Raw genomic sequence first — 144,179 nt, 5'->3', positions numbered from 1 at the left:
TATAATTTATCTCATGTAAGCGCAAGTTTAGGATTTATAATTCACATCAGATCCCCAGTGAGAGAAAGGGTCTATTTTGAGATGCTGCAAGGACTGATTACAAATCTGTAATATTACACCAGTGGGTTTCATGGAGGATTACTCCTTGTTAATATAACATGGGAAAGAAAAGCTTAGATAGGCAATGGCTTTTCATTTTGGTGTGTGTTGCCATATTGTAACAGACACGTCTCCATTCGTTCACAGGCTACTGGAAAACATTGGCGTCCATTTGACCCAGTAGAGAGGACAGAGTGATGCCATTTTTTTTACATTTACAGTAGGTATTTGGTGATCTAGGACTCGCTACTTCATTACCCCAAAGTTATCACAGGATGATAAAGCTGTATGCCAATCTGTGACTAAACAACACTCATAATGTGTTAGATGTCTATACAATACAAGAGCGCATATGACAACATTTTGTCCAGTCAAGTTATCAAATGATTAGTTGGTGGAGTTAACACTTCATAAAACATGAAAGCAGAAGCAAGTCCCACAATCACTGAGTCTTTCTCTTCCAGAACCTTTCTTCCTGTTTTAAAGGACATATTAATAAGACAGTGTTATCCTTTATGTGTCCCCCACCTATAAAAGAGAATGTAGAAAGTCCATTGAGGAACAGTTGGATATAAAGATGCCTTATGTTAAAGAGGGCCTCCTTGTGTTAATTTGACTGATAAAGTCATTATGATAGAACATTTTATGTGGCGCTTGACACACTGGAACATCACGCTACATTATACTCACCTGACTGGACCCATTTCCTCCGTTCCAGTGCCAAATGGCACCCTATACCCTACGGTAGTGCATTATATAGGGAAGAGGGTGCCATTTGGGATGTACCTGACATCCATGGTGATGGTGAAATAACCACAGAGGTGCAATTGAGTGCCGCTCCAAGGGAAGTTGTGAGCATGCAAACGTGCACTTTTACACCCCACATCTGTTCCGTTTCATGAGATTCTACATGCACATTAGATGGGAGTTGCTTTTTTCAATGTTCTCTAGCTCGGTTTTAAATGCGTATGGTCTTCTACATTCACAGTCATACATATACTTGTTCTCACTAAAGCATGCCATCTTGTATTGTGTGTGTGTCTGTTACTATGTGACCAATAGAGTAAGCATATATTTTACAACTTGCAATTAACTCGTAATTTCTTGTATAATCAATTGTCATTAATAGTGTTTGCCAGCAGTGATAGCCTGAAGACAGTCATTGAGAATACAGCTCAATCCTCATTATGGTGAATGGTTATGGGTTTTCCTCTGAACCAGTAGACTGGACCCAGCCAGCCACTCCTTAAAGCACTCAGTAATAAAACATTTCCGGGCTGTATAGTAGTGGTTAATGGGCCATGGAAGAGGGGATAACTCTCTGGAAGAGGGGATAACTAGCTTACTGTAGAACAGTTCCTTTCTTCTCTTGGCCTGTAGGTGGGCATTCATTTGTATTCTACAGTTGCAAAATAAAGCACATGTTTCTATTACTGTATGAATACTGATGAAAAACAAACTGGGTGTCAAACTAGCCTGATCAAGTATAGCAATTGTGAGATCAGGCTGGTTTCACAAGGCTAGGGTCAAAGTGGACACAGCCACAACTTTTGAGTCACTCTTGCAGAGGTAACTTCACGAAAGCGCCCAGCTGAGAATCCCTAAAACGTGGTAATTTAGCTGCTGCATTCATGACAACCGATTTCGAATGCATGGCCTCTTTGTAACCTTATGACAAAGCACTTCTACAGTCTCTGTTTTTTACTCCCAAGTGATATCCTTTGGTTAAAGAAAACAACATTTGCCAAAGTTCGAACATCATCACATACAACGAAAGGTCTGCGGGTAGCACTGTATCTGAGCACTTTATTCATTTGTCATGTACTGGGCCATTATCACCATCTGATGTTGCAGAGACAGAGATACTGTTCTATTACAGAATATTCCATGTCTGATCACCTTATCATCTCAGACTTTTGGGGGGGGTTAGTCGTCTCAGTTCTGTTGACACTTTTTTTTTTTTGTCTGATGGGTTAAAAGCTGTGATGGGTTTGAAACTGAAAATACAATCAACAGACTAGCAAGGAACAGCATTATGCAAAATTGGAGGGGGACATCCATATGAAAAATAAAAAGGGATGTTTGCATGTCATGAGAAAAGTCAGAGAAGGGAACATTTGACACACGTACTCAGCCAGGACTCATTGTCTAGATGTAACATAGTAAACTGAAATCCGGGCACTCAAATTAGTTTGATATGTTACGTTTGGTATGGTATGGTTAGGCCTACATAAGACAGAAGGTTAGGGACTGTACATTATTTTTAATGAGAGATACCTGAAAGAAACAGATGTCTGAAATTGAAATGGATGGCCCTCCCTTCAGTAATATAGTTTTACCTAACCTCCCTGATTGCTTGAAGAAGAAAAAAAAACAAGTGACTCTCCCGTATACCTAAAATAATAATGAAAACATCAAGTGGATAGCAGAGAGCATGCCTACTGTTTACCCTCACTCCTAGGACAGAGCAGAGCCTTAGATATTCTGTTTTAGAAACTGTTCTTCGTTTTGTAAGCATTACATGGCAGAAGGTTGTGGATTCGCAGACCGCTGCAGACACAGGTAGGGGTCAAAAGATCTACATTATTAAAATAGCTTATTTGCCGTCCGATAAAGTTTATAAAACGCACCACTATGCATTGCTACATTTCTCTAATTTTTTAATACCACAACAGAGCATGACAACGAATGAGCGCATGCTGCAGCACTGGAGACGTTTCGATTTCTATACAGGCTATTGTTAAAAAGGGGAAAGGAAAGGGAAATGGGGATACCTAGTCAGTTGTACAACTGAATGCCTTCAACTGAAATGTGTCTTCTGCATTTAGCCCAACCCCTCTGAATCAGAGAAGAGGATAGTCTAAGTTCGGAACAGTGCTAAAGTTGTCTGTCAACTGTAAACATTGACAGCAATTTAACCAGTTACAACCGAAGTACATGATCATCAATGAATTTTAGAAAATGCCATTTGGTGTTTAACACAGCAGCCACATGTCATCCGGCAGGCCTATAAGCTCTTAGTTATCCTATTTAATTCCATGATATTGTTTTTACAAAATAGATTTGTGTTGACTGTGATTAGGGCATGGAATATAAGAGCATCTGCTAGGCTAAATTAACAAACTAGGCATACGTAGCTTACATGAATATGCTTATTCTGAGGTTAATAACTTAAATAGCTTCATTATGGGCCACAAAACATATTGTTTTTATCATAATCAATTATAGCAATAGCCAGCTTACCTCTGGTCCTCTATCTCATCTTTGCGTTCTCCCTCTCAAACGAAACAGAACATATAGGCCTTTTCCATGCACCTCCTGAAGTGCTACATACACAGCAGTCATTGGTTAGGCAGCACAAAGGGTTTACATCAGCAAAAGCAGGGCAGGCCAGGGCTTATGATTGGGAATGCCTATCCACTGCAGTGTAGCGTCATTTTATATACAGGTACACCCTCCCAGCAGGTCAAAAACTTGGGAAGGAAGTACATTCTCTTGGAAATAATGTCTTTGCCCTGAGTTTCTCCGAGCATGCTCTTCGTATAGCCTAGGCCTACCGTATAGGCTATGGATAATTTGATTGAGACCACACTAGGCACACTTGATATTGCGCACCCAGAAGAGAATCAGGGATGAGGGGCATCATCGGGCACACATCAAGATATAATAAGCAACTAATTGTCAAACCTTGAGCAATATGACATTTAAAATCGATAAAAAATGACATGACCTCCTCTGGACTAAATTCAAAATACTAAAACCCTCCTCCTGACTGAAATTTAAAAAGCATGACCCTTCCCCATTTTCCTCCCAGGGTAACAATTGTGTACATTTCAACTGGTCCCTTAAGGCAAAAACAAAAGGAGGAACATCTAGCAACCCAAAGGTTTGTGTTCGAATCTCTTTATGGACAACATGTCATGGACAACAATGTCATTGTATGCTGTAGCATTAAGATTTCCCTTCTTTTGAACTAAGGGGCCTAGCCCGAAGCATGAAAAACAACTCCAGACCATTATTCCTCCTCCACCAAACTTTACAGTTGGCACTATGCATTTGGCAGGTAGTGTTTTAAATGGCATCAGCCAAACCTAGATTCGTCCATCGGAAGCGTGATTCCTCACTCCAGAGAACGCGTTTCCACTACTCCAGAGTCAAATGATGGCGAGCTTTACACCACTCCAGCCGATGCTTGGCATTGCGCATGGTGATCTTAGACTTGTGTGTGGCTGCTTGGCCATGGAAACCCATTTCATGAACTCCCGATGAACAGTTATTGCGCTGACGTTGCTTCCAGAGGCAGTTTGGAATTTTAGTAGTGAGTGTTGCAGTAGAGGACAGACTATTTTTATACACGTCAGCACTAGGCAGTCCCATTCTGTGAGGTTGTGTGGCCTACCACTTCATGGCTGAGCCGTTGATGCTGCTCCTAGACAGCACTTACAGTTGACCGGGGCAGCTCTAGCAGGGGAGAAATTTTACAAACTGACTTGTTGGAAAGGTGGCATCCTATGACAGTGCCATGTTGAAAGTCACTGAGCTCTTCAGTATGGGCCATTCTACTGTCAATGTTTGTCTATTGAGCTTGCACGGCTGTGTGCTCGATTTTATACACCTGTCAGCAACGGGTGTGGCTGAAATAGCCAAATCCACTCATTTGAAGGGGTGTCCTCATACTTTTGTATATATAGTGTCTCATACTAAATGGAGGGAGATAGATTTACGTTTCATATGTTCCCTCATGACAAAGTACTACTGAATTACTACACAAAACCCATTTGTGCAGTAGTGACTATGAAGAAAGTTGTAGGGAGTGCATGGTGAATGTGCAGTTTATGCACTACTCAAGATACACAAGTAGAGTTTTGTAGTTTTCAGTAGGAAAACGGTAGGGTTTCCAGTATTAATCAGTTTGAGATTTTTACTTTCTGATGTTGGTAGTAAATACAGCAAGTACTCAAAACACTACAGCTTTACTACACAGGCTTTTGTAATCATCTTCCATCCTTCATCGTTCTGTCTTTCGTAGCCCTTGTGCTGGCACCGCACCATCTGTAAGTTTAACTTTCCTTTATGTTTTGTGGATACTTTCATGTCGCTGTTTAGCCGTTTATATACAGTACCAGTCAAAAGGTTGGACACACCTACTCATTCCAGGATTTTTCTTTATTTTTTACTATTTTCTACATCGTAGAATAATAGTAAAGACTCTAAAATTGGTTGTTGATCATTACTAGACAACCATTTTTAAGTCTTGCCATAGCTTTTCAAAAGTCAAAACTGTAACTCGGCCAGTCAGAAACATTCACTGTCTTCTTGGTAAGCACCTCCAGTGTAGCTTTGGCTTTCTGTTTTAGGTTTTGTCCTGCTGAAATGTGAATTAATCTTCCAGTGTCTGGTGGAAAAGCAGACTTGACCAGGTTTTCCTCTAGGATTATGTCTGTGCTTAGCTCCATTCTGTTTATTTTTTATCCTGTAAAACTCCCCAGTCCTTAACGATTACAAGCATACCCATAACATGATGCAGCCACCACTATGCTTGAAAATATGGAGAGTGGTACTCAGCAATGTGTTGCATTGGATTTGCCCTAAACATAACACTTTGTATTCAGGACAAAAGTTAATTTCTTTACCAAATTGTTTGCAGTCTTACTTTAGGGCCTTGTTGCAAACAGGTTGTTTGTTTTGGAAGATTCATATTCTGTACATGCTTCCTTCTTTTCACTCTGTCAATTAGGTTAGTATTGTGGAGTAACTACAGTACAATGTTAATCAATCCTCAGTTTTCATACCACAGCCATTAAACTCTAACTGTTTTAAAGTCATCTTTGTCCTCATGGTTAAATACCTAAACGGTTTCCTTCCTCTCTGGCAACTGCGTTAGGAAGGATGCCTGTATCTTTGTAGTGACTGGGTGTATTGATACACCATCCAAAGTGTAATTAATAACTTCACCATGTTCAAAGGGATATTTAATGTGTTTTATTTCCCCCCCCCCCCACCTACCAATAGGTGCCCTTCTTTGCGATGCATTGGAAAACCTCCCTGGTCTTTGTGGTTGAATCTGTTTGAAATATACTGCTCGACTGAGGGACCTTACAGATAATTGTATGTCTGGGGTACAGAGATGAGGTAGTCATTCAAAAATCATGTTAAACACTATTATTGCACACAGAGTGAGTCCATGCAACTTATTATGTGACGAAGTTAAACACATGTTCACTTCTGAACTTATTTAGGCTCGCCATAATACTCAAGACATTTCAGCTTTTCATTTGGAATTAATTTGCGAAAATGTCTAAACATAATTCCACTTTTCCATTATGGGGTACTGTGTATAGGCCAGTGACAGAAAAAGGCTGTAACATAACAGAATTTGGAAAAAAGTCAAGGGGTGTGAATACCTTCTGAAGGGACTGTATGTGTACTTGTTTGCAAATGTACAGTAGTACGTTCATACTTACCTCTTTTGACCGGTTGCCAAGGAGGCCCTCGACATAAGACTGGAGGTCATTAACATTGCTTATCAAATGTTTTTCTGTGTTGTCTTATGTGACCTCTGTTAGCAGATGATTGATAATGGGTTATAATTGGTTTGTCTCTGGTGCTCGTCTTTATTTTCTAAAAGGTTACGTGGTGGAGAAAAGTGGCTGCAACACAAAAAAGGATCTGAAGATAGTTAAGTAAAAGCTGAATGAAGAGGCCTCAAAGTGATAAACAAAAAAGTGCAAATATGTAATTCATTTGAATTTAAACTAATTCAATTGCATGTGTATATGTTTGTTATTGATTGTTTGATTACTACAGTTAGAAACTTTAGGAAATAACAGGTGCACTCGTCTAGTAGTGACACAGTAGGGAAACAAGATGTCAATTGTGATTTTGAATAGGCAAACGGTAGTAAATGTGTCCGTTTTCAATAGTAATTCAAAAGTGTTTATGTCAGAAATGAAAAAGGATAAGGAGTAATTCAGTAGTGACAACACTACACAGACAAATGGCAGTAGTAATTCAAGAGGGATTGAGTTGGCATAATGCAGGAATGTGTAGGCATTACGTGGTCATTATACATTCAGCATGTAGAAATTGTGTAGGTATTACTGTGGTCATTCTACATTCAGCATGTAGAAATTGTGTAGGTTTTAAGTTGTAGATACCCAAAAGCTCAGGAGTTACACAGTAGTCATTAAGGGAGAATTATGTAGCGATTTGAATAAGAAATATGTAGTGTTCACCAGTAGTGAAACGTCCCAATTTATCACTCATCACTACTGAAATTAACACATAACTCACTACTCGTTTACTACACATCTCAACAGCAATCAAGTAGTAATACCAGTAGGTTGTGTAGATCTTGTGTAGTAGTTCAGTAGTACTTTTTCATGAGGGTTACTACATCTACCCCTGAGTTCAGGTTGACATACTATAACTGCTGAACACAACTGTACATCAGAAAGAAAAGGTATGCAAGTTTTGAAGTAGCCTAGGCAGCTTACAGGGACAATTCGATCTCTCTTTGAGCAGTTGCATTCCTTGCATAGTATCCACACTGTTGACAAGGAGCGAGGAAGAAGAAGAGGGGAGGGAGAGAGGAGTCAACTTCTCCGAGGGGAGGAAACCGACGGATATTTTTCGCCTGAGCGACAAAAGCCGTCAACTCTGGAATCAGTGTGCAAGATGCATCCTCTAAAGGCAAACGTCGACAAACTGTCAGGGGAGTAAAGCCTTGAAGAACAGGACATCGAATATGCAATTCTTTTGCATTCAGTTCTACGCATGAAGTTAATCAGAAGACTCGTAGAAGAACAGTAAGACGATAAAATAACAATATACTAACATTTTGTGAAGGGCAACTAACTGTTTTAAGGCGTCATCATCTGTGACCCTGAACTTAAAGTGGACTAGTAAATAAATCATTGTTATTGAACAACAGCTAAATAGCTATTTTCGAGTCCATTTGAATTCTGGGAGGATTATCAAGTAAAAATTCATTATTTTCTTACCCTGTGGTGACTAATGACTATGAAGGCGGTGACAGTGCCACGTTTAAGACTGCGTCTGTGATGGGCTGAGCAAGCGAAACTGAAATAATTTTGTTGGTTTTCTACATTGTAACGGTTTTAGAGTTATGACGGAGGTTTTTGAAGTGGTCTTGGCCACTATTCCTTATATTAGCATTTCCCCCCACATGCTTACAAGTTAATGATTTATTTGAAATTGTTATTTTACCCGGTTCAGGGTGGGCAATGTTATTCCAAAGTCCATGACTTCACTCCAACGTCCCACTCCTTCTCAGAATGCTGGACTGACTGCTGAGGAATGGCATCGGCGATATTCGAGGGGACGTCTCTGGTCAACATGTTTGTCAAGGATTGCTGGGTGAACGGGATCCGGAGACTGATCATAAATCAGCGAGGAGAGGAAGAAGAATTCTACGAGATCAGAACCGAGTGGTCAGACAGAAACGTTTTGTATTTGCACAGGAGTTATTCCGATTTTGGGAGATTGTTCAAAAGACTGGTTGAATCATTCCCTGAGGACAGAAGAGCTCTCTCCAAGTCGCCGCTTATCGAAGGTTGGTATAGTGTACCCCATGCCACTGGAAATTGTGTTTAATCAATTAACCAATTAAGTAATGAATTATATGGTCATTTGAAGACAATAGCCACAATACAGTTCGGATGTTTTTTCTATTAATTGGCCTTTTGACCAATCACATAAGGTCTTTTCACGTCAGCTCTGTTTCATAGCTGATGTGATTGGTCAAAAGACCAATTAGTTTAAACTTTTTTTTTTAAAGATCAGCCAATGTTTTGAAGTGTTGAGAACTTTGTCATCAATTATTGTATTCAAATGGGTATTTTTGACAGGTGGGAATTGCATGGGCACATTTGATATAGATAGATCTGTTGATACAGAAAGATAGATAGATAGATCTGTTGTATTATTTACAGTGGATAAATAAGGATTAATTGTTGTTTTCATGACCCAGGTAGACACTGTCCTTTGGAGAACACATAATACCAGACCTATCAAATAGCTGCTCTTTGGTCTACATGATTCCGGATACTGTTTTAGGTTCTCTGGGAACCCCCTAACATGATTGACTGGAACTTAAGTCAAGAGCAATAGGACTGATTTAACTGGCCATCACTAGGCTATACTTTATCACTAGCACATTTTTGGTTGTTTGGTTTTCAGAGCTGGAGGCTATGGGTTAGGTTTATAGTAGCACAGGCTAACTGTCAAAATTAAAATCATATTGGAAAAGGTTAATGTGTGGATTTGTCAGTGAATTTTTTTGATAAATTAGGAGGCGGCCTATCCATTGCATGTTGGCTTTAATAATGTTGAGGTAACGCTGAAAGGCTCAGTTACTCCCCCCTATCGAGTGTTTGTGGACCATTTCTATAATACATTAAATGTTTAGGTTGTGATTAGGCTAATCTACTGTATGTCCCGCGTGATTGAATTGTTGACCAGCTTGTTCTGCAATAGAAGCAGATCCTATCCCGTAGTAATGGGTAAAGATAAACAGAACCCCCAGACAGTTGGAAAGGTTTGTGACACATGAAAGCCAAACACACGGCCCTGGGTTGTATACCTCTTACTGCCCTGTCTGTCACGATGGTGCCCTGACATTGCCCAGGCTGGGTGCTGTCTGGCAGGATGCCCAGCTCATGCCACTTCTATGCCCAGCTAGCACATAACATTCTGAGAACCATATGTTTCTTAGAGCGTGGTTCTTCAGCATAACACTTTCAGCAGGTTTCCACGTGGTTCTGTTTAAAGTCAATGTTCAGAGAATGTTAAGAAACGTTCAGTACTTTCAGCATAACATTTTCTGCAGCTCTGTTGGCCGAGCCCACTAATTGGCCACACCTGATCTTAATGAGTGCTTATTTCTTTTGAAAGGTAGCAGAGCCTGTTTGAATAGACTAAAAGGAACAGCTTCGTATTAGTTTTTTTTAAAACACAAAAAAACATGGCAGGCTAGCTCCATCCTGGTGGTGCAGTGGGCTAATTCCTTGGATAGTGAACAGAATATCATATGTTTGAATCTCACTGATGCCATGCCACAATAAAAAAATAAATGTGTTTGCATGTTTTAAAGCATAAGCAAATAAATGTTTATCTGTGTTTGGAGTTGAAATCAGTTATCCAAACTAAGCTAGCAGTGTTATTAAAACCCTTATTGAAACATTCAGTGAAAGGAACCTCCCTACTATACATGAAAATGTACATTCCCAGAACAGGCCCCCAAAAACATTTTGTTCTCAGAACGTTTAAAAAACGTTCAGTTTTATTGGTCAGGAACCTTATGGCTTCGTTCCCAGAACCAATGGGAAACCAAAAACGTATGTTCCCACAACTTCCAAGGAACCAAATGTGATAGCTGGGTGTTCACCTTGCACAGCCTCTTTGGTACTTCTATTTTGTCTGTGTCCATTCAGCTTACAGTAAGTGTGTTTTGTAAACTGTACCCCCACGCCAGCCTTTTTGTGGCGACTGGAAGGCTCTGTTTCCTTCCCATACACCGAAATAGCTGTCACTGCTGAGGATTGGCTCTTCTCCTTTCTCGGCTGCGTGTGATGCAAAACAACTCATTTTGCACTTCTTCTTTTCCTGGTGTCTCATCGTCCATTCTCATGTCTTGTTGTTTGAGATACGGATGGAGGGAGATGGGTATTGAAATAGGGACTTCATCCAAGTGTTACTCCAGTAGTGGTGTAGGTAGAGTTGAATCATGTCAGTGATGGATAGCTGGCCACAGATGAATACCATTCCGTTTCCCCATGCCCTTTAATTTCCACCTCGGCTCGATATTTTATTTCGATCCGTCTTCTAATTGGCACTCAGATGAAAAGTGGACCTAGCTCGAGCTGTCCTTGCTTCCCTATGTTGTGTTCTTTATTCACACTGTTTCTGGCCCTACTCTTGTTTCTGTGCTGTACCTAGGCAACAAGAGAGGCGTGCAGAACTTCTAGGGAACTTTCAGGCTGAGGTCATTGTGGTGAGAGGGTGATATACAGGCCTGGCTGAAGGAGTGGGCCTCCTATATTTAGGCTAGCCCCTACTGTGGCCTGCTTAGGCCTTCATCAGTCACCTGACATGTTACCCTGGAGTGGGCATCACAGACAGGAAGTGATGTGCTGGTTCTGCTGGCATGAGAGCCAGTCACGAGGGCACCGCCCAAACATCTAGACATAACAGACTCAGACTGGTGACGGAGAGGACAGCCGAGAACACTGTTTAAAGGCTTAACCTAAGATTTATTATGGAATTTGGTGCTCTGTATCTAATGATCAAACGGCAACACCTTATGGAACATACTCATCTAACCGGGGTGATGGTGGTTAGATAATGTTGCAGTACATGACACTACTAAAGGCTATAATGTTGTAGTATCATGCTGACATGGGCCGGTCTGATGTGCTGTAGGATGTCATTGTGAAATAGCTGTTGATAAGGTCTTATAAATGTTGAAATATCATGTGTAAGGATGATGTGGAGGCCATGGTTGATATGCAAATGACAGCACAAACAGGTATCACATTAAGTAGTTGTGTAACTACACTTTTTCATTGCATTGTAAGCTTGTTTAATTACGAAATCTATTACCATAAATGGTTGTAGCTACACTTTAAAAAAAAGCGAGAACGTAATAATATGCTCGCTACAATGGGCAGAAAACAACAGATTTTTGTTGGTAAAGATACTAGCAGTATCTGTGCAGTGTTCCTCAGCCAACTAAATGTAGGCTATGAACTACTGTTGGCCTATTTCTTGGCTACAGGCAAATTCTTTGATGTGCACATGGGAACAGTTTGAATGGCCAGAATGCTGGTAGAGAGGACAATTATTAGACCAATTTGGCCCCTTACTTATTGTGTTACACAAGGAGAACAGAAAACACAAGTTTAGTGTTTCCCTCTTCAACGCGATTCCAGGAAGTGGAGACAGGAAATGGACTCTTCCACAGGAAGTGAGGACATGCACTCAGGGAGCCTGGTCGGAACAAACACAGCTGATTTTTAGTTTCAAAATATTTCATGGCTTATTTTCAGAGGACCACTATTTCTATACATTTAGCTTCAACTTCGAAATATAATTAATTGAGAGAGGAATATGTTCAGTGGTTGTGTTCCATTTTAAATCTACAACTTTATTTTGGCATTCCACGCCAGCGCTCATGTTGCTCACGTTTCCATATCAAAGGTGAAATCCTGTGAACAGATTTCCAAACATCTGTTTACACGGAAAACAGCGAGGCGGTTTTCGAGTGTTGTCTGAGAGGACAGTTATCTTCATGTTTGTTGCATTTGAGCAACCGCCATGTGTGGTGTAGATTTGTTGCATTTTCCTTGAGGCTATGCTCCCAGGGTTATTAGGCATGTCTTTCAAATGAAACATCCAATAAAGAAGAGAAGACCATATGATATTCAAAATGGCACACTGTATCTCTACCATGACATAACCAAGAATACTAATCATACGTCTAAGCCTATGATTAAAAAAACAACAATACAATAAACCTCTTATTTGCAGACAAACAAGCACTTATTGGTCTCAAATTTGCTCTCAAATGGCATCATATTCCCTATAAGTGTGCACTACTTTTTACATTTTTTTTAACCAAAAACATTTCATGACCTAATCACTCCTCAAACCCTGGGGCTTAATGTCATGACTGTGGGCCATTAGAAATGAATGAGATTGTTACATCAGCAGAGCGCTGCCTCGCATCCTCTTACGCAGCCCTCTATCTATCCGAAGGGAGCAGCTCTGTGGCTGCATCGTGCGCACTAGTCGCATCACCTCAGTAAGACCTCATCAGTAGTTTTCTGGAGGATCGTCATCATCAACCTCACTATCGTAGTCATCATGACTATGAATGGCCGTACATGCTATTTTGGGACTAGTTGGAAGTGGAAGGCAGATCCAATGACTAATGCGTCATAGTCACTAGTTTTCACTCTGCATCATTGGATTGTAAAGGCTTAAGTACATATTCACTCACACATCCCCCTGTTTATGAAAGGTCCAAACCAACTAAGCAGGCTACTTTCCACTCTTTTTTTGGACATGTGTTTGCCAATATTAAAGCCCTCATTGCTAGTGCTTATTCCCGAAGTGAAACTTTCCACCCAGCTTCTAAATCTAAAACCTCTCTTATACTTTGCATTGTTAATCCATGTATCATGCTGCTGAGGTAGATAGGTGTGCTGTACGTCTATACTGCAGTTTTCCTATATTCTGCTGTTGCCACTTTCAGATCCTGTGCTGCCTATTACCTAGCATTTTACTGAGCCGTGTTGGCATTCTTGCTGGTTATCCTATTTGTGACACGTGCAGTTGCGTGCTCTTAAAACTATGTCCACTTAATTTAAATAAGTCTATTTGTGTTTCTCTGTACTTGCCATGCCCAGAACAAATATCACAGGAGCATTGTGATTGTGAATATAAAGGTTCTCATTTTACTGATTGCCACCTTTTCAATTATATTTTTTTTGGCAACCTTTTTTACATGAGTAAAGTTGAATTGGGCCCTCCTCCCATTTAGCCTTTGTTGTGTGTTCTGGCCTGTGGATAGATAAGATGCTAGTTGACACAAAGGTCAAAGTAGCTGCCCTATTGTTATGGTGGATGCACAGATAGGATTTACCTCATGTTATCTCAGTAGGAGAGTTATTTTGATCTGAAAGCTCAGGCTGTCTCAAAATTATGTTTTTTGGTTTGTCTTGGGAATCAAATCGAGTTTAAATGTGTACCTGGTTTGTTACCTGAGAATTTACTTGAGGCCTAAGATTTTCAGTTTTGTGAGATTAATACAATAAAGTGGTAATAACCATGTAATAACCTTTGACTGCGTTATGTTTGTGTCATTTTGTGTTTAGGTCTGGTTAAGATTAAAGAGGCCAGTGACATTGAGCTGAAACTAAATGAGGTGGAGAAGCTACTGAAGAATGCAATCAACATGCCATGGAAGGTGGGTCACTAGTCGTTTAGGACTGCCCCTCTACACATTTGGATTTGATCAACTTGTATGCAAACCTATTCATTTATACACCTTCCAACATACCACATTTGAGATTAGTTATAATGCATTTTTGTATGGCTCTCATAAATAGAACCCATGCTCATACTATCTGTGCTGTCTGTCTCCCCAGTATTCTAGGTCAGAGGTGGTGTTGACATTCTTTGAGCGATCACCGCTGGACCAAGTGCTGAAAAATGACAACGTCCACAAGATCCAGCCATGCTTCCAGAGTCCATACAAGATATCAGGTATTGATTCGTGGTGAAACACAGGGAAAACACTCGGCTTTCTTCCCAGTATTAACTGGGGCTCCCGAGTGGCGCAGCGGTCTAAGGCACTGCATCCCAGTCCTGGAGGCGTCACTACAGATCCTGGTTTGATTCCAGGCTGTATCCCAACCGGCCATGACGGGTAGACTGTCATTGTAAATAAGAATGGTTTCTTAACTGACTTGCCTAGTTAAATCAAATTTAAAAACAAAGTAACTTTCCTTTTAACCACCCAAACAACCAATGCAATTCAACAACAACAGCATGCCCCACTTGACATCTGAACCAGGAAACCTCTGAGTAATATAAGATAAGCTGGAATTGTATCGTCTGTTTTCACAGAAATGTGCCTTGCGTTAAAGAATTCCTTACAGGACATATAAACAACAGACAAAACATGGGGTAGACTGTTCATGTCCTAAACTGTAGAATGTGTTCTGTGCCCTACAGAGATCATGCGTTCCAATGGCTTCTGTCTGGCCAACACTGAGACAATCGTGTTTGATGAGAGTCTGCCACAGGACGCAGAGAGACCCTCATCCACTGACTCTGCTGCTGGCTCTGCAGAACACCTGTAAGTAACACGTGACTTTACGACTTTTTTTACCTGTTAGATTCACCTTACCAGTCAGTATCAATGTCATTGTGTATTGAGACAAATGGGCATTTCTTCATCCTCATAAGAGGTGAAATTGTGTGTGCCGTAGATATTTTAATATTTCTAATACAATGTTGACTTTGGACTGTAACTCCCTGCACCACAACCAGAGAAGCATGGCAGTATCACGCGTTAACCAGAATGACTGAGGTTGAAGAAGAAAAGTGTTTTCTCCTGAATTTAGGCCTATTTTATTGTACAAACATGATATATCCTGTTACTTTTCGTACAGTTCACATTATCTTTACTACACATTATCTTTACTACACACACACCTACAGGGACCTTTTAGGATCACAAGTGTTTGTTCCTTGAATTTCAAAGAGGTTCCAGGGTCCCCCTCAGGAAATGTCTCAGTGCTTCCTTCCCTGGGTGGGGTGTGAGGAGGGAAGCTAGGGAGGGACCTTTACTCAGTCTCCACAACCAAATATTTTTCACCAAATATTACAATGCGGTTAAAGTCAGTCATTAAAGTCATTCAAACTTGTTTTTAAGCCACTCCACAATTTTTTTTGTTAACAAAATATTGCTTTGGAAAGTAGGTTAGGACATCTACTTTGTGCATGACATCATTTGATTTAATTGGGGCGGCAGGGTAGCCTAGTGGTTAGAGAGTTGGACTAGGAACCGGAAGGTTGCAAGTTCAAACCCCTGAGCTGACAGGGTACTAATCTGTCGTTCTGCCCCTGAACACGCAGCTAACCCACTGTTCCTAGGCCGTCATTGAAAATAAGAATTTGTTCTTAACTGACTTGCCTGGTTAAATAAAGGTCTAATAAATACAAAAAAAAAAAAAAAATTGGAGGTACTCAAACTCAATGCTCTTTGCTTGACATCATGGGAAGATTTTTTTTAAATCAGCCAGAAAAAAACATTGCAGCAATCTCCAAACGCCTGAAGGTACCACATTCACCACAAACAATAGTACGCAAGTATAAGCACCATGGGACCACGCAGCCGTGATACCGCTCAGGAAGGAGACGCGTTCTGTCTCCTAGAGATGAACATACTTTGGTGCGAAAAGTGCAAATCAATCCCAGAACAACAGCAAAGGACCTTGTGAAGATGCTGGGGGAACAGGTACAAAAGTATCTATATCCACAGTAAAACAATTCCTATATCGACCTAACCTGAATGGCCGCTCAGCAAGGAAGAAGACACTGCTCCATAACCGGCATAAAAAAGCCAGACTACGGTTTGCAGCTGCACATGGGGACAAAGATCGTACTTTTTGGAGAAATGTCCTCTGGTCTGATGAAACAAAAATAGAACTGTTTGTCCATAATGACCATCGTTATGTTTGGAGGAAAAAGGGGCAGGCTAGCAAGCCGAAGAACACCATCCCGACCGTGAATCACGGGAGTGGCAGCATCATGTTGTGGGGATGCTTTGCTGCCCGAGGGACTGGTGCACTTCACAAAATAGATGGCATCATGAGGTGGGAAAATTACGTGGATAAATTGAAGCAACATATCAAGACATCAGTCAGGAAGTTAAAGCTTGGTCGCAAATGGGTCTTCCAAATGGACAATGACCCCAAGCATACTTAAAGTTGTGGCAAAATGTCTTAAGGACAACCATGTCAAGGTATTGGAGGGGCCATCACAAAGCCCTGACCTCATCCTATAGAAAATGTGCGAGTAAGGAGACTTACAAACCTGACTCGGTTACACCAGCTCTGTCAGGAGGAATGGGCCAAAATTCACCCAACTTATTGTGGGAAGTTTGGAAGGCTACCCAAAATATTTGACTCAAGTTAAACAATTTAAAGGCATTGCTACCAAATACTAATTGAGTGTATGTTAACTTCTGACCCACTGGGAATGTGATGAAAGAAATTAAAGCTGAAATAAATAATTCTCTCTACTATTATTCTGACATTTCACATTCTTAAAATAAAGTGGTGATCCTAGCTGACCTAAAACAGGGGATTTTTACATGGATTAAATGTCAGGAATTGTGAAAAACTGAGTTTAAATATATTTGGCTAAGGTGTATGTAAACTTCCGACTTTAACTGAATCTTCTCACCTGGATCATCATAGCTAGCTAGCTGCAATCCGAGTGAACACTTCTGGCTAACGTATCTGTCCCGAAGCAAGCACCAATTAGCCTGGAGCTAGCCCATACTAGGCCAATCTCCCAGCTAGCTGAAGAGGTCAATCAGCCACTCCTGGACCCCTTTTACTGCCGGTACGGGGTACGGAACCCCGCCAATTCTTCACGACTGGACTAGCGACTTAATCTGCTCGAGGGGGTTACTCAACTGGCTCCTACGTCGTGACGTTCCCTGAATGCCCATCTGCTAGCCGCGTCCCGCTAGCTCCCACTAGCTGTCTAGACCATATCGGACTGTTAGCTAATAGGTCCGGCGGGCCAGTTTCTCGTACCACTATTCCTATTTTGCCAATCGGCCTGGGCCCCTTTTACCACACAAAGCCCTGCTTATCCATCACGGCTGGACTACCGACGTAATCTGCCCCAGGGTCTTTTTTCCAACAGGCCCCTTGGTCTCGACGTCCCCTGAATGCCCATCTGCTAGCCTGCTAGCCGTGGCCCGCTAGCTGTCTAGAGCATATTGGACTGTTAGCTGAATAGATCCATTTGTCAATTGGACTGGACCCCTCTGCTACACGGAACCCTACTAATCTATCACGACTGGCCTATCGACGGAACCGCACGAGGAGGCTAAAACAGACTTTCCTCCGTCGCGACATCCCTCTAAGACCCTTCTGCTAGCTTGCTAGCCCCGGCCTGCTAGCAGTCTGAATCGCCGTGTCTCCAGCCAGCACAACCATTCACTGGACCCGTAAGATTACTCGGCTACGCATGCCTTTCCCTAATGTCAATATGCCTTCACTGTTCTGGTTAGTGATTGTTTTATTTCACTGTAGAGCCTCTAGCCCTGCTCAATATGCCTTAAACAACCATTTAGTTCCATCTCCCACATATGCGATGACATCACCTGGTTTAAATGTTTCTCGAGACAATATCTGTCTCATCACTCAATGCCTAGATTTACTTCCAATGTACTCACATCCTACCATACCTATGTCTGTACATTATGCCTTGAATCTATTCTATCGCGCCCAGAAACCTGCTCCTTTTACTCTGTGTTCCGAACGTACTAGACGACCAGTTCTTATAGCCTTTAGCCGTACCCTTATCCTACTCCTCTGGTGATGTAGAGGTTAATCCAGGACCTGCAGTGCCTAGCTCCACTCCTATTCCCCAGGTGATCTCATTTGTTGACTTCTGTAACGTTAAAAGCCTTGGTTTCATGCATGTTAACACTAGAAGCCTCCTCCCTAAGTTTGTTTTATTCACTGCTTTAGCACACTCTGCCAACCCGGTTGTCTTAGCCGTGTCTGAATCCTGGCTTAGGAAGACCACCAAAACCCCCTAAAATTTCCATCCCAAACTATAACATTTTCCGCCAAGATTGAACTGCCGAAGGGGGCGGAGTTAGCCTGCCTCTGCAGGCCTTCTCTTATTATCCAGGTCTGTACCCAAACAATTCGAGCTTCTACTTTTAAAAATCCACCTTTCCAAAAACAAGTCTCTCACCCTTGCCGCTTGCTATAGACCACCCTCTGACCTGGACACCATATGTGAATTGATTGCCCCCAATCCATCTTCAGAGCTCATGCTGCTAGGTGACCTAAACTGGGACATGCTTAATACCCAGGCCATCCTATAATCTAAGCTTGATGCCCTCAATCTCACACAAATTATCAATGAACCTACCAGGTACAACCCCAAATCGGTAAACATGGGCACCCTCATAGATATCATCCTAACCAACCTGCCCTCCAAATACACCTCTGCTGTTTTCAACCAAGATCTCAGCGATCACTGCCTCATTGCCTGCATCCGTAATGGGTCTGTGGTCAAACGACCACCCCTCCTCACTGTCAAACACTCCCTAAAACACTTCAGCGAGCAGGCCTTTCTAATCGACCTGGCCGGGGTATCCTGGAATAATACTGACCTCATCCCGTCAGTAGAGGATGCCTGGTTATTCTTTAAAAGTGCCTTCCTCACCCTCTTAAATTAGCCTGCTCCGTTCAAAAATTTTAGAACCAGGAATAGATATAGCCCTTGGTTCACTCCAGACCCGACTGCCCTTGACCAGCACAAACACATCCTGTGGCGTACTGCATTAGCATCGAATAGCCCCCGTGATATTCAACTTTTTAGGGAAATTAGGAACCAGTATACACAGGCATTTAGGAAAGCTAAGGCTAGATTTTTCAAACAGCAATTTGCATCCTGTAGCACAAACTCAAAAAAAAGTTCTGGGACACTAAAGTCCATGGAGAATAAGAGCAGCTCCTCCCAGCTGTCCACAGCACTGAGAATAGGAAACACTGTCACCACGATAAATCCACTATAATTGAGAATTTCAATAAGCATTTTTCTACGGCTGGCCATGCTTTCCACCTGGCTACCCCTACTCCGGTCAACTACCCGGCACCCCCCACAGCAACTCGCCCAAGCCTCCCCATTTCTCCTTCACCCAAATCCAGAAAGCTGATGTTCTGAAAGAGCTGCAAAATCTGGACCCCTACAAATCAGCCGGGCTAGACAATCTGGACCCTCTCATTCTAAAATTATATGCCGAAATTGTTGCAACCTCTATTACTAGCCTGTTCAATCTCTCTTTCTGAGATTCCCAACGATTGGAAAGCTATCGCGATCATCTCCCTCTTCAAAGGGAGAGACACTCTAGACCCAAACTACTACAGACCTATATTTATCCTACCCTGCCTTTCTAACGTCTTCGAAAGCCAAGTCAACAGATTTTCCAACCATTTAGAATCCCACCGTACCTTCTCTGTTATGCAATCTGGTTTCAGAGCTGGTCATGGGTGCACCTCAGCCACGCTCAAGGTCCTAAACGATATCATAACCGCCATCGATAAGAGACATTACTGTGCAGCCGTATTTGTCGACCTGGCCAAGGCTTTCGACTCTGTCAATCACCACATTCTTATCGGCAGACTAAACAGCCTTGGTTTCTCAAATGACTGCCTCGCCTGGTTCACCAACTACTTCTCTGATAGTGTTCAGTGTGTCAAATCAGAGGGCCTATTGTCTGGACCTCTGGAAGTCTCTATGGGGGTGTCACAGGGTTCAATTATCGGGCCGACTCTTCTCTGTGTATATCAATGATGTTGCTCTTGCTGCTGGTGATTCTCTGATCCACCTCTACGCAGACAACACCATTCTGTATACTTCTGGCCCTTCTTTGGACACTGTGTTAACAACCCTCCAGATGAGCTTCAATGCCATAAAATTCTCCTTCCGTTGCCTCCAACTGCTCTTAAATGCAAGTAAAACTAAATGCATGCTCTTCAACCAATCGCTGCCCACACCTGCCCGCTCATTCAGCATCGCTACTCTGGACTCTCCTTCCGGACTCGTATTAAGCATCTCCAATCCAAAATTGAATTTAGAATTGGCTTCCTATTTCGCAACAAAGCATCCTTCACTCATGCTGCCAAACATGCCCTTGTAAAACTGACCATCCTACCGATCCTTGACTTCGGCGATGTCATTTACAAAATAGCCTCCAACACTCTACTCAACAAATTGGATGCAGTCTATCACAGTGCCATCCGTTTTGTCACCAAAGCCCATATCCTACCCACCACTGGGACCAGTATTCCCTCGTTGGATGATCCTCGCTTCATATTCGTCACCAAACCCACTGGCTCCAGGTCAACTATAAGTCTTTACAAAAAAATTGCCACAAAACAAATCACTGAAGCTGGAGTCTTATATCTCCCTCTCTCTAAGTTTAAGCATCAGTTGTCATTGTACCTGTACACAGTGTATCATCACTGTACCTATACACAGCCAATCTGTAAATAGCACAGCCAACTACCTCATCCCCATATTGTTACTTATCCTCTTGCACTTTTGTACCCCAGTATCTCTATTCTCTACTTGCACATCTGTCATTCCAGTGTTAATGCTAAATTGTAATTATTTTGCCTCCATGGCCTATTTATTGCCTTACCTCCCTACTCTCCTATTGAACACATGTTTTAGTAAATTTAGTGTCTTAGTATGGGTTGACCACTTGGTCCATTCCTACTGGGCACGGACGTCAATTCAACATCTATTCCACATTGATTTAACGTACCTGAATTAATAGGATGTGGAAACAACTATGATTCAACTGGTGTGTGCCCAGTGAGTTGAGTGATACCCATGTCTGGCGTTTTCCTCTCTTAGGTACGAGGATGGCAGGGAGTTCCTGACGGTGGAACCAGACATCAGTGACGATGACTCCGATGCCTACGTCACAAACCTGTCTTACTACCATCTGGTCCCCTTTGAGACGGACATCCTGGAATGAGGAGCCAAAATGGCTGACGGTTAGCATCACTGCCTGCTCAGATGCTGTCAGAAACCAACCCATGTCATGTGACCTAGCTGTGGACAGCTTTGTCCAGCATGTTGGCCACAAATGTTACAGTAGCTGCACAACTTCACCGATTAACTTTGCTACTGCTGCTTAAAGGCCAACGTTTGTCATGGCAGCTTTGTCTCTGTCGAATCGGAGAGCAGATCCTGGGGTTCAGCGGCTGTATGGACAGACATACACACAGACTGTAGTATTACTCACAGCAAGATTGTATATAGAGAGATGTAATATCACTGGCTTACAAAGTCCAATGTCTGTGATATCACCAGTGTGCCTCGTCCTCTATCCTCAAGATGTGGTTATAAGGAAATAAGGAGATTGCCCATTTCTTGCTTCCTGTGTCCTCTCTCCTCTACAATTGTGCATTTTAGTTTTCTTTGGGATTGAACTTGGTGTACTTCATAGAACTGTGTTCAGTATCAGCCTTAAACTGCAGTCTTGTCATTACAACCAGTATTACGAAAGATTATTGTTTTATGTGGAGTGATAGCTTGACTTTTCTAATTGGGATTGAATGGGAAATTAACTTTTTTTTGGTTCAATGTGACTTTTCCTCACCACACCACACCTATACCTACCACACCTATATGTTAGGACGACAGGTTAGGGATGTTATTGTGTTCAAAACATCAAATCGGAACACTACATCACTGTATGAATGACAGTACCAGATTGGTTTGAGTAGCAAAAATTGAACAGTTGCGTAATCTTCGTCTAGGGGATTGTTATCATGTGCATAGTGTACGCAAGCAGTGTTTTGCTGGTTCAAGCAAGGCCATGTCAGACCCTGTATTATGCTGTATAGGCTACTGTAATTCCACAACTCAGTCCAACAGCTGACTATAGTCTCTGTGTGGGAGTCGGCAGCGTAGCCAGCCACTGGAGAAACAAATATTCTCTGTTTCTAAAGATAACAAATGACAATGTTGTGTGGAAAACCACTATAAGGGAATTTAGGCCAACACTGGATTTTTCCTCTTTCTGTTGTTTGGCAAATAAACATCAGTTTAAACACAGCCACAACATGATTTCCCCAATATCACTAAATAAGACATCATTTGGACACCAAACATGTGGGAATGGCACATTTGAAAATATGGCATGCCCCAACATGGTTTCTGTCCACATTTCAAGTCAAATTAAAGATGAAAAAAACAAAATAATTGACTCAGCATTTGTTTCCATTGGAAGGTTTTCCAGCTGTCTGCACCTTCAGCAGTCCTGTAGATGTAGTGGTAACTTGTTTAGTCGCTCACATGTGTTCCTGTCTCCCTACAGAAGTGAGTCTAGTTTTTCTCTGTATGTGTGAAGCTGCAGCAGCATTGAGCCCTCTGGCTACTGGGTAGGTAGCTACGTAGCTAGCTGTCTGTCTTCCTCTGCTCTGTATTGTTCTGTAGCCACAGGGGTTTGCCCCTCCCCTGAATCCACAGGCACTGAACATTCTGAAACTTGGCACATGGGGCCTTTACCCGACCCTAAACTCCCCTCCCCTAGTTAGCAACACAGTCATGCCCATTGCTCAGCCCGTGAGACAACCCAGGTCTTTCTCAACATGTGAAACTATCCCACTTTTTTCTCTTCCTGCTTTCTTCTCTATTTTCTCAGCGGCAGAGAGCCTAAAGAGGAGGAAAAGCACATATTTTTGGGCACTGGAGGTGGTTCTGTTGACTGGCTGCGTTGGAGAAATGGCACCACATCCTTCTTAATGCTCTCTGGGAGAGAAGGAAAATCCCACCACTAGCAACTCAATGCTGAAATAAGGAACTGGACTATTTAAAAGGAAAATTATACATGATGAATGGAACGGTTGATTTGTATTCATTTCTGTTCCGAGTCAGTCAAGACAGTAGACATTGATTCGTGAAGGACCTTGTGCAGTGTGCATGCATCCATCCATCCACCAGTCATGTCTAAACGGTACTCAACTAATCCGGTGTGGCCTCAGGAGTACCCAACCAAACTCCAGTACTCTGGTCTCTCCGCCACACTCTTTGAACACACCAGTATGTCAAGTTCAACAAATGTCAGACATCGGTGTGATCATTTGGAAGATGCTTTTTGTTTTATTACAATGATATTCTAATTTAATATAATGTTAAGAGGTTATTTATTTTTATAGTCCAAATGTTTGACAGACTGGCTGTCATATCGCTAAGCTAACCGTGACCCGCCTTGTAACCTTGTTGATATGCTTACGGCCAGTGTGAGACATATCTTGAAACATACTGCATCTGCTCAGTATTATTAATTATATTAATCAAGAGTCTAAATCCTGTCTGGTGGGGGGCTCTAAACTAACAAATTGAATTGTTATAAGATGGTCATACCAAGGATTATTTAGCTATTTGATTTTGAATGTTAAGGCTCCTTAAGGTATCCCCCAAAATATATTGGATGAAACATTTAATTTGGCATTAGGCCTACTGTTATTAACCAATAGAAACACATTGAATAACAGGTAAAAAAAAATATATATTCTAAAGAAGTTTATTCTGAAGTGTCTGTCGAATATCTGAGTGATATAAGATCAGGGAACTCTTTGTTTTTACATGTATTTATCCCCTTAGTTTAGTGCCTAAAATATCTCCATAAACTATACTTCAATATATTATTTGAACTGTTACCGGGACCTTCAGTCTTGTGAGGCTTGTGGGCGTCCTAGAGCGAAACGGAGAACATCCATATATATATATATATATATATATATTTTATTTTGCCCCTTTTTCTCCCCAATTTCGTGGTATCCAATTGATTTTAGTAGCTACTATCTTGTCTCATCGCTACAACTCCCGTACGGCCTCGGGAGAGACGAAGGTTGAAAGTCATGCGTCCTTAAAACGGAGAACATCGTCATGTTTGTGAGAGTCTCAGCTTTCCACAGAGGGGCGACCGTTCCAGGCGCTACAGACAGAAGTTGGCATAAGAGGGTATACTGTCTTCAGACGAGTCTTGTGGGAATGGTTGAGCAAAACGGAGAACATTGTCGTGTTCGTAAGAGTCCTCTTTCAATCGTTTGTAGGCCAAACGGTTCGGACGCTACAGAGGTTTTCGTGAGGAGACCGATTTTCGTGATGTCTCATGGTTTTGACAAACACTGCACTAGCTCTGCCACCTTTCACCACAGATGCCCACGGGTGATATCGGCAGATGCGGTGGATTGAGATGCAGCCCATGCAAAAAAAACATATCTCTAGCTTAAACAGACAGATTGATGTTTTTTTTGTATAATGTTAATTCGATTTCCGCAGGGGTGCGGACATTGTAAGCCAAGGGTTAATACTTATTTAGAAGCATTCATTCTGCCTATGATTGGTAGACTATGTAACAATTATATTAAAGATGTTTTGTAATAAAAAAAATAACCTTGACTGTTACTCTTTTATAATTGAGGCAATATCTGAGCATTATACCTCAATGGAAGAATAAAAAATCAACAGGTACTGCAACTCAAGGCCTACAGCTTCAGGATGTGTAAAACAGGGCTCTCTTGTGGTAGGTATCAGAGTTACACACAATCAGAATTGAATTATTTAAGTCCATGGATGTACATTGTCTACAAAGACTGATGACAACAAAACATAAATAATCGAGTAATAAAACCTTATATTTTAGGTTATATGGTAAAACCATAGAGAATGATAGAGTTATCTAGTGGCCAAAAGGCTGTATTAGCATGGGCAGTGCCATTGAGATCTTCCACCATTTTAATGTAAACTGTCTGGGGCTTCCAACTTCATTGGCTGATCGCTCCTGGTGAACCTGTTGGAGTCATGTCCAACCGAGTCATCAGGAGGGATCAGCCAATCGTGAAGAAGAAAATTGATTACGTCAAAATGGAGATAGCCTCAATGGCGCTGTGCATGCTGAAACGGTGCCCACAAACTGTTAGGGCCTACACAAAGCTGTCCCAACATCTTACCAGTGCTACACCTGGCCATCCGTGAAACAGTTCATTCAGCCTCATTTACTGCCTTTAAAAAGGGCTGACTTGCTGAAACAAATGTGGTTTCTAATGAGAATTGACATGCACAAACTATGGCATAAGGGGAAGACAAGCGGATAAGAAGCAATCCGTCGTTTCGATTAAGATATTAATGAGCGAGCTAGGACGGACGTAGTCAATATAACTATTTGTTTAACACTTTTGAAATGTACAGTGACATAATTCAGAACAATGGCCGTTCTTACAGTGTTCTCCCTGTACACCAAGTCAGAACCGTAGGATAAATGAAGGGGGGATATAAGCAGATTGAAAGCTCTTACAATATTTGATGATTACATTTCTCTAAAACAGATTATATGCTACATGTGCACCACCAAGTCAGGACAGTAGGCAAAATTAAGAAGGGTAAATAGACTGAATTATTAGGGTGAGGCACATGGGCTACTAACATCTTACTACACAACATAATGTACACTTAGTATAACTTTCTTAGCTACAGTATACATATCTCCTTGGCATATTACATAACTTATGCAGCAGCAAACAATACATTTTTTGGACTCGCCTTGTTGTGCTGTGCTCACTTGAACAGGAAGGTGACGTGGCAGTCCTTCGTGGGCAAATTTTGTCATCAAAGTCTGGCATTCTCTGGATTTATGGTGCTTTCAAAACAACTGGGAACTCAGAAAAAAACAAGGTCAAATCATGATGGTGTCATTGATCTTCAGGTCGTAGCTCTAGAAAGAGGCCGGATTTACAATTCCCGAGGTGGATGACCATTCAAAACATATTTTGCCAGTCTGAGCTCGTTTGTTCCTGACTTCCCAGTTGTCTTGAACTAACTGAAGTCAAGTTTTCGCAGTTCCAAGTTAGCAGTTCTTTTGAGCGCGGCACAAATCATGCTTCGTTGACAGTGAAATTCATGAACTTCTTTGAGGAAAAGATCATGATCATTAGAAAGCAAATTACGGACTCCTCTTTAAAGCTGCGTATTTCTCCAAAGCTCAGTTGTCCTGAGTCTGCACAACACTTCCAGGACCTAGGATCAAAGGAGATGCTCAAGTTTTTTAATACTACATCTCAATCATGGCCTCTAAATCTTCAAGCTTCATACTGGACCCTATTCCAACTAAACTACTGAAAGAGCTGTTTCCTGTGCTTGGCCCCCCTATGTTGAACTTAAACGGCTCCCTATCCACCAGATGTGTACCAAACTCACTAAAAGTGGCAGTAATAAAGCCTTCCTGAAGACAAACAATGAATATGAAACGCTTCAGTCTGGTTTTAGACTCCATCATAGCACTACGACTGCACTTGTGAAGGTGGTAAATTACCTTTTAATGGCATCAGACCGAGGCTCTGTATCTGTCCTCGTGGCCCTAGACCTTAGTGTTGCTTTTGATATCGTCGATCACCACATTCTTTTGGAGAGATTGGAAACCCAAATTGGTCTACACGGACAATTTAAGCCATTTTGCCACAACTTTAAGTATGATTGGGGTCAATGTCCATTTGGAAGACCCATTTGCGACCAAGCTTTAACTTCCTGACTGATGTCTTGAGATGTTGCTTCAATATATCCACATAATTTTCCCTCCTCATGATGCCATGTATTTTGTGAAGTGCACCAGTCCCTCATGCAGCAAAGCACCCCCACAACATGATACTGCCACCCCCATGCTTCACGGTTGGGATTGTGTTCTTCGGCTTGCAAGCTTCCCCCTTTTTCCTCCAAACATAACGATGGTCATTGTGGCCAAACAGTTCTATTTTTGTTTCATCAGACCAGAGGACATTTCTCCAAAAAGTACGATCTTTGTCCCCATGTGCAGTTTCAAACCGTAGTCTGGCTTTTTTATGGAGGTTTTGGAGCCGTGGGTTCTTCCATGCTGAACGGCCTTTCAGGTTATGTCGATATAGGACTCGTTTTAATGTGGATATAGATACTTTTGTACCTGTTTCCTCCAGCATCTTCACAAGGTCCTTTGCTGTTGGTCGGGGATTGATTTGCACTTTTCGCACCAAAGTATGTTCATCTCTAGGAGACAGAACGCGTCTCCTTTCTGAGCGGTATGAGAGCTGCGTGGTCCCATGGTGTTTATAATTGCGTACCATTGTTTGTACAGACGGACATGGTACCTTTAGGCGTTTGGAAATTGCTTTTTTTCTGAGGTCTTGGCTGATTTCTTTTGATTTTCCCATGATGTCAAGCAAAGAGGCACCGAGTTTGAAGGTAGGCCGTGAAAAACATCCACAGGTACACCTCCAATTGACTCAAATGATGTCAATTAGCCTATCAGAAACTTCTGAAGCCATGACATAATTTTCTGGGATTTTCCAAGCTGTTTAAAGGCACAGTCAACTCAGTGTATGTAAACTTCTGACCCACTGAAATTGTGATGCAATGAGTTATAAGTGAAATAATCTGTCTGTAAACAATTGTTGGAAAAATTACTTGTGTCATGCACAAAGTAGATGTCTTAACCGACTTGCCAATACTATAGTTTGTAAACAAAAAATGCGTGGAGTGGTTGAAAAACCAGTTAATGACTCTGTCACGGCTGTTGAAAGAAGTGGACCAAAGTGCAGCGTGGTGAGCGTACATTTTATTTTTATTATTGTAAAATATCACTAACAAAACAAGAAATAACCCCCTCCCCCAAAATAAAAAAATAAATGACCGTGAAGCTTACAAAGACTATAGTGCCCCTAACAAAGACAACTACCCACACGGAAAGGAGGGGAAAAAGGGCTACCTAAGTATGATCCCCAATCAGAGACAATGATAGACAGCTGTCGCTGATTGAGAACCATATCGGGCCAAAACATAGAAATAAAGAAACCTAAAAAAACAAAAAATAGAATGCCCACCCCACATCACACCCTGACCTAACCAAATAGAGAAATAAAACGGCTCTCTAAGGTCAGGGTGTGACAGCTCCAACTTAAGTGTATGTAAACTTCTGACTTCAACTGTATATGTTTTACCCTTGTAAAACTGACTATCCTACCGATCCTTGACTTCGGCGATGTCATTTACAAAATAGCCTCCAACACTCTACACAGCAAATTGGATGCAGTCTATCACAGTGCCATCTGTTTTGTCACCAAAGCCCCATATACTACCCACCACTGCGACCAGTATTCTCTCGTTTGATGGCCCTCGCTTCATATTCGTCACCAAACCCACTGGCTCCAGGTCATCTATAAGTCTTTGCTTAGGTAAAGCCCCGCCTTATCTCAGCTCACTGGTCACCATAGCAGCACCCACCCGTAGCATGCGCCACAACAAGTATATTTCACTGGTCACCCACAAAGCCAAATCCTCCTTTGGCCACCTTTCCTTCCAGTTCTCTGCTGCCAATGACTGGAACGAACTGCAAAAATCACTGAAGCTGGACACTAATATCTCCCTCACTAGCTTTAAGCACCAGCTGTCAGAGCAGCTCACAGATCACTGCACCGGTACATAGCCCATATGTAAATAGCCCGTCCAACTACCTCATCCCCATACTGTTATTTATTTTTCTCCTTTGCACCCCAGTATCTCTACTTTCACACTCATCTTCTGCATATCTATCACGCCAGTGTTTAATTGCTATATTGTAATTATTTTGCCACTATGGCCTATTTAAATAAAGGTGAAAAAAAAAAAAATAAGTTCAGAAAGTAACCATGCTTGGCAATTTTTTGGTAGAAGGACTGTGAGAAAGTCAGTTCTGGGTTGCGTTCAGTTCGATTGAATGTTTGCTACATTGTTTAACGGATGGTGTTGTTTGGTAGGTGTGGCAGGGTGTGGCTTGAAACAGTGAGTGACATATTTGAAGGCCAGCGGTGAATTTTGAACCCACAACCCCTGCCCGTTTTTTAAACTAGTTGTTCAGAACAACGTTGCCTTTTATTTCTGTACTGAATGCAGCCCTGGTGACTTTTCTACTCAAATTAATTAAAGTAATATGATGGTGACACCATTGAAATATAATTGAAATATAATTTTACCATCCAAAATTGAGCCTAACAACATTCTGGTCCAACAAGACCTGTAGCCAAACTGATGCATCATAGTGGCTATAAATATGTGACATGCATTAATGCCAAAATAACATGCAAAACAGGCAAGCCCCCCCCCCCAAAAAAAAATAAAAAATAATATATATATATATATCTAGAGATTTTTTCTTTTTTTGAATAACTTTATTTTCATTTTTATGTGGGCTCAAAACAGGCCCTGAATGACGGGTTTCCACTGTCAATAGCTCTTACGAGGTTATAAATTGCAGTGCATGGAGAATGCTGTTATTTCTACTAAAAAGAATGAAGTAGATGCTTCTTCCACTTGGAACCGGCAGGTTCACTCGACTTCATCCATGGTGATGGATCTATGAGTGAATTCAAGGTCAGAATAAGGTGTGTCTGTAGACACCTCTACCACAACTTCATTTCTTAGATCTCCACCTCCAACGAATAGCGGGAGAACAGAATTCCATTCTCATGCTTAAACTGAAGGTCAGAATAGGCATAGAGAGAAAAGTGCATAAGAAGGGAATTACATTCAATTTACAGGGCTTAACTCAGGTCGGAATCGGCCCCATAAGGCATTGGCCTGCTCCAGCCTCTGGAATGCCCTCCCAGACCACCTGAAGGAAACTCTGGGCTCCTTTAAAATGGGTCTAAAGACCTTTCTCTTTAGGAAGGCTTTGTGTTGATAGCTGTGCTCCTTGGTGTCCTTGCCACATAGAGTCAGCTGTATTGTTTTGGGTCAGTTGCAGTGTCTAGTTGTGTCCATTTTTTTCTATTTGGTTTTTATTTTTATTTCATACACTTATTATTCTTTATGAGGAAAAGCACTTTACAAATGCAATAAATTATTATTTATTATTGGTTAAACGGAATCAATTGTAGGCTACAGTTAATTTAACAGCAGGAAAATAAATATGCCAAAGAAAGAGATTGTCTGTAAATGTAATTATGATTAACACTGAAAGACTACATGGGCCTTAAGTTATTATTATAAAAGTAATATTATTTATGCATTTCTGATGCCTGCAACCTTGTGATGCTTCTGATTTAATGCAGCGTAATCACAGCGCATGCTCAGACAGACGGAAAATACTGCTTGTATTTATTTCCTGCTTGATGTTTCCTTTCGGAGCAATGGCAAAAGTGAAAGCCACCTTGGTTTGTGCAGGTACTTACACTTTCTAACCGTTTCTGTTTTGTTAATAAATGCGTTATTCGTTGCATTACCTTGACAACTTGTCCGATTTTTTTTTTGCTTGGGTGGAATTGTGGTGCAAAATGCACGGACAGTAACGTAGCTAGCTAAGGGCGCGAGCTATTCTAGCTGATGTATCATGAGGTTGCAAGCCGTAGGTAATGTTAGCAGCATATCTCAAATTGCAGAAGCATTCGTGTAACTGTGTTGCTTAATTGTTAACGTGATGATTTTCACATTAACTGTTCATTTTGCTTTTATATTGTAGGGCTTTTTCTATGTTCAACGGTGCTTGCAATTGTCGAAGAACTCGATGACACGTAAGTGATGCTCTAATGTATTTCGCTTGTGGAATCTTCCTGTCTTTTGTTTAACGTCAATCCCTAGTATCTATGCGAATGTTGTCACCTGACGACCATTTTGGTTAATGTAATAGACCCAATGAATAACTAACTATTCTATGGTAAAATAACTTAAGCTATTCCAATCTCAAACCAGTCACTCCCCCTGTACACAGAAACGTATGTTAATATTGTTTGTAAACAAAATTGTAGACTTCTAAGTTTGACTCAGTGTACCCATCACCAAGGACATAACTTTTGTGTTGTTATGTTGGGTGGGGGATACATCCCAAACTTCTGATAATTTGGTCAATATATCCCAACCACAACTGATATACCAATCATTCTGTAAACTGTCCTTCCAGACTCACATTAAGCATCTCCAATCCAAAATGAAATCTATTTCGCAACAAAGCATCCTTCACTCATGCTGCCAAACATACCCTTGTAAAACTGACTATCCTACCGATCCTTGACTTCGGCGATGTCATTTACAAAATAGCCTCCAACACTCTACACAGCAAATTGGATGCAGTCTATCACAGTGCCATCTGTTTTGTCACCAAAGCCCCATATACTACCCACCACTGCGACCAGTATTCTCTCGTTTGATGGCCCTCGCTTCATATTCGTCACCAAACCCACTGGCTCCAGGTCATCTATAAGTCTTTGCTTAGGTAAAGCCCCGCCTTATCTCAGCTCACTGGTCACCATAGCAGCACCCACCCGTAGCATGCGCCACAACAAGTATGTTTCACTGGTCACCCACAAAGCCAAATCCTCCTTTGGCCACCTTTCCTTCCAGTTCTCTGCTGCCAATGACTGGAACGAACTGCAAAAATCACTGAAGCTGGACACTCATATCTCCCTCACTAGCTTTAAGCACCAGCTGTCAGAGCAGCTCACAGATCACTGCACCGGTACATAGCCCATATGTAAATAGCCCGTCCAACTACCTCATCCCCATACTGTTATTTATTTTTCTCCTTTGCACCCCAGTATCTCTACTTTCACACTCATCTTCTGCATATCTATCACGCCAGTGTTTAATTGCTATATTGTAATTATTTTGCCACTATGGCCTATTTAAATAAAGGTGAAAAAAAAAAAAAAAGTTCAGAAAGTAACCATGCTTGGCAATTTTTTGGTAGAAGGACTGTGAGAAAGTCAGTTCTGGGTTGCGTTCAGTTCGATTGAATGTTTGCTACATTGTTTAACGGATGGTGTTGTTTGGTAGGTGTGGCAGGGTGTGGCTTGAAACAGTGAGTGACATATTTGAAGGCCAGCGGTGAATTTTGAACCCACAACCCCTGCCTGTTTTTTAAACTAGTTATTCAGAACAACGTTGCCTTTTATTTCTGTACTGAATGCAGCCCTGGTGACTTTTCTACTCAAATTAATTAAAGTAATATGATGGTGACACCATTGAAATATAATTGAAATATAATTTTACCATCCAAAATTGAGCCTAACAACATTCTGGTCCAACAAGACCTGTAGCCAAACTGATGCATCATAGTGGCTATAAATAAATAGACTGAAGCATGGGGTTGCCCATCTGTTTTTGTGCTAATCATTGACTAGATCAGTGCTTCCTAAACGTTTTCTGTCATGGCCCTGTTTGCTCATGGGGGAACATCATATGCCCTTTAACCTCCCCACAAAATATATAGGATAAGAATACTTGTTAGTCATCAAGAAACTGTACATACAAACACCAGTAACTGGTTTCCCTTCCATATTGAAATCAAGAAGAGAAAATGACAAATAAACCAGCTTACTGCTGTGCAATGTCATATGTATCCTTATTCAAAATAGAAAGTTGTTTCTGGAAGTACTCATAGGGTGGCTATTAGGTTGCATAAACATGATGAATGCTTTCCTCCCTGAATTTTGGCCTTCAAAATTGTTTTCTAGGTTGCTGCTGCTGGCCATAGTATGTGAGACAGGCATGCTGCCTCTGACTGGGGAGAGAAACAGGCTTGCCTACTGCCAGAGGTTCAGAGAAACAGCCCTTCTCTAATTCTGTAGCCTAATAGAAACAAGTTGTTTCAAGTTTATAATACTACCAAAGTTGTTTGAACTCACAAAATTGAGCCCAATACAACCGTTACCAATTATCACTCATTTTGAGAAAATCTTGTTACTTTGCAATAGAAACTTAAACGTAAAATGTTTTATTTTTCTGTATAATTCTTATTCGTGCTTATGAATTTACCATGTTAAATGTGACTGTCTTTATTTGTTACAAGTCAGCTCACAAAATTAAGGGTTTGTTAAGAGGAGAGAGCGAAAGAGCGGAGCTTTTGCTCCATTCTTACAAGCTCAAAGCATATTTGGCGGCTGGGGGATCCAATCATAAAATTAGGAATTGAGTAGTAGTGTAAAGCCACGGAAAGCCAGTAACTACGGTGGGAAAATAATTTCCAATTCAACCCCTGCAAGTTAAAGGCCTGCTCATTACATCCTTGTTGCAGTATGTCTTGTTCATTTTACTTGTCTATAATGCCTCGTTCACATCATATTGGAAATTCAAATGTCTGACTTGCTTACTCGTTGGAGAAAGATACGTTTCCCACTAGGGAAATATCAGAATCAACCAATAGGAAACTAAACGCAAATCATTTTTGCTTATTTTAACTCAGAGGTCCCGAGTTTCCGACGTGGCGTGATTTTCAATGTTTCATACCGGGTATTGCGAAGTTTCATGGTTCGAATAAGTGACTTTTAATAGCTTTGATATTGGTTAAAATATAAAGCCAAAATGTTATGAATTCTGATTATAATTTTTTTCTTCCTCAGGTTTAAAGACACCAGAGTAGATGATGTCTGGCTGGTGGACGTGAGTCTTGTTTGCTTTGCATCGCACACACTGTAATCATACTGACGTGACGAGGCTGAATGAGCCCATTCAGCACTGCTTTAGACCCTCGTCCCGACACCAGTGTCCAGCTCATCCCTTACGGAAGTGGCAGTGGGGGAGGGAAGGGGGAGGTGTGTCTACTGTGTGTGTTTTAGTCAATGGAGAAGTCATGCATGGCGGGCGGCGGGCCTGGCCTGGGGGCTCTGAGGGGGTTTATGCCAGAGCCCAGGGTTCATGTCTGGGGCCTGAGCAAATCCAGCTGGCACCCAAAGCTGGCACTCCCTGTCCAGACCAGTCTGACCGCTTGAGGAGAAATGATTGGAGTGACAGCAGTCGTACTATATACACTGACGTGGATCACTATAGGCAGGCACAGACACAGCCGGAAACACAGTCTTGTAGACTGGTACACAGAACAGGACTGTGCATTGACTATCAGGCAAAAAAAATGCTTAGGTGGAAATGCCAATCCCAATACCAAGTACAGCATTGCCACAAAGATGGGACATTTTTATTGAAATGTTGTAATTCAACTTTTTTGGCTGGTGGTGTGTTCAGGGTCATTTCAAGTAAACCCAGAGTATAGCAAAGTGACAGGGTGGGGTTGAAGCTCTTTAAGGCCTAGTGCATTTCTACACAGTTAAAAAACCCTCTTAAATGTTATTTGGAGAACAGGTCCCATGAGCGCTAACATGTTAAGTTTACAGGAGCAATAATAATGTGGTGTCAAATGAAAGCTAAGTCTATATTTTGGGGGAATTAAGGCATAGATATGTTTTTCAACCATTTTTCCACCATTTTTCCATCCAAAAAATTTGGAATAAACAGAGGCTTTGAATTCTGATCACACAGATGAAAAAACATCTTTAAAAAACCATCTAGAAAAAGTCTTAAAAGGTATTAGAAATGCATCAAAACACAATGTTGAAGTAAAGGCCCCTGCCAACTAATATCAAAATGTATATTTACTTTTGCAGAAATAATTTGCCTTCTGTGAGTTTAAGAAATATTACCTCATGTTTCTGTTACCACAAACTCACATATCTAATTTCTCTCCCTCATGAGGAGGGAGGATTATGAAAGAAGTAACAAGTAAAGGTAGACCTACAAATTAGTTAGGGTTTTTACTGATAACTATTTTGTTTATGAATCATTAAATTATTAAAATGCGTCACTCTGTTACCAAATTGGTACCAGTGACCAAAAACTCGAATGAAATGACTGCAATTGAATTGGGAAATCATAGTAGTCACAAACCACAGGTACAGTAGAGAACACATGGGAAGAGTGCAGTATAATGCAATATACTGTACTGAACTATACTCTACTTTTTTTTTTTTACTGTACTCTACTATGCTCTACTGTACAGAACTGTATTGTACTGAACATTACTGTGGTGTCAACTTGTGGAACATAGAAGTTTATGATTGGTACAGATTTGGTCTGGACCAAACAAATTTGATCTTGTTTGGGAGCTGAGCTCATTAGAATAATAGCCAGTGTGTAGAATAATATGCAAATGAGTGATATACTTTTTTTTCTAGCTATGTGTACCTTTTCAGGATACATCACCTTAAAGACGATGACTGTATAGTACAGATCCCACGATGTCATTATGTTACCATTGTTCTGTTATGTTACCGAGTGTGAGTCTAGTTCAATAACCAAAATATATATTTTTCAAACTCAAGGTGTCATCCTAGCTGATTCTTTCTGCAGTCATGTTTGATTTTTAATTCGGAGTAGATATTTACCTGGTCACACACATCTGAGGGAGATTTTCTTCTGTTAAACTTTGTATCTGCACTGTTCCTCAGGTACATGTGTTTTAGTAAACATGTCAGTGGGAATTGTTAAAAGTAGACTTCTGCATACACTGTAGGTGTATGATTTGTTAAACTTAGCAATCAATGTTATTTTCTTTGGCATACATTTTTTAAGTGAGTCTGCATCACATTGTTACCGTGGAATTGCCAACAGCAAAATGTACTTTATCAGTCCCTCCAGGATTTTCCAATCAATTTATTTTGCAAAATCAAAAGTTACCTGCATATTATGTACATTTGTCCAATCACTGCAATATTTCTGGATAAAACAGTCAAATCATTGCAATATTATTGCATAGAACTGACCCATCACAGCAGTGCCAAAAGAGGGCTCACAATTTCAACCAATCTCCGCACATTTACCACATATGGTTCAATCAAGCCACACATCAGCAAACTTTTTCCTTTGTCAGCGCATTTCTGTGACAAATTGGACAAAATCATTGCCTATTGCCATGCAAAATGTCAGAATTGACAAAGTAAAATTAATCATTTTTGCCCGCAAATATCACAAAAAATCCCTGCAAAATCTTGGAGGGACTCTATTTATCACCTTGGTTGCTGTAGCTTCATTCACCTCAAACACATGTCAATACAGCAGTTAACTTGCCACTCACTAGCTCAGCATCGGGATTAAAAACTAGTTTTGTTTCATGTCAAGTCAAACTGCAGTTTAGCCTACCTAGCGTCCTAGCTGTCGACAGCCATCTTCCACCTCCGCACTGTTTTGAGAGAAAAGTCTCGCTGTTCATCTGCCCGCTCCGACGGTGTCCTCGTGGTCCTAAAGTCAGCCCGCTAATACCGCTAAACTGCACTTGTCTTTTAATTGGATTTGGAATGATTTTAGTAGCCTATTTTAAATTGTTGTGGTTGAGCTAGGATATTTCGACTACCATACCCAGTTGATGTCCCTGAGTGTGTTGTCGCCATGCGTGTTATTGCGTGTTATTTCTGAACAGTGTGTGTATTTGTGTTCATAGTTTTAGAGCTAGGCCCATTTCATCATGTTTACAGTGGCTGACAGTGTTGTGTTGGGCCTTTTGCAGTTTTATGCACCGTGGTGTGGCTACTGTAAAAAACTGGAGCCCGTGTGGTATGACGTCGGCGCCGAGTTGAAAAGCTCTGGATCGCCTGTGCGAGTGGGCAAGATGGACGGCACTGCATATTCTGGTGAGTCTCTGTTGCAGTGACCATGTCAATGGCTTCTCTACATATTCTTGATTGCCTGTAGTCTTGACTACCGACATTATTTTGTCAATGTAAGTACATTTGAAACAGCTTTAAGTTTTAGACCAAAATAACAGTACGCATATATGGTTTAACATGCAGTCTATCGGGTTGACACCACAGCTATCTATAGTTCAGACAGGAAACGCCACGTATTCGTTTAAACATTTATTAGAAAAAGATGACAGTACATGCATACGTTAGTCTTGGCATTAGGCTCTGCTCCTTCGGGGTAGCTCACTGCCAGAGTGCATTATGTTAAGACAATATTATTATTATTACAGGCAGTGAGCAAAACAAAAGTGGCGCTCAAACAGGTGGAGGCTGGCGTGGGGTGGGAAAGCAGAAAACTGACATGCATGACGAGTAACACATTACAGCAATAGCATGTCACCAGAACCCCAGCGCATAGCTTGCGTGTGGCAGCCATCAGAGAATGTGTGTGCAGAACCTGTTTGACTGAATAGGCCGCCATATTAAGTTAGTGATGAATCTAATTTGTGCAATATCAGCTGATGCCAATACTTGGGTTTCTTGTCTGAGCAATTATGATTATGATTTTTTTTGTATATCAAATACACATGGCCAAAAGTATGTGGACACCCCTTCAAATTAGTGGATTCTGCTATTTCAGCCAAACCCGTTGCTGACTGGTGTATAAGATCGAGCACACATGCAATGCCATGCTATCTCCATACGCTAACATTGGCAGTAGAATGGGCCTTACTGAAGAGCTCAGTGACTTTCAACGTGGGACCGTCATAGGATGCCACCTGTCCAACAAGTCCGCTAGAGCTGCCCCGGTCAACTGTAAGTGCTGTTATTGTGAAGTGGAAACATCTAGGAGCAACAACGGTTCAGCCGCGAAGTGGTAGGCCACACAAGCTCACAGAACAGGACCATCGTGTGCTATAGCGCGTAAGAACATCTGTCCTTGGTTACAACACTCACTACTGAGTTCAAAACTGTCTCTGGAAGCAACGTCAGCACAGGAACTGTTCGTCGGGAGCTTCATGAAATGGGCTTCCATGGCTGAGCAGCCGTACACAAGCCTAAGATCAACATGCACAATGCCAAGCGTCGACTGGAGTGGTGTAATGATCGCCGCCATTGGACTGGACCCCCTCTTTTACGCTGCTGCTACTCTGTTTATCATCTATGCATAGTCACTTTAAATATACAGTGCCTTTGCGAAAGTATTCGGCCCCCTTGAACTTTGCGACCTTTTGCCACATTTCAGGCTTCAAACATAAAGATATAAAACTGTATTTTTTTGTGAAGAATCAACAACAAGTGGGACACAATCATGAAGTGGAACGACATTTATTGGATATTTCAAACTTTTTTAACAAATCAAAAACTGAAAAATTGGGCGTGCAAAATTATTCAGCCCCCTTAAGTTAATACTTTGTAGCGCCACCTTTTGCTGCGATTACAGCTGTAAGTCGCTTGGGGTATGTCTCTATCAGTTTTGCACATCGAGAGACTGACATTTTTTCCCATTCCTCCTTGCAAAACAGCTCGAGCTCAGTGAGGTTGGATGGAGAGCATTTGTGAACAGCAGTTTTCAGTTCTTTCCACAGATTCTCGATTGGATTCAGGTCTGGACTTTGACTTGGCCATTCTAACACCTGGATATGTTTATTTTTGAACCATTCCATTGTAGATTTTGCTTTTTGTTTTGGATCATTGTCTTGTTGGAAGACAAATCTCCGTCCCAGTCTCAGGTCTTTTGCAGACTCCATCAGGTTTTCTTCCAGAATGGTCCTGTATTTGGCTCCATCCATCTTCCCATCAATTTGAACCGTCTTCCCTGTCCCTGCTGAAGAAAAGCAGGCCCAAACCATGATGCTGCCACCACCATGTTTGACAGTGGGGATGGTGTGTTCAGCTGTGTTGCTTTTACGCCAAACATAACGTTTTGCATTGTTGCCAAAAAGTTCAATTTTGGTTTCATCTGACCAGAGCACCTTCTTCCACATGTTTGGTGTGTCTCCCAGGTGGCTTGTGACAAACTTTAAACAACACTTTTTATGGATATCTTTAAGAAATGGCTTTCTTCTTGCCACTCTTCCATAAAGGCCAGATTTGTGCAATATACGACTGATTGTTGTCCTATGGACAGAGTCTCCCACCTCAGCTGTAGATCTCTGCAGTTCATCCAGAGTGATCATGGGCCTCTTGGCTGCATTTCTGATCAGTCTTCTCCTTGTATGAGCTGAAAGTTTAGAGGGACGGCCAGGTCTTGGTAGATTTGCAGTGGTCTGATACTCCTTCCATTTCAATATTATCGCTTGCACAGTTCTCCTTGGGATGTTTAAAGCTTGGGAAATATTTTTGTATCCAAATCCGGCTTTAAACTTCTTCACAACAGTATCTCGGACCTGCCTGGTGTGTTCCTTGTTCTTCATGATGCTCTCTGCGCTTTTAACGGACCTCTGAGACTATCACAGTGCAGGTGCATTTATACGGAGACTTGATTACACACAGGTGGATTGTATTTATCATCATTAGTCATTTAGGTCAACATTGGATCATTCAGAGATCCTCACTGAACTTCTGGAAAGAGTTTGCTGCACTGAAAGTAAAGGGGCTGAATAATTTTGCATGCCCAATTTATCAGTTTTTGATTTGTTAAAAAAGTTTGAAATATCCAATAAATGTCGTTCCACTTCATGATTGTGTCCCACTTGTTGTTGATTCTTCACAAAAAAAATACAGTTTTATATCTTTATGTTTGAAGCCTGAAATGTGGCAAAAGGTGGCAAAGTTCAAGGGGGCCGAATACTTTCGCAAGGCACTGTACCTACATGTACATATTAGCCCGACTGACTGGTGCCCCCGCACATTGACTCTGTACCGGTACCACCTGTGTATAGCCCCGCTACTGTTATTTTCACTGTCATTTAAAAACCTTTTTTACTACTTATCTGTTGTATACCTAATACCTATTTTTTTACTTAAAAATGTCACTGTTAGGGTTTGTAAGTAAGCACGTGACAATCTTTGATTTGAGTAGTGGAAACGCGTTCTCTGGAGTAATGAATCACGCTTCACCGTCTGTGATCACGGCTGTCAAACAGACTAATCTGGGTTTGGCGGATGCCAGGAGAACGCTACCTGCCCGAATTCATAATGACAACTGTACAGCCTGGTGGAGGAGGAATAATGGTCTGGGGCTGTTTTTCATGGTTCGGGCTAGTCCCCTTAGTTCCAGTGAAGGGAAGTCTTAATGTTATAACATACAATGACATTCTAGATGATTCTGTGCTTCCAACTTTGTGGCAACAGTTTGGGGAAGGCCCTTTCCTGTTTCAGCCTGACAATGCCTCTGTGCACAAAGCGAGGTCCATATAGAAATGGTTTGTCGAGATTGGTTTGGAAGAACTTGACTGGCTTGCACATAGCCCTGACCTCAACGCCATTGAACATCTTTGGGATGAATTGGAACGCTGACTGCGAGCCAGGCCTAATCGCCCAACATCAGTGCCCGACCTCATTAATGCTCCCTACAGCAATGTTCCAGCATCAAGTAGAAAGTCTTCCCAGAAGAGTGGAGGCTGTTATAGCAGCAAAGGAGGGACCAGCTCCATATTAATGCCCATGATTTTGGAATGAGATGTTCGAGCAGTTATCCACATACTTTTGGCCTTGTAGTGTAAATATCTTCCATCTAATTGAGCATACAGAGTCCAAAATGGCACCCTATTCCGTGTATAATGCACTGCTAGGGCCTTTAGGGCTCTGAGCAAAAGTAGTCCACTCTATAGGGTGCAATTTGGGATGCACAAGAGAAGTTAACTTCCCCTATGTCTTACTGTGCCTCAACTGCCATTCTGTTATCGGTTTCACCTGGCTGTTAAAGATGCACTATTCCTATTGCCAAGACCTAAGTCTGACTTCATTACTTAGGATCTCTTTTTCTCATGTTATTGACCCCTAGCCTCTCACTCTGGCTAATCACGCATAAACCAGATTAAAATTCCACGGACAGATTACATGACTGTCTGTCGCTGACTTTACTCGCAGTCCAAGATTAGGCTAACTAAGAGGCTACTAAAACCTCATCAACAGGTGACGACAGCTTTCAGGTATTAGGGAAAGTGCATTCTGAGGACAGAGCTGGTCCTTAAAATGTAGTTCAAGACAATTAACTGCGGATTATGGTTACTGTAGTTCTAATGGAATTTATATTCCTTATTGTCCCATTCTGTAGTGTGTGTGTGTGTGTGTGTGTGTATATATATATATATAAAATAAGTAGTTGAGGAAATGGATTGACACATGCTTCAGTTTTGTTTAAATATGGTCACTTTCCATTCAGGCATGTCCTCAGAATTTGGAGTACGAGGATACCCCACAATCAAATTGTAAGTATGAGCACATATGAAGACGATATACACTGATCATTGCCGTTTGTTAGAAGTTTACATAACGAGCAATGCTTTACCCAATATTTTCTTTCACAATGATCATGTCTTTACTGAACTGAGTTGTCCATTGTGACTTGGCTTGTCAGCATTAGGCCTGATGATGAGACCTATGGAATAAAGCTTCCCATACGCCCCTGGGGCTAGCCAATGGGGGATTTCAGGTGTTGTTGCCGCCTACCCTGAGGGCAATACATGGCCTAATGAGGTATTGTATCATTAAGATATGATGATTTGATCATCTATTTAGGTAATCCAAGGTGCCAGTCAAATATACTGAGTGCAGTGGAGCAGAATGTGTGTGTACAGTGCATTTGGAAGGTATTCAGACCTTTTGACTTTTTCCACATTTTGTTACGCTACAGCCTTATTCTAAAATGGATTCAATTGTTTGTTTTTTCCATCAATCTACACACCCCATAATGACAGCAAAAACAGGTTTTAAGATTTTTTTTTACAGCCTCGAGTCTTCTTGGGTGTGACACTACAAGCTTGGCACACCTGTATTTGGGGAGTTTTTCCCATTCTTCCCTGCAGATCCTAGCTCTGTTAGGTTGGATGGGGAGCGTCACTGCACAGCTATTTTCAGGTCTCTCCAGAGATGTTCAATTGGGTTCAAGTCCGGGCTCTTGCTGGGCCACTCAAGGACATTCCTGTGTTGTCTTGGCTGTGTGCTTAGGGTGGTTGTCCTGTTGGAAGGTGAACCTTCGCCCCAGTCTGAGGTCCTGAGTGCTCTGGAGCAGGGATCTCAAGGATCTCTCTGTACTTTGCTCAGTTAATCTTTCCCTCAATCCTGACTAGTCTCCCAGTCCCTGCCACTGAAAAATATCCCCATAGTATGATGCTGCCACCACCATGCTTCACCGTAGGGATGAGGCCAAGTTTCTTCCAGATATGACGCTGGGCATTCAGGCCAAAGAGAATCTTGTTTCTCATGGTCAAGAGTCCTTTAGGTGCCTTTTTGCAAACTCCAAGTGGGATGTCATATGCCTTTTACTGAGGAGTGGCTTCCGCCTGGCCACTCTACCATAAAGGCCTGATTGATGGAGAGATGGTTGTCCTTCTGGGAGGTTCTCCCATTTCCACCCCGACCAAGGCCCCTGTCCCCCGATTGCTCAGTTTGGCCGGGCGGCCAGCTCTAGGAAGAGTCTTGGTGGTTAAAAACTTCTTCCATTTAAGAATGATGGAGTTCCCTGTGTTCTTGGGGACCTTCGTTTTGTTATTATGGGGTATTGTGTTTAGATTGAGGAAAATAATTTAATCAGTTTTAGAATAAGGCTGTAATGTAACAAAATGTGAAAAAAAGGAAGGGGTCTGAATACATCCCGAATGCACTGTATATAGAACAAAAATATAAACACTTAAACAACAGGTTTAAGTTGTAATATTTTTGATTGTCATCTAAATTGCTGTGAAATATCTTCACAATGGTTCTCTATGCTATACTTGCTTGTTTTGTCACAAACTGAAATCCCTCAGTTTGACACAACTTTTGTCCCTCAGTCAAGTATTGCAGTTCAAGCACAGCTTGAACTACAAAGACCAGGGAGCTTTTTGAAAGCCTCATAAAGAAAGGCAGTGATTGGTAGATGGATAACAATAACAAATCAGACATGGAATGTCTTTTTTATAGCATGGTCAAGTTAAATAGGCTGTGGACTATGTATTAAACCACCAAGACACATGAAAGGTACAGTTATCCCTCTGAACTGAGCTGCAGGACAGGAATGAAGCTGCTCAGGAATGTCACCATGAGGCCATTGGTGATTTTAAAACCGCTACAGTGTTCAATGGCTGTGATTGATTGGGGAAAACAACTGAGGATGGCTCAATAACATTGGTAACTCTTTACTTTACACCCAGTGTCATAACACGGTCATAATCATTTCATAATATTATAACAGTCATGACCCATATATTTTCACAGGTTGTGACATATTGTGTTATTTTATGGCTGGTTATGACACCTACATGTGTCAACTCACATTTATTCAAATATTTTTTTGTTGTTGTAATGTATTATTTATTGTCAAGTTTTGTTCATCATATTTTTAATAACTTGTAGAAAATACACTTTATGACACTGTCAAGAAGCATCATAATAATATAAACCAGATAGGCCTAACACATGCATGTCCTTATATCAGTCCTTAGTCAAAAAGAGGGTGTCTTTTTTTCCCCTGCTCCTGTAAATTCTGCTCCTTCATTCATCCCAGTCGTCAGCAACAGAGAATTGGAATAGGTGCATGTGTGACAATTGTGTGTGAAATTACAATCATTTAATATGGTCAATTTCAAATATGGGCACTTTTGTGTAACAAATATACTGTTGACACATAGGCTATGGTGTAATCTGGAATGTTATGCTTTGTGGGTAGGTTTTGTGGGTTTTAACACTCTTATGTAGGTGTCGTACCCAGCCATAAAATAACACAATAGAAGTCACGACAGGTCTAAATGTGTGTCATGACAGTATGATGACAAGTTATGTCAGCTGTTATGAAATGTCTTGCCGTGTCATAATGTGTTATGATGCTGGGTGTCAAGTCAAATGACCTAAATTGATTTTTTTTAGGATAAAAAGAAACTGGATGGAGCTAAGCACAGGCAAAATCCTAGAGGAAAACCTGCTTCAGTCTGCTTACACCAGAGGCTGGTAGAGGAATTCACCTTTTAGCAGGACAATAACCTAAATCCCAAAGCCAAATCTACACTGGAGTTGCTTACCAGGAAGACTGTGAATGTTCCTGAGTGGCCAAGTTACAGTTTTGACTTAAACCTGCTTGAAAATATAACGCTAAGACTTGAAAATTGCTAGAGCTTGAAGAAAAAAGGGATGGGCAAATATTGCACAATTTGAAGACCTTCCCAAGAAGACAGCTGTAATCAATGCCAAAGATGTTTCTAACATATTGACTCAGAGAGCTGAATATTTGCGCAAAGACCATATTTTAGTGATACCATTTTATTCACACAGCGTTTTTTCATATATTTTTTAGATTGTTGACAATTAAATACATTTTAATCCCAGTTTAACACAAAATGTGAAGACATCTAAGGGGTCTGAACACTTTGGCAAGATGCTGTAAATCCCTGAGGAAGTAGAAGAACACAGTATAATCTTTTATTAATTTATTTGAGGCTTCTGTAGGACACTTAGGTTCTGTTTGAGCAAACATGATAACTCTGTTAGATGATCACAGTGGGGGCAATCATCACATTAAACCAAGCGAGTGATGAAATATTCTCAGGGGACTACACTAGGTAGCTTCCCCCCGGAGAGAAATATAGATACAGACCTGAGACTCCATCTCTCCCGGAGTTCATTAGAATAGATCCAAATAGCCTTGTGTACTGGCGTGTCCCTAGCAAACACTCCTGGATGTATTTGTCAGGTCTTTTGGGGTCTGATCCTGGTAGTGTTGTGGTTGATGTAACTCTATAATGAAAGAGAAGAGGGCCCTTGTTTTCTCTCCTGTACTGCTATTGGAAATTGGATGACGCTTATCAAAAACCCTGATCAAATAGAGAGATTCTGGGGCTGAACGTGTCAAGTATCTCTGAGTGGGAGTGCTGATCTTGGATCAGGTTTACCCCTGCCCATGTAATGTAATTAGTTGTGATCTAAAGGCAAACCTGATCTGAAATCAGCACTCCTACTCTGAGATGCTTGATACATACAGCCCTGACCTCTGGGTAAAGGGATCACTTTGACCCATGGACCTGCCTCTGGATTGGAATCACATTTTGTTTTGAGTCATTTTGGATTTGACTCACACTTGCTGGAGAAGTGTAATCTCTCTTAGCTTTGGTATTGTTATCATGCCTTTTCACAGCACTACAAAGAGCAACCCCAGAGTGGGTTGTCAGAATGCACACATACAAGCACTAGATACCGAGCATAACAATTAAAGGGCCAAATGAAAGGCTTTTATCTTGTTTTTCTCTCATGCAAATGCACCATTCTGTCCATTTCTCCTCACAAAAGGACTGGCATAAAGAAGGAAATTCACAGTCTTTTTCTTGGTGTTATTCAATCTCTTTCTCACCGCCACACTCACTCTCCTCCTTTCTCAGGCTAAAGGGTGATCTTGCCTATAATTACAAGGGGCCAAGGACAAAGGATGACATCGTAGAATTCGCCAACAGGGTAGCAGGGTAAGTCGTAGGACTCTTACCATATGCGCTGTTGCTTCAACATCTCTTATGGGTGATATAAATGAATACATAATCACTTATGTAAGTCTATATGAATAGATATGATCGGACAAAAATGACTATACATGCCCTGAATACTGTGGTCTTCTAAACAGGACATTATGCTGTATGGGCTACACATAGGACATTACGCTGTATGGGAACTCTATACAACAAATGTCTCCCCCTTAGAATGCAGTGAAGTTCCAGGGCGCAGTGGTCTAGGGCACTGCATCGCAGTGCTAGCTGTGCCACCAGAGACTCTGGGTTCGCGCCCAGGCTCTGTTGCAACCGGCCACGACCGGGAGGTCCATGGGGTGACGCACAATTGGCCTAGCGTCGTCCGGGTTAGGGAGGGTTTGGCCGGGTAGGGAGTTGGGAGTTGTAGCGATGAGACAAGATAGTAACTACTAACAATTGGATGGGGAGAAAAAGGGTGTGACATTTTTTTATTTGTTTTAATAAATGTAAAAAAGAATGCAGTGAAATTCCACCCTAGCCCTTTAAAGTCTCTTCAAATGCCAGTCAGTAGCTTAGCCTGAGGGGATTCCTTTCTATCGGGAAAATCCAAACTAGACCCATGATGACTGATCAGTCGGAATGGTGGGTCAAAGACCTGGCTGGGTTTTTACCTCTGACTGCATGCTTCTGCGATGTTCACTAGATGGCACCAGAACCATACACATTAAACTAGAGTTCAACTAGAAAAGAAACATGGCCGTGTTCAGTAGGCAGTCCGTAGCAATAAATAAATTAGTGTTCTAATATGAGATGTTCAGGTTAGTTCCTCTCTGTTTCACTTTGTTTGTAAACGTTTTCTCAACTCAAGGCAATTAACTAATGGCAAACACATTATCTTATAATCCAAACTATAGTGTTTCTGTTTGTGTGATTGTCTTCTGTCCTCTTCAGGCCAGCAGTCCGAGCACTTCCAAGCAAGCAGATGTTTGACCATATGATGAAGAGACATGACGTGCTCTTTGTATACTTCGGCGGGGAGTCTCCACTCAAGGTAGGGGCTCTGGAAGTTTCTCTGGTCCAGACAGAGCATAACCTCCAAGTGTGGAGTGAGAGTGTTAACAATATGTAGCAATATAATATGTGCAAAGTTGTTTTGACCCAATACCTTCAGACATTTTGAGTGAAAAATATAAAAATCAACAAACATTTATGTTAAGTAATTCGGTGCATGAAATCATAGTAGGATTCATATTCTCCCAGTGTGATCATGGGAATTTGTTAACGATACATTTATTCCAGTCAGTTCAAGTAGGTTATTTGCCATTCAGAGGTGTAAAAATAAATTGTAATTCTTGGTTGGAGCTCTCGCATAGTACACATTATATAGTAAGACGATCCATACTACATTGGCGTATTGGTTAGCTACCATCCTGATTTAACTGTGCTTTCTGAGTAATTCGATATGCATTCCCCCCCATATGTTTATCACTTCTCTGTGGGTCTGAAATGTTATCTTAACATCCAATCAATGCCACTGAAAGCTGTCATGGCATTTAGCTAGAATTTATTGATTGGATCATAAAGCTCCTGCCCACACCGCTGCTGCCAAGCGCTCTCAGAGTGAGGAAAGGCCCATTTATACAACGTGCTAGACGACCTTGATAAATGTCCCAAACCAAGTTAACACAGAGGGCAATTCTCAGGGAAGAAGAAGCTTGCAACCTGTGTTTTCTCGTTTGCAGGAGAAGTATATCGACATGGCTGCGGAGCTGATTGTGTATACGTACTTCTTCTCTGCGTCTGAAGACGTCTTACCAGAGGTAACGGCCTTGAGAATGTGGCATGTCCCCTGGCTCTTCAGCTAGGTTGTTTCCCCACATAACATTTCAGAGAGGAGAACTTATCAACGGCGCATTTGAAAGTTTCATTCTCATCACTTTTCTAATGATTGTTGTGATTTAGATGATTGTTTTAGTCGTATAGCTAGCTAGTCGAACACAAGGCAGAACTCACAAGTGAACGTCCAGGAGTGCTGCTGTGACATTCTCCATGCAGTATGATATAGTAAATGCCATAGGGACAGTGAAGCCTGCGAGCATGCTGCTTTTGCAGGTTTATTTGGCATGAGGTCCACAGTTTGCTAGGATGGCTTGCCGCCAATAGGACTGCTGTCTCGTATGGTTCTGGTGCCCATAAATTAAGAAAGTAAGGGATGATTTATGGAATTCGCTTTGAATTATGTGTTTTTATGTGTTTTCACCATCTAGTCAGTGACTTTGCCAGAGCTTCCATCAGTCGTAGTCTTCAAGGACGGGGCCTACTTTACCTATGATGGTAAGTATCTGGTCGGGGCTACAGGGCTGGGGTGGTGGGTGATACGCTTGAGTAATATTTTGTTTGCGCTTTCCAAATAGTTTTCTAATTTTCTGTTTTAACTGCCTATGGCTTGTCATAAAATGTTCTCTTGGAGTAACTATGTGTGATATTGGCCTTTGAGGACCATCTTTTCCTTAGAAAGGAGGTCAGTCTAATTTGGGCAAGGCAAGGGTGCCATTTTCTCCTTTGTTCCCCCCCTCTCCTCCTCCTCTCCTCCCCCTCTACTAGCCTTGTTTGCTCAGGCTTTGTTTCTCCAGTCTTAAACCAGAGTGTCTGTTCTTTCATCTTTCATCCGGCTTCACCACACTGCCTTTTGAAGTGGTGACTCCTCCATTATAAAGCGGTTCGGCTCTTCCCACTATCGCCTCTGTGGTCAGGCCAGTGATGTCGTGGTGGTGGCTTTCTCTGGGCAGACACAGAGCAGGCAAAGGAACAGGGAAGGGGGAGGGATGGCTGGATGGTGGATATAACTGAGTGGGCGTGGGATGGTGGGAGACCACAGTGCAGTCCAGAGGAACCAGGGTGGGCTGGGCTTCCATCTGGGACTGACTGACTGACTCGGCCATGTCTGAGTCAGAGCTGCCCAGTAAAGTCAAGTCGGAAAGAATGATATGCTATAGCCACCAATACAGTTCAGAGCCCCCTCAGCGTATGAGCACCAGCTCGCCACATTCTTGCATCACTTCCTCTATACCGCCACCGAGCGTTTCGGGAGGGAGGCGAAAACGGAAGAGCAGCGCGTCCAGGCACAGGCCGACAACAAAGGGGCCCCAGTAGTGTATGTTGGGGAGGTTAGGCGCTCTGTGAAGGGCCCGCAGAACAAAATCCATCCCCTGGTTTGGCTCTGGTCCAGCCTGGCACTGGATGTCTGTCTGTTCCACCTGGCTGTTCCAAAATGGGTGCTTCCGGCACCAGAAGTCCAGCAGGAGGCGGTCTCCACATCGGACGGTCACCACGAAAATACCACACTCCAGCGAGTCCTCTAGGACCCTGATAACGAGGATGTTCTGTATGGCTTGCATCGCCATGGTTACTGCCGGAGATAAGCTAGGGAAATCAGAGCCGGAGCAACAAGATATGACAGATGATTGGCTTTTTTCTGAACATGCAGCTTGGTTATCTCACTCCACTGGAAAACATAAGTGGTTCTAGGATAGATAACATATTTTTATTACTTAAGTTTAAAAAATATATATATTTTACATTCTACACTTCATCTTTAGACATTTGGAAACAGAGGGGGTAGACAGGCAAGTGGGAGAACAGTAGAATCCCGGTCTCCGGTGGGGAACTGTTACTCTGCACAATGAAAAGGATTTTGAAGGCTGTTACTTCAAGATCAACAGTAGCACATAATGCAACAGTAAAATTGGAATGGTAAAATCTCATTTTGATTGGTAAACACATCTCATAGTGCTTCTAAGAGAAATGCTCTAGTCGGTATAATGACCTAAAAGCCTTTCCAATAATACCTTGTATTTAGTCGGTGTGATGCATATTTTACCTGAATCCTCCTCAGCATGGTCCCTGGTTTGGGAGTCCTGCCATTGGTGCTCTGCTCTGGGCTGTGCTCTGCCTAATAGGCGAGTTCCTCTAATGTAGCAGAGCAGCCACTGAAATTATGTTCACATTCTCTCTGGTGCTCTATGACACATTTTTACTGCATGTGTTGGGCTACTTCCCAAATGGCACCCTATTATCTATGTAGTGCATAGGGCTCTGGTCAAAACTAGTGCACTATATAGGGAATAGGGTACATTTTGGGACATACACACAATATCTCCCCTCCACCACATATGCAAGATACTATCATCGCCAGACGGTCAGAATTTGCATTGAACATAGGGACATTTACAACTACATGCAATCAGCTCATTCAAATATGAGACTAGTACGTCACCATTTACTGTATATTCTAGTTGTGTTATGAATAGCTGTGGGGTTTAGCTTGGACACGTATATTGGCTTGCTTTTGTGATAATTCCAGTGTCTATTTGTACATGTATAATGTTTTGTGTTAATTCCTGTTTGTACACTCATTGCCAGAATTTGAAATGGTCAACAACAGAACACCCCTTCAGTATTCCCACACCTCCGTTTTAGTGTTGTCCAAATACGGCAGCCCCACTTTGTGTAAACACTATTTGACGTAATGCCATAAAGCTCTGATCGGCTTGCTGCACAGAACAAACAACCTAGCAGTCCATTTTGGAGCATGAACGCTCCCACAGAATACAAGTAATAATAATTATTTTCATTTTACAGAATAATCTGCGCAGAAAATAAAAATGGGAAAAAATTGACACTAGACATGGCAACTGACACAAAGAACACAGCTGGCGCTACAATGACACCAAGGAGCACAGCTATCGTCAAAGCCTTCCTAAAGAGAAAGGTCCCCCAAGGAGCAGAGCTTGGTCCTGGGGGCTTGGCAGGCTATCACTTGACCCGAGGGTGGGGTTAATGGCGGAGAACAGTTTGTTAAGATAAGGAGGGGCATTGTCATAAATACACAGGACAGTCAGCAGGAGGGTTTTAATTTCAATCTGAAATGAGACTGGGAGCCAGTGCAGAGATGCCAGTATGGGGGTGATGTGATGGTGTTTCCGCACTCTCATCAGGATCCTGGCAGTGTTGTTCTGGATGTTTTGGAGCTTCTGGAGACTCCCGCCAGGGATCCCGATGAGTGCGTTGCAATAGTCCAGCCTTGAAGAGATAAAGGCATGGTTGAGCTTCTCTGCATCAGACTGAGTGTGGGTGGGATGGAGTTTGGCAATGTTCTTGAGGTGATAGAATTAGGCTTTACACAGTTGTTTGATGTGGTTGTCAAAGGTCAGTGAGGAATCAAGCTTTACACACAGATTGGAGGTGTGTTATTGGTGTGTTATTGGTTATTTGCTGTTCAGTTGCTTCATCCATCCCTTTATCTCAAAGCAGGTGTTCAGGCGGCACATGCATCATAGGGACTTGGGGCAGTTTTTACTGACAGCTGGGCAGTGGTGTAAATAACTTAAAAGTACAAATATTTTAAAGTGCTACTGAAATCTTTTTCTTCTTTCAAGTAGTATTTTACTGGGTGACTTATCTTTACTTTTATGCAAGTATGAGAATTAGGTACTTTTTCCACCACTGCAGCTGGGTGTCATCAGCATAGCAGTGGAATGAAATTCCATGCAGGGTAATGAAACAACCGAGGGGGATTGGTCCAAGAACCGATCCTTGTGGGACACTGCACAGTTGGTGTGGTGGGTCCGGGACCTGGACCCACCTAGCGACACATACTCAATCCTGTCTGGGTGGAACTAGCTCAGAGCTGGTGGTCCAGATATTCCGATGGTGTCCCGGAGGCATTCCAGGAGGGTGGGGTGGTCGACAGCGTCAAACGCTGCTCTCAAGTCCAGGAGGATCAGGAGACGCGGAGTGCCTGCATCAGCTGCCATCAGCAGGTTGTTGGTGACCCTGAGTAGGGCTGTTTCAGTACTGTGGTGTTGGCTGGAAACCTGACTGGAACTTCTAAAACAGGATATTCTGATTGAGATGGTCCTGGAGCTGTACAGAAACCACTTTTTCCAACACCTTGGAGAGAAAGGGGAGGTTGGGTATTGGCCTGTAATTGGTTAGCACTTCTGGGTCTAGGGTGGGCTTCTTCAGAAGACCGCTGATGACAGTGGTCTTAAATGCAGGTGGGACACTGCCAGATTGGAGGGAGTGGTTAACAATCTGGGTTATCAGTGCAGGGATGCATGGTTTGAGCAGGGCTTTTGGAATAGGATCCAAGGTACAGGAGTAGGTTTTCATTAATACCTCCCTGGGTCAATGAAACAGGAGAGGGGCTGAGGTGGCGTTCGTGGAGGGTCGAGGGAGGGAGGCGATGGAGTAGTAGAGCAGGAGATGAAAGATTTGATGTTGCTAACCTTTGTTTTAAAAAAAAGTAAATGAAGCTGTTACACTGCTCTTCTGCTGTCTCCATCTGGGACTGGGTTTTCAAAAGATGGTTTATGGTGGGAAACCGGTGCTTTCAGTTTCCAGGATTTTTATTGATGAGGTTGGAGTAGAATGTTGACCGCCCCTCTTTCATGGCCTTGGAATAGGCTGTATGGTGCTCTTGAAAGGCCCATTTGTGGACAATAAAGTCTGAGTTTCTGAGATGCCGTTCCATGATGTGACCAGTGGATTTAGTTTTTCTCAGTTCTGGAGTAAACCAGGGAGCTAAGCGAGCGAATGCGATGTCGTAATATTTCAAGGTCAAGCACACTGCTCAGGGATTGGTTGTAAACCTCCACAGTTTCATTCACTGACGAAAAAGCTGGAGGAGACAGGTTCAAGATGTCCTCTGACAAGCTGGCTGGGTCGATGTTTTTCCAGTTCTGGAAACACATGCTTGGACTTGGTTAAAGGGGAAGGGATGTCAAGTCCAGTGCGACAACCTTGTGGTCAGACACACTAAGGTCATATGTCGTTGATTGGGGCAGAGTCCGTGATGACCAGGTCAAGTGTCCCCACAGGTGTGCGTGGTGGCATCAACAAGTAGCTTCAGGTCAACTCAGAAACTCAGCAGTAGTGACATAAGGGAGAGTCAACGTGGATGTTGAAGTCTCCTAGAATCACAATGTTGGCTGAGGTGGAGTAGAGCGTTTGGATTTTACAGCGAGACATACAAAAGAGCACAGTTCAGGCAGGTGGGACCTTTTCAGTTCAACTTGGCATATGATGGCCATGCCAGTGCTGAGGAAGGTGGGCATGCCTTATTTATGGCTGAGTAGACCCTAGGCTGATGCCAGGTTTCAGTTAGGCACATGTCAAGCTCCTTGTCTACTACGTGGTTGTGCAGCAGGAGGGATTTATTAGTGAGAGACTAGACAATAAATGGTTCCATTCTGATAGGCAAGGGAGCTGTAGATGGAACAGGAGCTGCATGAAGTGTCTGAAGAGGTACTGAAATCCACTCTGCGTTTTCAGATTTGCCTTGTGGGTCTCGCGGTGTTTCCAACTGCCTGAGGAGCAGCCCGCGGAGACGTGGCCAGTGTCTTTTGTCATCCATCTCCGGTGGGCATGTTGTACTGCACTCACTGGGCGTGCACACACAACACTTTAGTTTGAGTAATAGTTTCCTAACCCCTTCTGTGTAGTGAATGAGGGTTGCTGCTGTTTCTGAGTCTTTGTTCCAGCCTGAAAGAAAATTAGATGATGCTCTTTGAAGATTTGGGCTGGTTTTCGAATCCGAACAATTAGCTAGTTGATTAAAGGAGTTGATAAAAATAAACTAACTTGTTGGTAAAAATAAATGTGTTCAATACTTGATTAGCTATAAAAATATATATATATATTAAAAACAATGCACATAATATGAACAAATAAAACAAATCATTACGGATACATTAGCAGGAGTAAACTACACAGGCTGCCATTAGGCGCCATGGCAACCAAAAAGTACAGGGGTTCATCCATTTTTAACCTCCTAAGTGCTCCGATTTGGAAGTTTGACAAAGTTCTACCCAACTTTGATAATGTTACAGACTGTATATACTGTACAGGAGAAGTGTTTTGACTCCTAGAGATGGAGTTTTTAATCTTACATAAAGTCTGTGTTCAGTGAAAGATAATGGGCTGCATGCTAGACTTGAACATGGTTATAATGAAGACCGAAATAGACGCTAGACAGTAGGGTTACTAGTTTGTTCTTCTCTCTGTCTCCAGCCTTTTGACATCTTTTTTTCCTTTCCCCTTGTTAAAGCTGAGCTCATATATTGCATACTGTTAATGAGATCATATCAACAATGTCTCGCTTGGCTGTACATGGAACATTTCAGCAGTTTTATGCTTATATAGCCAGTTATGTGGTGCGGTTTATGGTATTACAGCCTGGAAGCCCTGCATAAAGGCAAGATTCGTTTGCAAATGTTTCAGTGGGAGTACGTCAGTGAGGTGCGACGAATGAATGGGTTTATATGAATGTGTTGGCTAGATAACCTGCTCTTAAGGACGACAGAACTTTGGTAATGATCAAATCAAAGTTTATTTGTCACATGCGCCAAATACAACAGGTAGACCTTACAGTGAAATGCTTACTTACAGGCTCTAACCAATGGTGCGGGGAAAAAAAGTGTGTGTGTGTAGGTAAGTACAGAAATAAACCAATAGTAAAAAGACATTTGAAAAAAGAGTAGCAAGGCTATATACAGACACCTGTTAGTCAGGCTTATTGAGGTAGTATGTACATGTAGGTATGGTTAAAGTGACTATGCATATATGATGAACAGAGAGTAGCAGAAGCGTAAAAAGAGGGGTTGGTGGGTGGTGGGACACAATGCAGATAGCCCGGTTAGCCAATGTGCGGGAGACCTGGTTGGTCGGGCCAATTTAGGTAGTATGTACATGAATGTATAGTTAAAGTGACTATGCATATAAGATAAACAGAGAGTAGCAGCAGCGCAAAAGAGGGGTTGGGGTGGCACACAATACAAATAGTCCGGGTAACCATTTGGTTACCTGTTCAGGAATAGGCTTTGTCGTGCCCTTTTCACGACTGTCTTGGTGTGTTTGGACCATTCTAGTTTGTTGTTGATGTGGACTCCAAGGAATTTGAAGCTCTCAACCTGCTCCTCTACAGCCCCATCGATGAGAATGGGGACGTGCTCAGTGCTCCTTTTCCTGTGGTCCACAATCATCTCCTTAGTCTTGGTTACTTTGAGGGATAGATTGTTATTCTGGCACCACCCGGCCAGATCTCTGACATCCTCCCTATAGGCTGTCTTGTCGGTGATCAGGCCTAACCCTGTTGTATCGTCAGCTAACTTAATGATGGTGTTGGAGTCGTGCCTGGCCATGCAGTCGTGGGTGAACAGGGAGTACAGGAGGGGACTGACCCCTGGGGAACTCCAGTGTTGAGGATCAGCGTGGCAGATGTGTTGCTACCTACCCTCACCACCTGGGGGCGGCCTGTCAGGAAGTCCAGGATCCAGTTGCAGAGGGAGGTGTTTAGTCCCAGAATCCTTAGCTTGGTGATGAGCTTTGAGGAGACTATGGTGTTGAACACTGAGCTGTAGCCAATGAACAGCATTCTCACATATAGTGCCTTGCGAAAGTATTCGGCCCCCTTGAACTTTGCGACCTTTTGTCACATTTCAGGCTTCAAACATAAAGATATAAAACTGTATTTTTTTGTGAAGAATCAACAACAAGTGGGACACAATCATGACGTGGAACGACATTTATTGGATATTTCAAACTTTTTTAACAAATCAAAAACTGAAAAATTGGGCGTGCAAAATTATTCAGCCCCTTTACTTTCAGTGCAGCAAACTCTCTCCAGATGTTCAGTGAGGATCTCTGAATGATCCAATGTTGACCTAAATGACTAATGATGATAAATACAATCCACCTGTGTCTCCGTATAAATGCACCTGCACTGTGATAGTCTCAGAGGTCCGTTAAAAGCGCAGAGAGCATCATGAAGAACAAGGAACACACCAGGCAGGTCCGAGATACTGTTGTGAAGAAGTTTAAAGCCGGATTTGGATACAAAAAGATTTCCCAAGCTTTAAACATCTCAAGGAGCACTGTGCAAGCGATAATATTGAAATGGAAGGAGTATCAGACCACTGCAAATCTACCAAGACCTGGCCGTCCCTCTAAACTTTCAGCTTATACAAGGAGAAGACTGATCAGAGATGCAGCCAAGAGGCCCATGATCACTCTGGATGAACTGCAGAGATCTACAGCTGAGGTGGGAGACTCTGTCCATAGGACAACAATCAGTCGTATATTGCACAAATCTGGCCTTTATGGAAGAGTGGCAAGAAGAAAGCCATTTCTTAAAGATATCCAAAGTGTCGTTTAAAGTTTGCCACAAGCCACCTGGGAGACACACCAAACATGTGGAAGAAGGTGCTCTGGTCAGATGAAACCAAAATTGAACTTTTTGGCAACAATGCAAAACGTTATGTTTGGCGTAAAAGCAACACAGCTCATCACCCTGAACACACCATACCCACTGTCAAACATGGTGGTGGCAGCATCATGGTTTGGGCCTGCTTTTCTTCAGCAGGGACAGGGAAGATGGTTAAAATTGATGGGAAGATGGATGCAGCCAAATACAGGACCATTCTGGAAGAAAACCTGATGGAGTCTGCAAAAGACCTGAGACTGGGACGGAGAATTGTCTTCCAACAAGACAATGATCCAAAACATAAAGCAAAATCTACAATGGAATGGTTCAAAAATAAACATATCCAGGTGTTAGAATGGCCAAGTCAAAGTCCAGACCTGAATCCAATGGAGAATCTGTGGAAAGAACTGAAAACTGCTGTTCACAAATGCTGTCCATCCAACCTCACTGAGCTCGAGCTGTTTTGCAAGTAGGAATGGGAAAAAATGTCAGTCTCTCGATGTGCAAAACTGATAGAGACATACCCCAAGCAACTTACAGCTGTAATCGCAGCAAAAGGTGGCGCTACAAAGTATTAACTTAAGGGGGCTGAATAATTTTGCACGCCCAATTTTTCAGTTTTTGATTTGTTAAAAAAGTTTGAAATATCCAATAAATGTCGTTCCACTTCATGATTGTGTCCCACTTGTTGTTGATTCTTCACAAAAAAATACAGTTTTATATCTTTATGTTTGAAGCCTGAAATGTGGCAAAAGGTCGCAAAGTTCAAGGGGGCCAAATACTTTCGCAAGGCACTGTAGGTGTTCCTTTTGTCCAGGTGTGAAAGGGCAGTGTGGAGTGCAATAGAGATATCATCATCTGTGGATCTGTTTGGGCGGTATGCAAATTGGATTGGGTCTAGGGTTTCTGGGATAATGGTGTTGATGTGAGCCATGACCAGCCTTTCAAAGCACTTCATGACTACGGACGTGAGTGCTACGGGTCTGTAGTCATTTAGGCAGGTTGCCTTTGTGTTCTTGGGCACAGGGACTATGGTGGTCTGCTTGAAGCATGTTGGTATTACAGACTCAATCAGGGACATGTTGAAAATGTTGGTGAAGACACCTGTCAGTTGGTCAGCACATGCCCGGAGCACACGTCCTGGTAATCTGTCTGGCCCCGCAGCCTTGTGTATGTTGACCTGTTTAAAGGTCTTACTCACGTCGGCTACGGAGAGCGTGATCACACAGTCGTCCGGAACAGCTGATGCTCTCGTGCATGCCTCAGTGTTGCTTGCCTCGAAGTGATTTAGTTCGTCTGGTAGGCTCGTGTCACTGGGCAGCTCGCGGCTGTGCTTCCCTTTGTAGTCTGTAATAGTTTGCAAGCCCTGCCGCATCCGTCGAGCGTCGGAGCCGGTGTAGTATGATTCAATCTTAGCCCTGTATTGACGCTTTGCCTGTTTGATGGTTCGTCCCAGGGCATAGCGTGATTTCTTGTAAGCTTCCGGGCTAGAGTCCCGCACCTTGAAAGCGGCAGCTCTACCCTTTAGCTCACTGCGAATGTTGACTGTAATCCATGGCTTCTGGTTGGGGTATGTACGTACAGTCACTGTGGGGACGATGTCTTCAATGCACTTATTGATAAAGCCAGTTACTGATGTGGTGTACTCCTCAATGTCATCAGAAGAATCCCGGAACATGTTCCAGTCTGTGATAGCAAAGCAGTCCTGTAGTTTAGCATCTGCTTCATCTGACCATTTTTTTATAGACCGAGTCACTGATGCTTCCTGATTTAATTTTTGCTTGTAAGCCGGAATCAGGAGGATAGAGTTGTGGTCGGATTTACCAAATGGAGGGTGAGGGAGAGCTTTGTACGCGTCTCTGTGTGTGGGGTACAGGTGATCTAGAATTTATTTCCCTCTGGTGGCACATTTAACATGTTGATAGAGATTTGGTAGAACTGATTTAAGTTTCCCTACATTAAAGTCTCCGGCCACTAGGAAGCGCCGCCTCTGGGTGAGTGGTTTCCTGTTTGCTTATTTCCTTATACAGCTGACTGAGTGCGGTCTTAATGCCAGCATCTGTCTGTGGTGGTAAATAAACAGCCACGAAAAGTATAGCTGAGAACTCTCTAGGCAAGTAGTGTGGCCTGCAGTTTATCACAATATACTGTACTTCAGGCGAGCAAAATCTAGAGACTTCCTTAGATTTCGTGCACCAGCTGTTGTTTATAAATATGCACAGACCGCCCCCCTTCTCGTCTTACCGGAGTGTGCTGTTCTATCCTGCCGGTGCAGCGTGTATCCCGCTAGCTGAATATCCATGTTGTCATTCAGCCACAATTCCGTGAAGCATAGGATATTACAGTTTTTGATGTCCATTTGGTAGGATATTTGTGATCTTACCTCGTCTAGTTTATTGTCCAATGATTGCACGTTGGCAAGTAAAATTGACGGTAACGGCAGCTTTCCTAGTTGTCTTCTCCGGGTCCGGACGAGGCATCCGGCTCTTCCTCCATCTGCGTCGCTTCTATTTGCGAATAATTGGGATGTCTGCCCTGTGGGGTGTTTGGAGAATATCGTGTGAGTCCTGCTTGTTGTTGTTGAAGAAATCTTTGTCTAATCCGAGGTGAGTGATCGCTGTCCTGATATCCAGAAGCTCTTTTCTGCCATAAGATACAGTTGCAGAAACATTATGTACAAAATAATTTACAAATATCATGAAAAAACCCACATAATAGCACAATTGGTAAAACGGAGGCCGTTCCCTCCGGCGCCATTTTTTTGTTGATTCCTTTTTCCCTCTATGGCAAGGAAGCATGCACTGCACACTGATACCAACATTTTACAAACAATACGATACCAGGCCACGTATCACGACACCAAGTAGTAACGTGATACCACGGTGGGGGGAAAATCAGTGGCCAAGCATCCTGTTCTCCCCCCCACCCCGGAATCTTGTTCACGTTACAACACATTGAATTTGACTTCATACTGTTCAGTGTATAATGGAATACTGCATAGAATGGCTGATTTGCTCATGTTTGCAAAGGTCTTCCCGGAATATTAGTGGAGGCTAGTGAAGGGAGGATGGCTCATAGTAATGACTTGAACGGCGCAAATGGGAAGGCATCAAACGAATAGAAACCATGTGTTTGATGGAGCCCGTCCTCCCCTATTAAGGTTCCACCAACCTCCTGTGATATACATTCATAAGGACCTGCATGTCAGTAAGGGGAAAACACCTCATGAAACCTTCTTTACTCTTGTGCTTGCACAAAGGATAGTAACATCTCATCCTGTGTTCTTGGAATCTGATTCAGTTAACACAGACTCACGCACACACACTCTCCCTCTCTTCCTCTCTCTGTCTCCCTCACTCTCATAAACACACACCACTCTTTCTCCCACAAACACACACTGCTCCCAACTTTTGAAACGTTAGGCACCAAACTGAATTTAAGGAGCATCAGAAAGAAATAGATTGTTCTAGATAGTTTAGGCTTACATTAGCCCTGAATGAATCCTACCTTTTGAAGCAGAACCTTTTCCTTTCTTCCTGTGCCAATCAAATTTGCCTAAACCTACTGTCAAATTACCAGGTTGTTAGCTAGCTAGTTAACATTACTGAACAACATTGTTTGTTATCACACCAATATTTAGCGACTCGGGATTACTTTAATTAAAACGGCCCACGTTACGGTTGTGAAATTATATAAAAAGGCACCTGGGGTAATATGGGTATTGTTATGTTTTTTACAATTTAGGCTAGGAGACAGCCGTTTTCTTCGTTCTAAAGCTGCAAGTATGCCTGTCGCCAAGTGGTGCTCCATTTTCCCACTGACACTCTGAGGCTGCATGACAGTGAACTTGCGAAATCCACTCAGACTGGTCTGTGCTCTTGGTTATAACAGGCAATTAAATTAATCAATGTATCAACATTGTTCGCTTTGCACACTGCTCCAATGTAACAAATGTACAAATCTAACAACAGAAGACTGATCTGGGTCTGCATCCCCACTCGACATCACGGCTAAATTATTTACAAAAAAAAACTGACGGAGGAATAGACCCGCATGAAGAGAGGACGGAGAGAAGCAGGTGAGTTCAGGCACTCCATGCTTTGGCCGTGCAGCATTTATTGTGATATGGCCACTGCAGAAGTCAGGATATTTATGCTTCGCAGCGCAGAGCTGTTTTTTTTTTATTGAACCTTTATTTAACTAGGCAAGTCGGTTAAGAACAAATTCTTATTTTTACAATGACGGCCGACCCCGGCCAAACCCTCCCTTAACCCGGAAGACACTGAGTCATTTGTGCGCCGCCATATGGCCTGTTGAGCATAGCTGTTGTCAAGGAAATTACTTTGTGTTATACAGGACCTCCCACCCCCACCTACCATCAACCAATCAAAATTGGGAGGCGCACAGCGGTGCGGTACAGAGTAAAATTTGACCTCTGCATGCCTCCGGAGGCTTCACAATTGTGTCACACCCTCCATACTGACTACATTTTAGGATCAAGCATAAATTGGCTCTGAGGGGTCGGGCATGTAGGGGATGCGTCTGGCTGATTACAGCTGCCACAAGCGCTTATAAGTGAAGTGGATATTATTGGATCTGTGCATGCATGAGACTAGTGACTTGCTTAAATTCAACTGAATTCATAAAACAAAATTGACTTTATAAACATTTTATAGCGGCGCCAACCGGTTCTTTAGATCGGTAGGGCTGAAAAACTTGGTAGTATCAAATGAAAATCAAATTTTATTGGTCACATACACATATTTAGCAGATTTTATTGCGGGTGTAGCGAAATACTTATATTCTCAAATGTTGGTATCATAAGTATCATGGTGTTTTGGTACCGTGGTATTACCGTGGTACTGGTATACCGTACAACACTGCACACCATTTGCTGTCGTGTGCCCTGCCTGTCATATAATTTGCTAGCACACGGTAACCATGCTCTCCTTTGCTGATTTTCATGCCAGAAATCATTATCATCTGGTCTGTGGATGTTGCCAAGATATCCCAACCCATCTTTTGGCTTGTTGTGCTCTCTCTTACTGTGTGAGTGACATAGCCCTGGTAGTCAGGCCCTTAACACGAGCCTCCTCTCCTTTTCAGTCTGCTTTGTCTCAGAGGGCCAATCCACCATTAACCTTCCTTTACCAGGCATATGTCACACCTGCATCTCACTTTCAAACTAAATACGCTGGCTTATCACCCTCCCTCGACCCCTCCTTATTTGTGAAACTCAGGCTGACAGGCTCGTGTTGGTATATGTGGAGATTGCAGGGCTCGACCCAGGCAGAGACGAGCGCTAGGCGCGAGCTAATTTGTTTCAAGGTGAACGAGGCCCAGTCAGGCTGCTGGACTCAGCGTGATGCCTACCCTCTCTCCCTCTCTGTCTCCCCCACTGCTTCAGTAGGGAGGGAGAATAAACTTTCAAGCTGCCGCCTGCCCACCTGCTGTCTATAAAGGCCAAGCAGCTGTGGAGAGAACTTTCTGGAATGCCAGTCTACCCACGTCTGACTCAGTGCTGTGAAGAACAACTTCTTGCTTAGACTACATATAACCTACTGTACAGTATATAATGGCAAAGAGATGACTTACCGTTGCATACAGTATATGCAGCCAAAGCTTAGCTTTTGACTACGTGAGGAGAACTTGTATTAGCATTGTATGACCATGATGGTCCATAAGTTTATTACAGGTATTATGGTTGGGGTGGTCAACTCATATCTCCTATAGGAGGGAGTCCTACTAATAGCTTATTATAAATGTGTTCACACCTACAGCATTATTTTTATTCTTTAGCCAGCCGGTGTTACCCAACGAGGTCTTGTTAACTTAACATTTCATAATGGAATCTTGTACTTGACATGAATCATTTCATCCGGTGCCCGTGTGCTGCTTCTTTCTCTGGGAGAACAGTGTAGTCAAGCTTGGCTCTGCTTCCCCGTTGCTCACTGTCGCTAGTGGCAGATGGCGATACGGTATTTTCCGTTCAAACGCCTGTTCCACGTGTCAAGGTAAAAAAAACTACTTGCAGCGTTGTTAGACATGTCATATTTCACAATAATGCCTTGTGATCTGGAGGACGGCCTTTTGCATCCTCCCAAAGGTCTAAATGTGTAGTCTGTACCGTTACCGATTATCATGGAGAGTAAAGATTTGAAAGACACATTACCAGGCAACTCCTTTTTTCTATATTTACAACTTAGGTCAGCTATGTTGGCCTAGGGACTCTTGGGAAACCCAACTACCGAACCATCCAATGATGGGATTTATAAATAAATTATCTGGGTTCCCGAAAGGACTGATCTCTATAATGTATAATCTACTTTTGGAAAGCTCATATTCTGAGCTAGCCATTAAAATATGATCCACAGATCTAAGTGAATCTGAACAGCACTTTAACTGGAACAGAATATGGAAAATTTTTACCTTGGCATCCCGTAATCCGAACCATCAAACATTTAACCTTTGTTCACAGACTGTATTTAACACCAAGGAAACATTTTACAATGAAATTGGCTCCAACTCTTACCTGTTCACTGTGTCCCTTCACATCAGCTAAGCACATTTCTTCATATGATGTTGGAGTGCCCTTCAATTAAATGCTTCTGGCACAAAGTTAAAACATACATTTCAAAGTGCATGAATGTAAATATTACTGTCTTACTCAATGATGATGGGTCCTTGAATCTCTCAATCAATCAGAGAAGATTATTGCTGGCAGGCAGCACTGCCACAAAAAAAGATGTTGGCTCTTAGACGGCAATCACCTTCCTCCCAATTCGCCAGTGGATACAGTGACTATTAGACGTTACAACATTAGAATTAACAACAGTGAGAATGATTGGTGTTAGTCAAGGAACAATTGCAGCCTGCACAAATGCACTACCGGTCAAAAGTTTTAGAACATCCCCATTTTTCCAGTTTTTACTGAAATTTAAGCAGTTAAAGTCCAGTGAATAACCTGAAATGTTACAAAGGTAAGCGCAAAACACCAGTCTCAACGTCAACAGTGAAGAGGCGACTCCGGGATGTTGGCCTTCTAGGCAGAGTTCCTCTGTCCAGTGTCTGTTCTTTTGCCCATCTTAATCTTTTCTTTTCATTGGCCAGTCTGAGATATGGATTTTTCTTTGCCTAGAAGGCCAGCATCCCGGAGTCGCCTCTTCACAATTGTCAATTGTCTTTGGCTATGCCGGATTGATGTGATATGACATGCTATTCTATAAAATAATTTCTCCGTAATTCATATTACCTGATTGAGCTAATCATGTAAATATAATTAACTAGAGAGTCGGGCACCACTAAATAATATTTATAGAGCTATTATCTTCCGAAAAAACTCTTAAAGACCTAGTAATATTTTACATCAATAGCAGTCAATATTAATCGTCATCTTAATTCAGTCTCATCTGAAAGTTGTAAATTCTTGGTTATCTGCACGAACCCTGGCTAACAATTTGAATCAGCAATACAAAATTGGGTTTAATTATTAGTTTACTGAATACCTAATTAATCACACAAAATTACACATACACATAATTAAATCATAACGTGATTACAAATGACGTCATAAAGGAAAACGTCCCTAGCGGGCGGAACAGATTTGACAGCTTGTTACACAAAAGAAAAGGAGCTGGGTTTGAGTGAAAGAGCGGGAAGACTGAGGAACAAAGGGCGAAGCTGTGCTATCATAAATACAGTATCTTATGCATTCTAAATTACCACCCATTTGGAAAAGGAAAATGCAATAAATATTTACTCTGAGCTGCGCTTCAGTAGGTTGGTGGTAGATGGAAGGCCGTGTTGCCCAACCGAGTCCTTTGAAGAATGTCTCTGCTGGTAAATTGACTCGTTGTAGTAATGTCGTGGTGTGGTAGACGGGATACTCTGTCTGTTCCTTCCTAACCCTCGTTTGCAGCAGCTGTTGCTAACTCAACGGCTAGAAGGTATCACTTCTGTAGTGAATAAGAGTTCAAAATTCATACCATTCGCAACCAAAGCTCACGCTGATGTTGGCTTCGTTCTGTAGTTATTATCTGAACCATTCTGACATCGGACCGTCGTCCTAACGTCCTCGGAACAGGAGGTTATATTGCTTGATCCTAAGGGCTTATATAGGAAGGTAGAGGAGGGCGTGTTTGAAAAGGGCGGGCCACTTATGAAAACCCAAATCTCACATTTTAAGAGGCTAAAATCACATTTGGGCGGCAGGGTAGCCTAGTGGTTAGAGCGTTGGACTAGTAACCGGAAGGTTGCAAGTTCAAACCCCCGAGCTGACAAGGTACAAATCTGTCGTTCTGCCCCTGAACAGGCAGTTAACCCACTGTTCCCAGGCCGTCATTGAAAATAAGAATTTGTTCTTAACTGACTTGCCTGGTTAAATAAAGGTAAAATAAAAAAAAATAAACATTTCATCCCATCATGAATAATTTCATATTCAAACATTTAAATTGAACAACAATTCCATGTGAATCCGATAACTCTGATGTGTAGACTTTCCACTGTAGAGTTTGTCATCTTATCATTGATGAGAATGTCTCAGATGACAACTGAACTGACATCATATTCATTAAGTACCACCGCATATATGTTCAATTGGTCAGATTACCAGAATATTGTTCGTTTCCCCCCACCTTCTGATGTTCCCAGAATCTCTATGTTAACCAAGGGTTTGCAAATGTAACATCAGTAGGGTAGCGAGAGGAAAAAGGGGGGAAGAGGTATTTATGACTGTCATAAACCAACGTCATGACACAGTTGACATTGAGACTGTGTTTTTTTGCAGGTACTATTTAATGAAGCTACCATTTGAGGTATTGTGAGGCGTCTGTTTCTCAAACTAGACACTAATGTACTTGTCCTCTTGCTCAGTTGTGCACCAGGGCCTCCCACTCTTTCTATTCTGGTTAGGGCCAGTTTGCGCTGTTCAAGATCTTCAGTTACTTGGCAATTTCTTACATGGAATAGCCTTAATTTCTCAGAACAACAATAGACTGATGAGTTTCAGAAGAAAGGTCTTTGTTTCTGGCCATTTGGAGCCTGTAATCGAACCCACACATGCTGCTGCTCCAGATACTCAATTAGTCTAAGTTTTATTGTTTCTTTAATTAGCACAACAGTTTTCAGCTGTGCTAACATAATTGCAAAAGGGTTTTGTAAAGATCAATTAGCCTTTTAAAATTATGAACTTGGATTAGCTAACACAACGTGCCATTGGAACACAGGAGTGATGGTTGCTGATAATGGGCCTCTGTACGCCTATGTAGATATTCCATAAAAAAATCTGCAGTTTCCAGCTACAATAGTAATTTACATTAACAATGTCTACACTGTATTTCTGACCAATTTTATGTTATTTTAACGGACAAAAAAATGTGCTTTTCTTTCAAAAACAAGGACATTTCTAAGTGACCCCAAACTTTTGAACTGTAGTGTGCCTTTTAAGAAAAGAACAAGACTATAGACTTCAAATCATGGAATGGCCAGCACATTCTCCGGACTTAAACCCCATCGAGCTGGTTTAGGATGAACTGGGCAGAAGGATGAAAGCAAAGCAACCTACAAGTGCAACACATTTGTGGGAACTTCTGCAACAGTGTTGGGAAGAACTTTCTGAACTATATTTGATTTCCGCTGTAGAAAGAATGTGTGTTCGGCTGTTATGTCTGCAAAAGGTGGCTACTTTGACGATAACATTTTGTTAAACAAAAAGATTCCCTGATTTATTTTCTGTCTCCAATTGTTTATTTGTTATATGCTTTAATTTCAGAGTACATTAAGACAAAATGTGTGAACTTTTGTAAAAACTATAAAAATGGAAGTGTTCTAAAACTTTTGACCGGTAGTGTATATACTCTGTAAGAATAATCTCAGCTGAAGCCCAGCACATAAAGCACATACATCTATAAAGCCCAAGACATACAGTGCCTTGCGAAAGTATTCGGCCTCCTTGAACTTTGCGACCTTTTGCCACATTTCAGGCTTCAAACATAAAGATATAAAACTGTATTTTTTTGTGAAGAATCAACAACAAGTGGGGCACAATCATGAAGTGGAACGACATTTATTGGATATTTCAAACTTTTTTAACAAATCAAAAACGGAAAAATTGGGCGTGCAAAATTATTCAGCCCCCTTAAGTTAATACTTTGTAGCGCCACCTTTTGCTGCGATTACAGCTGTAAGTTGCTTGAGGTATGGTCTCTGAATGATCCAATGTTGACCTAAATGACTAATGATGATAAATACAATCCACCTGTGTGTAATCAAGTCTCCGTATAAATGCACCTGCACTGTGATAGTCTCAGAGGTCCGTTAAAAGCGCAGAGAGCATCATGAAGAACAAGGAACACACCAACACCAGGCAGGTCCGAGATACTGTTGTGAAGAAGTTTAAAGCCAGATTTGGATACAAAAAGATTTCCCAAGCTTTAAACATCCCAGGGAGCACTGTGCAAGCGATAATATTGAAATGGAAGGAGTATCAGACCACTGCAAATCTACCAAGACCTGGCCGTCCCTCTAAACTTTCAGCTCATACAAGGAGAAGACTGATCAGAGATGCAGCCAAGAGGCCCATGATCACTCTGGATGAACTGCAGAGATCTACAGCTGAGGTGGGAGACTCTGTCCATAGGACAACAATCAGTCGTATATTGCACAAATCTGGCCTTTATGGAAGAGTGGCAAGAAGAAAGCCATTTCTTAAAGATATCCATAAAAAGTGTCGTTTAAAGTTTGCCACAAGCCACCTGGGAGACACACCAAACATGTGGAAGAAGGTGCTCTGGTCAGATGAAACCAAAATTGAACTTTTTGGCAACAATGCAAAATGTTATCATGTTTGGCGTAAAAGCAACACAGCTGAACACACCATCCCCACTGTCAAACATGGTGGTGGCAGCATCATGGTTTGGGCCTGCTTTTCTTCAGCAGGGACAGGGAAGATGGTTAAAATTGATGGGAAGATGGATGGAGCCAAATACAGGACCATTCTGGAAGAAAACCTGATGGAGTCTGCAAAAGACCTGAGACTGGGACGGAGATTTGTCTTCCAACAAGACAATGATCCAAAACATAAAGCAAAATCTACAATGGAATGGTTCAAAAATAAACATATCCAGGTGTTAGAATGGCCAAGTCAAAGTCCAGACCTGAATCCAATCGAGAATCTGTGGAAAGAACTGAAAACTGCTGTTCACAAATGCTCTCCATCCAACCTCACTGAGCTCGAGCTGTTTTGCAAGGAGGAATGGGAAAAAAATGTCAGTTTCTCGATGTGCAAAACTGATAGAGACATACCCCAAGCAACTTACAGCTGTAATCGCAGCAAAAGGTGGCGCTACAAAGTATTAACTTAAGGGGGCTGAATAATTTTGCACGCCCAATTTTTCAGTTTTTGATTTGTTAAAAAAGTTTGAAATATCCAATAAATGTCGTTCCACGTCATGATTGTGTCCCACTTGTTGTTGATTCTTCACAAAAAAATACAGTTTTATATCTTTATGTTTGAAGCCTGAAATGTGGCAGAAGGTCGCAAAGTTCAAGGGGGCCGAATACTTTCGCAAGGCACTGTACATACAAAAATAATATGTATATGTATACAGTGCCATTTTGAAAGTATTCAGACCCCTTGACTTTTTCCATATTTTGATGGTCACAGCCTTATTCTAAAACTGATTAAATAGTCCCCCCCCCCCCATTAATCTACTCACAATACCCCATAATGACAAAGCGAAAATGTTTGCACATTTATAAAAAAATTACAACTTAAATATCACATTTACATAAGCATTCAGACCCTATATTCAGTACATTATTGAACCACCTTTGCAGTGATTACAGCCTCAAGTCTTCTTTGGTATGATGCTACAAGCTTGGCACACTTGTATTTGGGGGGTTTCTCATGTTCTTCTCTGCAGATCTTCTCAAGCTCTGTCAGGTTGGATGGGGAGCACAGCTATTTTCAGGTTTCTCCAGGATGTTCGATCGGGTTCAAGTGCCCGAGCTGTGGCTGGGCCACTCAATGACATTCAGAGTCTTGTCCCAAAGCCACTCATGCGTTGTCTTGGCTGTGGGCTTAGGGTCGTTGTCCTGTTGGAAGGTGAACCTTTGCCCCCATCTGAGGTCCTGAGCGCTCTGGAGCAGGTTTTCATCAAGGATCTCTCTGTACTGTATTCCGTTCATCTTTCCATTGATCCGGACTAGCCTCCCAGTCCCTGCCGCTGAAAAAAATCCCCACAGCATGATGCTGCTCCACCATGCTTCAATTTAGAGATGATGGCAGGTTTCCTCCAGATGTGACGCTTGGCATTCAGGCGAGTTCAATCTTGGTTTCATCAGACCTGAGAACCTTGTTTGTCATGGTTTGAGAGTCCTTTAGGTGCCTTTTGGCAAACTCCAAGTGGGCTGTCATGTGCCTTTTACGAAGGAGTGGCTTCCATCTGGCTACTCTACCATAAAGGCTGTGCCTCCATCATTCTTAAATGGAAGAAGTTTGGACCAAGCAATACTCTTCCTAGAGTTGACCGCCCGGCCTAACTGAGCAATCGGGGGAGAAGGGCCTTGGAAAGGGAGGTGACCAAGAATCCGATGGTCACTCAGACAGGGCTCCAGAGTTCCTCTGTGGAGAAGGGAGAATCTTCTGGAAGGACAACCATCTCTGCAGAACCACCAATCAGGCCTTTATGTTAGTGGCCAGATGGAAGTCAATCCTCAGTAAAAGGCACATGACAGCCCGCTTGGAGTTTGCCAAAAGGCACTTAAAGGACTCACAAACTATAAGAAACAAGATTCTCTGGTCTGATGAAACCAAGATTGAACTCTTTGGTCTGAATGCCAAGCGTCACGTCTGGAGGAAACCTGGCACCGCTCATCACCTGGCCTATAACATACTTACGGTGAATGGTGGCGGCAGCATCATGCTGTGGGGATGTTTTTCAGCTGCAGTTACTGGGAGACTAGTCAAGATCGAGGGAGAACGGAGCAAAGTACAGAGCAATCCTTGATTAAAGCTCCCAAGTGGCGCAGCGGTCTAAGGCACTGCATCTCAGTGCAAGAGGCGTCAATACAGTACCTGTTTCGAATCCACTCTGCATCACATCCGGCTGTGATTGGGAGTCCCATAGGGCGGCGCACACAATTGGCCCAGCGTTGACCGGTGTAAACCGTCATTGTAAATAAGAATTTGTTCTTAACTTACTTGCCTAGTTAAATAAAGGTTAAATAAAAAAACCTGCTCCAGAGTGTTCAGGAACTCAGACTGGGGCGAAGGTTAATCTTCTAACAGAACAACCCTAAGCACACAGCCAATACAACACAGTGGCTTCGGGACAAGTCTCTGAATGTCCTTGAGCGGCTCAGCCAGAGCCCAGACTTGAACCCGATCTAAAATCTCTGGAGAGCCCTGCATATAGCTGTGAAGTGACGCTCCCCAAAGGTGCTTCAACAAAGTACTGAGTAAAGGGTCTTAATACTTATGTAATATTTCAGTTTTTACATTTTTTATAGTTTAGTAAAAATGTATTAACCTGTTTTTGCTTTGTCATTATGGGATATTGTCTGTGTAGAATGATGCGGGGGGGGGGGGAAACTATTTTATAATTTTTAGAACAAGGCTGTAACGTAACAATGTGAAAAAAGTAAATGGGTCTGAATACTTTTGTGTGTGTGTGTGTATATAAATGTGTGTGTGTATATATACAGTGGGGCAAAAAAGTATTTAGTCAGCTACCAATTGTGCAAGTTCTCCCACTTAAAAAGATGAGAGGCCTGTAATTTTCATCATAGGTACACTTCAACTATGACGACAAAATGAGAGAAAAAAAACTGAAAATCACATTGTAGGATTTTTTATGAATTTATTTGCAAATAATAAGTAACAATAAGTATTTGGTCAATAACAAAAGTTTCTCTCAATACTTTGTTATATACCTTTTGTTGGCAATGACAGAGGTCAAATGTTTTCTGTAAGTCTTCACAAGGTTTTCACACACTGTTGCTGGTATTTTGGCCCATTCCTCCATGCAGATCTCCTCTAGAGCAGTGATGTTTTGGGGCTGTTGCTGGGCAACACAGACTTTCAACTCCCTCCAAAGATTATCTATGGGGTTGAGATGTGGAGACTGGCTAGGCCACTCCAGGACCTTGAAATGCTTCTTACGAAGCCACTCCTTCGTTTGCCCGGGCGGTGTGTTTGGGATCATTGTCATGCTGAAAGACCCAGCCACGTTTCATCTTCAATGCCCTTGCTGATGGAAGGAGGTTTTCACTCAAAATTTCACGATACATGGCCCGATTCATTCTTTCCTTTACACGGATCAGTCGTCCTTGTCCCTTTGCAGAAAAACAGCCAAAGCATGATGTTTCCACCCCCATGCTTCACAGTCGGTATGGTGTTCTTTGCATGCAACTCGGCATTCTTTGTCCTCCAAACACAACGAGTTGAGTTTTTACCAAAAAGTTCTATTTTGGTTTCATCTGACCATATGACATTCTCCCAATCTTCTTCTGGATCATCCAAATTCTCTCTAGCAAACTTCAGACGGGCCTGGACATGTACTGGCTTAAGCAGGGGGACATGTCTGGCACTGCAGGATTTGAGTCCCTGGCGGCGTAGTGTGTTACTGATGGTAGGCTTTGTTACTTTGGTCCCAGCTCTCTGCAGGTCATTCACTAGGTCCCCCCTTGTGGTTCTGGGATTTTTGCTCACCGTTCTTGTGATCATTTTGACCCCACGGGGTAGGATCTTGCCTGGAGCCCCAGATCGAGGGAGATTATCAGTGGTCTTGTATGTCTTCCATTTCCTAATAATTTCTCCCACTGTTGATTTCTTCAAACCAAGCTGCTTATCTATTGCAGATTCAGTCTTCCCAGCCTGGTGCAGGTCTACAATTTTGTTTCTGGTGTCCTTTGACAGCTCTTTGGTCTTGGCCATAGTGGAGTTTGGAGTGTGACTGTTTGAGGTTGTGGACAGGTGTCTTTTATACTGATAACAAGTTCAAACAGGTGCCATTAATACAGGTAACGAGTGGAGGACAGAGGAGCCTCTTAAAGAAGAAGTTACAGGTCTGTGAGAGCCAGAAATCTTGCTTGTTTGTAGGTGACCAAATACTTATTTTCCACCATAATTTGCAAATTAATTAATTAAAATTCCTACAATGTGATTTTCTGGATTTTTTTTATTTTCCCATGATGTCAAGCAAAGAGGCACTGAGTTTGAAGGTAGGCCTTGAAATTCATCCACAGGTACACCTCCAATTGACTCAAATGATGTCATGGCTTCAGAAGCTTCTGATAGGTTAATTGACATCATTTCCTGGGATTTCCCAAGCTGTTTAAAAGCACAGTCAACTTAGTGTATGTAAACCTCTGACCCACTGGAATTGTGATACAGTGAATCATAAGTGAAATAATATGTCTGTAAACAATTTTTGGAAAAATGTATTGTGTCATGCACGAAGTAGATGTCCTAACCAACTTGCCAAAACTATAGTTTGTTAACAAGAAATTTGTGGAGTGGTTGAAAAACGAGTTTTAATGACACCAACCGAAGTGCATGTAAGTGCAAGTTTGTAAACTTTCTTCAAATTAGCTACCTTTTGCCTTGACTACTTTGCACGCTCTTGACATTCTCTTAACCAGCTTCACCTGGAATGCTTTTCCAATAGTCTTGAAGGAGTTCCCACATATGCTGAGCACTTGTTGGCTGCTTTCCCTTCACTCTGCGATATCCAACACATCCCAGACCTTCTCATTTGGGCTGAGGTCGGCTGATTGTGGACGCTAGGTCATCTGACGCAGCACTCCATCACTCTCCTTCTTGGTCAAATAGCCCTTACACAGCCTGGAGGTGTGTTGGGTCATTGTCCTCATGAAAAACAAATGATAGTCCCACTAAGCACAAACCAGATGGGATGGTGTATCGCTACAGAATGCTGTGGTAGCCATGCTGGTTAAGTGAGCCTTGAATTCTAAATAAATCACTGACAGTGTCACCAGCAACGCACCTCCCCATCATCACCCCTCCTCTATGTTTCATGGTGGGAACCACACTTGCGGAGATGATCCGTTCACCTACTCTGCGTCTCACAAAGACACGGTTGGAGCCAAAAATCTCAAATTTGGACTCATCAGACAAAAGGACAGATTTCCACCGGTCTAATGTCCTATACTCATGTTCCTTGTCCCAAGCAAGTTACTTCTTATTATTGGTGTTCGTTAGTAATGGTTTCTTTGGAGCAATTCGACCATGAATGCCTGATTCACGCAGTCTCTTCTGAACAGTTTTTGAGATGTCTGTTACTTGAACTCTGAAGCATTTATTTGGGCTGCATTCTGAGGTGCAGTGAACTCAAATGAATTTATCCTCTGCAGCAGAGGTAACTCTGGGGTCTTCCTTTCCTGTGGTGGTCCTCGTTTCATCATACCGCTTGATGGTTTTTGTGACTGCACTTGAAGAAACTTTCAAGAAACTTTTAAAACATTCTTGCGATGTTCCGCATTGACTTAAAGTAATGATGGACTTTCGTTTTTCTTTGCATATTTGAGCCGTTCTTGCCATAATATGGACTTGGTCTTTTACCAAATAGGGCTATCTTCTGTATACCACCCCTACCTTGTCACAACAACTGATTGTCTCAAACACATTAAGAAGGAAAGAAATTCCACAAGGCACACCTGTTAATTGAAAAATATAAACCCTGTTATGAGCAGGTGTGTCCAAACTTTTTACTGGTACTGTTTATGTTTGTGTATTTGCATTTCATTTTTGTTTTATTTTACTGTCATTGCTGTCAGGCCCAGGGTAAGTGGTGATATGTGGAGTGTTTTCTGTGCTCAAAGGGAGGCTGGGTTGGGTGAATGGGATGGGAGGTTAGGGGTGGAGGATCACTTATTTTTGTTTTTTTTCCTTGTATATTGTACCTGTAACTCCCAATTAAGATAAATGAAAAGGGATCACACAAAAAGAAAAAGAACATGAGGTTGGTTTGCACTCAGGAAATTGTAGTGTTGAATATGACAATTTATCATTGCGGTTTTAATGAAGCGGGGGAGTTATGCATGCACTGTAAAATTGAAAAGAGCTCAGACTAGCTGCTTCCTGAGTGTGAATGGCATTTTTTTTCTCTGAGTCATTCACCAGTGTGGTTGTATACAGAAGCAAAATTGTTAGGCTAATAAGGTCGGGGGAGAGGGGGGTATTATTCATCCAGATGTCACAGTGTGAAAAGAATCCAGGCCTACACAGTTAGTTGCACAGTAGAATTTGAGACCTGTGTTCATTGTCTTGTGAATCAGAGTCTTCTAAAATGCTTAAATAACATCTTCGGTCTGATGTTGTTCATTCATAGAATTTGTGCGTCAACAAAACTGTTTTAAAGTTTGTAAAACTATTCGCATTACCATTTCCTCCAGATGTTTTTAGCCACCCTGATTCACAACATGCCAGCTTTGACACAACACACCCACATGAAAAAAAAAAGATATAGTATACTAGTCTAAATACTGTAGTATTATGTAAACTATAGTGTTCACTTTACTGCTTTTGCGGACATGACTGTAGTATACAGTTTAGTTACTGTAGTGTTTTCGTCTACGTGACTAGTATTTACTGTAGTGTTTTCACCTACGTGACTAGTATTTACTGTAGTGTTTTCGCCTACGTGACTAGTATTTACTGTAGTGTTTTCACCTACGTGACTAGTATTTACTGTAGTGTTTTCGCCTACGTGACTAGTATTTACTGTAGTGTTTTTGCAGACATGACCGTAGTATATTGTAGTAACACCTTAGCTAAAATGACACAACTACCAGACTACGCCAGTTACTGTTTGTTGAGGGGAACACCTCAACCAGAACATAAGACACACTGGTTCGTGACAGGCCACCTATTGAGTTGGTTCAACAGTTCTGAGCAATGTAACAGACCAGACAACACTTCAGCAAAAATGTACAATTTGTATTACAATTGTAACATATAAACTTTAGTTTCTAGGCCCATTTATAGGTAAACATTTCAGACATTTCAGTCACATTTCAGTCAGAACATTTCAGTCAGATATAAAGAACAAGCAAAGTTTATTAACTTGACCAGGTTGTAGACTACAGGGCTGATTAAGTTGAAGTGCTGGCTTAGCGCAGTGGCCCCCCTCAAATATCATATGAATACACATTAGACATGGCTAAATGTATAGAATTGCAAGAACATTTACTGTAAAGCTTAGAGAATTAGGTGTGCTTATTTGACACACAACATGCATTAAGAGTACACCAAAGTGACTTCTTAGATATGATACTTCCACCTAGATGGCTTTCTGAGATACAACAGTGCTTTCAGATGACCAAAAACAGTGACAAACAGTACTGCACTTCTGATGGTAGAAAATAAACAGTTAACCACTGCATTTACATAAACAATTGATATTTTAGAAACGCATATTACTTTATTTAGACAGTCAACTGATTGGAGGGCGCTGCCAATAAACTGCCTGGACCTCAAACCAGCAAAGCCTCTCCCAACAAACCCACTGTAAACAAAAGGATATTCTTGCACTGGCTTTAACATTTCTCCATGTGGGTTTAGGTGTAAATGTGAACTAGGAAAACAATGGAAATACATTTTAATAGGGATGCACCAATATGACTGTAACGATGTGTGCTGAGAGTCAGGAAGCAAGTTCGGGGAGTGAGTGTTTCAATAAATGAACGCAACATAATACAAAACAAGAAACAACGCACAGACATGAATAACAATAACGCCTGGGGAAGGAACCAAAGGGAGTGCCATATATATATAGGGAAGGTAATCAGGAAAGTGATGGAGTCTAGGTGAGTCTGATGATGCGCAGGTGTGCGTAACAATGGTGACAGGTGTACGCCATAATGAGCAGCCTGGTGACTTAGAGACCGGAGAGGGAGTACACGTGACAATGACATTTTTGCCCGATACCGATAGTGGCCTTTTAAGCATTCCAGTACAGTTAAATAGTTTAAACAAAGTTTAATTTGTTCAGTTAGTAACAGATTGTTTAATAACTTGTAAATGACAAATCCACAAATGTGTTTTATCACACAACAGATATTCATGACACAAATATTACAAAGATGGTTAAGTTGTTGGTGGCTCTGCTTTCTATCCAATCTTGACCGTATGGAGAAACTTAAAAATGCTTTGAAATAAATATTGGTTTAAACTAAAATGCAGTTAATCATTTTAGCTTTAGCTCCTTGAAAAATGACTGTCTCTAGGTTATGTCATAAACTGCTATAAATGGCACTTAACTTAAACTTTTCAAATGTGCTCAACTGACTTGACTAGTAAAATGTGAGCAAATTTACAACACATCAGTACAACACATCTTTCATTTAGGAAATAAAAATGATAAACAATAACAAAAATGCTTTGTTTTAAATTAAATGAAAATGTTGACCTATACCAGCCACGAATAAACAAAAGAAAAGACACATTTGGGGGTGGTTTTTCTTCACCTGCTCGGCTTTGTCACAAGAGAGTCTGTTTATGTTTTTGTCTACAATGTTTGAAGCTGCGCTGAAAAGGCACTCACTGTCCACACTAGTACAGGGAGCACCAAGATACTTGCACACAGCTTTAGCTAGGATGGGGAAATGGCTCTCCATCATGTAAAAAGTACTGTTCCATCTGGTGGAAATGTCTTGCTTAAGCTTTTTGTTTTCACTCCAAGCTGCTCCAGTGTTGCTTGCAGGTGGCTGTATGCCAGCTGTGAGTGTTTAACATGACCCACTATCTTCCTACCTGTTGCCACTGTGTCAGATATGCTGCGTTGGGCCAAAACACCTTCGTTCACATCCAGTTGCAGCGTGTGTGCCATGCATGGCAAACTGGCGACTCCACATTCTTCCAAATCCTTTGTCATGTTACGTGCATTATCACGTAGCACAGTGTGTACTTTGTTCTTGAGGATTTTCCAAGTTTCAAACATGTTCTCAAATGCCATTGAAATGGCAGCAGCGATATAAGAACCAGCACTTTCTTGAGTTTGCAATACGGCTTTCCTCAGTACGAAACCCTCGTTGACCCAGACTCTGCATACCCATGGGGCTGACATCGCTGGTCCGAATGTGAAGTTAAAAGTAGTGACGCCCAGAGCAAGTAGCTCATGTATGTGCGTTTCAACAATACTGTGTAACTCCGGTTGGGCACATCTGGGGGGGAAAGCGCCTACTTGGTAGTGTGTACCGGGGCTCGATGTGCTCGATCAATCGGCGAAAGCCAACATCATCCACGTTAGAGAAGGGTTGATTGTCAAGGGCAATGAATTCCATTATCTTGGCGTTAATGGATTTCAACCTTTGAATTGTCTCGCTGAAATTTTCTTACTCTTTCAAGTGGCTGCTCGACTTGAACTTGTTTAGTGGTTGGAAGTGTGCGCTTAGTTTTCCTCTGCTTTTGTTCTAAGTAGTCGCTGAATGTCTGGGGGTGTTGCACTTTCAAATGAGTAATTAGGTTTGTGGTATTGAAAGATTTCACTTTCCCCCCTCGGGAAATAATAGCAGCACAAACGTTTTTATTTGAACCTTTATTTAACTAGGCAAGTCAGCAAAGATATTCTTATTTACAATGACGCCCTAGGAACACTGCCTTGTTCAGGTGCAGAAATACAGCTTTTTACCTTGTCAGCTCGGGGAATCGATCGAGCAACCTTTCGGTTACTGGCCCAACGCTCTAACCACTAGGCTACCTGCCACCCTCATACGGGCCTTTTTGTTGTCTTCCTTTGAAACTTCAAAATAGATCCACACAGCAGACATTGTGGGCTAGGTTAGGAATGCTGTGTTGTAGCGCTGTATTTTCTGTGGCGTCATTATATCATCTACCTACGTTATACAGGTATACACGTCAGCTTTGACATCGGTTTTGCACATCGGCCGTTAAACTATACATAGAGCCGATGCCATTGTTTGGCATTTTTAGCTAATATCGTCCGATTCCGATATGCTTACCAATTTATATCATGCATCCCTACATTTTAAAACTTATTTTGTATTTTTTTCAACAAATGTCTTAATGCATTGTATCTACTTTTGTGCTTGTATTTGTGTTTTTAAATAGTCAAATCAATCAAGAGACTACAGTGTGGAGTATAGTATTCTACAGTATATTTCAACGTTCTATAGTAAGCACTACACGATCGAGTGGGAACCTCCGAGGAAATCCACGGCATGAGCTCCCCAGAGACAGCACGTTTAAAACAGAACAGCATCGACACCGCTAGCAGAAAAGCTATCTAGCAGTCCAATCGATCTAAAAATACTAAAGTAAACATTATGTAATCAAGTGTTATAACAGTGTGCAGTATAGTATTCTGCAGTATACTACAAAAGTCTATAGTAAGCAGCAGTTCTGAAATATATCCTACCAGACCACTTCACCTATAGACAACTATCTGGCAGAACACTGGTCCAATAGCACATCCTTACATAATAATAATATATATTTATTTTATATTGCGATTTTCATACAAAATCTGTTAAAAAAAAAAATATATATATATATATAGAATAATAATTCAGGGAGCTGCCAGTTCATGAGAGGAGGTCCTCCACAGCTGGATGATGATGCAGTTCAGTATAGGACTAGCTTGAGTAGAGGTGGTGTTGATGGTCCAGCCACAACTCCACTGTGTGTGGCCCTCTTTGTAGTGTCTGGATGGGTGGGAGACTGTGTGCGTGCGTACGAGCTTGTCTTCCTCACATAGCGAATATCAACAGGTAGTAAGTAAGTAATTAGTCTGACCTTCTACTTCCCAACCACGCGTCGATACTCAATTGAACCATTCTCTGTAAACTGTTGTTTTCTCAATTGATCATCAATGCTTGACATTTCTCTGTTGTCTTGTTATTCTCTGTAATTGCAGAGTACGTGGACGGTGGCTTGTCTTCCTGGGTTAACAAAGAACGATTTCAGAGCTACCTGCAGATCGATGGCTTCACCCTGTATGAACTGGGAGAGACAGGTACAGTATACATTCTGTACTCTACCAACCTACTGACAAGCACAGTATAGGCCTTTTCCATAATCCTGTGCACTTGTGGCTATCTGGGTGGATTTGACAGGTGTAAGCAATTTGGTAATATCTCCAACTCCAACGTTTTACCCTATTGCTTACACCAATCAGTCTCTCAGATCTCCACAAGTGCACAGAGTCAAGGGGTCGATTTGGGATTGGGCCACCCCCCGTATTGCATCCTATCAGTACATTCAACATAATAACCTCAACCAAGGCTTTGTCATGTAATGCTATATGACACGCCAGCAGAGGGTGGAGTAGTTCTTACCATTTCCAACTAAGTGCTTCCTTCCTGCATCAGTCCACAAGCTTGAACACTGAACAGTACATGTACACCCATCTTAAGTTGTATGGAAGTTGTTTTATAAGTCCATTTGTCTTGTTCTGATGGGCCTCTTCCCCTTCTACTGCACCTGAATAGCCTCTGCCCACTGGTTCTAGAACCACCAAGAAGTCACCAAATGCAGAATGACAAATTAATAGAAACCTTGGTTAGTGCTTTCTTTGTTTTAGCTGCTTCTGTAGTGATGTGCTATATCTCCCCCAAAGCCTTTTATCTTCAGGCTATTGTCCTCCCACCTTCTCTTCTGCTGTCTGTTTGTGAGTGTGATTTGTAATCCCTCTCTCCCTCTACAGGCAAATTGGTGGCGATTGCAGTCATCGACGAGAAGGACCCGACAGAGGAAAGCGGCAGGTACAAAAGAACATTGTGAAATTAAAGCCTAGTGCTGCTAGACAAATTACAATCGCACGCTTCCATGGAAACCGCTGCGGCGGCATTTAAAAACGCCCAGCTTTTTCAACTAAAGATAAGCGCTGCATTTATTGTTTGGATTGCCCACAAATTGATGCATGTGGGAAGAGCGTCACGATGTGGACTGATGTGAACTAATGTGGTACCTTTCCCTCTTTCTTTGATTTGTCTGTTAGATTAAAGACTCTGATTCAGAGAGTGGCAAAAGAATACAGGGAGCATTTTAACAGGTAAGTGTTTGGATGGAGATGGACCATTCATATATTCATAACCACACGCACACAAACTTTCGTTTTTCTGTCCTTGTGACCGACCTTAAATGTATTTCCATTCAAAATCCAATTTTCTCTAATCCCTAATCTTAACCCCTAACTCTAATCCTAAATCTAACCCCTAATTTTAACCCTAAATTTAAAATAGTCTTTGTCTTCATGGTCCTTGTTTTACTATCCTTGTGGGAACATTTGGAGATTTCAGGTCCCCACGAGGTTAGAAGAACAAGTGTACACACACACACACACACACACACACACACACACACACACACTTATTACAAGGGATCGCTGTGGGGAGACAGCCTAACCAGCTGTACTTCTTTGAGGACATGTCTGGTTTCATTCAGTATCAGTGGGGAGGTAATTATGCAAAATGTCAGGCTTACCAAAAATAGGCGCTCCTCTGGAGCTGTCAGTCGCTGCACAGTTGGAGGAACGTATTACCTCACGAGACTTTGTTCTCCTGTAAGAATACCTTATTAAACCATCACCAGTGGGAATGGAACACTACATTACAGAATGGTGCGTGCATTGGATTCATTTTGCTTTAATTAACAAGTGATCTACCTCGCGACAAACTCGAAATGGGATTCATAAGGCTGATGCGTAAGAACACACACATCAAATGCATTCACTGCAGTACAGACCCTCGTCCCATACATAGTCCTACATATTAGTGTCAATGTACAGAATCTCACCATACTTGGCACACACTCCATATTGCTCTTTCTCTTTACTAGTTAATTCACCTGTGCTGGCCCTCTAGCTAAATGAAGACGTATTATCTAAAATCTCTATGATCAAAGTGTTTCTTCTCCTCTCCAGGCAGCCACATTAGAGCTGATTGAATTTCACAGATCCCTATCATCAGTTAGACTATCTGCCACGCTATCGCGCCTTGTTTTTGAAGTCATCACACTCTCCTGATTCACAGTTAGATTATAGCCCAGTGTTTTGACACAACCTAAATGCTAGATGGCTCGTTGTAATTACGTCACACCCCCCTTGTTAGTGCCCCTTTTGGTGGGCAGACACGGAGACTGAGGCAGACACGGAGACTGAGGCAGACACGGAGGGCAGGCGACTGATGCAGATAGATGTCATTTGGATGAGTGAAGCGGTGTGTGAGGGCGGTAATGAATACTGTGGCATTCAGCTCGCCCTCCATCCGCAACAGTGTGACAGAGCGATAAATGCAATCTCTGAGAGGAGACTACCCAAGGAGACGTGTCTGTGTGTGTGTTGTGTGTTATTCTCTCTGTGTGTGTTTGGGTGCTGGCTAGGTGTGTGTGTCTGTGTGCTATGGGTTGGGGGTATGTGTATTTGAGTGATTGTGAGTTAGCGTTGTGGGTCTGTTGCACAGCAGGGAGTTGAAAAGAGAGTGGGAGGGAGGTGAAGACAGGGGGAACGGGAGGGAGACAGCAATATTTATGCGGTTGAGTAGGGAGAGCTATGGTGATTGCTATGATGAACTGACATTTATAGACACGCTCACCACATAAAATGTGTATAATATATTCTTCCAAAAGTCTCTCACATGTACACACACACAGGCATATATATGCACACACACACGAACACACACTGAATTCATTCATTGAAGTCCATAAACTAGCTTCCTCTTAGGTAAGAGTAATGTCTCACAATTGCTTGGTATCTTAGAATAAGAATTCAACAAGCCTCACTTCCTTCAAGTCCTCAGTCTTTAGCCCAATATTATCTGACTGAGCTTCAGCCTAACCAGATTAGATCGGGTTTAATAATAGTTGAGTGTCTTCATAAACATGTCATTGATATTGGCACCGGCTGTATTGTTTGGCACCCAGGGGACAGGTGTTCCAGATGGAACCATGATTTAATATGAATGTAATATATATGTTGAGGCGGCCATAATCCGTCTCTCGGTGCAAATGACTGGGTTCTTCCCAGTTCCCTCGGCTTCTGCTGCAGACCCCTTCCATCCCTATCGCCTGCTTTCTTCCCACAATGCATCACACAGGCGCCAACACAGAACAACACAATGAGATACAAATGGCATGCGCCAAAACAGAACAACACAATGAGATACAAATGGAATTCTTCCTTCCTCTGCCTTACCGTTTTTTAGGTAAATCATCCAATACTTTTTTGAAATGGGAATTTGGGAATTTTGTGTTATTTTGCTATTACGTGCCGTTGGAGAGAGAAGGGAGTCCTTGGTTCAGTCTTCATAGGAAACTTGTGTTATAACTCTTGTTAGGATAGTAATGCTTATATGAGTTGGTCTCCTTTCATTTTGTTGGTCTAATGATGAGTTGTTTGTCAAAAATGAGCTTGTTTTTATGCATGTTGTGTCTCACTTTGTTGCTCGTCTTGTTCCATCTCCCCAGAGACTTCCAGTTTGGCCACATGGATGGAAACGACTACATCAACAGCCTCATTATGGGGTGAGCGTCTCCTCCTTTTTCTCCTCCATCTCTCAGGCTTCTTTACCTCCTATTCTGTACTTCCTCTCCTCTACCACCCGTTTCTTCTACCACCACCTTCCTGTCTCTTCCTCCTCCCTTCTACTGCCTCCTCCTCTCTTCCCCCTACTCCCTTCCCAGGTTTCCTAGGCTACCGCAGTAACCTCACACTGTCAGACTCCATAAAACCGCAATTTAAAGTCGGCCTCCGCTATTAAAATGCACTCTGTTGGATCCGTCAATTACCCGGGACTGACCGTCATTTGCTTTTAGTGGGCTGGGAATTGCCAGAATTACCATGAGACATAGGTGTTGATACGATATGTATTGCGATTCGATACTGTGATTTTAGTGCGATTCAATGTTCCAAACATATTGCTTACCATATGTCTGCTGCAGAGGGACAAGAGAGAGCCATGAGAATGAGTTTTGATCAGTCAGAGAAATAAAAGTGCTAAAAACAAAATGGCTCCCTATTTAAAAAGAAGATCGAGAACAAGCTATGAAGGAAAAATACTGCCGTTTTGGTGCAGGTACAGCCAACTAGCGCAATAATATTGCGACATTGTCAAAACGATACAATACAGTGGGGCAAAAAAGTATTTAGTCAGCCACCAATTGTGCAAGTTCTCCCACTTAAAAAGATGAGAGGCCTGTAATTTTCATCATAGGTACACTTCAACTATGACAGACAAAATTAGAAAAAAAATCCAGAAAATCACATTGTAGGATTTTTTATGAATTTATTTGAAAATTATGGTGGAAAATAAGTATTTGGTCAATAACAAAAGTTTATCTCAATACTTTGTTATATACCCTTTGTTGGCAATGACAGCGGTCAAACGTTTTCTGTAAGTCTTCACAAGGTTTTCACACACTTGCTGGTATTTTGGCCCATTCCTCCATGCAGATCTCCTCTAGAGCAGTGATGTTTTGGGGCTGTTGCTGGGCAACACGGACTTTCTACTCCCTCCAAAGATTTTCTATGGGGTTGAGATCTGGAGACTGGCTAGGCCACTCCATGACCTTGAAATGCTTCTTACGAAGCCACTCCTTCGTTGCCCGGGCAGTGTGTTTGGGATCATTGTCATGCTGAAAGACCCAGCCACGTTTCATCTTCAATGCCCTTGCTGATGGAAGGAGGTTTTCACTCAAAGTCTCACGATACCTGGCCCCATTCATTCTTTCCTTTACACGGATCAGTCGTCCTGGTCCCTTTGCAGAAAAACAGCCCCAAAGCATGATGTTTCCACCCCCATGCTTCACAGTAGGTATGGTGTTCTTTGGATGCAACTCAGCATTCGTTGTCCTCCAAACACGACGAGTTGAGTTTTTACCAAAAAGTTATATTTTGGTTTCATCTGACCATATGACATTCTCCCAATCTTCTTCTGGATCATCCAAATGCTCTCTAGCAAACTTCAGACGGGCCTGGACATGTACTGGCTTAAGCAGGGGGACACGTCTGGCACTGCAGGATTTGAGTCCCTGGTGGCGTAGTGTGTTACTGATGGTAGGCTTTGTTACTTTGGTCCCAGCTCTCTGCAGGTCATTCACTAGGTCCCCCCGTGTGGTTCTGGGATTTTTGCTCACCGTTCTTGTGATCATTTTGACCCCACGGGGTGAGATCTTGCGTGGAGCCCCAGATCGAGGGAGATTATCAGTGGTCTTGTATGTCTTCCATTTCCTAATAATTGCTCCCACAGTTTATTTCTTCAAACCAAGCTGCTTACTTATTGCAGATTCAGTCTTCCCAGCCTGGTGCAGGTCTATAATTTTGTTTCTGGTGTCCTTTGACAGCTCATTGTTCTTGGCCATAGTGGAGATTGGAGTGTGACTGTTTGAGGTTGTGGACAGGTGTCTTTTATACTGACAACAAGTTCAAACAGGTGCCATTTAATACAGGTAACGAGTGGAGGACAGAAGAGCCTCTTAAAGAATACCTACAGGTCTGTGAGAGCCAGAAATCTTGCTTGTTTGTAGGTGACCAAATACTTATTTTCCACCATAATTTGCAAATAAATTCATAAAAAATCCTACAATGTGATTTTCTGGATTTTTTTCCCCCTAATTTTGTCTGTCATAGTTGAAGTGTACGTATGATGAAAATGACAGGCCTCTCTCATCTTTTTAAGTGGGAGAACTTGCACAATTGGTGGCTGACTAAATACTTTTTTCCCCCACTGTATATTGTAAAACAAAAAAAATATCCCGATATGTAACTGTATCTTTTTACTTTTTTTCCCCATCACTAAAGCAAGCTCCCTGCCAGGTTTACCTTGTATAGATACCGCCGTGGAGAAGGGGAGAATACACGAGTCCTATGAAGCTGGTGGATTAGAGTCTTATTGGGCCTGTGCTTTAATGGCTGTCGGAGGGAGAGCTGTGCTAATGATGCAGTAAGCCCCAGTATGGAGCTGCGTGACAGGGCTCGCTGCTGCGTGGTGTGGTGTCATGCTCTGAGAGGCCTGTGCTGCTGCTGTTCCGACACCACCACACTGTTAATTAGCCCGGACCGCCAAGCCTGGCAGGGCCAGCAGGATCACAGCGGGGCAGCGGGGGCACAGGACAGTGTGTGTGTGTGTGTGTGTGTGTGTGATGTATGCATGCATACATACATAATACACGGAGTATACCAAACATTAGGAACACCATCCTAATATTGAGCTGCATCCCCCTTTGCCCTCAGAACAGCCTCAATTCATCGGGGCGTAGACTATACAAGGTATTAAAAGCTTTTCACAGGGATGCTGGCCCATGTTGACTCCAATGCTTGGAGTCAATCCAGCCAAGTTGGCTGGATGTCCTTTAGGTGCTGAACCATTCTTGATATACACAGAAAACGGTCAAAAACACAGCAGTGTTGCAGTTCTTGACACAAAACGGTGTGCCTGGCACCTACTGTCATACCCAGTTCAAAGGCACTTCCATATTTTTGTCTTGGCCATTCACCCTCTGAATGGCAGACATACACAATCCATGCCTCAATTGTCTCAAGGCTTAAAAATCCTTCTTTAACCTGTTTCCTCCCCCTTTATCTACACTGACTGAAGTGGTGACATCAATAAGGGATCATAGGTTTCGTTTGGATTCACCTGGTTTGTCTTTTTTAATATGCGCATGACCAAAGCGTGTGTGTGGTTAGGGTTGTCATGATACCAGATTTTCCATGGCAAAAAAAGAAAACACGGAGCAGACTGATGGTCCTTGAAAAAATGACTTTCTATAAAATATATATATTTTTTCAACATTATGACTATTTTCCCCCAAAAACAAGTCTGCTTCATGTTTTGTTTCCTTAACACGGTATTTCGGATGAATTGCGATATTAGCATCATGACAACCCTAGTGTATGTGGAGGGGGGGGTTAAATACCTCGGAATGTTATTGTTTGTGTGAGGGAGATTACAGTAAACATGCTCTTTTAATCACACCAGGGGCTTACAGAGTGTGTTTGTGATGACAGCAAATGTGTTACTGTGAATATGTCTGTGATCGAAGTACACTGTGTGTCTGTGTGTAATGCTGACACTGTGATGGGGGATTATAATAGACATACATATTAAAATGTGTATAGGGTGGGTAGTGATTACACAATTGTTTGCATGCTTGTGTATATGGTTTCTTGTGTGTGTGTGTGTGTCCTCTGTGATTCTTTTGGACGGCCCCGGACTGAGTTTGCCCAGGATTAATTGGCCTCCTTTGAGGAATAAAATCCCGGCCTGTCAATGGCCACTAATCCCGCTCCCTTAGGAAGGCCAGGGAAATAAATCTGATGGCCTTTTATCCTCCCCTCCTTCATCACACAGATTACTGGGCTCCTTCTCTGGCAGCGAGAAGCACCCAGTCATATCTGGCAGACACACACACGTGCACACACACAGACATGTGCGCGCATGCAAGCACGCACACTCCCTAGTCCCATGTAATTTAACGTCTGAGGCTGGTTTTAGTGTTTCTGCCTGTCTGTTTGAGTATTGCATTGTGTTTGGGTGGAAACTGGAGGAGCCAGAGCCATGGCGACTCACACTCTCCGTAATGGCCGTTGCTATGACTGAGAGCCATTCTGCAATATGCATGCGCAAAGCAGGCAGAGTGAGAGTGGAAGTGCTGCTGAAAAGACCCAGCAGTCTGCTCTCTGAAAGGTGAATGGGCTAATCCATGTTGATTCAAAATGTCTGCCATCTGTTGGTTCTCGGCTGAATGTCAGATGGAGTACTCACGTAGGGTTTGTGGATGGGGGGGTGTTTGTGTGTGTGTGTGCATGCACAGCTCCAGATCTCAGCCTAATGGTGGTGTAGTGGAGGGCTGTCTACAAAGCTAGAGTGTGTGCGCAGCTTGTGTGCCTAAGCTCAGCTGCGGTGTGCACAGTGATGCACAACCTGCTTTATCTCAGCTGGTCTGTGTAGTTGTGTGTTTGTTTGTGTGTGTGTGTGTGTGCACGCACGTGTACATTGTATCTATATGTGTGCCTTCTCTCAGTTGAGCTGTGCAGTTGTGTCTGATCTTCTGGGTTACACTGTGTCTGTGTGACACTGTATATGTCACCTCAGCTGTGTGGCCACACAGTGCTGGACTCCCTCTGATTCAGTTGTCAGCTCTAATTTGTAAAGGTTCCTTTAACTGTGGCCCCATGATGCCGCCAGAGTCGCACACTGTTTGCATAAAGATCAAGATGACACTCCAAAAACTCTGCATCGCATTGCCTTTCATCCATACCAAATACCAATCCCCTCAGGAAAAGTCGAGCCGCATCGAAAAGAAAAGAGCTGTGTATCCCATCTTGACTATAAGGCTTCTTTGTTATTTTTGTTTCTTGTGCTTTTTACACTATAATCTACTATTTAATTGGCATCATGGTTGATATGCGTTCAACACCATCGTGCCCACAAAGCTCATCACTAAGCTAAGGACCGTTGGACTAAACACATCCCTCTGCAACTGGATCCTGCATTTCCTGGCGGGCCGACCCTAGGTGGTAAGGATAGGCAACAACACATCTGCCACACTGATCCTCAACACGGGGGCCCATCAGGGATGTGTGCTCAGTCCCCTCCTGTACTCCCTATTCACCCACTACTGGGTGGCCAAGCACGACTCCAACACCATCATTAAGTTTGTTGACGACATAACGGTGGTAGGCCTGACCATCGACAACAATGAGACAGCCTATAGGGAGGAAGTCAGAGACCTGGCAGTGTGGTGCAAGGACAACAACCTCTCCCTCAACACGAGCAAGACAAAGCAGATGATTGTGGACTACAGGAAAAGGAGGGCCGAACACGCCCCCCATTCAGATCGACGGGGCTGTAGTGGAGCGGATCGAGAGCTTCAAATTCCTTGGTGTCCACATCACCAACACACTGTCATGGTCCAAACACACCAAGAAAGTAGTGAAGAGGGCACGACAATGCCTTTTCCCCCTCAGGAGAATGAAAAGATTTGGCATGGGTCCCCAGATTCTCAAAAAGTTCTACAGCTGCACCATCGAGAGCATCTGGTTGCATCACTGCCTGGTATGGCAACTGATCTGCCTCAAACCGCAAGGCGCTACAGAGGGTATTGCATACGGCCCAGTACATCACTGGGGCCAAGCTTCCTGCCATCCAGGACCTATATACTAGGCGGTGTCAGAGGAAGGCCCAAAGAATTGTCAAAGACTCCAGTCACTGAAGTCATAGACTGTTTTCTCTGCTACTGCACAGCAAGCGGTACCGGAGCGACAGGTCTAGGTCCAAAAGGCTCCTTAACAGCTTCTACCCCCAAAACATAAGACTGCTGAACAATTTGTTTTTACATTGCTGCTACTCGCTGTTTGTCTATCCATAGTCACTTTACCCATACCTACATGTACAAATTACCTTGACTAACCTGTACCCCCGCACATTGACTCTGTACCCGTACCCCGTGTACATAGTCGCATTATAGTTATTTTGTGTTACTTCTCGTATTAAATGTTTTACTTTAGTTAGTAATTATTTTCTTAACTCTATTTTCTTAAAACTGCATTGTTGCAAGTAAGTATTTCACGTTAAGGTCTACAGTCATGGCCAAAAGTTTTGAGAATGTCATAAATATACATTTTCACAAAGACTGCTTCCTCAATTTGTCTGATGGCAATTTCGATATACTCAAGAATGTTATGAAGAGTGATCAGATGAATTGCAATTAATTGCAAAGTCCCTCTTTGCCATGCAAATGAACTGAAACCCCCAAAATCATTTCCACTGCATTTCAGCCCTGCCACAAAAGGACCAGCTGTCATCATGTCAGTGATTCTCTCAAGATTACCTTTAAAATGGTATAAGATACATGTATGTTTGAGGAATTTTAATTATGAGATTTCTGTTGTTTGAATTTGGCGCTCTGCACTTTCACTGGCTGTTGTCATATCAATCCTGTTAACTTCTTAGGGCTGCAATCCCGTTAACACAGGTGTGAGTGTTGACGAGGACAAGGCTGGAGATCACTCTGTCATGCTGATTGAGTTCGAATAACAGACTGAAAGCTTCAAAAGGAGGGTGGTGCTTGGAATCATTGGTCTTCCCCTGTCAACCATGGTTGCCTGCAAGGAAACATGTGCCGTCGTCATCATGCTTTGCACAAAAAGGGCTTCACAGGCAAGGATATTGCTGCAAGTAAGATTGCACCTAAATCAACCATTTATCGGATCATCAAGAACTTCAAGAAGAGCGGTTCAATTGTTGTGAAGAAGGCTTCAGGGCACCCAAGAAAGTCCAGCAGGCGCCAGGACTGTCTCCTAAAGTTGATTCAGCTGCGGGATCGGGGCACCACCAGTACAGAGCTTGCTCAGGAATGGCAGCAGGCAGGTGTGAGTGCATCTGCATGCACAGTGAGGCGAAGACTTTTGGAGGATGGTGTCAAGAAGGGCAGCAAAGAAGCCACTTCTCTCCAGGAAAAATATCAGGGATAGACTAATATTCTGCAAAAGGTACAGGGACTGGACTGCTGAGGACTTGGGTAAAGTCATTTTCTCTGATGAGTCCCCTTTCCGATTGTTTGGGGCATCCGGAAAAAAGCTAGTCCGGAGAAGACAAGGTGAGCGCTACCATCAGTCCTTTGTCATGCATCCTGAGACCATTAATTTGTGGGGTTGCTTCTCAGCCAAGGGAGTGGGCTCACTCACAATTTTTCCTAAGAACACAACCATGAATAAAGAATGGTACCAACACATCCTCTGAGAGCATCTTCTCCCAACCATCCAGGAACAGTTTGGTGACAAACAATGCCTTTTCCAGCATCATGGAGCACCTTGCCATAAGGCAAAAGTGATAACTAAGTGGCTCGGGGAACAAAACATCAATATTTTTGGGTCCATGGCCAGGAAACTCCCCAGACCTTAATCCCATTGAGAACTTGTGGTCAATCCTCGAGGTGGGTGGACAAACAAAAACCCACAAATTCTGACAAACTCCAAGCATTGATTATACAAGAATGGGCTGCCATCAGTCAGAATGTGGCACAGAAGTTAATTGACAGCATGCCAGGGCGGATTGCAGAGGTCTTGAAAAAGAAGGGTCAACACGGCAAATATTGACTCTTTGCATCAACTTCATGTAATTGTCAATAAAAGCCTTTGACACTTATGAAATGCTTGTAATTATACTTCAGTATTCCATAGTAACATCTGACAAAAATATGTAAAGACACTGAAGCAGCAAACTTTGTGAAAATTAATATTTGTGTCATTCTCAACTTTTGGCCACGACTGTACACCTGTTGTATTTGGTGCATGTGACAAACAAAATGGGATTTTGATTTGATAGAGGTAGTGAGTGTGCTTAAAATAGAGAGCGCTCACCCCTGACCTCCCACTGGCCAAAGGCCTCCTGCCTACTGTAGCCCTGTAATCACAGTCACCTGTTGTATTCGGCGCATGTAATAAGAGTTTTCTAATCAACTCTAATAAGAGTTTTCTCAGGTCAGCTCACATGTTCAGAAAAACTCCTGGCCATATATGATATTGGTAGAGGGATATTCTGCAGTATAGAAAAATAGAAAACTTTTACATTCCAGTGTCTCGAAATAGGTGTTGGAGGTCAAATCTGAAAACCTAGGGGTCAAATTGGGACATGTGAGCATAGATTGCAGTGTACATCGATGAGTCCGTGGTCTAGTGCTAATGATCCAGGCTTAAAGGCATATACTGCTCTCCTCACCATAGACTGGGGTTCAATCCCTGCTCCAACCCTCCAATCTATTTCTCCCACCTGCCTGTACCTCAATCCTTCCACAGCTAAAATGATTGCAGTCGAACGATTGCAATCATCCTTTATTGAGATTGACATTTTGCTGCATAGTTTATCTTCTGAATTGGTTATCTGCCATATCTCTGTGACCTTTTTTAGAGTGATAATCTCCTCTTTCTCTCTCCCCCACAGAGAGGTGTCGGTGCCGTCCATCATCATCCTCAACACGTCTAATGAGCAGTACTTCCTGCCCAGCGAGCCCGTGGAGACCCTGGAGCAGCTGGTTCACTTCATCAACAGTGTTCTAGACGGCTCCGCTCAGGTCCATAACTCCACTCTTCTCTGACTCCCCTCCGCCATTTTGGCTACAGCTGGTTTTCTTTTCCCTTCCCCTATTTATTTGACCATTCTAACTGCAACAAAAAGCTCAAATTGTTTGTGCAGCTGTCCAGGGTTTGTTTAGTCTTTATTTATCCAGGGAATTCCAATGAGACTGGATGGACACTTTGGCAATATCCTTTATTGAGATTGACATTTATGTTACATCGTTTTTCTTCTACGTAGCCTTTCTGCCATTACTCTGGCTCCTAAATATTTATTTACAGTGTCAGTATTTGGCATATAATATATTCCAGTATCAGTATTTGGCATTATAATATACTACACTCAATGATTTATATGTACACTAGATGACATATGGGGGGCCCTGTGTTGAAGCCACCGTGCCTCCATCTTGGCACCCCCCCACCATTGTAAAAAAAATAAAAATGTTTGGAAGCTATAGAAATGCATTTATACATTTTTTCCCCCTATTCATTCTATTAGACACCTTAATGCATACTTTTAAATTATATTATGTGAGCTAAACATACATAGAAAAAATGAAAATATATGTTTTAATTCCTTTAGAGAGAACTTATATAACTATCCCCACTACAACAACCAAATACTTAAAGACATGTAATTTTGTCGTTGAAACATGTAATTTAAATACTATAGGATTCCATTAATTCCTATGGAGAACTGCTCCTACTGGGTTGTGCCAATATGGCCAACCGATGGCTTTAAAGCCTCTCAATGGCCAATACATAGCATCAGCAATCAGGGGTTTCTATACATCATTGAATCCACTAAATGGCAACTGGAAAAAGTGACATCCTTTCCCCCTCTTGTTTATTATAAAGTCACAGATGAATTAAACTGTAATCCAAACACACCGGAAGTCCTTCTCTTTCCCAGAGCGTTCAGCAGGGTTTTTTTTTGCCTGGCAAAACAAACCAAAACCCCACCAAGTAAACAGCAGTGGAGAGTGAGAACCCTGTTCTGTTCCCCAGGCTCGTGCCAGCCCAGCCAGCTCACCTCATGGCTGCTATGCTGTCAAAGACTCTAATGAGGAAGCGCTGGCAGGCTGATCTCTCTCTCTCTCTCTCTCTCTCTCTCACACACACTCTCTCTCACTCACATTCCAGTCTCCCCAGTGCTCCACTCTAACACCACATCCTTTGTCTGTGTGTTTCTCCTCAGGCCCAGGGAGGAGACGGCATGTTCCAGAGGGTCAAACGAGTGGCCTTCGATGCCAAGTCCACCATTATGGTGAGTGGCTGGGCACAATCAGCATTAGGCAAATAGCAGGGAAATGGGAAAACAGGATGATTGAGGGAGGATAAATTAGCCATGTATGCAGCATAGGTTAAATGTATGCTGTCGTGATGTCTCCATCAAAACAATTAAGAAAAAACAACATTTGGTTGCCGTTTTTCATTTGAATAATATTTCTCATGATATTTTCTGAATAACAAGTAGACTATGGAGGGAAATAGCCCTCTGTACAATATTCTGTGTAGCTAGCTACAGTATGCGTTAGTGATGCACCGATATGACATTTTTGGCCGATATCGATATCCAATATTTTCCTTGCCAAAAAACCTGATGCCGATAACCGATATTTACAATTTTAGCGGCCTTTTAAGCATTCTAGTACAGTTAAATAGTTAACACACACAAATGGACGCACATGGACACACAAAACCTATTTCTTTCACTTACTTGCTGTGCTGTTTCGTTGTTCAGTCGTTTCATTCTCAACCAGGATTTCTATGGAACGCCGTTTGAGTATTTGCATGTATTTGCTATTTGACATGTCAAATAACACAACATCTGTTTCAGTAGCTATAGTTAGCTAGCTAACTATATACTTGGTGTCATCTAAAATAACCCTAATTCATACGACAGCTCTTATTTGATTAATGGTGGGCGAACGCATCTATGTGAAGCTAGCCACAATAAAGATTAGCCACACAAAATGAAAGTATGGCATATTCTACTATTTGTATTCATTTGCATTACTGTCAATGACGTTCTTTTATTTTGAAGGCAAACTGCAAATTCCACTATTGTGACTAATCCTTATTGTGGCTAGCTTCACAACACATAACCCGGTGTGGTTGAGCCTCACTAGCCAGATTATAACGTTAGCTTTGTGCAACAGGGTTAAGTTGCTGACTAGCTAGTTATTTTCATGAACTGAAGTTCAATTTCAATAGGCGAACAACAAGTGGCAAGCTAGCTAATACTTACTCACAAGGATTCCTAAATCATTGCTAAGAATAATGAAAATGGCTGCAAGTTCTTCTGGTCATTGTTTTCAGGCTGGTTTTATTGATGCTAGCTAGGTACCAAGCTAAATCTAGCTACCCCAGAAGATGCGGTCGAATAAATTATGCTTTATTACCGACGCGGTATTGTAAACGCATCGTTCGTGGCCGAGTTTGACTTTTTTTGTACAGCGTTGACAGTGCTACTGTATCTTTTTTGACACGCAAAGACCAAAACGGAGTTCCATAGTATGTATGTGGTGACGTTAATAGCAGTGACGCTATTACTGTGTAACTCCGGTAGGGCAACATCTGAAAAATAGCGCACTTGGTAATGTGTACCGGTGCTCGACCAGTTAGCGAAAGCCAACATCACCCACGACAAAGAACAGTTGATTGTCAAGGACAATAAATTCCATTATCTTGGCTTTAATGGATTTCTCCTTTGATTTGTCTCGCTGAAATGTTGTTACTCTTTCAAATGACTGCTGACTTGTTGACTGCTCGATCCACACATCATACATTGTGGGCTAGTTTAGGAATGCTGTGTTGCACGTATAGCAACATTTTACGTGGCGTCATTATCAAATCAAATGTAATTTGTCACATACACATGGTTAGCAGATGTTAATGTGAGTGTAGCGAAATGCTTGCATTACGTCATGTACCGATGTTATATAGATAGGTATGCACGTCAGCTTTGACATCGGTTAAACTAGACTTGGGCCGATACCAATGTTGGCATTTTGAACTAATATCGGTCGATTCCGATATGTTCACCGATATATCGTGCATCCCTAGTATGTGTCTTAAGGCCCACTATTATTCCCCTGATAGTTACCAGTATGACAAGGAGATGACTCGTCAATAGAAGAGGAGTGGTGTATTGAAAAAGGAAGTTGCAACCATGACAGAGAGAAAAGATGACAGAAAGAGAGGGAAGGGAATGAGGAAGGATAGAAAATAAATATTTCTTTGAACTGTTGGAGCTGTTCTTATAGTACAATTAGACACTACACTACCACTTTCACACTCCATCCCCAGGTGACAGCACCAACTGGGTCAGGTGTTGTGCTCTGCCAGGAAGTTTTGTTAAGTGTTGATTGTGCACAGGTGTGGGTAATCAGTCAGTGTGGCAGCTTGCATAGCCGTGAGGCTGCTGCAGTTTGAGGGCCATTTGGGCCTTTGGTTTGAATCGTTATTTTTTGGGCATACCTTTTTGTAGTTTCCTTTTTTGTGTTTATATTTTTTTTGTTACTAATTTGAACATCCATAACTTGTTTGAGCTGGCCGACAAAGGAGTCAAGACTGAGCTGGCCCTGGACCCAAGTAATGTTGCTGTCTCCTGGGCAGATGCATACATCACGGTCCGCACACATCAAATCAGGTTATAGCTAGGCCTAGCACCCCTAGACTTAGCGAGTGTAGTAAAGTCAGTAGGCTAGCTAGTTTGTTTTGTAACAGGGAGGACTAGTGTTTATTTGGCTGACTGTGTGATATGAATGAAAATGGGATGTAGTAGCGTAATGCTATTCAGAAAGTAGACTATACCCGAACCAAGAATAAACCTTAAATGGAAAAGAAAATGATAGATTTAGAAAAATGCTAATATGGCAGGAAATATAAATTGATGGAAAATGGTCACCGAGGGGGGGGGAACGGAAATCATTGCTTTTTTTTGCCTAAAATTACCATTTTGAAATGTTGTATACAAGTTTCACAGTTGTTTTTTTATTTTTATTTTACCCCTTTTTCTCCCCAATTTCGTGGTATCCAATTGTTGTAGTAGCTACTATCTTGTCTCATTGCTACAACTCCCGTATGGGCTCGGGAGAGACGAAGGCTGGCGTTGAATGAATGTCATGCGTCCTCCGATACACAAACCAACCAGCCGTACTGCTTCTTAACACAGCGCGCATCCAACCCGGAAGCCAGCCGCACCAATGTGTCGGAGGCTACACCGTGCACCTGGCAACCTTGGCTAGCGCGCACTGCGCCCAGCCCGCCACAGGAGTCGCTGGTGCGCGATGAGACAAGGAGATCCCTACCGACCAATCCCTCCCTAACCCGGACGATGCTAGGCCAATTGTGCGTCGTCCCACGGACCTCCCAGTCGCGGCCGGTTACGACAGAGCCTGGGCGCTGCAGTACAGCGCCCTTAACCACTGCGCCACCCGGGAGGCTACAGTTGTTGTTTTTTTGTGTGAAGTTCAAGCATGCCTCACTAAAATCTGTAATGGGAAAGAAGGATGTCGTTATTTTTTTTCAGTCTGAATGTCATTATTTTTTATTGTGAAGCACTCAGTTGTTTCTTTTGAGTAGTGCCTTGGTCACGCACAGTGAACAAGATGAGCAAGCAGCCATCACCTTGCCCTCGGAGTGCACACAAACACACATCACTGCAAGAAAGCAACGGTCCGCATTAGACCCAATGACTCATGATGCTGCGTGAGTTAGCATAGCACATCCATCTTTAGCATTACACACGCCTGGCAATTACCATCCCTCTTCTTCCCCTGGCGTTGTCGGCAGGATTTCTCTTCCTTTCCTTCCTGGATGACAGCAGCCTTTGACCGAATGTCTTGCCTCTCGGCACATTGTCTCCCCTGCTACCCGCTCTATTAAGGCCCAATGATTCACTGCCACTCATCTATATTTTAGAGGAAGACATTGTGCGTCACTGGAGTAGTGCCCTGAGCTCATCTGTGCCCATAGGTGAGGCTAATTTAGGTCGGTTTATAAGGGAATGCTGAGCAAAGAGGGCAAATTATACAGAGTCATATTTGAGGTTCCTGGGGTTGTGTGTGTGACTGTGAGGGACGTTTAGCTTGGTTTAGAAGGGAAAACTGAGCCAGGCAAGCGTAAAAAGTGCATGTTAGGTAATGATATGTTTGGCATTGAATATGTTTTGGGCTTATAGAGGGCATTGTTAGGATCTAATTATCAGAGTAAAAAACTTAACGGATGCTATGAAAGCTTAACCAAGTTTAATTCTTCCCAGAGGATCAATACAGCTGAATTAGACAAAACATGTTTCCACCACAAGTATATATACTCCAATTTAGGCACTCCTCCTTCTCTCCAATCCTTACATCTTTTATGGTTCGACAGGACGACGAAGTGATGGGGTAATAAACCATCCCTTCTCCTTTAAGGTGATCTGACCTGACCTCAAACCCCTTGATGTCTAACCCAAAGATCTCCACCCATAGCAATCATGTGACTGACTCCCGGTTACCCAGCACATTCCAAAGCCATCTGGCTCCTACAGATAACAATTAACTTCTGATGAAAAAAACAGTCTATCATCCCTCAGATACCATAGTCTTACTTCTGATGTATCATGTCTCTAGGATAGCAATGTTCCAAGTTTAACCCAGAATCCAACAGCATAAATATATTTTACTCTTTCCACTGTTCCACCCTACCTTCTGTCCACCACTGCCAAACCTCCTCTCTCTTTCTCTCTCTATCAATCTCTCAATCTCTTCTTCTTTTCCCCCGATCACCCCTCCCTCCTCTCAGTCTGTGTTTCGCAGCTCCCCAGTGCTGGGCTGTTTCCTGTTTGGTCTGCCACTGGGCGTGATCAGCCTGATGTGCTATGGCATCTGCACAGCCGAGTCGGACGATGGCCAGGAGGACATGGAGCTCATGAAGAGGGACGACGAGGAGGAAGAGGACGACGAGGAGGACGAGCCTCGGCAGGCCCCCGGGGAGCTGGAGGGCCCCGAGGAGGACGGAGAGAATGAGGAAGAGGAGGAGCAGGAAAAGAACCCGGACGACAAGAAAGCAGATTAATGCCAAGGGTAGTGGAGGCGGAGAAACAGGCCTAGTGACATACATGGAACTCAGACACATATCAACAATGTGTTGTTTTATATATTTTTCATCTTTATCATCCCCCACCCTGCCCTACTGTTTTCTTTTCGCAGACTGTTTTTTTATTGCTATTGAATCTTATTAGTCAGTTAGGTCAGCCGCTAGGCAACGCACTAAAAAAATCATGTCCTTTATTAAATTAGCCTTTTGGAAATGGAATTACAAAGATTAGTCATTGATAAGTGTTGCAGAGAAGAAAGGAAGGAAATAAGCCACATTTTAGCTAAATGTATTATTATCATCTCTTAAACAACCACTACACAGGGTCATTCCATACTTTGAATCAGGTAGCATTTGTGTAAAAAAAAAAAAGGTGACCCATTTTTCCTGTGTCCAATGGCACTGAAATATTTGATATTGATTTATACACTTTGTTCTGTTGGAATTTAGAATTCCCAAATCAAAGATTTTGATTACTACTACCCCCCGAATGTTGCAATTCACCCATAGTCGACTGCAGAGGAAGTGCCCATGAAGGAAAATTTGCCATAAAATGAATACTCATGCTTTTCAAATGGAATCTCATGTTTGTAACTCCAGACACTTATTCATAGAACAGTGTACAACAGTGGAAATGATGCAAACAATCACATAGAGCCCACAATCTGGATAATGTAAGGTTGAAGGGATGTCTGGCTTATTTACCCTGCTGTAGTTTTAAATAGACACACTGTACAGTAAGTAGTTTTTTCTCTATTTTAGATGGCCAATGGTTAATGTAATGGGAGACAGGCTTAATGACATCAATATGGGTTTGTGCATCTGAAATGGCACCCTATTCCCTATATAGTGCACTACTTTTGACCAGCCTGGCCAAAAGTAGTGCACTATATAGGGAATAGGGTGCCATTTCAGATGCAAACATGGAATGGTTATACACTTGAAGACAATGGCTGATCAGATCCAAAATGGTGGCTCTTTGCTCTCCTGCAAAAGATCTTCACCACCTGTTGTCCATCACTAGTTCTAGTTCTGGTAGGCTATGTTTCTGGGAAGGAAATGGTATCAGATTGCATACAAATGCACTGAGATTACAATACAATTCAGTGTGAGTTTACTCAATGCACTGACAAAATCCTGTTGGGAGTTTTTACAGTACTTAATGACAGTACATTGCAATAAAAGGGTCATGTGGCGTTTAAAGGGGTACACTGTCGTTTATATTCTTAGTTCTACATAAGCATTGCATGACAAACAATGTATATGATATGACCTACGGTTGATGAACAATGCCAGATCAACTACTACAACGGTTTATCTTATGGATACATGGCATACTGATGTTAATGAAATGTTAGATCAAGGTCATATAAGTATTACGAAAAACATGATCTCCAGCCCTCGTTAAGTTACCCAGTGAAACTATTATATTACATAACAATTGTTACGTTTCTGTTCAACTTTTTCTTTAGCGGATTTCATAGAAGTTTTGATAGTTTAGAAACAAAACCAACACGTGCGCAACTATAGGGCAAAACAGATTGTGTTAGATTGGAGACTAAATATATAACATTTTGTCATCAATGTTTATCGAAAACAATACATTTGCACAATGAGCACTTATCTCAAATAGATCGTTACAGTTGTTAGTTGGCTAGCAAATTTGAGCCATATTAGCATAGACATGACTTCAGTCTAAGCACCTCAAAAACAAGACATGGTATCAAGAACAAGATGAAACTAGCTACCTACGATTCCCCACGTGGTAGCTTCTTGTCATTGTTGCTAGCTATCTGGCCATCCAGAATCACAACACACTGCCCCATTGAAGCGCGCGCATCGTTTTCGTGACGTCAGCTAAAACATCTATTGCGCTTGTGTCTAGTGTTTAGTTGACAAAATTAGGCACCCGAACCCAAGTACTAATCTTGGTTTTCAGAAGACAACTGTGAAACTGCACTATGGAAACCAACATGCCCTTGCCTTGCATTCTGGTCATTGTAGTTGCCTACCATTCTCTGCCAAACTTTGCTCATTGGGTTTGAATTGAGATTGTCACACTTTATTACTGGTTTGAAATAAAGATTGTCCTCTTTTTCTTGTTGACTTGACGCCTGTTTGTTCTTCACTGAAACACTGTTACGTATACTTCCGAGGAGGCTGGTGGGGGAGCCATAGGAGGACGGGCTCATTGTAATGGCTGGAATGGAATAAATGGAACAATCAAACGTGGTTTCCATATGTTTGATGTGTTTGATAACTTTCCATTTATTCCATTCCAGCTATTACAATGAGCCTGCCCTCCTACACATGTAATACTCTCCCCCCATCTCCCTCTCATTCAATCTCCCTATATATTTTTTTATATCCTCCTTCCACACTTATTTTCCCTGCTCTTTGCTATTATAATGTAATTCTAGGTAGACACATCTGCTCAATTATTGCTGATATAATCAACTTTGTGAGATCTACGTCTGGCAGAGGCTAATTGCATTACTTTCAATGCAAAACTAATTTATTTCCTTTCCCGAGGGAACAACGATGTACAAAAGTCAAACTCCCAAGACTTGACTCCAGAAAATGAAAAGGCACCTCATAGGCCTTCAAACTCATACTTTCAACAGGAAAACATGTAAAGCCCCCATGCAAAAGGAGTTGGAAATATGAAACTCAAAATACATTGCATTTTCCCCATAGATGAGTGCGGTTTGTTTTTCCAGGTCTGATTTAAAGGAGAAGACAACATTTTCCTTTGGGTTGTCATTAGATGGATGAATTACGACCAGAATGGGAGATAATAACTACACTAGAATCAGTGCCATTGTGTGTTGCTCATGAAAAAAGTCATTCATCGCTCAATTACCTCGCCATATAGCGAGAACGAGTTTCATTGTGTGTTAAATGAAGGAGGCGAGCTCGCTGTCTCTAACTACCCCTGCAAAGACTTTCACAAAACCGACAATCAAAATCACTGGACAAGGGTGATTACGTTTCGGCTTCAGTTTCTTACCTATGCTGCATGTTTAAATAGCAAACAAATAAGGCCAGACAAAGTTGAATTACTGTTTAACGGATGCCCCGCCTCACTTTTCTCCACACCCAGAAAAAAAAAAATCAGAGGTTTTATTTTTTGGCCAATACATGCGGCTCTTTGTTTATAATGCACTGTCTGCTCTCCCTTGAGGCTTTCCCAAGTTGACGCCCAAGAGACCAAACAGCCTCAGACAGAACCCAAACCGGCTGCGCGCTTGCGCAATCGTGCATAAATTAATTTCAGCGCGATCTGCTGCGTCAGAAATAGGAATGAGTTATATTTTAGCCCTTGGCAACGCAGACGCTCGTTGGCGCGCCCGAGCAGTGTGGGTGCAATAATTGAATAACATGGATTTCTAAATTTATTTTGCGACGTCCCGCACGCGACGTGTCCGGTCTGGTCAGCATGTCAGTTTGGACAGTGAAACACGCTGGTGACTGAAGCCGGCGCAAATTCCTACTATTTATGTGTCCAGGTTAAACGTGGGACGTCCCTCATTATAAACAAACAGTCGGTAAAATGTATGGTTATTGCATAATTTTCTGATATATTTGAAGCGATTCATAGACGAAACAAACATCTGGACTGGCCAGAGATTAGGGCATTCATCAGCAAAGACGCAGTGTAAACTGATAGTATTTTGGACAACCAAATTGAAGTCAAAATGATTGATGAAATCGAAGTGTGTCAGCTGTATGGTGATTTGCGATTCATAACTTACATTTAACCGGTATTACCAGTAGTAATAGGCCAACCGATAACACCATGACGGAATGCACCATGACGGAATGCTTTTGAAGTGATGATGCACCGCCGAGAACAGCTAGCTTGTCCAGCAAAGTGACTGGGATCGAATTGAGTCAGCTTGCTCTATATAGATTGATGCTTCTAATTGTGCATGTTATAAACATATTTTTTTTGTAATGAAAGGTTATACTCTATGGCTGGATTTATGTATTTTTTTCCCACTGCTACATTAATTCGGCAGACCTAACTTGATTGACCCTCTTTCTACAAGGCCTACTAGTGTATGAGAAGTGTCACGGCCGTCCTCCTCTTCATCTGAAGAGGAGAGACGAGATGGATCTGAGGACCAATACGCGGCGTGGTAAGTGTCCATGGCAAATCTTTAATCAAGAAAGACTGAACACTATACAAACGAGTAACAAAAACAATAAACCAAATTCGACCGTGAAGCTACAAAATGAGACCTGTGCTGAAACAAGCCATCAACATAGACAATCACCCACAAACAAACAGTGCAACCCAGGCTACCTAAGTATGATTCTCAATCAGAGACAACTAATGACACCTGCCTCTGATTGAGAACCATACTAGGCCGATATAGAACTGCCCCAAAACATAGAAAAACAAACATAGACTGCCCACCCAACTCACGCCCTGACCATACTAAATAAATACAAAACAACAGAAATAAAGGTCAGAACGTGACAAGAAGCATAATCAATCGTATTTGTATGAATATTTTGTTAAGGCTTAGTCTATAGAGATGCATTTAGGTAATAAACTCATGCATAATTTTAATTTGATTACAATTATTTATTGTTCATCATTCTTGAATTTGTTAGACTATACAATTTAGTAGATTAATGAACTGATAATACATTTATACATTACTTTTTTTTTACATGATAGAATATTGCATTCTATTATACATCCTGTGTGAATAATGTTCATTAATGTTAATTTGTGTATTAATAATAATAATCTGAAAATCAGTTTGAAATTGAATATTTTGCCTATTGTTCATGTCCATATAGCTTAGAACAAGGTGGTAAAGTTGTTATTCCTTATCCACCTTATTATTTTTATTTTATTGCTCGCTCACCTTACTTTTCTGGGGGGGAAATCTGTTAAACAGTGAATACATTTTGTCTGGCCTAATGGTAGAATAAGTTCTGTAGCAATTACTTTTAGTCTCATTCACAGACCCATTTAACAGTTTGAGGTCAGCATGATGTTTAAAGTGACAAATATATTGACATAATATTTGCCAGTTAATAACAATGGTTGATATACACTGAGTATACAAAACATTAAGAAAATCCACTTCAATCAGTATTAAATCCACTTCAATCAGTGTAGATGAAGGTGAGGAGGCAGGTTAAAGAAGGATTTTTAAGCCTTGAGACAATTGAGACATGGATTGTGTGTGTGTGCCATTCAGAGGGTAAATGGGCAAGACAAAAGATCTAAGTGCCTTTGAACGGGGTATGGTAGTAGGTTCCAGGCGCCCCGGTTTGTGTCAAGAACTGCAACTTTGCTGGGTCTGTGAACATAATGGCACCGGAGGAGATGGCTGCCGTTTTACGGTCCCCTGACCAAGTGTGCTATTGTGTGTGTTATTTGTAACTTATTTTGTACATAATGTTTCTGCCACCGTTGGTTATGACCGAAAAGAGCTTCTAGATATCAGGACAGCGATTACTCACCCCGTACTGGAAGAAGATCACTTTTTCTGGGTACGAGTCGGACGCCAAGGATTTACTCCAGACACTCGACAAGGCCCTCGTCCCCGTCATTCGCAGGAGAAAGAGAAGGAGATATCGGGGACGTAGGTCTGGGTGCCTTGTAAGGATCCGACGGCGAGTGGGTAATCTGCCTTTACCATTGATCCTTTCCCACCCTGCACTGTGAATGTTTACACGGTGTGTTCAATAAAGACATGAAAACGTATACTTGTTTGTGTGTTATGAGTTTAAGCAAACTGTGTTTGTTAATTGTTGTGACCTAGATGAAGTACAGATCAAATTTTAGGACCAATTTATGAGGAACTCCAGGTATTTCCAAAGTATTCAAATACTTTTTCTTGCCACTGTACACTCTGTCGGCAGGATAGAACAGCAGCCTCTGGTAAGACAAGGGGTGGCGGTCTATGTATATTTGTAAACAACAGCTGGTGCATAAAATCTGAGTAAGTCTCGAGGTTTTGCTCGCCTGAGTTAGAGAATCTCATGATAAGCTATAGACCACACTATTTACCAAGAGAGTTTTCATCTATATTCTTCGTAGCTATCTATTTACCACCAAAAACCAATGCTGGCTGCACTCAATAAGCTGTATACCGCCATAAGCAAATAGGAAGATGCTCATCCAGAGGCAGCGCTCCTAGTACCCAGGGACTTTAATGCAGGAAAACTTAATCCATTTTACTTAATTTCTATCAGCATGTTAAATGTGCAACCAGAGGGAAACAAACTAGACCACCTTTACTCCACACACAGAGACACATACAAAGCGTTCCCTCACCCTCCATTTGGCAAATCTGACCATAATTCCTCCTGATTCCTACTTACAAGCAAAAACTAAAGCAGGAAGCACCAGTGACTCTGTAAATAAAAGGTGGTCAGATGAAGCAGCGGCTAAGCTACAGGACTGTTTTGCTAGCACAAATTGGAATATGGATTCTTCCGATAGTATTGAGGAGAACACCATATCAGTCACTGGTTTCATCAATAAGTGCATCAATGACATCGTCCCCACAGTGACTGTACATATGTACATACTCCAACCAGAATCCATGGATTTCAGGCAACATCCGCACTGAGGTAAAGGGTAGAGTTGCTGCTTTCAAGGAGCGGGACTCTAACCCGGAAGCTTATAAGAAATCCCGCTATGTCGTCCGACAAACCATCAAACAGGCAAAGCGTCAATTCAGGACTAAGATTGAATCATACGACACCGGCTCCAATGCTCGTCGGATGTGGCAGGACTTGCAAACCATTACAGACTACAAAGGGAAGCACAGCCGCGAGCTGCCCGGTGTCACGAGCCTACCAGGCTAACAAAATTACTTTTATGCTCGCTTCGAGACAAGTAACACTGAAACATGCAAGAGAGCATCCGCTGTTCCGGACGACTGTGTGATCATTCTCTCAGTAGCCGATGTGAGTAAGACCTTTAAACAGGTCAACATTCACAAGACCGCAGTGCCAGATGGATTACCAGGACATGTACTCCAAGCATGCGCTGACCAACTGGCAAGTGTCTTCACTGACATTTTCAACCTGTCCCTGTCTGAGTCTGTAATACCAACATGTTTCAGGCAGAACACCATAGTCCCTGTGCCCAATAACACTAAGGTATCCTGCCTAAATGATTTCCGACTCATAGCACTCACGCGTGTAGCCATGAAGCGATTTGAAAGTCTGGCCATGGCTCACATCATCACCATTATCCCAGAAACCCAAGACCCACTCCAATTTGCATACCGCCCCAACAGATCCACAGATGATGCAATCTCTATTGCACTCCACCCACCCTTTCCCACGTGGACAAAAGGAACACCTATGTGAGAATGCTATTCATTGACTACAGCTCAGCGTTTAACACCCATAGTGCCTTCAAAGCTCATCACCAAGCTAAGGACCCTGGGACTAAACACCTCCCACTGCAACTAGATCCTGGACTTCCTGACGGGCCGCCCCCCAGGTGGTAAGGGTAGGTAACAACATAGCTGCCACACTGATCCTCAACAAGGGGGCCCCTCAGGGGTGCATGCTCAGTCCTCTCCTGTACTCCCTGTTCACTCATGACTGCATGGCAAGGCACAACTCCAACACCATCATTAAGTTTGCCGATGACACAACAGTGGTAGTCCTGATCACTGACAATGACGAGACAGCCTATAGGGAGGAGGTCAGAGACCTGGCAGTGTGGTGTCAGGACAACAACCTCTCCCTCAATGTGATCAAGACAAAGATGATTGTGTATTACAGGAAAAGGATGACCGAGCATGCCCCCATTCTCATTGACGGGGCTGTAGTGGAGCAGGTTGAGAGCTTCAAATTCCTTGGTGTCCACATCACCAACACATTATCATGGTCCAAACACACCAAGACAGTTGTGAAGAGTGCACGACAAAGCCTATTCCCCCTCAGGAGAATGAAAATATTTGGCATGGGTCCTCAGATCCTCAAAACGTTATACAGCTCCACCATCGAGAGCATCCTGACTGGTTGCATCACCGCCTGGTATGGCAACTGCTTGGCCTTAGACCGCAAAGCACTACAGAGGGTAGTGTGTACGGCCCAGTACATCACTGGGGCCAAGCTTCCTGCCATCCAGGACCTCTATTCCAGGTGGTGTCAGAGGAAGGCCCTAAAAATTGTCAAAGAGTCCACCACCCTAGTCATAGACTGTTCTCTCTGCTACCGCATGGCAAGCGGTACAAGAGCGCCAAGTCTAGGTCCAAAAGACTTCTTAACAGCTTCTACCCCCAAACCACAAGACTCCTGAACAGGTAATCAAATGGCTACCCAGACTATTTGCATTGCCCCCCCCCCCCCCCCCTTTACGCATCTGCTACTCTCTGTTTATTATCTATGCATAGTCACTTTAACTCTGCCTACATGTACATATTACCTCAATTACCTCGACTAACCAGTGCCCCCGCACATTGACTCTGTACCGGTACCCTCTGTATATAGCCTCTGTATATAGCCTCACTATTGTCATTTTACTTCTGCTCTTTAATTATTGGTTGCTGTTATTTGTTATTGATATATTTTTTACTTAACACTTATTTTTTCTTAACTGGGTTGTTGCTTAAGGGCTTGTAAGTAAGCATTTCAATGTAAGGTCTACTACACCTGTTGTATTTGGCACATGTAACAAATAACGATTTGATTTCATTTGTTTATGCTCAACAGTTTCCTGTGTGTATCAAGAATGGTCCATCACCCAAAGGATATCCAGCAAACTTGACACACATGTGTGAAGCATTGGTGTCAAAATGGGCCAGCATTCCTGTGGAACCCTTTCGACATCTTGTAGAGTTCACGCCCTGACGAGTTGAGGCTGTTCTGAGTCTGGTAGACTCAGTACATAGAGACATATACATACTGGTTTATTTTTCAAGGCACTTGAAGCGTAGCATTTATCACTCAAAGAAAGAAAGGGACAAGAAAGAGATAAGGTGGGTTGGTTAATCAATGTTCACCATGGAAACCAACCCACACGTGTACACTGAGTACTGACAGATGTCATTACATGCACAAGTAACTGCCAAAATAATGGAAACACTTGAGTAAATGAGGGATACAATGTCTACTGAACAAAAATATAAACGTAACATGTAAAGTGTCTGTCCAATGTTTCTTGAGCTGAAATAAAATATCCCAGAAACGTTCCATAAACACAAAAAGCCTATTTCGCTCAAATGTTGTGTACACATGTGTTTACATCCCTGTTGGTGAGCATTTCTCCTTTGCCAAGATAATCTATACACCTGACAGGTGTGGCATATCAAGAAGCTGATTAAACAGCATGATCATTACACAGGTGCACCTTGTGCTGGGGACAATAAAAGGCCACTCTATAATGTGCATTTTTGTCACACAACATAATGCCACAGATGTCTCAAGTTTTGAGGGAGCGTGCAATTGGCATGCAGACTGCAGAAATGTCCACCAGAACTGTTGCTAGAGAATTGAATGTTCATTTCTTTACCATAAGCCACCTCCAATATCATTCTAGAGGCCTAATCACCAGACATGTCACCCATTGAGCATGTTTGGGAAGTTCTGGATCGATGTGTATGACAGCGTGTTCCAGTTCCCTCCAATATTCAACAACTACGCACAGCCATTGAAGAGGAGTAGGACAACATTCTACAGGCCACAATCAATAGACTGATCAACTATATGTGAAGGAGATGTGTTGCGCTGCATGATGCAAATGGTGGTCACACCAGATATTGACTGATTTTCTGATTCACACCCCTATCTTTTTTTTTTAAAGGTATCTATGACCAACAGATTCCCACACATGTGAAATCCATAGATTAGGGCCTAATAAATATATTTCAATTGAATGATTTTCTGAACTGTAACTCTGTAAAATCTTTGAATTTGTTGTGTGTTGCGTTTTATATTTTTGTTCAGTGAATATTGAAATGTGCTTCCACACAGATGTGGTTCCTGAGTTAATTAAGCAATTAATATGCTTAGGGTCAGTTAAAAAATGCTGAACAGGCCATTATTTTGGCAACTATTGCTATGCCCCAATAAGATCACAATGTCCCATTTCACAGGACACAAGTGGTCACTGAATGGTTTGATATGGCATGCAAATGATGTAAACTGTATGCCATGGCCATCTTAGTCACCAGATCTCAACCAACTTGAACGCTTATGGGAGCTTCTGGAGTGGGGCCTGATACAGCGTTTTTCACCATCATCAACAATACATCAAATGAGGGAATTTCTCATGGAAGAGTGGTTTCGCATCTCTCCAGTAGAGTTTCAGACTCTTGTAGAATCTATGCCAAGGTGCATTCAAGCCGTTCGTGTTTCCTTTAATTTGGCAGTTGCCCGTACCTGTACTTCCTTCTTTTCCCTCCATTATGGTTGATGGATGACTACTACCACTACAGACTGTCTATCTGTTTCCTATTATATTCACTCATTACACAAACCCTTGACAACTTCAGCCTTTCCAAATACTAGTCCCTCAATACAGTACAAACGGCTGCCTGTCTCTGTTATTGTGTTGCGTTCTCTATCACTCATTCAAAAGAGATGAACACCTAAGATAGTTTCACATAGCCCTTTTCGAGTAGGTTTCCGGCTGCTATTTTCTGTCCAATTATCAAAAGTTCAAACGGCTTTAATAGTGTCTTGTCAGTTTGTAGATGACATTTTAGGAAACTTTCCTAGGGCAGAGTGAATGTGTGGTAATATGGGGCGGTCGGCTGTCTTATCAAAGATGTCACAGATGCTCATGCAGTAACAATAATTGCACGCACGCACGCACGCACGCACACACACACACACACACACACACACACACACACACACACACACACACACACACACACTCCCATTGGGATGTACCTGTCATGGGACTTGAAAACAGACTTTAAGGCAGATGAATGTTTCACCCCTTTCAAAGCACTCAAACATAAATCATCAAATCAAATCACTTAAAAAATCACTTAGCACTCTACTAGGGTACACATTTGGCTGGAACTGAATCCATTCCAAATGTGAATGACACCTATCATCCGTGTTTGTTTACATTCATTGTAATTTATTTATTAAATGCAGTGACATTTTCACTGAGATAATGCATTGAACCCTCATGGCAGGTTTTGTGAAATGGATTTTAATGAATAGTAATGTTTTTAGAGGTATTGTTATGCATCTGATGTACTGTCAACTCCTTCCATTAGTGTTAGCCTGTGATTATATACTGAACAAAAAAACGTCAATCCAGAGCATCACAAACATGCTCAGCAGGGGTGACTGGTCTGGTGAGTATACAAGCCTTGAAAGAACTGGGACATTTTTAGCTCCCAGGAATTGTATACAGATCCTTGCAACATGGGGCTATGTATTATCCAGCTGAAACATGAGGTGATGGCGATGGATGAATGACACGAAAATGGGCCTCAGGACCTCGGACACGGTATCTCTGTGCATTCAAATTGCCATTGATAAAATGCAATTGTGTTTGTTGTCCATAGCTTATGCCTGCCCATACCATAACCCCATCGCCACCATGGGGAACTCTGTTCACATTGTTGATATCAGCAAACTGCTCGCAACACATGACACAATACACGCTGTCTGCCATTTGCCCGGTACAGTCAAAACCAGACTCATCCGTGAAGAGCACACTTCTCCAGTGGGCCAGTGGCCATCGAAGCTGAGTATTTGCCCACTAAAATCAGTTACTACACCAAACTGCAGTCAGGTCAAGACCCTGGTGAGGACGACGAGCATTTAGATGAGCTTCCCTGAGACGGTTTCTGACAGTTTGAGCAGAAATACTTCGGTTGTCCAAACCCACAGTTTCAGCTGTCCGGGTGGCTGGTCTCAGATGATCCCATTGGTGTTGTGTTGTGTGACAAAACGGCATGTGTTAGAATGGCCTTTATTGTCCCCAGCACAAGGTGCACCTGTGTAATGATCATGCTGTTTAATCAGCTTCTTGATATGCCGCACGTGTCAGGTGGATGGATAATCTTGGCAAAGGAGAAATGCTCACGAACAGGGATGTAAACAACATTTGAGAGAAATAAGCTTTTTGTGCATATGGGACATTTCTGGGATCTTTTCTTTCAGCTCATGGAACATGGATCAACACTTTACATGATGCTTTTATTTTTTTTTCAGTATACATTAAATGCTCCTATGAACATGACACTCTGCTTGAACATATCAGCTTTTTGTCATTAACATATTTACAGTTATTTCTGATGTTAAGCCAAATTGAGGATGGAATTATTTTAGCTTTGTATGACTTATCCCTATTTCATACATAGTATAGTGAATGATTATGTATTTATTACTTTGTCATCACCTTGATAAAAGCTATTTTGAATAAGCAGGTCTCATATAGAGTTCTGCTGAAGATAAGTGCATGACTCATTTTATCTATGTCACCCCAGGCGCACTGTAAACAGTGGACTGTTTGTGCTCATAACCTGCACTACAGCTAACACAGCCACCCAGCAGTCCCCTAATGATTTGTCCTTGTTCGTGATCATTCGCTGAGGGCACCTGTCCCCTTTAGGTGGTCAGGTTGACTTACCTGCTGCCTCACCGCCCGGGAGGGAGGGGGGTAGTGACACGCAGCACACTGGCACAGCTGCCCCAGTTGGCTATTCCCAGATCCCAACCTGATTATTTAAAGAGCTCGAAAATCAGCTTTCACAGCTCAGGAGCAGCAGGGATGGCTGATTCATCAACACGTGGGTGAGTGTGTTTTTTCCTTCGCGTCAACAGTGTATTACAGCCAGCATGGCCTGTGTGGGTTTAATCTGAGCCCCAGTCCCCCTTCTCACGCCACACAGATTTTCAGGGATTGAATCTCCTGCTGGGTTGGCAGCTTAATTCCAGACCCCCCTCAACAGGGGCAGCAGCCAACTGGGGTTTAATGATGGTGTAGGTGCACCTACACACACACGCACGCATACACACACGTTGAATCAGACTGGAGTGTAATAGCATGGGCTTTAGAAAGTAGTCTCTGAATCCCTGTATCCCACCACCCCGGGGAACTGGGAGAGATAACTGGGAATAAATGGTGTCTGGGGCTCTGAGAACTGAGACTACCATGAGAGGAAAGCTGGCTTTCTGAACAAGTATACAAGTATTTCACCTCTTTAATCTTCCACAGGCAAGGAGAGAATTACTCTTTAGTAGTTGCTTTGAAATATCTTTCCGGTGCTCCGGAGCTTTGAACACTGTGAATGAGTCTCAATTAACCCTGTGTGACTGTTGATGATATGTTGCCCTGTGGAAGTACAATAGTAAAGCACCAGGTGCTGTAGAGTCGTCATCGTGACCTCCCTCTGCCCCTGCTAGTGACTGCTGCTGTGAGGAATAGCAATACAACCCTCTGCAGAGAATAATAAAAGCACCATACAGCTCACCCGTACAGTCATTCCTTGCACTAGCCTGTGGTACAAACTCCACCATCTAATTGGAAATATTTTCTTTTCAACACTCATTTTAATTGCTTTTGTGACTCGGCCACCTTTCTCCCCAGATAGACTAGAGACCGTGTTGAGGTAGCTCTAATGGTATCATAAAATAATCAGAATTATAGACATTTATCCTGTTTAGAATGACCGGGAGCTATTTATGAAGTTATTTCTAGTTTCGTTCCCGGAGTCCTTGAGCAGAGAATGATTAGAAATATATTTAGGCTTTTAAAATCAAACAAAAGTGTGTCTCAAGGCCTATTTAAAAAATAATGATAGCTTGATATTTGTACCCACAATGGCTCAAACCAAATCTCAGTGACAGACTCCATGAACTCAGCCATAATGGAACCCCCCTGGGAGTCGTTCAGTTGGTCTCTCCCACATAAAAGTTTTAGGTGTTGTAGTGCTGCCACCATGTCCAATTAACATACTTGGATGCCCATTCATTTTGAGTGGCTTTGGGACAGGTTATATCTGTACTGTGGCAGACAGTCAGACATTTACAACCACACACTCAATACTTCACAGAACTGCCACAAAACTGCCACACTGTAACATATGGTCTCTCGAGAGCTACAGTATGCTGCACCAATAACTCTAATCTAACAGTACAATGCTTCAGTCAGTGCAAATAAACACTGAATTTCAAAGCAGTTACATAGGCTCAGCTAGGGGGACATGAGTAAAGTTGTAGACTACTCTGGAATCTCATAAAGTGGGGCACCAACCCCTCCCTTCTTTCCCTTGTGACCACCCAAGGGGAACCTAGCCTTGAGTTCCCCCAAGGACATTCACAAGAAGGTACTCAAAACTGGGCCTCCTCTCTGTCTTCTCTGGCGGCGGGATGTTTCTGTGGCCTTCGTGTATGAGTGTGCTATGTGTGTGGGTTTGGTGTTGTGTGAGCGCCTCGTGTTGTGTGAGCGACTCTCTGGGTGGACACTGTTTTGACCAAGCGGAAAGGGAAAACTGGCGCTGTGTGTGCATGCTTGTGTGTGTGTGTGTGCGTGTGTGAGTGTGTGTGTATGGGAGGGGGGAGGGAAGGGGGCTCAGACAGGCCTGTGACGGCAGAGAGGATGAGACGGGCCGTACACCTGGAGTCAATAAAAAAATCTGGCTCCCACATCTAACACGAAGGGTCCTGTAGGATCAGGGCCTGTCACAGACACTTACAGGTTACATTTGTCACCGGGTTAAGAATGGAAAGTCTGCGCCATGCCCGTCTCCCAGAGTCCTTCCTGATTGATAGTCGCTCTATCAATCATACAGAACAGACAGCCAACATGGGCCAGAGAGAGGCGAGACAGGCACACTGCACTATGGTGCAAGATTGGAAGTGTGGGGTATATTTCATCAGGAATTTAAATGACCAGTAGCTTCCTACTTTATAGTAGAAACAGAAAATAAACTCCCAAACAAATTAGGGCTATCATTAAGAGGCTTTGCAACCCATATCCCTAACACATATTATACACACTTATACTGTGGGCAACTGCACCATAGAATAATGATGAGTTGAACAAAAATAGATTACAGTAGAAGAAATGAGAGTGCTGTAACCAGATACAATATAATTTTATATTAGAATTTTCTGGCTGCAACAAGGATGGAACACGACTGCACACCTGTTCACTACAAACAAGACAGGAGTCAATCGATTCTAGTGGCATTTACATTAAGACATTCATCATACACCCTAAGCCGACACCACTCAATGTACTTCTGTTCAGCATGTACAAACTACGTATTGTGTATGTCATACAATTTGTTGAATTAAACATTTATTTCAGACAGAAAATCAACAAAATGAGTTATTGATAGATCTCTCCAGCCGTGCAACACTGCTTCAGCCATTTGTCTTTCTTTGTGGAATTGGACTTATTTTCTCTGGTAACCGCTCCATCACTGGGGAACATGACAGCTCTATCAGGTCATTTGTCCACCGTTGTCTGTACTGATCCAGGTTCGTTAATTGAATTACTCACTGTAACAGGGGAGCATTGTAAATCAACAGAACTGACTCAGTTGACCAATTTAATTCATATCTGTTATAAATCAACATGAACAAAATCAAATATTCGGCAGCATGGCATTTTGTTATGGTCAGTGATTTTATTGAATTCTAATTTCATTGAAGACGACAACAATGTGTAGCCTACTCACCAGGCATGACGATCATTTTTGTAACATTTCGACCACTAATTGCCTGCTAACATGCTAGCTAGCTAATCAGTTCAATGTCCAATTGCAAGTAGGCCTACAGCAACTGTTTGATCACTTGATTGTCTTACTTTATTTATGTTGAACATTGTTTGATAATTGACGTTATTTGGAGAAAAAAGTAAGCTCACGGCAATGTTTAGGGATCTTTAGCTACATTTTTAGCTAGCTAGCTTAACATTATTTCTAGCTAGGTACAGTAGATACATTATTGCTACATTGGCAAATCCATACTTCTGCTGCTTGCATAGCCCATATTGGATGGAAAATGTACTTAAACCACACATACTTGTAAGGTATAGAATGCTTTTATTGTATGTCAATCAAATATCCAATTAATGTTGGCCAATATTGAGACATAGGGGTGTAATGCTAGCTAATCCAGCTGTGTTTCTGCATTATATTGCAGTGGAGCTGGCGCTTGCCTCCCCAGCTGGGATGTAATCATTAGTCCAAAATGTTTTGCAATGGAAACCGTAAACTCCAAATGGAAAATATTTTGCAATGAAAATGTGTTTCTATTGGACAAATTCAGGTAGGTCCTCCCCTTTTCGTCTCGTTTGGTTCCTATTGAATGCACCCCTGGTAATGAACGTTTGAAATTGAATGAGATAACTTTATTGATAACAACCTAACGTAACTGACACTCAATAATTATTTGCACCTGAAGGATTGTGCATTTATTTAAGTTATAGAAATGAAGATATGATCTTTAATTGCTGATGCTGCTTGCTTGCTTATGAGCCTTACATTGTTTGCTGCTTGCCACTTAGAAAATGCTAGGCCAAGCCTAACCAATAGTAGCTAGCCTGCTTTGGCCTGCCTAGGCCACAATAGCCCAAGAATGCACTGTTAAGGAGTGTAGGTGAGCCTACTCCATTAATGTCGAAGGACCTTATATACTATGTTCAGAGGTAAACTGGCTCTTGCAGCCAAAACAGCCAAATACTCAATCTTAGCATGAATCGATTCTCAATTGCGATATGGTTCTAGAAACATAAAGCTCTACTTTCACATCACATCAAAATAGTGTAACAAATACAATTACTGTACACGGTTTTAAACGGTTTGAAAGGTCCAATGCAGTCAATCTCGATTTCCCAGTATTTTATATGTATTGCCACACTATGAGGTTTTTGAAATTGAGAAAATTATGATAGTGCCTTTTTAGTGTAAGAACTGTTTGAAAAGACTGCCTGAAATTTCAGCCTGTTTTTTGGGGATGGAGATTTGGCCTGCCTGACCAATAACAAAGACAGTTTCAAACCTCTTTGCCAAAAACAGCTAGTTCAGGTTAAATCTCCAATTAGTCCCCTCATTCAGACAACTCACAGATAGTCCTAGCAACATTTTTGCTTGAGAAATTGCTCTTCGCTAAAAAGTGTTTTGTTTCTTTTGACCATTTTAATATGGTCTAATATTATAGCATTCAACAGCCAATTAATTAAACAACATTAAAAGTAGGGTTGGAGTCAATTTAAATTGAAGGCAGTCAATTCAATTCAATTCAAAATTGTAAAACTTCTGCTTTTCAGTTAATTGAGAAGTAATTGAAAACAGACATTTGTTAGGCTACTGGTTGGTCAACTGTTGTCAATACTGTTCAAACAACCCATACACTAACTATACTGTGCTATGCAACGGACCATCTTATGTACCATTCCCATTATTGAAAGCAATATAAAGTCTCATATCTGCATCTCTGCCTCTGTCTTTTCCCTTATCAGAGTCCCACTGAAAACTCATCATCTCACCCAGTCTTGAAAACACAAACACATTCTTTACTCTTATGGTAAGTTTTGGCTTTATTTTGACATTCTTCAGTTCTACTGTATGCTTAGTAGTCTTGTCCAAGTCAGCTTGTGGTGCATATATAGCTGGTAAAGGGTGTGTGGGGAAGTAAGATAGCAACACTGTCCTTTGTGAGTCCACAGAGAATGAAGGGTATCTTTTGTGAACGTTCCACCAATAAATATGATTTATGACTTGGTAAAATGAATGTGACACAAACAAAAAAATCCATTTCATGGTCTCTGTAGGTATGAAAACATTGTATTATGCCCCATTTTGGGCCTTTACCAAGGGACAAACCATCCTAGGCAACTGGAATGACTGTGTGGTTTATGCTGAGTGACACAACCACTCAACATCAGTGTGAGAAATCCGTGAACTTTCTTTGTCTTTCTGTTAATTTCACCCCCTGAAGATTCACAAGCCTACGCTACGTAATAAGGTATGCCCCCCACATACACACAGTCTCAAACGCACAAAAGTTGACAGGTTTTCAAATGCCAGCAGCACAATGTACCCAGACAACCTTATCTCCCATGAGTCATCTTTAACTTGAAAAACTGCTTATCAAAAAATGTATTTAAATTAAACTGCTCGTGTTAACATATTGTCTGGTGGGTTTGATTAGATGTGCGTAATAACTTCTCACCAGCGTTATTGTCGGACTATTACAAACTGTAGCAAATCATAGTTTGAGCTCTGCAGTCGAGTAAACAGTCATTGACGTTTATTACATAGAGAATCCCATGGGACTCTCAAGCTTTATTAGCAATAGCTAATGCATTCCAACAACTGTCTCATGTTGTACAAATGATTGGAGACAGGTCTAGGAATACGAAATAGGGGGTTTTAATACCCAAAAATACAACATGCCATGAAAAGGCACAGGGACAAAGCCCTGTTTGGGATGTAACCCAAACAAAAGAGCGAGTTTATACCTCTAATAAATACACGAGACGAGACTAGCAAAATACTACATGGGACGAGATCTGTAATAACAAGTGCACAATACACGCAGCACGAAAGCCGAAATAACAACGCACAGGTACTCACAGACCAACAGACATGGGAACAATAACCGACAAGACAATGGTGAACAGAGGGCACATATATGCAATTACCAATCAGGGGAATTGGGAAACAGGTGTGCTTAATGAAACAGTTCAGTGACGCCTAGAGGCCGGTGACGTAGACCTCTGGAGCTGGTGCATGGAATAAGCAGCAGTACCAGGGGACTCCGTGACAAACCATCCCATTCAAATGAAAAATAAACAGAGTATACCATATTTTCTGTTAATACCATCTCAATTGAGAAATTCTCCAATGCATCAGAAAACATTGAATGCTGGAGAAGGAAAAAAACAGTGAGGTGTATTCTCTACTCAAGGGTAAAACAATTTGATGTGCAATTATGATGAATGAATTGTATGGCAAATTAAAGAAAAACATCACGAGGTGATTTATCAACCGGTATTTCAGTTCTAATCAGAATTCTCACCTGTAAAAGCTCTGTAAAAGCAACAAGGTGCTAATGAGCCCTCTTCCCCAGTGCCACATGAGCCAAGATTTTCTAGCCAGCCCCGAGTTAATGAGCTGTTGATTTCTTGGGTAAATGTTCTCTCAAGCCATGACTAAGCTGCCTCTCACAATGAACCCAGTATTATCTCATGAATGGGAGGTCTTTACCTACACATCACACACACACACACGCACACGCACACGCACACACACACGCACACACACACACACACACACACACACACACACACACACACATAATGTGCGCAAGCACACAGACACAATCTATCAATCCATAACACTGAAAACAGTCTTAGTTCACCCAAATTGCAAAATTACATATTAGTTTCCTTACCCTGCAAGGAGTCAATGGACAAGTTTTGGCAGCAATCCATGCTTTGGTCTTATTTCCCTGGCACTGTTTCCAAATGCTAGCGTTTTAGCATTTGTGGCATAAATCCAATGCAAGTCATGGTACCAGGTTGGCATTTATTGGGTTGACTCAAGTACTGGAGCCAGCTCTGCATGATAGGCACAGCCACAAGGTCATACAAAATGTTAAACCTGAGCCTTAACCCTTAGCTTAACCACACTGCTCACTTTATCCCTAACCCTAACCTTAAATTAAGACCAAAAAGCAAATTGACTGAACCAGGTTTTCCTCTAGGATTTTGCCTGTGCTTATCTCCATTTTGTTTATTTTTTTATCCTGAAAAACTCACCAGTCCTTACCGATTACAAGCGCACCAATAACATGATGCAGCGCCACTATGCTAGAAAAAATGTAGAGTGGTAAACAGTAATGTGTTGTATTGGATTTTCCCCAAATATAACACTTTGTATTCACAACATAAAGTTAATTGCTTTGCCATATTTTGGGGGGTATTACTTTAGTGCCTTGTTGCAAACAGGATGCATGTTTTTGAATATTAGTATTTTCTACAGTGTTCCTTCTTTTCACTCTGTCAATTAGGTTAGTATTATGGAGTAACTACAATGTTGTTGATCCATCCTCACTTTTCTCCTATTACAGCCACTAAACTCTGTAATTGTTTTAAAGTCACCATTGGAGAAATCCCTGAGCGGTTTCTTTCCTCTGCGTCAACTGAGTTAGGAAGGACACTTTGTAGTCACTGGGTGTATTGATACACCATCCAAAGTGTAATTAATAACTTCACCATGCGCAAAGGGATATTCAGTGTTTGCTTTTTTTTATTTTTTATCCATCTACCAATAGGTGCAAGGATTTGGAAAACCTCCCTAGTCTTCGTGGTTGAATCTGTGTTTGAAATTCACTGCTCGACTGAGGGACCGTACAGATACACTACATGACCAAAAGTATGTGGTTGAACATCTAATTCCAAAATCGTTAAGATTTCCCTTCACTGGAACTAAGGGGCCTAGCCCGAACCATGAAAAACATCACCAGACCATTATTCCTCCTCCACCAAACTTTACAGTTGGCACTATGCATTGGGGCATGTAGCGTTCTCCTGGCATCCGCCAAACCCAGATTCGTTCGTCGGACTGCCAGAAGGGGAAGTGTGATTCATCACTCCAGAAAACGCATTTCCACTGCACCAGTGTCCAATGGCGGTGAGGTTTACACCACTCCAGCCGACGCTTGGCATTGCATAAGGTGATTTAAGGCTTGTATGGCAGCTTGGCCATGGAAATCCATATCATGAATCTCCCGACGAACAATTCTTGTGCTGACGTTACTTCCAGAGACAGTTTGGAACTCGGTAGTGAGTGTTGCAACTGATCAAAAGTTTTAGAACACCTACTTTTACTATTTTTGATATTGTAGAACAGTAGTGAAGACATCAAAACTATGAAATAACACATATGGAATCATGTAGTAACCCAAAAAGTGTTAAACAAGATTATGTTCTTCAAATAGCCACCATTTGCCTTGATGACAGCGTTGCATGCGCTTGCTGTTCTCTCAACCAGCTTCACCTGGAATGCTTTTCAAACTGTCTTGAAGGAGTTCCCATATATGCTGAGCACTTGTTGGCTCAGCATATGTGGGAACCCTCTCAATTTGGTTGAGTGTGGGGGATTTTGGAGGCCAGGTCATCTGATGCTGCACTCCATCCCTCTCCTTCTTGGTAAAATAGCCCTTACATAGCCTGGAGGTGTGTTGGGTCATTGTCCTGTTGAAAAACAAATGATAGTCCCACTAAGCCCAAACCAGATGGGATGACATATGGCTGCAGAATGTTGTGATAGCCATGCTGGTTAAGTGTGCCTTGAATTCTAAATACATCACAGACAGTGTCACCAGCAAAGCACCCCCACACCATAACACCTCCTCCTCCATGCCTTATGGTGGGAAATACACATGCAGAGATCATCCGGCGATTAAGACGGTTGGGAACCAAAAATCTCAAATTTGGACTCATCAGACTAAAGGACAAATTTCCACCGGTTTAATGTCCATTGCTCGTGTTTCTTGGCCCAAGCAAGTCTCTTCTTATTATTGGTGTCCTTTAGTAGTGGTTTCTTTGCAGCAATTCGACCATGAAGGCCTGATTCACTCAGTCTCCTCTGAACAGTTGATGTTGAGATGTGTCTGTTACTTGACCTCTGTGAAGCATTTTTTTGGGCTGCAATTTCTGAGGCTGGTAACTGTACTGAACGTATCCTCTGCAGCAGAGGTAACTCTGGGTCTTCCATTCCTGTGGCCGTCCTCATGAGAGCCAGTTTTATCATAGCGCTTGATGGTTTTTGCGATTGCACTTGGAGAAACTTTCAAAGTTCTTCACATTTTCCGTATTGACTGACCTTCATATCTTAAAGTGATGATGGACTGTCTTTCTCTTTGCTTATTTGAACTGTTCTTGCCATAATACGGACTTGGTCTTTTACCAAATAGGGCTATCTTCTGTATACCACCACTACCTTGTCACAGCACAACTGATTGACTCAAATGCATTAAGAAGGAAAGAAATTCTTCAAATGAACTTTTAAGAAGGCACACCTTTTTACTTGAAATGCATTCCAGGTGACTACCTCATTAAGCAGGTTGAGAGAATGCCAAGTGTGTGCAAAGCTGTCGTCAAGGCGAAGGGTGGCTATTTGAAGAATCTCAAATATATATATTTTTTTGATTTCTTTAACACTTTTTTGGTTACTACATGATTTCATGTGTTAATTCATGTTTGGTTATTTCATAGGTTTGATGTCTTCACTATTATTCTACAATGTAAAAAATATAAAAATGAAGAAAAACCCTTGAATGAGTAGTTTGTCTAAAACTTTTGACCGGTAGTGTATATATACTTTTTTTTTTACTGGATCTGATGGTCAATCTGAGGAGAAGGAGGGAGCAGTGGTGAGGCTGACTCTCACCCTACTCACCGTCCCTCTGCTCTCCCCCTCTCCCTCCGCTGAGAAAAGGGGACATAGTCTTCCAGCTGATGGCCAAACTCAAGTCGCACTGCATTACTTCTGCCTCATATACCAATTCATGTTGTTACTCCTATGACCAGATAAAGTGAAATATTCTTCTATATTAAAAAAAAGACAAACTTATTGAAACATTTTTCTATACTCATTCATTGCAGCTGCATTACTGGTTGTAGCGTGAGTGGAAGTAGGGAGAACGTGAATTTTATGGCTTATAAAGGTGTTGAATAAAGTGTTGCCAGCGCTGAATAACAATTTAAACGAGAATTTACCCATAAAAACAGCAGCTCTCTGACAGTATCAACTTTGCTGTGAATTCAAGGCTTCATTTTACAGTCTATGGCTCGAGAAATCTATGCAGACACAGTGATCCGAGCTATCTGATTGGCCAGCGGTAGGCCTGTAGGTGCACTTGATTTGGTCTCTGGGCCTGCCAGATAGGCGGAGGTCTACCTTCAGACACATGAAATGGTTCAAAATGGGAAGACTTTGCCTTACCGGCACTAGGGCTGCTGAATCAAGTGCACTTACCGCAACAATGCAAGGAATTCCTTGGAGATCGACCAGTCGTGACTACTGCCCTAAAGAATCTCAAATTGATTATGTAGCACAAAAAAAGTTATTTATAGGGGATTTTGACATGATGTGTGAAAAATGCTAATATAGGTAGGCTACTATGACTTGCATTGTGAGTGTGATTTGTAATCCCTCTCTCCCTCTACAGGCAAATTAGTGGCAATTGCAGTCCCCGACTAGAAGGAACCGACAGTGGAAAGTGGCAGTGGGTCCTGACTCCTGTGTGATCATTCACACATAGATGGCATCGCCATGGACCCCTTGCTTCCCTTCCTGCATGCTTATTTACTTCCTGTTATAGTATTAATGGTGTTGTGTGGCAAGGCCTTATTATTGTAGCAAGCAGGAACCAACACTAATCCAATATAATGAGCCAGTTCACTAATATGAATCTGTAAGAGATGCAATTATTGGAATGGGGGTGGGTGTCACAAGTCGTTTTTTACAAATAAGCCGTTTTCTGCACAACATTACCAAGAATAAAATTCTGCAAAGAACACTCTAGAATTCTGTCACATTGTGTCAACACATTTGTAATGCGGTGTCATTTCCTTGTATTTTCCATCTTATCAATGGTACATTGCGTATCTATTATATGCCTAAACAATGACTAATATATAGCTTTTTTGTGAAGACCAATATTGTTCATGGGTCTAGTCACAGACGCTCGAATAGAGTAGTGGTGATGGATTGAGCTGCATCTACTGAACAGTGCTGATAGTTTCCAAAGCATATGGCAGATAGACCCGAGTAAAACCTCCACTAAGTTACTACCTTTCATCTCAGAGCCAGACATCCATCTCAGTCAGAACTCAGTAGTTACAACGCTAGTGTGCCATCCCATTCTGTACCACTGTGACTCTCCCCTCGCTCTACACTGGCTTCTGTCCACCCCTTCTGCCTGTTTCACCTTAAGGCTTTAAACCCCCTGTCTGATGGGGATTGGGCTGCTCATCCGCTGCCCAGAGCACCAGTCACTCAACCACTGCCTGGCGTCTAGGTGCAGCTCTGCAGCACATCACTCTTTTCTTTCTCCCTGCTGCTGCTCCCTCTTGTCCCCTTCCCTCTGTCCATCCCTCTCTCCCCTCATGGGCGTTGTGATGGCTGTCACTGGGCTGGGGACGGGGGAGGTCTGTGGGGAGACAGGCTGTCACAGGTCCCTGGGATCTCTGTGTGGATCTGTTAGGCCTGGTCAGCCCCGGCCCCCCCCCCAGCCAGGGTGGGCTGGCTGACTAGTGGAGTGTACACAGTTATACTGAGAGACTGGGTTGGTGTCAGGACCAATGAACAGGATACATACTTGAAGTGTGGTTTCAGTGTTATCAAGTGCAATTTTCCTGTCCGGACACTTGACAGACTGAAGACTGTGATTCTACAGCACTACACATAATATTGGAGTTATGGTACTAACCATTCTAAATGCCACTTATACTGTGGAATGGCAGTGCTATGATAGTGACAGTCTATAGTATACCGCAGTATGCATCAAATAAACAGACTTGGTTGAGGTCTCATAAAAATAGTATCACAGTAGCATAATGATAAAAATCCCTAAGGAGATTGTCTGTAAATAAATAATGAAAATACAAGCAATTCCCAAAACATGAATAATTAATTTACTGCCGCTACTCTTCATAAAGTTTCTGCAGTATCAATCTGAGTGCCAACTGCTTGCAGTTTCAGAATGCTTCCAGCTTTAAGACAAAGCTTGTCCTTTGGGTGGACTAGCCCTAGCCTGACTGTATAGCTGGGGCTCTGCTGGTCTTGGGTGATAGATCAGTTCCCTTGGACTCATGAATAAGTCAATGATTTGAGGGTGTGAGTTGGAGTAAAGGTCTCCCAGCTCCCAGAGGTTAGGTTAGGGCATCGGGGTGATCTGTTATGCTTGATGGATGGTTGTAGTATCCAGATAGGAACTATAGGAGGAAGCCTTCCATTATTCCGGACAGCATAATTTAAGAATGAAATAAGAGCTTTGTGCAACTCTACGTGACTAATGTGGATTCGTGCATGTGCGCACACACACACGCACACACACGCACACCCACGCCCACACGCACGCACGAACGCAATCGCACGCACGCACACCCACCCACACACACACACACACACACACACACACACACACACACACACACACACACACACACACACACACACACACACACACACACACACTCACAACTACCAAAATTGCACAGTGCATTGAATTAATGCATGGGGTAGCAGAACACTGCAAATTGAAGTTATTGCTTATTCCCTCGTCCATAGAGCATGTGCACAATGAATAATACATCTCTGAATAAACACACATATTGATTTAAACATTAAGTCTATGAATGTACGAGAGATTCGCACCTGATTCCCTGTCCTCTCCCTCAATAGTGTCCATTTTTCCATAATCGCTGAACCTCAGCACATTTTTCTATTTCTCTTTTTCAGTTTCATCGCACTGAAATTTGATTCTTATCACTATGGATCAGGGAGAGGTTGCCTAAAGGCATACATTGGCCCAATGTAAACAAGTGGGATGAATCGGCTGATCCTAAATGTGAGTCACAAAGACAGGGATTTCGGGCCATGAAATGTATGACAGCTACCATCATTGTCACTCTGGTCAATGACGCAGAGACATATAGAGGGAGGGGGAGAGAACAAGAAGAAACCCACTGGGAAAAAACTGGTTGGTTGAATCAATGTTCTTTCCATGTCATTTCGACCCCCAAAATCTATGCTATGTCGTTGAATCAACGTGGAAAACTGATTGGATTTGTAAAAAGTAATAAACGTACGGGGATTTCATAGTTTTTACAATTTTTTTCCCCGAAACCCAATGTCAGGGTGACATTTGTTGATTTCATGTTGAATTCACGTTAGTTGACAACTCAAACAAATGCAGCGGTGGAAAAAGTATCCAATTGTAATACTTGAGTAACAGTAAAGATACCTTAACAGAAAATGTGTAAAAGTGAAAGTCACCCAGTAAAATACTACTTGAGCAAAAGTCTAAAAGTATTTGGTTTTAAATATACTTAACTATCAAAGTAAATGTAATTGCTAAAATGTACTTAAGTGTCAAAAGTATACATCATTTCTAATTCCTTATATCAAGCAAACCAGATGGCATCATTTTCTTGTTTTTTTAATATACGGATAGCCAGGGGCACACTCCAACACTCAGACATAATTTATAAACAAAGCATGTTTATTTAGTGAGTCCGCCAGATCAGAGGCAGTCAGGATGACCAGGGATAAGTGCGTGGACCATTTTCCTATCCTGGTAACCATTCAAAATGTAAGAGTACTTTTGGGTGTCAGGGAAAATGTATGGAGTAAAAAGTACATCATTCTTTTTTAGGAATGTAGTAAAGTAAAAGTAGTAAAAAATATAAATAGTAAAGTACAGATACCCAAAAAACTACTTAAATAGTACTAAATCATAACTAGATGTTGAACTGGCATCTGTTCCCAGTCGGAAGTGTGAGATAAATAAGAAAACCATTCTCTATTGTTGTGTGGCTTAGGGGTACAGTAAAGAAACACAAAGGGCAAGCAAACATCTGTAGGGTTTTGACCTAGCCAGACCCGGCAGAACAATGGCAAAGTTAGTCAGTCACGACTTCTGCCAGATGACAGCCATCTGGTCCTACACCTCGCTAATGAACCCCTTTTTTCAAAAGTTCACAACTGTAATTTGCATCCCCCTGATCAAAAGTCATGCAGTAGAGACACGCAGGCAGAATGTCATCGGGTGTAAAACAGAGATCTTCCACGTAGTTGAAGTCTACGGATTTAGACCGCTCCGGGATACGAGACATTTTTCGATATGAAAATTATACTTGAAAGACGTGATAAAATATTCACCAGAAAGGAGAATAGGGAGATAGCACACAGCCTTAGGCAAGTGGTGGGCCTGCTGTGAATTGTGTTTTTTCCATGGGAGAGAGATACTGTAGAGCAAGAAGGAAATGGAGGGGGAGAGGGTCCAAGTAAGAGGGCAAGCGGCCACAGACAGAGAGACATGGGGCTAGATCATGGAGGAAGAACGATCAAACTGTAAAATATCAGCATATGCAAAAAAAAATATCACATTTTGGGGTTTGCAGAACGGCACTGTATACATTCTTTTTAAGTCTAAAGGGGGTGGATATTGAAAAAGGTCAGGATTTATTTGACCTTGCAGTTGTTAATATACTGTACAGCAACACCTCCATCATACAGCATTGACTCACCATTCCAGAGCTCTGAAATAAGTATTTGACGCTCGGCTAACATTGGAATCGAAGCAATTTCATCCCCAGACAGTAAAACTCCAGAAAAAAGAGGCACCAACTAGTTTCCACCTGGCATTTTCCTTCATTCAGTCTCCACCCTTGAGAGTGTCAGAGACAGACACATCCCAGCAATCATTAGAAAAGTGTGGCGTATTGATTTGGAGCCAAGAATTTTCTAGGTCACCATTGATTAGCCAATGTGGTGCTTTTGCTGCCTCTGTCATTGCCGGATCCCTGGCTTTATTTTTAGGCCCCTGTTGATCGATAGGAGGCCGCTGTCTGTGTCTTGCTGGCATTGCGCTTCCCCCATGGAACTGGTGTAGGTCAGAAGCAGAGGAACTCAAATGTTGAAACCAATGATGGGAATCAATGGGTGGGAAATGTCAGCTAGCTTCGCTGTTTACCGTAACATACAGGTTGGAGAGGACACTATTGAGCCCAGTATTATTTCATGTGAATTGATGTCTCAACCCCATTTACTGTACTATTTTCATCTCTGCCAGCCGCGCCTGTGTTGGAGATAAATGGTACAGAGAGCAGGGAAGCATCCTTATACACAGCTGACTAAAATAGATAGCGGCTAGCTAGCTAATAGCTTAGCAGTAACAGCAACGTAAAAATGCCATAACACTAACCCCCGTCACGGCTAATAGCATGATAAATATTAATGTCTAGACATTTCAAATTACTTATACAGATGTCAACGAATACAGGACAACAACAAGTCCAGAACAATGGCTGTCTCTGATCATAGCTTCCATCGTCAACTACTCAAGTTTCCTTGAGTAGCATTAATTGCTCTGAACCATTACAACAAGAGCACATTGAAATATAATGTTGATTCTGTTACTTGGAAACCCAGTAATGAAAATGTTTATGCATCCTATTGAAAGTACAAGCCGGAGCTGCCCTGCTCTCATAAATATGACCATGAACATGTTGCTGATGAAAATAGAGACATTTATATGTGCTCTATTTAGCAAAATAGTGTAGGCTGCACCAGAAGGTGGACAATTGAGTTCAATATTGTTCAAGGTTCTTTCTGATGTAAAATGTTTTTTCCCATTATTTTGTCATACAGTACCTGCAGGCAAGGTAAACAATGGCTGCATCTTTTACATCTGAAAACCGTAACATTATTTTATCTCCATTACTCTCTATTGGGAGCAGGTGATTAAAAGGTGTGGCAAGAATATATATTTTGAGGAATATGCAAGGCATATTTAATACTAATTAAATATGCCTTGCACCAGTAGGTACTCCATCTCTCTTTAAAGAGAAGCAACCCTGCAAACTAAATCCAGAATTAGCAGATTTACAGACCTTGTTACTTCCTGAACATATGCTAAAATGGGACGGATTAGATTAAGTGCCCCAATTAAAGTTTTTTTTTAGTTTTTTTTTTTAGCAAAGTAGACCCGGCGATCCTAGAAAATCTCTCTGCATTGTTTTAACCATCACTTCACTCTCTTACGCACCCCCTCCAGACCACTCAAAGGGCACACGGCCACCCACTCAAATGTGTCGCTTGAACTACTCAATCACTCACCTACTGCTCTGTGAAATTACAATCCAGAGCCACTTATGGTGGTCCTATAGAGCCACTTGAAATAATCCATTAAGGAAAATGGGCCAAATACAAAGCAGCGCTTTTTAATTTGCCCAGTATAACAGGGCTTTGTTCAATTATTGTTGGCTGGTAATTGTGTCCCAGAGAGACTTAAACACATATGCTGTGTACAATGTTAACAGCTCTAGTGGACCTACATAGAGATATGTGAACAATATTGGACGATTAAAGAGAATTCCACACCTATAGACAGTGCATTGCCTGGGAGCTCTAGAAGTGCTGCTGTCAGCATTGACTACTGTCTTTCAAATACTTTAGCTAGACTTGATTTACCTTGCCTGGTGTCATTTAACCAATGGAACAGTCCCAAATGTGCAAACCCCACCCATCTGGCCTTCATGACTCAATAGTAGTAGATACAAAACAAATACTATTTGAACCCAGGTCTAGCAGTCAGTGCCCAGATGGATCAGAGATCAGGGATCATTGATACTTCCTAACTGTCCTTTCCTTAGTCATTAGCAGACCTAGAGTACCTGGGGCTACACTGAGCCAGGAAGTCACATCCAATTGGAAAGGAGCCCCCTAGCTGTCAAAGGTCTGTGAAGAAATGATAACAACCCCTTTCCCAGGTGGGACACCCAATCGATGGGTTGACTTGATTAGAGGGAGAAAAACACAACCTTGTTTGAAGAAGAAAGTGAGAAGAGACCTCATATGGAGGTCTAAGATGTTTAAAACTGGGATCCAGTCCTTGAAGAGTTTTCTGACTTGGTAGACTTGAGTAGTTGCAACGATGCTAAGACATATGCAACCTACTAATATCCAAATGTATAAATATGTGTAAACACCCAAACCGAATCTTTAGCTTAGCTGTAAAATCAGTTGAGAAACCCATGTCAAACTGCTGCTGAGAGAGAAAATACGTTTGATATTGTAATTATAGTGGTAGAGAAAAACATTTTGACAGACTACTTTTTCTCTACATGAGTTGTAACTCATTCTAGGTGTTTACACACCAATCAACCATCACATTGATACTGATTAGAACTTGAAATGGAATACCTTTTTGGGTTTAGTGTGCTGAAAATCTATAAAATAAAACCATGACTGACACTTTACACAATCTACTCCCATCTGGTGAATATACCATATACAAGGATACATACTGTGACAAGAGTAAAAAAAAGATGTGATCTCTAGTTGTAAATACCGTGTAAATGTGTGCATTTACATATTTTCTGGGAGTAAACACTATCTGTTGCAGTGGGTTTCGATTGACAGCCTGCCACAGAGCATGAAGGTTTCTCTATGCGAGGAGTTTTCGCGTCTGAACGCTCCCCCCACATCTCTCTCTCTCCCGACGCCGGGGGTTTCACAGGTAATTTGAAAAAGTGTCTCTCTTGTCCTTTGATCTCGGATGATCAGTGATCAGCTGGAAGACATGGGAAGAAAGTGAAGCAGAGGTGCATTCTTCTGCACTATCTCTAGTTCAGAGTCAGCCAGGTCTGTAGGTATACCGGAATTTTAGAGGAATAACAAGGTGTGTTAAACTGCACTCTGTCGTGATATGTGTTTTTTTTTTTTTTTTTACAGCTGGAGATATCGTTTTACTGCATAGACTTCATGTTGCGACTCAATAATTGGGCCTCTAATGGAAGTAAGGATGTTATGAAAAATCGACCTGAACACAGCTAGCGATGCTATTCATGATGTGTGCTTTAGCACAGCTGTTGGTAGTGAAAATGCAGAGCTCAAGAGCATACCGTACCAGTCAAAAGTTTGGACACATGCTCATTGAAGGGTTTTTCTTCTTTTTTTTTTTTTTTACTATTTTCTACATTATAGAATAATATTGAAGACGTCAAAACTATAAAATAACACATATGGAATCACGTAGAAACCAAAAAAGTGTTAAACAAATCAATATATATTTTATTTGTGAGATTCTTCAAAGTAGTCACCCTTTGCCATGATGACAGCTTTGCACACTCTTGGCCTTCTCTCAACAAGCTTCATGAGGTAGTCAGTCACCTGGAATGCATTTCAATTCAAAAATGTAAAGTTAATTTGTGGAATTTATTTCCTTCTTAGTGTGTTTGAGCCAATCAGTTGTGTTGTGATAAGGTAGGGGTGGTATACAGAAAATCGCCCTATTTAGTAAAAGACCAAGTCCATATTATAGCAAGAACAGCTCAAAGAAGCAAAGAGAAATGACAGTCCATCATTACTTTAAGACATGATGGTTAGTCAATGCGGAAAATGTGAAGAACTTTGAAAGTTTATTCAAGTGCAGTCGCAAAAACCATCCAGCGCAGAGGATAAGTCATTAGAGTTACCAGTCTCAGAAATTGCAGCCCAAATAAATACTTCACAGAGTTCAAGTAACAGACACCTCAACATCAACTGTTCAGAGGAGACTACATGAATCAGGGCTTCATGGTCGAATTGCTGAAAAGTAACCACTATTAAAGGACACCAATAAGAAGAAGAGACTTGCTTGGGCCAAGAAACACGAGCAATGGACATTAGACCGGTGGAAATATATCCTTTGGAATGATGAGTCCAAATTTGAGATTTGTGGTTCCAACTGCTATGTCTTTATGAGACACAGAGTATGTGAACGGATGATCTCCGCATGTGTAGTGCCCATTGTGAAGGATGGAGGAGGTGTGATGGTGTGGCAGAGCTTTGCTTCTGACACTGTCAGTGATTTATTTAGAATTCAAGGCACACTTAACCAGCATGGCTACCACAGAATTTTGATACAGATAATAGTAAAAATAAAAGAACAACCCTTGAATAGGTGTGTCCAAACTTTTTAATTTTTTTATTACCCCCTTTTCATGGTATCCAATTGTTAGTAGTTTCTATCTTGTCTCATCGCTACACCTCCCATACGGGCGCGGGAGAGACAAAGGTCAAAAGCCACGTATCCTCCAAAACCCTGAGCGCACAGCCAACCCGGAAGACAGCTGCACCAATGACCTGGTTGGCACGCACTGCGCCTGACCCGCCACAGGAGTCGCTAGTGCGCGATGAGACAAGGATATTTCTACCAGCCAAACCCTCCCTAACCCGGATGACGCTAGGCCAATTGTGCTTCGCCCCATGGACCTCCCGGTCGCGGCCGGCTGCGACAGAGCCTGAGCTCGAACCCAGAGTCTCTGGTGGCACAGCTAGCACTGCGATGCAGTGCCCTAGACCACTGCGCCACCCAGTGAGTCCAAACTTTTGACTGCTACTGTACATCAGCCTATTGTCTTCATTTGTCCAAGCTACCAACCAATCATAAACTGTTGATGAGTGTTGTCCCTGAGACAATCTCCTTCTCTCAGTAATTATGCTTCTCATTCAAAGAAAGTGGAGACAGCTAGCATAGGCCAGGCAACCTGGTTTGTCTTATAATAAAGTTGAAATTATTCCATGGGGATAGTCAGAGATACTTTAAGTAAAAGTTTATAAGAACCCAGTCTTCAGACTCATGCCTCTTGATCAGCTTCCTATTGGATTCTCAAGTGTGTGTTATCAGAGGGTGTCAATGGGATTCCTTACACAGTGAGCATGGTAGAGGGGCTTATATTTGATCTGAAACACTACAATGGTGCTTCCTGAACAACAGCCCAGGTGTATTTCCAGTGAAAACAGAGAGTACTGATGTTCCTTTACGTTCCTCTCATAAGACCCACAGAGACAAGTGTAGTCCCTTATTTGCAAGTTTGACACCTCCTTCAGAGTTGTGTTCATAGAACATGACACACTGCATCATTCCAAATGCTACATTTGACACAAAAAGGAAATTCTTGTTTGAGGGCACCTGCGAGACGCTTCCCAAAATAAGTGGCTTATTTATAGCTCAGGTTGATTTTTTTTGTGTTGAAAACTTAAGCAGGTATTGTTCTCCATAACTAACTTGGGGTAACATTTTATTCAGTGTTATTCAGTGTTGGTAAAGGGACGTGACATGATTTAAAAGCTCCCTTGACTCCATCAATGTGTTTTGAGGATGTCCGTTCACCAAGACCTTCAAAATTGTGTTGTGTTTTTTTTTTGTGTCACATTGTTGCTAAGTGCAGATTTTATGATCTGTTTACAAGGGTGTCTGGATGTCTCATTAGAGACTTCTAAAGCTTCGCCGCCCGTCCCCTCCCAAACCCTCTGGGAACTCTGGGTAAATCATTGTGTCATTGTGTGGGAGAGACCAACACGCCACCAAACAGTTTAAATATTTAAGGCTCTAATTTGGTAATTACTGCCCCCTTTTTAATGACAGTCTGACATAATTCCATCCATCTGTTTTTGGAGTCGCTTTGTTCAACCGTGGTCGAGTTCAGTCTCTCCGTCTCGGTACGATAGGAAATAGAACCCGACGGCGTTTCCTCCCAATCAGTCTGAATTAGAGACATGTTGTGGAGCCAGAAGAAGAAATGCATCCCATTCATTGCTAAAAAGAATCATTCAAGTGTTTGAATGCAAGACCCATGTTTCCGTCCCCGATTTATAGTCCCGTTGAATCAGTCCCAATGGCACCCTATTCCCTTCTTAGTGCACTACTTCTGACCAGTGCTCAGAAGTAGGAAAAGGGTACTATTTGGTAAGCATCCCAGCTATTATTACTGTTCCAGCAGCAGAGCTATGTCATCCCAGACCAGGACACACTAGCGTAAATACCATAGCTACATCATACTGTCTATATGTTCAACCCTCAATGGCTAGGGAATGGAAGTATATCATGTAAAAGGATACAGACTAGAGTTTTACAGCCAGAAACATGCTATTAAACCCATCCCTCAGCTCAGTGTATGCTTCTTCTGCATAAAAAAAATATCTCTGAAAATGATGTCTTTCTCTCTCTCCATCATTCATTGACATTGTAGAATATAGAGCCTATAGACAAGAGTTTCCCTTCCTGTCATCCTCTGCTATTAGAATAGTTAATTTTCCAGCCCAATGTGAGGAGAGAAAGGCCATGGAGTGCCTAGGTAAAGAGCTGGGCTGGCAGACATGTGGATCATTAGGAATGGACCACCATATTGGCGATTGTGTCTGCCTGACATTTGAGAGCGGCGAGCGCTGTAAGCTAGGCCTGTCACACTGATAACATTCCCAGGGGTGAGGTCGTGAGTGAAACACTGACTTTATTTATTTATTTCCTCATTAATCCCATACCTTTAAGGAGGATGGCAGCTGGGTTTGGGTGTGTGTGCATGTGTGTGTGTGTATGTGTCAGTGTGAATATTTGTGTGTGTGTCGTCTTTTTTATTTCTCCCTTACAATCACAATGTTACAGCTGGCCTTAAATGTAAGGCAGTCAGTACTGCCAATACAATACATTATAATTTTATATGGATAAAATGGGTTTTCATTCACATATGTAATGTCAGGATTTCACCGAATGACCAAGTCAACTCGATTTAGTAGGTCAAATTGAAGAACTTTATTTACTGTATTTATACCACAGTCATTTAAGAAAGTCAAGGTATTATTACTAGTTGATGTTACCAATGTTACAATTGAAAAGTTTATTTCCAAAACGCTATATCCACACATTTTTCACATTTGTGTTTTTTCATCAGAAATGATTGCTTATGGCTGGCTACCTGTGTGTGTAAAATATGAGTGTTCTCAGATTTTTTATTCATTGATTTCAGATGTGTATGATTGTTTGTTTTTTGAAAAACGCTATATATAGTTGGAATGGGATGTTTATCCTGTACATTAAATATATTTCGACTGTGACGTCAATGTGGTCGTCTCACCTAGATATCTTAAGATGAATGCACTTACAGTAAGTCGCTCTGGATAAGAACATCTGCTAAATAACAAAAATGTCAAATGTAAATGTTTTACATACAGATCTCATGTTACTGTATGGAAATTTGTTTGTATAAGTTATTTGTTACATTTGACTGTGTAAAACCTAGCAGTACTACTTATTTATTTAAGAGTGAGAAACATTTTGCAAAAAAACATGATTATTTTTCTCTCTGAAATGAAACCATCAAGTGAAAGATTTTAAACAAATACATGTCTGTCATTGAACAACCCCATGCTATGATTAGATGATGAAAAAACACATAAATCTCTTTTATAATGTCTTTATGTGAATGGTGTAGATTGCCTCTGCATTGTGTTTGATCGGCTTACATATGACCAAAGGATCAGGGTAGGTGTTGATCTTTTAATCTGTGATAATGTCAACATATCTTGACAAACAGAAACCCATGACATACAGTTGAAGTCGGAAGTTTCTATACACCTTAGCCAAATACATTTAAACTCAGTTTTTCACAATTCCTGACATTTAATCCTAGTAAAATTTCTCTGTTTTAGGTCAGTTAGGATCACCACTTTATTTTAAGAATGTGAAATGTCAGAATAATAGTAGAGTGAATGATTTATTTCAGCTTTTATTTCTTCCATCACATTCCCAGTGGGTCAGAAGTTTACATACACTCAAATAGTATTTGATAGCATTGCCTTTAAATTGTTTAACTTGGGTCAAACATTTTCTGAAGCCTTCCACAAGCTTCCCCCAATAAGTTGGGTGAATTTTGGCCCATTCCTGCTGACAGAACTGGTGTAACTGAGTCAGGTTTCTAGGCCTCCTTGCTCGCACACACTTTTTCAGTTCTGCCCACAAATTTTCTATGGGATTGAGGTCAGGGCTTTGTGATGGCCACTCCAATACCTTGACTTTGTTGTCCAACTTTGGATATGTGCTTGATGTCATTGTCCATTTGGAAGACACATTTGCGACCAAACCTTACTGACTGATGTCTTAATATGTTGCTTCAATATATCCAAATAATGTTCCATCCTCATGATGCCATCCTCAGACCAGAGGACATTTCTCCAAAAAGTACAATCTTTGTCCCCATGTGCAGTTGCAAACCGTAGTCTGGCTTTTTTATGGCGGTTTTGGAGCAGTGGCTTCTTCCTTGCTGAGCGGCCTTTCAGGTTATGTCGATATAACTCGTTTTACTGTGGATATATATACTTTTGTACCTGTTTCCTCCAACATCTTCACAAGGTCCTTTGCTGTTGTTCTGGGATTGATTTGCACTTTTCGCACCAAAGTACATTCATCTCTAGGAGACAGAACTCGCTCCTTCCTGAGCGGTATTTTATTTTAAATGTTTATTATACCTTTATTTAACCAGGTAGGCCAGTTGAGAACAAGTTCTCATTTACAACTGCGACCTGACCAAGATAAAGCAAAGCAGTGAGACACAAACAACAACACAGAGTTACACATGGAATGAGCAAACGTAAGGTCAATAACACAATAGAAAAATCTATATGCAGTGTGTGCAAATGAGGTAAGATAAGGGAGGTAAGGCAATAAATAGGCCATAGTGGCGAAACAATTACAATTTAGCATTTAAACACTATGATAGATGTGATAGATGTGCAGAAGATTAATATGATGGCTGCTTGGTCCCATGGTGTTTATACTAGCATATTATTGTTTGTACAGATGAACGTGGTACCTTCAGGCATTTGGAAATTGCTCCCAAGGATGAACCAGACTTGTGGAGGTTTACACATTTTTTTCCTCGGTCTTGGCTGATTTCTTTTGATTGTCCCATGATGTCAAGCACAGAGGCGCTGAGTAGGTAGGCCTTGAAATACATCCACAGGTACACCTCCAATTGGCTCAAATTATGTCAATTAGCCCATCAGAAGCTTCAAAAGCCATGATATAATTTTCTGCAATTTTCCAAGCTGTTTAAAGGCACAGTCAACTTAGTGTATGTAAACTTCTGACCCACTGGAACTGTGGTACAGTGAATTATAAGTGAAATAATATGTTTGTAAACAATTGTTGGATAAATTACTTGTGTCATGCACAAAGTAGATGTCCTAACCGACTTGCCAAAACTATAGTTTGTAAATAAGAAATTTGTGGAGTGGTTAAAAACGTTGTTGACTCCAACATAAGTGTATGTAAACTTCCGACTTCAACTGTACCTGAAAAACGTTCATGAACAAATACTGTGCTGCCCTAATAGGCCAAACTTCTTTGCAAAGTACAAAATAACAAAGAAAGGGGACATGATAAGCCATTCTAGTCCAATGACAACATGTAGCCTACAGTAGAAAGTACAGTAGCTAGCTAGCATGTACAACATTCACAAATCAATAGATCAAGAGTTCATAATTGACTGAAATACACGAATAACCCAATATATTGGTGGCAGACCATTATTTAAAAACACTGTCAGTGGCCATATAAACTCATTATTAGTGTTTTGACATATAGGATTAATTATGATTTCATGGGACAATTTCTCAGTAACATACCTCTTCCACATGGTAGACAGGAAAGAGTTATTTTTATTTAACCTTTATTTAACTAGGCAAGTCAGTTAAGGACAAATTCTTATTTACAATGACGGCCTAGTTCTAAAGCCCCCACCAGCCGAACCCTCCCCTAACCCGGACGACGCTGGGCCAATTGTGCTCTGCCCTAAATACACTAAGGTATAAGGGGGGCAGTGGATGTTTATGAGGGGGAATGCAAAAGGAGAAGGAAGTGTGCAACGTTAAAAAGGGCACTTACAACAAAAGGAATGTACAGTATATTAGGCATGGGAACTATTCAGATTTTATGTCATTATACAACATGAAAACCAACACTTCCTACACTTAAAAAATAAAAGCTAATTTACCAAAATATATGAAAATGGATATCTAGCGTTTTGGAATGAAACTCTTCAATTGTTCCAGCCCCCATTTTACATAATACATTTCTCATCAGCATGGCATTACATTTGTGGTTCACATGCGGATACTTAGCGAGCACATGCTGTGGTAATGTATTCAAGCTCATTGTTGAAATGTAACCCCATGGGGAAGCCTACTTTCCTTGAGTCCAGCTCTAAAAACACTGACTCACAGAATAAACATAATGCTGGACAGTATAGCAACTAGGACACTGGTGGACCAATAGATATCCGATAATTCACTATTATAAACTCAGCAAAAAAATAAACGTCACTTTTTCAGGACCCTGTCTTTCAAAGATAATTAGTAAAAATCCAAATAACTTCAAAGATCTTCATTGTAAAGGGTTTAAACACTGTTTCCCATGCTTTTTCAATGAACCATAAACAATTAATGAACATGCACCTGTGGAACGGTCGTTAAGACATTAACAGCTTACAGACGGTAGGCAATTAAGGTCACAGTTATGAAAACTTAGGGCACTAAAGAGGCCTTTCTACTGACTCTGAAAAACACCAAAAGAAACATGTCCATCTGCGTGTACATGCCTTAGGCATGCTGCAAGGAGGCATGAAGACTAAAGTGTGGCCAGGGCAATAAATTGCAATGTCCGTACTGTGAGACACCTAAGACAGAGCTTCAGGGAGCCAAAGCAATTCCGCTACCCAAGAATGGTAAAGTGGGGCCTCCCGAGTGGAGTAGTGGTCTAGGGCACTGCACCAGCTGTGCCACCAGAGACCCTGGGTTCTCGCCCAGGCTCTGTCGCAGCCAGCCACGGCCGGGAGCTCTGTGGGGTGACACACAATTAGCCTAGTGTCGTCCAGGTTGGCCATTAGGGATATCCTTGTCTCATCACGCACCAGCAACTCCTGTGGCAGAATGCATGCTAACCAGGTCACACAGTGTTGGTGTTAAGCCACAGGTTTGGTTGGGTTGTGTTTCGGATGGCTTTCAACTTTTGTCAGGGGCGTAAAAAAACTTATTTTTTTTAAAGTGGTAAAGCGGCCTTTACTGGTTCTAACAACAGACAACAAACAACATAAGCTTATTAGCTCTTAGCTGTTGGAAAAAATTGTGTTGGAAAAAATACAATGCTATTTCTCTGTAAAAAAATGAACAACAGACTTTCAGAATGCTAATAGAGAAGGGCACTCAACATGTACTTCCTTCCACTGACACAAATGACTGATGATTGGTTGAAAGAAATTGACAATAAGAAGATTGTGGAAGCTGTACTGTTAGATTTCAGTGCAACTTTGGACATTATTGACCATAACCTGTTGTTGAAAAAACGAATGTGTTATGGCTTTTCAACCTCTGCCATATCATTGTTTCAGAGCTATCTATCTAATAGAACTCAAAGAGTTTTCTTTAATGGAAGCTTCTCTAATGTCAAACATGTAAAGTGTGGTGTACCCCAGGGCAGCTCTTTAGGCCCTCTACTCTTTTCTATTTTTACCAATGACCTGCCACTGGCATTAAACACAGCATGTGTGTCCATGTATGCTGATGATTCAACAATATACACATCAGCTATCACAGCTAATGAAGTCACTGAAACCCTTAACAAATAGTTGCAGTCTGGTTTGGAATGGATAGCCAGTAATAAACTGGTCCTGAACATCTCTAAAACTAAGAGCATTGTATTTGGTACAAGTCATTCCTTAAGTTCTAGACCTAAGCTGAATCTGGTAATGAATGGTGTGGTTGTTGAACAAGTTGAGGAGACTGAATTACTTGTCGTTACCTTAAATTGTAAACTATCATGGTGAAAACATAGATTCAACGGTTGTAAAGATGGGGAGAGGTCTGGCCGTAAGAAAGAGATGCTCTACTTTTTAGACACCACACTCCAAAAAGCAAGTTCTTCAGGCTCTAGTTTTGTCTAATCTTGATTATTGTCCAGTTGTGTGGTCCAGTGCTGCAAGGAAAGACCTAGTAAGGTGCAGCTGGCCCAGAACAGAGCGGCACGTTTTGCTCTTTATTGTAATCAGAGGGCTGATATAAATACTATGCATGCCAGTCTCTCTTGGCTAAGAGTTGAGGAGAGACTGACTGCATCACTTCTTCTTTTTATAAGTAACATTAATGTGTTGAAAATCCCAAATTGTTTGCATAGTCAACTTACACACAGCTCTGAAACACACCCATCCCACCAGACATGCCACCAGGGGTCTTTTCACAGTCCACAAATTCAAGAAAGCGTACAGTATTATATAAACCCCTTATTGTATGGAACTTCCTTCCATCTCACATTGCTCAAATAAACAGCAAACCTGGTTTAAAAAAACAGATAAAGCAACACCTCACGGCACAACGCCTCTCTCCTATTTGACCTAGATTGTTTGTGTGCATGCATTTATATGTAGGCTACGTGTGCCTTTTTAAAGAATGTATGTAATTCTGTTCTTGATCTGTTCTTGTCTATTGATGTACTGTATTATGTCATTCTGTATTATGTTTCATGTTTTGTGTGGACCCCAGGAAGAGTAGCTGCTGCTTTTGCAACAGCTAAAAAATACCAATATCAAAATGACAGAGTGAAAAGAAAGAAGCCTGTGTAAGAGATGTTAATCGTACTCTCCTTGCGTTGTGTTTTGTCCAAATAAATCACCCCAGCCAGTGGTCCCAGTTGATCATGATTTATTAGCTGTTGTTAAATAGGAAACAGCACGTTAGTTGTGCAGGGCTTAACGATGTTGACGGCTGTCGATGGTAAAATCCCTTGCATCACATTTTCATACTGGGTGAACAAAATATAACATATATAACATGTGTAATACCACGTTAGTTGTGCAGGGCTTAACGGTGTTGATGGCTGTCGATGGTAAAATCTGTAGCATGAAAACAACTGTGTTAGCAGTGGGCTTATGTTACCATTACATCCACGTATGCTAGCTAACACACTTATTTACAGCAATCATATGCCAAAGCATATCCCAGAAAGACCCGCAATCCCTAACAGGTACCCACACATGTGTAAATCAGTAATGTATAGCAAACTTGTACACATTGTAAAATGGAAAATAGAAAACAGTACTCAGAATGTGACCTACCTATTGCATTACATTCTCATACTGGGGAGACCTGACGTTCACGATCTCCTCCTATCTGCATGCAGGGCCAATCACAACATGCCTTATTGTCATCAGAGTTGAACCAACCAATAAGAATGCTTGAACATTGAATACACCTTTCTTTAGAGGCAAGTGGAAACAAACCAACCCTGTTACACCTGTATAGAATAAAAATATTCCAAAACATGCATCCTGTTTGCAATAAGGAATCCTGTTTGCAATAATGCACTTAAGATGACGATGGGATGCATACCTGTCGTTTTCCGGCTCCTGACCAATTCTGCAAAAAAAAATTTGCTGTTCTTAACTTTCTTTTAACATTATGTTTCCGCCATCGTTTCCTATGACCCCAAAAAACTTCTGATTAAAAGCATGAGCTGGCGCACACCTAGAGAAAATGATATAGTGTAGAAGTGCTGACTAACAGCAAATAAACTGTAAGCTATAAACAACTGATAAAGAGAGTCACACACAAACCAACATTTCGACATCACTGTGTCTTCTTCAGGGTGACCCTGAAGACCCTGAAGAAGGCACGGTGATGCCGAAACGTCGGCGTTTTATCCAATAAATTACTGGGAGTCTATTTATATAGAGGGTGCGACTCTATTTATTTTTTACAACCAAACCAAAACATTTTTACAACCAAAACTTCAATGAGTCTTTGGCACAGGACATACTGCTCACCTCTTGCTGGGCCCTGATCCCTGGCCTTGGGAAGAGAAAAAAACGTTGCTATAGAGGACGCTGTGCGGGCACATTGATAAGACTAAGGTGACAAGTGAATAAACCCCTGCTACACTCTGTTCTATTGGCGAATGTGCAATCGCTGGAGAACAAAGTGGACGAGCTCCATTCCAGACTATCCTCTCAACAGGACATTAAGAACTGTAATATACACTGCTTTTTGGAGTCATGGCTGAACAAAGACAAAGTTAGCTGGATTTCCCATGCATCAGCAGGACGGAACAGCAGCATCTGGTAAGATCTGTGGGGGTGCGGTGTGTCTTTTTGCAAACAAAGACTGGCACTAAGACCACACTCAACAAGCTGCGTAGGGCCAAAAGCAACAAGAAAATTATTATCCAGAGGCGGCGCTCCTAGTGGCCAGTGATTTTAATGCATTAAACCTGAAATCCGTTTGACCTCATTTCGACCAGCATCACTAGTCTCATGTGCAACTAGAGGGAAAAAAAACTCTAGATCCCCTTTACTCTACACACAAACGCATACAAAGCTCTCCCTCACTCTCTATTTGACAAATCTGACTCTATCCTCCTGATTCCTGTTTACAAGCAAAAACTCAAACAGGAAGTACAGGAAGTACCAGTGTACGGTGTCCAGATGAAGGGGATGCTAAGCTACAGGACTGTTTTGCTAGCACAGTGGAATATGTTCCCGTATTCATCCGATTGCATTGAGGAGCTTACCACATCAGTCACCAGCTTCATTAATAAGGACATTGACAACGTCGTCCCCACAGTGACAGTCTGTACATATCCCAACCATAAACTAGAGCTGCCGCTTTCAAGGAGCGGGACACTAATCCGGACGCTTATAAGAAATCTTGCTATGACCTCCGATGGGCTTTGGCTGGGCCACTCAAGGACATTCAGAGACTTGTCCTGAAGCCACTCCTGAATTTTCTTGGCTGTGTGCGTATGTTTGTTGTCCTGTTGGAAGGTGAACCTTCGCCACAGTCTGAGGTCCTGAGTGCTCAGAGGCAGGTTTTCATCAAGGATCTCTCTGTACTTTGCTCTGTTCATCTTTTCCTCAATCCTGACTAGTCTCCCAGTTGCTAAAAAACATCCCCACAGCATGATGCTGCCACCACCATGCTTCACCAGGATGATGCCAGGTTTCCTCCAGACATGACGCTTGGCATTTAAGCCAAAGATTTCAATCTTGGTTTCATCAGACCAGAGAATCTTGTTTCTCATGGTCTGCGAGTCTTTACGTGCCTTTTGGCAAACTTCAAGCGGACTGTCATGTGCCTTTTGCTGAGGAGTGGCTTCCGTCTGGCCACTCTACCATAAAGGCCAGATTGGTGGAATGCTGCAGAGATGGTTGTCCTTCTGGAAAGTTCTCCCATCTCCACAGAAGAAGTCTACAGCTCTGTCAAAGTGACCATTGGGTTCTTGGTCACCTCAGTGATGAAGGCCCTTCTCCCCCGATTGCTCAGTTTAGCCAGATGGCCAGCTGTAGGAAGAGTGTCTAGGAAGAGTCTTGGTGTTTCCAAACTTCTTCCATTTAAGAATGATGGAGGCCACCGTGTTCCTGGGGTCCTTCAATTAAGCAGAATATTGTTGGTACCCTTCTCCAGAGCTGTGCCACAACACAATCCTTTCAACGGCGCTCTACGGATAATTCCTTCGATCTGATGGCTTGTTTTTTGCTCTGACATGCACTGTCAACTGGAGGGCTTATGTAGACAGGTGTGTGCCTTTCCAAATCATGTCCAATCAATGGAATTTACCACAGGTGTGGTAAATCAAGTCCAATCAAGTTGTAGAAACATCTCAAGGATGATCAATGGAAACAGGATGCACCTGAGCTCAATTTCAAGTCTCATAGCAAAAGGTCTGAATACTTATGTAAATAAGGTATTTCTGTTTTGTATTTTTTTTATACATTTGCAAAAAAAAAAGTTTTTCTCAAACCTGTTTTCACTTTGTCATTATGGGTTATTGTATGTATATTGATGAGGGAAAAAATATACTTAATCAATTTTAGAATAAGGCTGTAATGTAACTAAATATGGACAAAGTCAAGGGGTCTGAAGACTTTCCGAATGCACTGTACACACTCATCACATACTGTACACTGCTGCTACTATCTCTTATCTATCCTGTTGCCTAGGCACTTTACCCTTACCTATATGTACTTATCTACCTCAATTTCCTCATACCTCTGCACATCGACTGGGTACTGGTAAGCTGTCATTGCATTGGAAGGGCCCATAAGTAAGCATTTCACCTGTTGTTTATGAAGCATGTGACAATTACATTTTTTTTTTATTTGAAGTAAAACGATATAACCAAAACGTTATGTTTGGGGCAAATCCAACACAACACATCACAGAGTAACACTTCATATATTTAAGTATGGTGGTGGCTGCATCATGTTAAGGATATCCTTGTCATCGGCAAGGTCTATGGAGTTTTTTAGGATAAAAATAAACGGAATAGAGCTAAGCACAGGCAAAATCCTAAGGAAAAACCTGGTTCAGTCTGCTTTTCAACAGACACTGGGAGACAAGTTCCCCTTTCAGCAGGACAATAACCATAAAACACAAATGCAAATATACACTGGATTTGCTTACCAAGACGATATTGAATGTTCCTGAATGGCCTAGTTACAGGTTCGACTTAAATCCGCTTGAAAATCTATGGGAAGACTTGAAAATGGTTTTCTAGCAATGATCAACAACCAACTTGACAGAGCTTGAAGAATATTTTAAAGAATAATGTGCAAATATTGTACAATCCAGGTGTGCAAAGCTCTTAGAGAGCTCTTCATCCATTATGAATTCATGCTGTAACAACAAAATGTGGAATAAGTCAAGGGGTGTGAATACTTTCTGAAGGCACTGTGACTTCTAAGTGATAGGAAGCAGGAGCATCACCACCATTCAGCCGTACAACGCTGCGCACACACCCGTCGTTACTATATCACTAGTTTCGTCATGTCAGCAAATGACTGCTGTCTGGACACACTCAAATCCTGTTTGGTCGCTTGTAAACTTACTGTTTGGACAGTCAGTACGGATTTCAAACGGATTTGAAAAACAAAACTGATTTGAGCACTAATGCCTGCAGTGTGAACAAGGCTTAAGTCTTTGACCACACTGTGTTGTTACTTTGGTGAGTAAAAAATCATGCTTCCTAGCCTTCAAAGATGCGCTGCGCTTGATGTTCAAGCCTTTCCTCCAGCCTTTGAGGAAATGCAGTATCTCTGTCACCCAAGCAAGGTCACGCTTAATCCATTTATTTATGGAGTCATCCTTTGTGTGTCTATTGCTTCTGCCCATATGGCTTGTATGACATAGGGTCTGGAGCTTTGAAAAAGGCTTGTTTATAGCCACTCATATTACAGTAGCTAAATGGCTGTTGCTCATTCAAATTCATTATACCCTTTTTTAATGAACACATTTCTCTCATGTCTTTCTGTTCCTCTACCTATTAGGATAATTTAATTTAATCAAGAGAGAGAGATTTCTGGTTCCATGCTTCAAAATGCCTTAAAAAACACTACAATTAGAGCATATCCAATTAACAAAACCTGAAGGTAATCTGCATAGAGAATGGGCTACTTATTTTTGGCCAGGTTTAGTCGAGGGCCATGGCTCAGACACTATTGGCTATGGGATGCGCGATAATCTCTCATGGACAGACAACGTAAACATAATTGGTACCGTAGATCTGTAATGGTACAACAGGATGCGTGTATAACAGGGTTGGTTTCAACTTGCCACGTCAGAAATATGTATTCAGTGTTTTGTATTGGTATATTGGTATATGACATATGTATTTCTATGTCATTGGCTACACTTCCAGACAGGGGGAGATCGGATGCAAACGGATGCAAACATTCTATTTAAGTTCACTATGTACATATCCTGATAAACGGATCTTACAAAACATTAGTAACACCTTCGTAATATTTAGTTGCACCCTCTTTTGTCCTCAGAACAGCCTCAATTCGTGGGGGCATGAACTCCACAAGGTGTCGAAAGTGGTCCACAGGGATGCTGGCCCATGTTGACTCCAATGCTTCCCAAAGTTGTGTCAAGTTAGCTGGATGTCATTTGGGTGATGGACCATTCTTTTTTTTTTTTTTTGTGTGTGTGGAATTTTTATCCCTTTTTTCTCCCCAATTTCATGGTGTCCAATTGTTGTAGTAGCTACTATCTTGTCTCATCACTACAACTCCCGTACAGGCTCGGGAGAGACGAAGGTTGAAAGTCATGCGTCCTCCGATACACAACCCAACCTAGACGCACTGCTTCTTAACACAGCGCGCACCCAACCCGGAAGCCAGCTGCACCAATGAGTCGGAGGAAACACTGTGCACCTGGCAACCTAACCCGGACGACGCTAGGCCAATTGTGCGTTGCCCCATGGACCTCCCGGTCGCGGCCGGTTACGACAGAGCCTGGGCGTGAACCCAGAGTCTCTGATGGCACAGCTGGCGCTGCAGTACAGCGCCCTTAACCACTGCGCCACCCGGGAGGCCGATGAACCATTCTTAATACACACAGGAAACTGTTGAGCTTGAAAAACCCAGCAGCGTTGTAGTTCTTGACACACTCAAATTGGTACCTACTACCATAACCCGAGCAAAGGCACATAAATCTTTTGTCTTGCCCAATCACCCACTGTATGACACACATACACAATTCCATGTCTCAATTGCCTCAAGGCTTAAACATTTCTTTATCCTGTCTCCACCCCTTCATCTACACTGATTGAAGTGGATTTGCCTGGTCAGACTATGTCATGGAAAGAGCAGGTGTTCCTAATGTTTTGTGCACTCAGTGTATACCTTACCTTTTTCCAAATTATGTTACTTCACAGCCTTATTCTAAAATTGATTAAATCATATTTTTCCCTCATCGATCTAAACACAATACCCCATAATAACAAAGCAAAAACCAGTTTTAGAAATGTTTTCAAATTAATAAAAAGTACAGAACAGAAACACCTTATTTATATAACTATTCAGACCATTTGCTATGAGACTCGAAATTGACCAGGAGTTACCTCTGCTGCAAAGGATAAGTTCATTAGAGTTAACTGCACCTCAGATTGCAGCCCAAATAAATGTTTCACAGAGTTCAAGTAGACACATCTCAACATCAACTGCTCAGAGGAGACTGCGTGAATCAGGTTTTCATGGTCGAATTGCTGCAAAGAAACCACTACTAAAGGACACCAATAATAAGAAGAGACTTGCTTGGGCCAAGAAACACGAGCAATGGACATTTAGACCAGTGAAAATCTGTCCTTTGATCTGATGAGTCCCAATTTGAGATTTGTGGTTCCAACCACCGTGTTTTTGTGAGACGCAGGGTAGGTGATTGGATGATCTCTGCACGTGTGGTTCCCACCGTGAAGCATGGAGGAGGAGGTGTGATGGTGCTTTGCTGGTGACACTGTCTGTGAGTTATTTCGAATTCAAGGCACACATAACCAGCATGGCTGCCACAGCATACCACAGCATTCTGCAGCGATACGTCTTAGTGGGACTATCATTTGTTTTTCAACAGGACAATGACCCAAAACACACCTCCAGGCTGTGTAAGGGCTATTTGACCAAGATGGAGAGGGATGGTGCTGCATCAGATGACCTGGCCTCCACAATCACCCGACCTCAACCCAATTGAGATGGTTTGGGATGAGTTGGATTGCAGAGTGAAGAAAAAGCAACCAACAAGTGCTCAGCATATTTGGGAACTCATTCAAGACGGTTGGAAAAGCATTCCTCATGAAGCTGGTTGAGAGAATGCCAAGAGTGTACAACGCTGTCATCAAGGCAAAGGGTGGCTACTTCGAAGAATCTAAAATATACATCTTAATTTGTTTAACACTTATTTGGTTTGTACATGATTCCATATGTGTTATTTCATAGTTTTGATGTCTTCACTATTATTCTACAATGTAGAAAAAATTAAGAATAACCCTTGAATGAGTAGATGTGTCCAACTTTTTGACTGGTACTGTATGTAAATAAGTTATCTTTTTTTCCTTAAAAAAATATCTTTCAGAATAAGGCTGTAACTTAACAAAATGTGGAAAAAGTCAAGGGGACTGAATACTATCTGAATGCACTGTATTTGATTACAACATTCTCTGTCTGATATTGACATGCAAGCAGCGAATCACAAATCTACAGCCATCAACATACTGTTGTCCTGCACATCTAATGTGTTTCCTTGTGTCTATCGTCAAAATAAACACCTAGCAACTAGGATCGCTGGCTGGACAGTCCTTCTTTAAAAACACAACGCAAAAGAGTTACGAAGTACGACCAGCATTTGTTCCAGTGCCTGGTTTTTTCATCACTGGTTGTTTGGACAAATCACGATTTCACAGGTGTTAACATCTTTAGAATTTTGGAAGGGGAGGGGACATTTGGCCCATATAGTAAAATGCAAAGACAGGATGGAGCGCTTCGGCTCGTTGGTTTATCTCTTCTCTTAACACGTATGGACCCAGAATTTTATCAAACATCTGACCTGTTATGTAAAAATTCAGTTCTGGATTAACCAAGATTATATGCTCGATAACTGGACTTCATGTTTTCTTAATAATATTCTCATTTGCAATCCACACAGTAAGCATTTGTGGGCTGCAGATAGCCTAGCGCTGTGCCAGTAACCGACAGGTTGCTGGGTTGAATCCCTGAGCTGACTAGGTGAAAAACCTGTTGATGTGCCCTTGAGCAAGGAATTTAACCCTAATTGCTCTGGATAACAGTCTGCTAAATGGCAGAGAAAGGGTCATTTCATTAGATAAGTTTATTAACACAGAACATGGGCACATTCTAAAATAATTAGATGGGGTGTCACACTAATTCCATGGAGTTCCGAGTGTCTGCAAGTTTTTG

General features: G+C 42.0%; 2 protein-coding genes across 5 annotated transcripts; both read left to right on the top strand.

Moving 5' to 3' along the window:
- The first annotated feature begins 7,648 nt into the window (after positions 1-7,648).
- On the top strand, positions 7,649-24,861 carry pxdc1b (PX domain containing 1b). Of its 4 annotated transcripts, none has more exons than XM_090199701.1 (7): positions 7,649-7,907; positions 8,396-8,674; positions 13,998-14,089; positions 14,271-14,388; positions 14,860-14,983; positions 21,310-21,452; positions 23,108-24,861. In XM_090199701.1, exons 2-6 carry the CDS (start codon positions 8,419-8,421, stop codon positions 21,431-21,433), a joined length of 714 nt encoding a protein of 237 aa, XP_090055827.1. In that variant the 5' UTR covers positions 7,649-7,907; positions 8,396-8,418; the 3' UTR covers positions 21,434-21,452; positions 23,108-24,861. The 4 variants fall into 4 exon arrangements, with proteins under 4 accessions (XP_090055827.1, XP_021418519.2, XP_090055826.1 ...); XM_090199700.1 differs by having other exon boundaries at positions 7,657-7,907; positions 8,338-8,674; XM_021562844.3 differs by lacking the exon at positions 23,108-24,861 and having other exon boundaries at positions 21,310-22,662.
- A 5,655-nt stretch (positions 24,862-30,516) lies between these two features.
- tmx3b (thioredoxin related transmembrane protein 3b) lies at positions 30,517-98,020 on the top strand. Its single transcript, XM_021562842.3, has 16 exons — positions 30,517-30,633; positions 30,929-30,980; positions 33,804-33,843; positions 36,737-36,860; positions 41,242-41,287; positions 45,425-45,505; positions 46,457-46,556; positions 47,248-47,325; positions 47,773-47,839; positions 77,666-77,764; positions 78,455-78,512; positions 78,749-78,802; positions 81,217-81,273; positions 89,694-89,823; positions 91,026-91,094; positions 95,621-98,020. The coding sequence occupies exons 1-16, from the start codon at positions 30,582-30,584 to the stop codon at positions 95,891-95,893; spliced, it is 1,380 nt and encodes a 459-aa protein (XP_021418517.3). The 5' UTR covers positions 30,517-30,581; the 3' UTR covers positions 95,894-98,020.
- The last annotated feature ends 46,159 nt before the right edge of the window (positions 98,021-144,179 follow it).

Source organism: Oncorhynchus mykiss, chromosome 15, assembly GCF_057628025.1.
Source record: "Oncorhynchus mykiss isolate SJ-2025 chromosome 15, ASM5762802v1, whole genome shotgun sequence".
Classification (NCBI taxonomy): domain Eukaryota; kingdom Metazoa; phylum Chordata; class Actinopteri; order Salmoniformes; family Salmonidae; genus Oncorhynchus; species Oncorhynchus mykiss.
Note: the sequence above shows the minus strand (reverse complement) of the source record. Positions and strands in the feature narration are given on the sequence as shown.

What these genes read in the sequence shown, in the direction of transcription:
- tmx3b (XM_021562842.3), top strand. Translation starts at nt 30,582, where the DNA reads ATGTTTCCTTTCGGAGCAATGGCAAAAGTGAAAGCCACCTTGGTTTGT. An exon ending in GCGGGGAGTCTCCACTCAAG is followed by an intron (nt 46,557 to 47,247) that starts GTAGGGGCTCTG and finishes TCTCGTTTGCAG; the next exon opens with GAGAAGTATATCGACATGGC. An exon ending in ATCAACAGCCTCATTATGGG is followed by an intron (nt 81,274 to 89,693) that starts GTGAGCGTCTCC and finishes TCTCCCCCACAG; the next exon opens with AGAGGTGTCGGTGCCGTCCA.
- pxdc1b (XM_090199701.1), top strand. Translation starts at nt 8,419, where the DNA reads ATGGCATCGGCGATATTCGAGGGGACGTCTCTGGTCAACATGTTTGTC. An exon ending in CAAGTCGCCGCTTATCGAAG is followed by an intron (nt 8,675 to 13,997) that starts GTTGGTATAGTG and finishes TTTTGTGTTTAG; the next exon opens with GTCTGGTTAAGATTAAAGAG. An exon ending in GAGTCCATACAAGATATCAG is followed by an intron (nt 14,389 to 14,859) that starts GTATTGATTCGT and finishes TGTGCCCTACAG; the next exon opens with AGATCATGCGTTCCAATGGC.